Source organism: Microtus pennsylvanicus, chromosome 9, assembly GCF_037038515.1.
Source record: "Microtus pennsylvanicus isolate mMicPen1 chromosome 9, mMicPen1.hap1, whole genome shotgun sequence".
NCBI classification, from domain to species: Eukaryota; Metazoa; Chordata; class Mammalia; order Rodentia; family Cricetidae; genus Microtus; species Microtus pennsylvanicus.
The window spans coordinates 38485497-38628467 of record NC_134587.1 but is presented as its reverse complement, the minus strand read 5'-3'; the positions used below and the strand labels follow the sequence as shown (position 1 = coordinate 38628467).

Here is a 142971-nt window from a genome sequence, read left to right as displayed (position 1 = left end):
AAACATACTGACTTACAAGCAAGCGGTAACAAGCACTATATTGAAGGATATGAAGCCTACATTACAAAATAGTCTATTTTTCCCCTACACAAAAGACATGCTGTCAAGAGCTTGAATCGGCCTACTTCCTAAAGACACGGCCATTCTTTAGCAACACGTTAAAGGGCCACTGCTAGTCTCACACACAAACGCACAGGCACGCAGTTCCAAAAAGTTCCCGGGTATTCCTTAACCATTGTCACCCGTGACCCTACTGGGCAGCAGAGCTGACAACCGTCCTAGCCCCTCCGACAGGTGTGAGCAATCAGTTCTGTGTTTTCATGAGAAACCCTGTGAGTGCCCGTGTTATGTTGAGGACAACAGGTCGCCCTCTCTGTCCCTTTGTAACGCCCTGACTTGTTTAGAACCCAGGCTACGGACCTGCATAAAGACGGATGTTATAGCTGAGGTAGAGCTACTGACACAGTCAGAGGCGTCTAAGTCAACTGTGGAGAGGCGGTGCACAGCAGTTCCAGGGAAGTCACGGGCGCTCACCGCTGAGCTAACTTCCTCTGGAGTCCCACCCCAGCGTGAGTGGATGAGTAGACTCTCAAAGCCATGGAGCGGCCTCCTCAAGCTCGCACATCTAGGATATTAGCAGGTGAGACTGGAGTCAATGCCCGCTGCCTCCGGTCACTAGCTCTTCCCAGATGCCACATGTGCCCAGCAGGCAGCAAGCTGAGGTCTCCCCTCCCTTGTCCATTTGCCAGAACCAATCAATGGCCATATTAAGCAGCACTCATTCAGGTTTCCCGGAACAGACCCCAGGAACAGAAAGGGGAAAGGTGGTAACATGCCGGAGGGTGGGAGCAGCACTCAGAGTGGCACCCATCCAGCTCACCATTGCAGGGCACAGGTGGCTGGTGCCTCCTCAGAAAGAGGAGCCACCATGTGTGCGGGGAGGGGGGATGGGGTGGTGGGGGAGAAGTGAGGGAGGAGAATTTAACTCCAAGAGAGGAGGGCATGACAAGTCCCACTGCCCCTCCTTCTTTGCCAGGGCAACCCAGGATGTCAGACAACACTGTGGCTGCCTCATTATTGGTCGGCTCTGCCATTGTCCTGGGGACAATAGCTTCCGGCCCTGGCTTTGTGTGGGGCTGCCAGCCAAAGTTATTAACCACAGGAGCTGCCTTGGAGGGACGTCCAAGAGAGGGGTGAAAGGTCACCTGAAGCAGCTAGGGGAGCGGAAGTGGGAGGGAAAGGCATCACAAAGGAAAAGGATGAGCTTCTGTCCCCTGTCTCCTCCCCCCCCCCCCCCGAGGACTCTTAAACAGAACTGGGCCAGAGGGAGGCTCGGGTGGGGAGGGGGGCTCAGAGGAAGTACCTGGTGCCGTTGCCCAAGAACGGAGAGGAGGCTGGCCATTTGAGAGCCCTGGGAGCTGTGGGATGCGCAGGTTCAGGGGATACAGGCTGAACTGGGCAACAGGAAAAGGAGGAGAAAACAGAGACTCACGCCGGGCTCTACCCTCAGAGAGGCCAGCTAGGTAGACCAGAGCGTTCCAGTTCCGAGAGACCTGGCGGTCACTCTTCACACCGCTGCCCAGGCTAGCCTGCTAGCGCTACGGGCCGGGTGTGATAAAACCTGGTGGACACCTGCCTGCATGAATGGCGGTGAGCACCCGCCACAGACAGCTGCAGATGTTTCGCTCCTCATAAAATGGTGCCTGCTTTTAGTAGGCAGGGGAAACCATTATTGACTCAGGGCTATGACCTGCCAAGGGCCCAGACCCAGCCAAAGTTCCCACTGGAACTTGGGGTTCGCACACGTCCTGCTCTTGAGAAAATCTAGGCCACTGACATTGGGCTGGAGCCTCCATCCTTGCCCTAGACTCCCCAGTTTCTCTGAGTTCCGAAGCTGGGTAATACTAGAAGATCTAAGCACCCTCAGCGGCCCAAATGCCTGGCACTGGGGAAGATAGCTTTGCCCTGCCTCTCACGCAAAAGAAAAGCAGGGGTCACTGTTCCCAGAGCAGTCACTACCACACCCAGCTCTGCCAGCCCAGTGGGAGATGCTCATACAGAATTCACTACCCAAAACAGGGCTGGGAGGCCCTGAGACCGGAGGAGGCTCCCAGTTTCAGAAGTCAGGCACCTACCTCACAGTTGTTCCTCCAGCCACCTTACTAGGATGGGCAGGGGATGGGGTGGGATGGTAATCAGCGGAAGTCAAGGTTATAAAAGAGTTGATAGCTCGTCTATAAGTTTGAGAACACGGGATATTGACAGAAGAGTGTGAGCGATTCCACTCAAGTTCTGTTTAAGGTAGCTCAATTTTATCTCTATCTCCTTGCACATCTGCACCCAGGCTCCAGATGTCTACCTGGTGTCTTCCCTCCACTCGGGTCCTCACCCCCGCGTCTCCAGTGCCAGACAAACACGGCATTCTCTACCTATCCACTCCACTATAGAAGTCTAGTTCTGACCACCTTAGACGTCCCCGCCTCCACCCCACTATCCCAAACCATTTCCAGACCCCTGCCCCCCACAAGCTTGCCTGATCTCTTTGACATCTCTCCCTGACCTCCTGTTAGGTCCCGTGCCTGGGGAAGCCCAGGGCTGTGCTCCTGCAGCCAACATAGCTAGCTGGTCCTGGGAGAACTACCTGGGATGGGAGGCCTTCATTTTCAACAAATTCATAATGATGATAGATCCCTGTCCCCCGCATAGTATTACTGTCATCCAATTGCTTATATTAATTTGGTCCTTCTGAGCATCCTTATTGTCCAAAATAAAGGACACCAGCCACCTGCCCTCTGCTCTAAATTCTCTCCTGAAATCTCCAAATACCTCAGCCCTGGCCCAAACTGCAGCAAGGAATGCAATGGGTGTTGTTCTCTTTCCCACGTGTTCCAGCCTTTTCACATTCCACGTCCACAGGCACCCGTGTTTCACAAGGTGAGCTGTGCGCTGGGAAAGGCCGGCTTGGGGGACCTTAGACTATCAAACTGCTCCCACCCTGTCCTCACTAACACCTAAGAGGTCCAAACTTCGCAGACTTCGACAACGAATGAAAATACAAACCCCCCTGCCCCAGAAGTGGGCGGAGGGAGTGGGAAGCGAATAAAATGCTAGAAATAAAATTAAGCAGCATACACTTTCTTTCTCATTAGTAGGAACCTGTGAGATGAAGCGCGCATGTTATTAGGCACTCTCTCGAGTCAGTAAACACAGGCTGAATAAATTTATAAATATCAGCATTAAGTGAGATTTAACAGCGAGCTGTTTATCTTTTGCCTGACAGGCAGGAGGTGATACTCTATGAATCACTCACCAGCTCTGCAGTCTGCACCCGCCTGTCCAGGTAGGAGACAGCTGCAGCTGGGGACGGCGGGAGGGCTGCACCTCAGCGGGGCTGTCACCTTAGCGAGTTCAGGGTAGGCTCCGTGTGGAGGATTCTCAGGGACACATAGATCCTGGGGCTGCGTCCCAGGTCCTTCAGCCACGACAGACGTCTGGGTGGCTTTGCTGTGTCACGTCTCTAAGCTAAAGAATATCTATATGGGGCTGGAGAGATGGCTCAGGGGTTAAAAGCACTGGCTGCTCTTCCAGAGAACCTGAGTTCAATTCCCAGCAACCACATGGTGGCTCACAACCGTCTGTAATGAGATCTGGCTCCCTCTTCTGGAGTGCAGGCATACATGCAGGCCGAATACTGTATATGTAATAAATAAATAAAATTTTAAAAAAAGAATATCTATATGGCCTGAACAATCCCACTAACACTTATAGTGAAATCTAATATCCATCGTGAGGGTTTAAGAGGCGTAACTGAGCAGAGCCGGTATAAAATGATTTGGTCATGAAATCTTGTACACAGTTTACGCCATTTGAAAATCAATGGGTTGGTTGGTTATCTCCCCAACAGCGGAGTTGTAAAGGCCAGTTTGGTTCTGTCTTTGTGTGTTCCCCTCTCACCATGTGTTGCCCTGTACCACCTTAAGGGTCCAGAGTCTCACCAGCAAAATGAGGCCCCGTGACCTTGGATTTTTCCAGATTCTATAACTATGAACCAAGGAAACATTTATTTTTCGTAAATTAACCAGTCTATGGCATTTAGTTACAGCTACCGAAGATGTCTCAACTGAGATCTTTCAACGACAGCGTTAGAAAACAGGTGCCTACTCCTAAAACTGTGGAGAACACCCAAAGTCATTGTTTTTCAAGAGACAGACACATAACAGGTCCATGAACAAAGAGTTCCCTTAATGTGGTTGCCAGGCTCCGCCATCCTTGATGGAGCAGCACGTGACCAGGTGAAGGGGCAAAACACGAGACAGCCACAAAGGACAGAGGCCCCAGTGTGGGACATTTCATGGATGATTCTAGCTTCTAGGCCTCCATTTTCTCCTGTTTTATCCTCAAAGTCCCTCTGAGACTAGGGTCTGTGCAATGATTGCCAAGTAATGTACATGCAATAGTATGAAGGTAAGGGACAGCGCAGCCAAGGGTTGAGGCTAAGAACCTAGGGTCTGTGGTCCTTTTGTGATACCTATATCCCATTTCTGCTTTACTTAGATTCTAGTGCAAGCTGGAGTGATGTGTGGGTTCCTAAAACCTTCCCAACTGTAAGCATGTGCTCACATGGACCTCAGACACTGTCTGGCATTCCCTCTACTACCCAAACACACAAAATTAAACCTTCACCTCTGGTTTGTCTTGCAGTGTATAAACTGCTAAGCAAAAAAGGGCATAGCAACCCCCCTCCCCCGCCCTGTGCAGGGCTTCTGAATGTGAAGCAAAATTAACTTTCAGATTTATACAAAGGGTCGGACCCTTATACCATCCTTGCAGAGTCCAGGAGAAAGGAGCATATTCTTGGTCTTTATAGAACGCAAGAGATGCCCGCAGGCTGTTTCTCACTCCAGGGCAACTGTTCAACACCACTTCTTACCTTCTTCTGATGAGGCTTCCATGCCTCCAAGGATCTACCCCAGGAAATCTCTGAGAGGCTTTGATGACAAGCAGCATTTCCACAGAGCAGTGGGGGAGATGACACAAGACAGACATGTACGGGAATGTAACCTGTACCACGACCACACTGTAGGCTGGGAATCATAACACTCTCTGTCCCTTCCAGCAATGGCCAATCTGAATCAGATTCTGCCATTTCTAATAATAAAATAAACAAAAATAGGTATCATGCATCTCAAAGCACCTGCTCCTTCATTGCTAAAGGAGGTCATCTCTACAATCCACTCTAGTCCTGAATTCTACGTATCATCACGGTCATGTTGTCTTAGATGAACAGGGAATGAAGGTTCTAGGAACTGAGCTGCAGAGATAGAAGAACAACTGTTTATATATTTGGGTGCAAGTGCATTGGGCGTCATGACTGAGATAAGTTCCTAAGAAAACTCCATCATGGACACCCGCAGGAGCAGGCCTAAGCCAGTGGCCTCCACTGGAGCAGGGCCAAGACAGCAACCTATATAGGTGCAGGCCTGACCCAGCAACATCTGATGGAGCAGGCCTGAACCAGTGACTCTGTGGGATGGGACTGAAACCAGCAACCTCCACCGGAGCAGGCCCGAGCCAGTGATCTCCATGGGACAAGGCCCAAGAAAATTGACCTCCAAGGGAGCAGGCTCAAGCCAGGGACATCTGCAGGAGCGGGCCCAAGACAAGGACACCTACAGGAGCAAGTCCAAGCCAAGACATCTGTCCAAGCAGGCCCAAGCCAGTGACCTCCACAGGAGCAGGTATAAGGGAGCAGGCCTGAACCAATGACCTCTGCAGGACTGGCCCAGGAAAAGCAAACAGCATCCTTCTCTGGAGCAGGCCTGAGCCAACAACCTCTATGGGAGCAAGCCCAAGCTAATCACCTTCGTGGGACAGGGCTTGAGCTAGTGACCTCTGTGGAAACAGACCCAAGCAAGTGACTTCCACGGGACTGGCCCAAATGACCTCCAGGATTGCAGAGTGACCTCCAGGAGCACTGAGTGACCTCTGGGAATGCTGAGTGACCTCCAGGGTGACTGGAACTGTGGCCCCGACTCCACCACGAGGAACAACCATCTGAGTCTTAGATCCACTGGCACCTGGAGAGACATGACCCAAACTACACCCATCAGAGGAAAAGATGGGTACACAAGGTAAAAACACATTCAACACCACAAAGAGCAACACGATACCAACAAAAACTAGTGACTCTGAAACAGCAAGACTTGAACTCCCCAGTACAGATGAAGCAGAGGAAAATGACCTAAAAAATAACTTTAGGAGAATGTTTGAGTTCCTTAAAATTCTCTCAAAGAAATGAAGGAAAAGACGGCAGAAAATTGGAAGAAATCAACAAATCCCTTAAAGAAAACCAAGAAAAAGCAATCAAATATGTGAAAGAAACAATTCAAGAATTGAAAACCAAGATAGAGACAATAAAGAAAACACAAACTGAGGGAATTCTGAAAAAGGAAAAATTGGGAAAATGATCAGGAACCACAAATGCAAACATAAACAGCAGAATACAAGAGATGGAAGAGAGAATCTCAAGAATGAAGATACAATAGAGGAAATAGACTCATCAAAGAAAACATTAAATCTTACAAAATCTTAACACAAAACATCCAGGAAATATGGGACACCATGAAAAGACCAAACCTAAGTATAATAGGGATAGAAGGAAAAGAAGTTCAATTAAAAAGCACAGAAATTATACTCAACAAAAATCATAGAAAAAAAACTTTCCAAACCTAAAGAAAGATATTCATATAATGATACAAGAAGCTTACAGAACACCAAATAAACTAGTCCAAAAAAAATAATAAAGTCTCCTCTCCACATAATAATCAAAACACTAAACGTACAGAATAAAGAAAGAATATTAAGAGCTGCAAAGGAAAAAGGCCAAGTAACATAAAGGCAGACCTAACTGCTTTTATGAGAAGTCAAAATTGCACCTGACTTCTCAATGGAAACAATGAAAGCCAGAGGGTCCTGGTCAAGTGTTATGCAGACATTAAGAGACCATGGATGCCAGTCCAGACTACTATACCCAGCAAAGCTTTCAATCACTGTAGATGGACAAAACAGGGTATTCCATGACAGAAACAGATTTAATCAATACCTAAGCATAAACCCAGCCTTACACAAAGTACTAGAAGGAAAATGCCAACCAAAGGAAGTTAGCTACATCCACAAAAACATAGACAATAGATGATTTCACAGCAGCAAATCTCAATACTGAACATCTATGCCCCAAATATAAGGGTACCCTCATATGTAAAAGAAACACTTCTAAAGCTTAAATCACACATTAAACCCCACACACTAGTAGTGGGAGACTTCAACACCCCATTCTCACCACAGGACAGGTCTGTCAGATAGAAACTTAACAGATAAATAAGGGAACCAACATATGTTATGACTCAAATAGACTTAACAGACATCTATAGAACATGCCATCCAAACATAATATACCTTCTTCTCAGCACCTCATGGAAATTTCTCAAAAATTGACCACATACTAGGTAACAATGAAAACCTCAGTAGGTATTTTAAAAAAATGGAATAACCCCATGTATCTTCTGGAATCACCGTGGCTTAAATTAGAATTCAACAGCAACACTAATTCCAGAAAGTCCACAAACACATGGAAATTAAACAATGCTCACCTGAATCATCAGTGGGTCAAGGAAGAAATAAAGGAAGAAATTAAAGACTTCCTAAAATTCAACAAACACAGTTATACAACATACCCAAATTTATGGGACACAATGAAAGTGGTGTTAAGAGGAAAGTTCATAGCACTAAATGCCTACATAAAGAACCTGGAAAAATCACACACTAGTGAGTTAACAGAACACCTGAAAACTCTAAAAAAAAAAAACTCACCCAGGAGGACCAGATGGTAGGATATAATCAAATTGGAAACTGAAATCAATAACATAGAAACAAAGAAAAAATATAATAAATCAGTGAGACAAAGAGTAGTTTCTTCGAGAAAATCAACAAAATAGACAAACCTTTATCCAAACTAACCAAAAGGAAGAGAGAAAATATCTAAATTAACAAAATCAGAAACGGAAAAGGGGACATAAAAACAGACATGGAGGAAATGCAGAGAATTATCAGGTCATATTTCGAAAACCAGTACTCAACCAAATTAGAAAGTTTAAAGGAAATGGACAATTTTCTGAATAAATACCACTTGCCAAAATTACATCAAGACCAGACAAGCAAATTAAATAGACCTATAACTGCTTAAGAAATAGAAACAATTATCAAAAGTCTCCCAACCAAAAAAAAAAAAAACCAAGGATCAGATGGTTTCAGAGCAGAATTCTACAAGATTTTCAAAGAAAAACTAATAAATACCAATACTCCTCAAATTATTCCACACAATAGAAACAGAAGGAACATTGCTAAACTCTTTTTATGAGGCTACAGTTACCCTGATACCCAAACCACCAAAGACATTACTAAAAACCAGAATTACCGACCAATCTCACTCATGAATATTGATGCAAAAAATACTCAATAAAATACTGGCAAACCGAATGCAAGAAAACATCAGAAAAACCATCCACCATGACCAAGAAGGCTTCATTCCAGAGATGCAGGGATGGTTCAACATATGAAAATCTGTCAATATAATCCACCGTATAAACAAACTGAGAAAAAAAACCCACATGATCATCTCATTAGACACTGAAAAAGTCTTTGACAAAAAAATGTATCATCCCTTCATGATAAAGGTCTTGAAGAGAACAGGGATACAAGGAACATACCTAAACATAATAAAAGCAATATACAGCAAGTCAATAGTCAACATCAAACTAAATGGAGAGAAACTCAAAGTGATCCCACTGAAATCAGGAACAAGACAAGGTTGTCCACTCTCTTCATATCTATTCAATACAGTACTTAAGGTTCTAGTCAGAGCAATAAGACAACAACAACAACAAAAAGTCAAGGGGATACAAATCAAAAAAGAAGAAGTCAAACACCCACCATTTGCTGATGATATAATAGTTTACATAAGTGACCCCAAAAATTCTACCAAGGAACTCCTACAGCTCATAAACACCTTCAGTAATGTAGCAGGATACAGGAGTAACTAAAAAAAATCCTCATATATATATCCCTCCTTTATACAGATGATAAATGGAATGAGATAGAAACCAGTGAATCATCACCCTTTACAGTAGCCACAAGTAGCATAATATTGTTAAGTCCAGACTATAACCCCAGCCCCTGGCATCCATCCCAGCCTCCTGGCCTGGGAGTTGCATTGGTCTGGACTCCAAATCCCAGCATGACAGGTCCTGACCCTCCTCCCCCAGGGTATTTAAGTGGGCTCCCAGAGGAGAAACACGTGGTTCCAGGTTTACATGTGCTCTCCGCTTTCCTGTCTCTCCACCATGCGCTCCGCCACCTGAGAGTGCCATATTTAATAAAACGATGGGCATTTTAATGTGGTTTGATCTGACCTAATTGGATTTCTTTGCGCTGGTGGAGCCGCCCGTTTTAGGATTTTTTCTGTTGCGGGAGGTCCTCCCACTCCTCCAGCCTATCGCCGCTGAGATACCAGCCCCTTGGGGCGTGGTCTCTCTCCCTTTAAAAAAGCGGCCACTTCCCTCTCCTTGTTCTCTTCACTTCCTGCTCCGCCGGCGACTAGACTCCTGGTCACGTAGAGGGCTGTTGCCTGGGACAGTGATCTGTAAGTTTTTCCCCTTTAAATAAATATCACCCTATTAATCATAATCCCAAATTGGTGTGGCATTGTTTGTGACTTACGCCTTCATTTATTCTTCTTTTGTTTTCACAGAGGATGAGACTCTATGGATTTCTTCTATTCCGATTTGGTATGATGGACCACGTCCTCCTGAAGGGTTGCTGTGAACATCTTCAGAAAATTGCTTTGCTCAACTGCCAACTGAGATGAAACTAGCACACAGGTTATACCATGAAAGACCTAATTAACGACGCCCCCATTCAGCAGGAAGCAGTTTGGAGAGAAAAAACTGCGCCCATGTTCCCAAATATAGTTTATAAATGTTCTTTTACATTTAAAGGGGGATATGATATAGACATGAATAATTTGCATTAGTATAGATTTTGCTTTATTGATAGAGATTTACGGTCAATTTTGTTATATGTATAAATGTTTCTGATGTAACTTTTACTTGATAACTGTTTTGTTATATGTAATTTTGCTATGTTATGGTTAAAGCCTTCCTTTTTTTGTTTAAACAGAAAAAGGGGAAGTGATGTGGGAGTGTCATATATCAATCTGTTGATTTCTTTGGCTAAGCAATAAAGAAACTGCTAGGCCCATTTGATAGGCCCACCCTTAGGTGGGTGGAGTAAACAGAACAGAACGCTGGGAGGAAGAGGAAGTGAGGTCAGACTCCACAGCTCTCCTCTCCGGAGCAGACACCTCAGAGAGAGACGCCATGCTACCTGCTCCAGGGAAGATGCACGCTATGAAGCTCCGACCCAGGATGGACTTAGGCTAGAATCTTCCCGGTAAGACCGGTGCTATACAGATGATAAGAAATGGGCTAGTCCAGGTGTGAGAGTTAGCCTAGAAGATGCTAGGTAGAAATGAGCCAAAGCAGTGTTTAAAAGAATACAGTGTCCGTGTAATTATTTCGGGGTAAAGCTAGCCGGGCAGGTGGCTGGGGTGTTGGGGGACGTAGCCCCGCCGCTGCTCCCTTATTACAACATTTTTCTAACAAAAATAACTCGGAGTAACTCTAACCAAACAAGTGGAAGACCTGTATGACAAGAACTTTAAGTCTTTGAAGAAGGAAATTGAAGAAGACATGAGAAAATAGAAAGATCTCCCATGCTCTTGTGTAGGCAGAATTAACATAGTAAAAGTGGTAATCTTACCAAAAGCAATCTACAGATTCAATGCCCAGCAAAATTCTTCACAGACCTCAAAAGAACAATACTCAACTTCATATGGAAAAGCAAAAAACCCAGATAGCAAAACAATCCTGTACAATAAAGGAACTTCTGGAGGCATCACAATCCCTGACTTGAAATTCAACTACAGAGCTACAGCACTGAAAACAGCCTGGTATTGGCACAAAAACAGAGAGGAGGACCAATGGAACCAAATCGAAGACACAGATATTAATCCACACATTTATAAGCACCTGATTTTTGACAAAGAAGCAAAAAATGTTAAATGGAAGAAAGAAGCATATTCAACAAATGCTGCTGGAATAACTGGATATCAACATGTAGAAGAATAAAAATAGACCCATATCTATTGTTATGTACAAAACTCGACTTCAAATGGATTAAAGACCTCAACATAAAACCAATCACACTGAAGCTCACAGAAGAGAAAATGGGAAGTACACTTGAATGCATTGACACAGGAGATTACTTCCTAAATATAATTCTAGTAGTACAGACACTGAGAGCAACAATTAATAAGTGGGGCCTCCTCTATAAATAAATGAGAAGCTTCTGTAAAGCAAAGGACACAGTCAACAAGACAAAATGGCAGCCTACAGAATGGGAAAAGATCTTCACCAACGCCACAGAGGGCTGATCTCCAAAATATACAAAGAACTCAAGAAACTGATCATCAAAAGAACAAATAATCCAATAAATAATGGGATGCAGACCTAAACAGAGAATTCTCAACAGATAAACATAAAACAGCTGAAAGACACTTAAGGAAATGCTCAATAATCTTAGCCATCAGAGAAATATAAATTAAAACAACTCTGAGATTCCATCTTACACCTGTAAGAATGGCCAAGATTATAAACACTGATGACAACTTATGCTGGAGAATATGTGGGGTAACAGGAACACTCCTCCATTGCTGGTGGGAGTGCAAGCTTTGAAAACCAGTACTGAGATTTCTCAGAAAATAAGGAAACAACCTACCTCAAGATCCAGCAATACCATTTTTGGGTATATACCCAAAGTATGCTCAATCATACCACAATGCTTATCTATGTTCATAGTAGCGTTGTTTATCATAGCCAGAACTTGGAAACTACCTAAATGCCCCTTGACTGAAGAATGGATAAAGAAGATGTGATATATTTACACAATAGAGTACTACACAGAAAACATCATATTGAGCGAGGTAATCCAGACCCAGAAAGATAAAAATAATATATACTCACTCATAAGTGGCTTTTAGGCATAAAATAAAGAAAAAAACAGACTATAATTCACAATCCCAGAGAAACTAGAAAACAGTGAGGACCCTAGGAGAGGCATACATGGATCTAATCTACATGGAAAGTAGACAAGATTTCCTGAGTAAATTGGGAGAGTGGGGTCATGGGAGAGGGTATAAGTGGGCAGGGGAGAAAGGGATGGGAACAGAGAAAAACACAAAGCTCAATAAAAACAATTTAAAAATTGAAAAAAAGAAACTGAATCACTCAGCATCTCTTACAGGAAGCCTATGTGTGAGCCCCTCTAACAGAGGCTCTGAAGTAAATGCAGAACGAATATAACAATCATCAATCCAGACAAACCACAGATGAGAAAAACGGTGTCCATGCTGACCTGAACGAGGTCTAAGTATTAGCTCAATAGCTATTTCTACTATGTCCTAAATTACTTAAACAACAAATAATTATCACACATACTTAGAAGGCTAGAGCCTAAAGTTAAAGGCTGCCTTCCGAGGTCGGCATAATTGGCACTTGACTTGTTATCCCATAGCTGAGAAGGTGAGAGAGGTAAGGGGATAGGAGACTGAGCAGAGGTGAAGGCTTTCCTTCCTCCTCTCATAAAGGGCGCCACTCACAGCACCTCCCAAAGACCTGACCTCCAAATATCACCCAAGTGCTGTGGTTAAAGCTTAACATATGAACTAAGGAGTAAGGGACCACAAACATGTAATTTATGAAACTGGTATCCTTATGTCTGCCTGTCCTAGTTGGAGTTCATCAAACAGTGATAAAAATACAGGGAGGGAAGAGTTTATGTGGCTTTCATGCCCCAGTCACAGTTCAAGGCAGGAATTCTAACAGGGCAAGAACCTAGAGGCGGGATCTGAAACAGAGACTACGGAGGAGTGCTGCTTACTGGCTTGGTCTCACGGCTTGTTCAGCCTGCTTTCTTACACAATGCAGAACCCCTTACCAGGGGAGGCACCTGTCAGAGCGGGCTGGGTCTTCACACAGTCGTCATCTGGAGGAGGCATGACAGCAGCTGAGGTTCCCTCTTCCCAGATGACTGTAGCTTTGGTCACATTGACAAAACAACAACCACCACCACAACAGCCAAACCAAACAAACACACAAATGAGAAACTAACCAGGCCTTTGCCTACATGCGCTTTGTTAGTCTTGTTCTAAAATCTCAGCCAGGGCCTGGGAAGAAGGCTCAGCAGTTAAGAACATGTACTACTCTTGTATAGCCCATATTTAGCTCCCAGGCCCAAGTCTGTAGGTGACTCATAGCCTTCCATACCTCTAGTTCTGGGAGATCTTGTGCCTCTTGTGTTACAAAAACACACAAAATAAAATTTAAAAGTTAATATGTAAAAAGATCTCAGTCAGTTGAATTAGATGTAGCCCAAACATCCCAAGGACTCAGAAGGCTGAATCTAAAAGTGGTTCTTATAACAATGACAATAAATTTGATTATACTGGACATCTCTCACTCCATTTTTTAGGGGGCCTGGCTACGTTTTGAGTGGCATGAATATTTTTAGAAGTCTCAGAATAACTTGACAGACACTGCCATCATATGAAAAATAAAGACTTGGGGAAGGGCTGCTGTGTAGCTCAGTGGTAGAGCCTTTGCCTAGGATGAATGAGACTCTAGATCTAGATGTCCAGACAGAAAGAGAGAAAGAGGAGAGGGTATGGAAAGAGACAGACAGACAGACAACAGACAGACAGACAGAGGCTGTGAACGAGACATCTTACAAGTCAAAAGATGGAATTCGGTAGTGAATACGTTTATGTAGAAATCATAGGTTGAATTGTGTTTGCCCAAAATATTTCTAGTACTCAAGAATGTGCCTTTATTTAGAAAAAAAATCTTGGCACATAAATCAAGTCAACAAGGAGGTTATTAGGAAGGGTCCTCTGTCCAATACGGCATGTGACTTTGTAAGAGAGAGGAGAGTGTCAGGTGAAAACACAGAGAGAAGCCGTGTGAAGATGGAGACAGGGACAGAAAGAGAGAAGCCGTGTGGAGATGGAGACAGGGCCTAGCTAGGCTGCCACAGCCAAGGAACCTCTAGATCCACTAGGGGTTGGCAAAAGCAGAGGAAGGAACAAAGCCCCACCAAAACATTCACTTGCACTTCAGGTATTCAGAACTGTAAGAGAATATTTTCCTGGCTCCTTCAGCCACCTAAGTTTTCATATATTGTTATGGCAACCCTAGCAAACGGAGACAATAAGTTAAACTCTGTAAGAAGATAGAATTAAATCATTGTAAGAGGTTTTTTTTGTTGTTGTTTTTCTTTTTCTTTTTTTGCTCTTTGCAGAAGTACTTAAGTATATTCATAGATGCTGGAAGGAAGAGTAGTTTTTCTCTGGGGATATGATCCTTGGTACGATGCCCAAGCCACTGTGGATGGCCCCACACCCATGCACGTATGGGTAGCACTAATTGGGTCCCATGAATTATTAAGTATAATCAATTAAGAAGAGATTTTAGGGGTAGATGGGGAGGAGCTGAAAGTGTGGGAGGTGAATATGATCAAGATATGTTCTATACATGTGGAGTTTTAATGAATGCATTCTTTCTATAGATGAAGACTTCAAATGATGCATTCTAGACATGAAAATTTTAGAGAATAAATTTTAAAAATTATTAAAATAAGAAAGGAGAAAAAATCCACAGAAAAGTAGATTTGAAAGCTAGAAGAGTAGTTAAAGAAACACAGAAAAGGAAGGGACTGAAATGAGGAGGCAAATATCACAACTGCATCAAATCTAGGAAGAAGAGACATTTTTTTCAGTGGTGTAACCTATGTTCCTACAAAGAACCCCTAGTTCATGTTCCTTTAAGCAACTCTAATGAAGCTCATTGAGACACACACACACACACTAAATTTAAAATTCCATGAAAGCAAAGGCAGGGCTAGATGAGAAGATTAGTGGAATAACAAGAGTACAGGGGGGACAAGAAAGAGTATATAGGCAAATGTAATGAAATTCACAATATAGAAATAGACATATATAAAGATGTCATAATGAAATTCATTATTAAACATAATTAATATGTTTCAAAAGCACAGTGACATAAAAACAAAAACCAGAAGGACGCTTTGTAATCTGAGGCCAGATGTCTTAGCCTAGTCTTTAGAGAACAGATTCCTAGGCAAGGATTGAAACGGTGCCACTGGATACGGAGGAAGAGGGCAACCCCAGGAAAATAGGGATAAGAAAAAATGAAAGCAAAGCAAAGGAAGATGCATTTGAGTACTAGCAACTACTTCACAGCGAGCTGTAAAGATGCTATACAAGAGTTCTCTGAAGAAATAGAAGACATATGAATATAGATTTCTCATGAGGAGATTGGTAAGCAGATGTTGAGGTAGATTAGATAGATAGATAGATGATGGATAGATGATAGCTAGATAGATAGACAAATTTATCACAATGAGTTGATTCATGTTCTAGAGCTTAAAATTTCCATCTTCTGACATTTGTAAACTGGAACATTAGGAAAACCAGTGGTTTCATGATAGTCTAAGTATTGGACGGGAATTCCCACATTGCAAGGGAGGGCCTGATTCTGTTTATTAATTCAAATATGTGTCGTCTAGAAATCATCCCATAGATACGCCCAGAAAAAGGGCACATGGCATAATCAAGTTGTCACACAGAAATAACCACCACAGATACAAACAGATCATGCACGGAACATGAGTTCTTGCCTTTATGGGCTTCTCTCTAAGATTTCCAAACAGGAAACATGTTCTGGAGTATCCACTAGGAGGAAGAGGAGGATGATCTTCACTGAGTCTTCAATTTCCCCAGAAATCAAGATTAACCTACGAGTTAGAAACTGACCCCGAAGGCCTGGCTCGCATTGTCCATCTTCATTATTATGATATTATGGAGTCCGCGTGTGAAAGAACGGCCCATCACTGCCGGAGCAGCAACCAGAGGAGGAGCAGAGGCATTTGGGAGAGCTCAGAAAGCACACAACGTCAATTGTAACAGGTGAAGGAAAAGTTGGGAATGAATAGAGACAGACTGAGATGATGGAGAGACGTAAACACAATGAGATTAAGCCGAGAAGACTGGCTGTCAAGGGTTATTGGGAAAGAGCTCAGGTAAGCTGTGGGAAATGAAACAGGCCTGTGGCAGATGCTAGCCTGTGGAATCTGAGAAATTTGGAGTTCGCCATCAGACTCACTTTTCTCAAAACTTTGCTTTAAAGACAAGGCAACAAAGCCTGAGGGGAGGGTTGGTGGCTGTGGTAATGAGAAATGGTTCCTAGAGGCTCAGATACGGGAGCTCTTGGCTCAAGTTGGTGGAGGGAGGTCCCAGGAGGTGCAGCCTGAGGAAGTAAGTCACCGAGAGCCACTTTGAGAGTTTGTAGCCTTGCTCCAGTTCCATTCACTGTGCTTCGTGGGTGAGGTTGAAGATGTGAGCTCTCGGCTTCCTGCCCTGCCACCATGCCTTGCGACTTGCCCTATGTCTCCCCTCCATTATGAACTATCCTCTGGACTATAAACCCAAATGAATTCTTTTCTTCTATAAGATGCCTTGGTCATGGTGTTTTATCACAGCAGCAACAACGAAAGTAACTCCAGAGTGATGTCTGTTAGAGATTTATGAAACTCAGTGGAGAAGCGCTTTCTCGATAATTAGCACCCCACACACCCAGTATGTTTAGAAGCAGTGTTTAAACTCTATCTTCTCGGTGACCTGCTCCCATGGAGAGTCATAGGAAAGTCACCTGAGATTGGAATCTAGATACTCCACCACCTGGTAACACCTGCCTGAATTACAGGCTGGGACCAAACAATGGACAGAATCTCCTGAGACAGTGTTTCAGGATGGCTGAAAAAAGGCTAAAGTTTGGCAGCTGCCTTTATAGACCAAGAGCAGCTCCTCCTGACCCTGCGTTGGTCCTCAGAGACCCTGTGTGCCTGTTGCTCCTTCCTCCCCACTCTGCACGGCTTCTGTTTCTAGTGAGGGGAAACAGGAGCTAAGAGGAAAATTACAAGAAAAACGTGTGAATTCTGGCTGGTACTGGTTCTGGCCTCTAGTTGACTAAAGAATTACAAGGTGGGAAATGAAGAGAATGCCACGGAGAGTAAGAGATGCCTTTTCTTCTCTCTTTTCCTTTGATCCTGTAAGCTGGGCCTCTCAGCCCTCCTTTGGAAGGGTTCCCTCTAGGAATCTGATCACAGTCTTGACGTACATCCATCAACCTGCATGGCAGCATGAAGTTTGGTTTAAGTGTGGAGCTCATGTCAGCGTGAGGCTCAGAACTCAGGAAGAACTAACGGGAATCCATTTTCTTCTGGAGTGTGGAAATGCCCCAAACTTAAAGTTTAGTTTTCTTTTGGGGTACTGCAGAACTAATAAGCCAAGTTTGGTATAACTCAAGAGGAGCCGGAACAGAAAAACCACCCATGACCCCCCACTGTTCATGTCATCTAAGATAATAACCTCTCCGTCGGACCCCACAAGCTGCACAAGTGAACAATGACAGGTGAGTGTTCTAGGAACTTCTCAAGTTTTCTAAAGGTCTGTATGAGCAGCCTCGAAAGAGCTCATCTACCTTTCTTTGAGAACTATAATCATCATTCGCAAAGATAATTCATGATAGCCTCCGCGTGCGCTGATGTTGTCTAATATCCAACAGTGGCGTGAGTCAAGCAGGTTCTTCCGGGTTCTCTCACACGACTGCTACCGGTGATCTCAGGACTTTGTAGGTGCTTGTATCCATCCCTCAGCTGTTCATGTGTTGAAGCCTTGATTTGCTTCTCTATAAAGCAGATCATTGTATCATTGTTAACCTCATCAGCTTGTCAATGATGATAGGAAATCATGCAACTTGAAAGTGCACCTGTTACCACAGTTATTCCAAGTACTTTCGCTGCCTCTCCTGAGTTCAGCAGAGCATCCAGAATGCATGCCTGAGAGAGAACTAGTGAAAGTCTTTCATCCTCTTGTGCTTTGCCAACTGTCAGAGAAGAATGAGATGCTGATGATGTACCCAAAACAATTCTAAAATCCAGAGCTCATCCAGCTCTCTTCTGTGTATCTGAAATATCATGTAGTTGGTCTTCCGTCTGCCTTGCCTTATTCATGTCTGCCGGGCTGTCCATCCAGACCGCAAAGGTCCATTGTACACAGAGTGAAATGAAGAATATTGTTTGTTTCCTCGAGACTGTCACATAGGATATGGGGAGTGTCTAATGGGAACCAAGTCAATGAATAAACAGCCTCACACCCCATTCTCTTTTTGTCCATATTCTTTCCTCCTATGTCTGTAATATGGGAGACTAGATTAAGTCTGCATTGACCTTAGACCCATCTACTCATTCATTAATTCCTTCAACTCTGTGCTGTATCAGATCCCTCTACCCATTCATCCATCTATTCATTTCTTTCTTTTTTCCTGTATCAGACCCTCTGTGCAGACATAAAACCCAGAAGCTCCACCCCCTTCTCTCTCCCTCTCCCCCCATCCTCTGTTCCCTAGTGCAAGAGGAAGAGGGCTTCCTAAAACAGAGATCTGAAACAGCAGTTGGTAGGGCCGGTCTTCCGCCTCAGACTGGGGTAGGAGAGGAACCAGAAGCAGAGAAGAGAGCCCTCAGCATCTCTCTAACCTTGTCCCCAAGACGGAGCAGAAGAGTGTGGACACTGGTGATAAGGAAGGAGACGGGAGTGGGTGGGAAGCACGCTCAAGAAAAGCTACATTGAGCCAGGTGGTGGTGGCGCACGCCTTTAATCCCAGCACTTGGGAGGCAGAGGCAGGCGGATCTCTGTGAGTTCGAGACCAGCCTGGTCTACAAGAGCTAGTTCCAGGACAGGCTCCAAAACCACAGAGAAACCCTGTCTCGAAAAACCAAAAAAAAAAAGAAAGAAAGAAAAGAAAGAAAGAAAAGCAAAATAAAAGAAAGCTACATTGAAAGACTCAGAACCAACTGGGAGGTAGAGATGGTTGAGTCAGAAGGCATGCACTGTCTTGTGGGTCCACAACACGATCCAATAGGAACATCCACGGGGAAGAAATACCGTTCCCTCGGTCAAGTTTCCTCTTTTCTGGGACGATAAGAAACCAGTTGGCCTATGTTAAGTCCCCATGCCTGTTTATCACCATCTGTAAGACACTGGTGAATTTACCTCATTTTTTAAACTTCAACAACAGTTCTTAAAGGGCTGGAGAGATGACTCAAGGGTTAAGAGCACTGGCTGTTCTTCCAGATGACCCAGGTTCAATTCTCGGCACCAGCCTGGCAACTCACAGTTCCAGAGGATCTGACTCCCTCTTCCGGCTTCCTTGGACTCATGTCTGTGGTGTACAGACACACATGCAGGTAAATCATCCATATACATGAAATAAAAATAAATAAATACTTTTAATTTTTATTACATTCTATTTCTGTGTGTGTGTGTGTGTGTGTGCGCACACACACATGTATGAGGTGTGTGTGTGTGGCACACTTGCAGAAAATGGTTCTCTTCCTCCACCATGTAGGCCCTAGGGATCAAATAGGTTATCAGGTTTGGCAACAGATGCCTTTATCCACTGAGCCATCTTGTCACCTCTAATTTTTTGTTCTTACTTAAAAAATACAAGAGAAATAATTTGGGGGGGGAGTTAGTCTTATTTATTTATTTATTTGCATTTTTGGTGTTTTCTTGTTGCTTTGGTTTATTGAAATGGAATCTCACTCTCACTATGTAGCTCAGACTGGTCTGAGATTTGCAAATCCTCCTTCCTCAGCCTCAAAAATGTCCCAAATGCTGGGATTATAATTGTGTCACCATGCCCAGACTCTCAAATTTTAAGAAACAAAGAAGAGGTGCTGTTTCAGCTCAGTAGCAAGACATATCATTTAACATACCAAGGCCCTTTGCTCATCTTCACCACAGAAGATTTTTTTTTTTAAATAAGAATTTAGGTCCAGGCCTGGCAGTCCATACCCTAATTTCCTCTGCATTTCAGTCCCCAGTTGACACTTAAATGAAACTTTTCCACAGTTGTGACCCCAACATCTGCTCTATATCAAAGTTCCCATGCAATCTCCAATACACATGTGTTCTTATTGGGGGTTTTTGGGGGGCCAGTTGTGACTTGTTCTTCTCTAAAGCCCCAACAGATCTCAGTCCAGTAGCCAACACATGGGTGATCAGAATACACCTGCTTTCTTGCATTCAGACACTCAGGACTAGCCTTGTCATTAAGGCCTGGCATGCTCTGTAAACATGCTTCCCAGCAGGAGCCCAAGTCTGTTTTCCAGGTAGCAGAATCAGGCTGAGCTACCAAGGGCCAGCAGTGACAGAGGCTCTATGCCACATCCCGGGGGGTTGGGGGGAAGCCCAGGCAGCCTGAGTATGCTTGCTTGGCTGGGTGTCCCAGGCTGTGGCAGGAAGATTGTTAACCCTGTGGCTCTTTCTAATACTGAGGCTGCATAAAGAGACTAATACCAGGCAAATGGAGGCCAGTGTCATGGAGGACAAATACTTCTAATTAAAGGAAGGTGTCTGGAGACACAGCAGTGGGGAGAGAAAACTAGAGCAAGTCTGCTACAGATGCTACTGGACTGGGAGGGGGAAAGAAATCCAGGCCCTTTCCAGATTTGGTACCCTCTTCCCCATTCCTGCCTTCAGGAATATAGGCGGTAGCTTGACCCACAGGCTAAGGGGCAGGGATTAAAGCTATCATCATTATCATTGTCATCATCATCATCATCACCATTATCAAGTTTGCAGAGTGCTTACACACAAGCCCTGCGCCACGTGCTTTATTCCCTCTAAACCTCACAAGCCAGCACACAAATTATACATGTCTCACAAACAAGCTGAGCAGGAGGGCCACGTCACTTGTCAAGGTACCATCCTGAGTGGTGTGGAGAAGTCCCCCCAAACTGTCCAGCTTCAAAGTTCAAGGTCACAGGACCCTTTCATAGGGACAAAGGCATCAGGAAGAGTAAAAATGGTAGGGGCACAGCACCTTGGACAGCACCAAACACATAGCCCTTGCAGAGAAGGTGGGGAGTCATTGTAACAGCTATATAGTCCTTGACCAGGACTCCGAAGAGCAAAACCATGGCAGACTAGAATCACCTGCTTGGCCCCAACATCCAGGGTAATGAGAAAGGGGCTCAGATGACTGTGTCCGGGACTTAACCAACTGTCTTGCCATCAGGACGCTCCATTGCTGTCCTTTCTTGCTTTCTGCTGACAAGCATGCTGAGGGTTTAGAATCAAGCCAAACGGAGGTCTCTGAATTCATACCAGTGTACAGGATTCAAACTGGCTGTAGCTGGCCTTGAAAACCCTCGGATTAGCTATACCCTCTTTCAACACTCACTGTACATACCAGGTTCCAAGTGGAGGATAGCCCTGATTAATCTGCCCTGTAGAATCAAGGTTGCTGTGACCAAGCTTCATGCCATGCTTCATACGTCACCATGCCATCTCTCTGGAGGTCATCCACAGTGAGAACAATGACTTACAGCCACTAAATAGCCCCGTGGAATGAGACAGGACACATAGTCCCCACAGAACTCAAGTCTAGGAGGACAGAAGCCAGTGCCCTTTTCCTGTGAAAGGCAAAATTGTATAAATCTCACCCCGTTTAAGATCATCTAAGGCACCATCTCCATTTTACAGACCCTGACCCTAAAGCTAAGAAAATGTAGGTGGCCTACCAAAGACCACGCTCCCTCCTGATTCCATCGGCTCTTCCAGAAACCTCACCATGGTCTCTCTAAGTTTGTCCAAGGTGACCCAGAGCTCAGCAGCTCCAAATCCTGTTTTTCTGGCTTGCGGAGGACAAGTTCCATGAAGGTAGTTTCCTTTTCGGAATGGATGGTGGTGATGGGAATGCCTGGACCTGGTGACATAGGAGGAAAACTTTGGGAACTTCTGAAACTCCTGTGCGATCTTGGCCATTTGAAACAAATGATGAAGGAAAATCATCAATGACAGAGTGACACCAAGATGCAAATCAGACCGGTCCTGTCATTGTCTACTTTTAATAGGGCCTCAAGCTTGGATGGACTTATGTTTTCCTTCTATCTACTTCTTCCAGGATGGCAAAAATAAGTGAGAGAAGAGAAGAGAGAGATGATTACCCCCCAGAATAATTTGGACAGCACCCACTCTCCAGGACCCTGTAAATAGGGCTCCAAATAGTCTGAGAGCGCTGGAACGGGGTGTGGCTTGGCACAGGGGACCTGTGTGTTTAGCACAATGACCTGATTGTGCAGGTTGTTCCAACCCAGCAGCGCTCCAGTGGTCACACGTCCCCTGGGCAGCAGATGCTATAACCTTTGTCCAGGGGTTGGGAGCCCTCGGTGGCAGAACTAAGTGCAAAGAGGAGGAGAGAAGCCTGGTTGACCCTACTGTCACCAGAATAGAGAGAAAGCTATTCCCTGACTCTGCTCATGGCCCCAAGTCCTACCCTACCTGCATTCTTCTCAGAGGACCCTCACCTCCAGGGAGGAAGAATACCAGTAGAGTAGGTGACCTCCCCAGGTAAAAAGTGAGGGGAAAAGCTTCTTAGTTTTTGTTTCTACTATTCCCTGCCCAAATCCAGTGAGGAGTTACTCAGCCGAGACTCCAGCCCTGTGTTTGTCCTGCTAACTGCTGTGTACCTAGTGCCTAGCATCACAACATCACAATGAGGTCATTGTGTTACCCCGGCGGCTCACATTTGTTCCATGAAACACACACACGCAAGCGTGTGTTTATTGAGGATCACCTGTGCACCAGACACTATCCCAGGCTGAGTATTCAGAAACAAACAAAGCTGACCAAAAGCCTCCTGCTCTTGTGGGAACAGACAGTAAAATAAAAGAAGTAGATACGTAAGCATGTTGACTATATGTGCATGGTGGAAAGAGATTAAACAGTGACCAGGGATAAGTTAGGGGAGCAGAGGTGTTGGCAAGAGTGGCAGCTAGAGAAGAAGTTACAAAGGCGAAAGAAGGAACATCGGACTAAGCAGGGAGTGGACACACAGAGAAATAGTGCTCCTGAAAGGCTGGAGAAAACAGAGTCTAGGGCACTGGAGCAGAATAAAGAGATGGCATTTAGAAGGAAATGGAGGGAGGAGGTGGAGGAGTGGGCGATGGCAGACGTTGACATCGTAAGACTTTAGAAGCCATTGTAGGGATGTTTCAGTTTTCCTAAGTGAGCTAGGGAGCTACTGAATTGGAATAGAATACATTAGAATCTCAAGACTGTTGTAGTATTCTCTAAACACACACACACACACACACACACACACACACACACATCATATGCACTACAGATAGCATAAATTTTTTTACATAATACAGAGAGTAGTATGTAACACACACACATATATGTTGGCAAATGTATTAAATGTGGAAGATGGTTCATTGGGTTAAGGTGATCATTGCATGAGCCTGATGACCAGAGTTCAGCCTCAGGACCTCCAGCACTCAAGACGGGGACAGAGACAGGACAAGTGGCCAGGAGCAGGCATGGGAGGTAGCCTGGCATGTACGGTACAGTGGTAGAAATGACAAGAGGAGGCTTTGGGTCTCAGGTGGAAGGCCTGAACCATTTACTGATGTTTGCATTCTGACTTACACACACACACATACACACACACACAATGCACACATGCGCGCACACACACACACAACTCATTTATGAATTAACTAATTAACTATTTTAAATTATTAGTTGCGATCATGGATGTATGATAACACTGATTCTCCGTGAAGTTTTATCAGCCAAAAGCATTGCCACAAGCTTGGAGTTCAAAGTGCTTTTATGCCCACTTGTCCACAGGAGTCAGCCCAATGGACCAAAGATCTCCTAATTTTATTGGCAATAAGGAAACATGGTGCCAAGGTATCAAGGCGTGGTCTTAGGAAAGATTCTTCTTACTTCTTCTTTGCAGAGATGAGAAACTGAGGCCCAGGTAAGCTACGTGACTTTTCCAAGGTCCCAGAGCCTTGGTATCCAGCCTCGAAACCTAGTTCCCTGACTCACAGGAATGCTTTTGAACTGCCTGTAATGGTTAACCTTGATGGTCAACCTGACAGGAATGACCGAGGAGACACACCTCTGGGTGTGTCTGTGGGGCCTTCTCAGGGAGGTTTAACTGAGACAGGAAGACTAGTTTCAAATGTCAACAGCACTGCCCCAGAAGCTGGGGTCCTAGACTAAATAAAAATGAAAGAGTGAAGTCCCAGCATTCAACTCTCTGCCTCCTGAGTGCAGAAACAATACAGCCAACCACCTCACCTTCCCACTGCCCATGCCTTCTCCGTCATGATGGACTGCACCCTCAAACCATGAAACAACACAACATTCTATGATGATTGTGTTAATAGACAACTTGATTTGAATTTAGAAACACCTAAAAGATGGGTCTCTGGCCTGCCTGTGGTGGATTAATTCAGTTACACTAATTGATATGGAAAGACATATTATTTTTTGAGACAGGGTATCAATATATAGCCGTGCTTGGCCTAGAGCTCTCTGTTTGGACCAGGCTGGCCTCGAACTCATAGAGATCTGCTTGCTCCCGCCTCCCGAGTTCTGGGCTTAAAGGACAGTCTTAGTTATGAATGGGAACATTCCCTGGCAAGGGATCACAGACCGCATAAAGGAGAATGTGAGCTGAGCACTGACAAGCATGCGTTTATCACTCGTACTTCTTGACGGCAGATGCGATATGACCAGTTACTTCAGGCTCTGCTACTGACTCTCCTGCACTGTGGCTCAGAATAAACCCTAACTTCCTCCTTAAGTTCATTTTGTCACAGCAAAGCAAAAAGTAACTAATAGTAGCACATACCAAAGGCAGAAGTCCACTGTGCAAATCTCCACTCTTTCTTGACCCTGCTTTCTCTGTTGCTCAGGGCTGGTGTGGAACCCGAACTCTAGAACCCTAAAAAACGTCAGGCATATGGCTCCTCATTGCCCTTCCCTTCTTTCTGTGGCCATTTGAATTCTTGACTAGCATCTTGCTCCAGGCTTGTCAGCTCTGTTTGGGTTCCTATAGAACCCTCCCCTGGCTACTGGAAGTTTCATGGTAAAAAATTCTTCCAAAGCTTTGATCCCAGCTGAGGACCCAGGAAGGTAACCTAGGGTTAGCACTAACCATCTGCCTAGTCACCAGAGGGTTACAGCCAAGGTCAAAACCTGACTACAGACTATTTCCCTCACCCCGTCTCTCTCAGTGCTTCCCTCAGCCCCAGTACTCTCTCACTCCCCAGGAATTATGGGAATGTGTTCCCCACCCATGTGTAACCTGGACTTCTCTGCTCTATCCACCAGAGTACATCCAGTAAGAAGTTGTTCTGGACTGAATTACTTTTATTAGCATCACGCTGGGTTATTGAAATGATGGCTTAAATATGGCACTTGGCAGGTACACAGATGCAAGTTGATCTACAGGCTGCCACTGAAGACCTGGAAAGATTTCTGGGGCAAGCAAGGGGCTCAGCAGGTGATGGTGCTTACCGTAAGTCTGATGACCTGAGTTTGATCCCCGGGACCCACCTTGGTGGATGGGAGAGAAGACCACCTCTTGAAAGCAAGCTGTCCTCTGAGCTTCAATACCCAGGAAGGATACATTGTAGGAACTTGTCCTAAAAAAATAGTTTGCCAAATTTTGATTTTTTTGATCCCACTTAAAAGTTTGCTGTCTAGAACTGGCATTATCCTGGTAACTTTCTGAACTATTGGCTGTGGCCTTTTCTCTTCTATCTGTGCTTGATCATGAGTCTTGTGAACTAACGGAAGAAATTCTCTATTCACAAATCTTTTTTTTTTTGTGTTGAGACAGGGTTTCATTGTAGTTTTAGAGCCTGTCCTGGAACTAGCTCTTGTAGACCAGGCTGGCCTTGAACTCATAGAGATCCGCCTGCCTCTGCCTCCCAAGAGCTGGGATTAAAGGCGGGCGCCACCACCACCCGGCTACGGCTACGGCTACGTAGAAAGGTTTCACAAGTACTTCTTATCTTTGTCGAGGTGTCTCGTGCCACAGACTCGAATCTGTCTAGCACAGCTTCTGAAGCTACCAGAAACCCTCTTTGTGATGTTTCCAAGGTCCACAGCTCACCCTTCCCATGCTCAATCCCTGCACACCTCATTTCCAACACACAGGGGACAATGTATTCTGCTTTCGTTTGGAGTGGTCAAGAGAATTTCCACACGCTGCCAGACTGCTTGTCTTGAGTACCTGCCGACAAACTGTACAGCAGCAATAATCTTTCCTGTAGCATATGGCCGTAGTCATGAAGGGCAGAGCAATGGTAGAAGCCCAGCATAGGTAGTGCTGGTAGCCTGGGCCAACTTCTCAGCTCAGGAAGAACTTTCTAAAACCCAAATATATTCTCTCCTTTTCCTGCACTAAAATCCCTCTGCTCTTAGTACATATCTAAACTCCTTAACATGCCTGCAGGGACCCGCGACCTAATCCTGTATACTTTCCAAACATCCCCCAGAAGCGGCCACATACCACAGACGTTCCACCATACTATCTACATCCTTCATATTACATATACACCTCACCATACCACACATGCCCTATGCATCCTCCACCACATACACGCTACCCTCGCCCTCCATCACACCACACACACCCCATCTTTACACTGCACATATGCACACACACTATTCAAACTTCATACACCCCACTACACCACACACACCCATGATGTACACCATACCTATCCACATACATTATCCACACCAAACACACACCCATCATACCACACACACCCTGTACACACCCTACCACTCACACACTGCCTGTACCATACACCCACCATACACACTCCACTGTGTACACTGTGTACAATTCATATACTGCTCCTATATACCCTCACCATATCACACACAATACTCCCATATCACACACATTCCACCACCACACACATATTATATATACCCACTATACCACATGCTAAGAGGTATACCCTATACTACACATATTACCATACCAAACACACACTACCCCACATACGCGACTATATGCACACACATACAAATGCCCTATATCACAACCCAACATACCACCCACCCACACATAAATATATATACATGCACATATAAATATATATACATGCACATATAAATCATAATCTGGGCTGAGCCTAAAGGAAGTGGGGGTTTTTTTGAGGGAGAGAGAGAGAGACAGAGAGAGAGAAAGGAGAGAGAGAAAGAGAGGGAGAGAGAGAGAGAGAGAGAGAGAGAGAGAGAGGGAGAGAGAGAGAGAGAGAGAGAAAGAGAGAGAGAGAGAAAGGGAGAGAGAGAGGACTGACTAACCCGTGATGGGAATGTGAGCAAAGTAAATGGAAGTAACCCGGGCAGCTCAGAGGGGCATTTGGGCCGAGAAAAGGAAATTCTCCTTTGTAGTGAGATGCCTAAAATCAGAGAGGATTTTTAAACAAAGTTTGGGAAAAGGCAGGGGTGGGTGACCCATGCTTAAACAAAAGTCTGCAATGCCTCTGCTTTGGGAATGCTGCATGTTTGCAGGCAGGGAGTAGACAAACGACAACACTCAATTCTTTTCGTTCTTTGAAGTACCAGCCTCACTGAGGGCACAGACAGAGTGCGAGCCTCCTCACCATGGGCAAACCTCCCCCCAGTGCCACTGAGTGCCCGAAATGGACACATAATCTCTGCTTTACTTCCGAGTTTAGTCCAAGAGCTTCTCTAAGGGCACGGCTACTACCCATGCCCTAACAGAGAGGAAACCATGCTGCATGGGGTCTTAGTTGCTATGTCTGAGATCACGCCAAGACTCCACCACTCAGCCGCTGAGTGACCCAGAGCAAGGTCTATGTCCCCGGTGCCTTGAGACCCTGGCTTTACAGGGTACCATAGTAAATAAATGGCCCTGTCTATAGAGTATCCAACCTTACTAGCGTTTACTAATACTTAGCAAGTATTGGCGGTGGCAGCTGTTTTTATCCCAAGGGTTCCTTACACAGCATTCTCGATCCACCACTCTAGTATGAGAGCCATCAGAAAAGAGGAGAGAAAAGCCTCAAGCCCTAACTAGGCTCCTGCAGACACAGCGAGGTTAGGGGCTGTTGAAATGAACCTGGGTCAGCAGGAGAGTGGATACGACCCCTTAGCTTGTTCTGCCTGGAATGTGCCAGAAGTTTTTCAGAGGGCAGTTTGAGACATTGGGGATGAAAGTCAGGTTAGATCTCCTGAATCTTCTTTATAATTCAAGCCATTCCCCACACTTACAGTCAATCCCCAACCATTAAGGTTGGTGGTCCCTTTGTCAGTACCCTGGGCACTTCCTTGGGCTCTGCTCTGTGGTTTCTACTAAGAGCAGGAACCTCTGGCATTCCAGACCCATGGAGAACAGAGCCAGCCCCGCACCGCGGGTTTTTTCCTTGGCTTGTTCCCAAGAACAGAGCTGTCAGGAAGGTAGCCCACTTGGTGCCCTGGAGTGGGTGGAAGGATTCCTGCGACCTGACTCCTTGCTGTTCTAGGCTGGATCCCAGAGTCCTGGCTAGGGGAGGGCATTCCTATTTGCTGAGCTGCTTGCTCTCCAGTCTTAGGGCAAGGGTATGTTCCCACCATGGGGTCTGACCTCACGCTAGCCACACCCTGGCTTCCAGAAACCTTCTTCCTAGGGAGAATGGTAGGTGCTGGGAAGAGGGAGGAAGCAGGATGGAATGAACAGAATTACCTGCACCAAACACAAGCCCGGATCATTCCTGCTCACTTGAGCCTGCCAGCAGGGTGCCCATGGACACTTCTGTAGGCTGGGGTTTCTCGCTTGCAAAGCAGATTACAAAAAGGATCCAGCTGGTTACTAGTGACTTTAAAACCGATTGTTAGTAGAGGGCAACACGCATTTCCCCCTCTGGACCCTGTACTACTCCTTCAGGCATCCTTTTCCTGCTACCCCAGTGAGGATTTTTCTTATTCAGCCATAGGAGCACCAGGCTCCAACTACGGCAGCCAAAGTAGATGTTGCCAAGGGGCTGCAGAGTGGGCAAACGCCCAAGGGATGTGTGCCAGGTCACATCTCCAACATTCCCCAACTGGACAAATGCCACTCGTGGCTTTTTCCAAACTGCCTTCCCAGCCCGTGGCTCCTTTTCCTCTCACCTGCCAGGACCTGCATTTCTATTTCTGTTTTGAAAGCCTCAGGGAAGTGGACCAGAATAATTAATGATTGATTCTCCAGCACAGCCACCAGGAGGCCGCAGGGCAGGCTGCTGGCCATCTCCTCAAAGTGTGAGGACGGAGCAGAAATCCCGTGATGCTGCGGGCAGGATTGGGTTTGTTCCTGGGGGAGCGAGCAGTGGGAAGAGTCCAGGTGCTCAGGGCACGTCTACTCTTTGCGAACTACATCTCCGAAGTTTGCAGACCTGTCTGCCAGGACCTCTGCTGCCTTCCTTTTAGGTCAAAGGACGTCCACCGTTCCTCTCACAGTAGCTCCCACCTCGCCATTGAGCTGCGTGCGCAAGCGCATGCTCATTGGCCCCTTTATCTTGAGGTTCTCGCACAGGAGGCTTTTGAAAAACTCAGCCCGATTTGGGGGAAAGGATTAAAGGAACCGACGTCTACTGAAAAATGCTAGAGGAGTTTTAACTCAGCCTTTCTTGGGCGTATTGCCTCTGCCTTTGTTGTCTAATAATAATTAACTTTTGTACCTAGCTGGTTTTCAAAGGGCTTTGGCATTTGTATGTAAGTCTATTCATCCCCGAGGTAGGCCTACCCTTTCTCTCTACCTCACTGCATCTCACGTCCCACAGAAAAAGAAATCAAGGCTCAGAGAGAAGGAATGATCCTATTCCACGCAACCAGGTCTGGCACACTCACCTTCTAACGCAGAGTCGAGAGCTCTCTCATCCCTAAAGGATGCATTTTGGTTCAGGAATGGACATTAAGTAGGGGGAGACAGGCTGTTAGAGAGGGGTGGGAGCCTTCTGCCTTACCTGTTCTCCAGGAAGATTGCACAGGGAACCTTCTGTGCCCGCATGTTAAAGGCGAAGATGAGGTTCCGGGTCTCCTCTGCTATGGTACTTGGGGTACCACTAAGAGCATGCTGGAGAAAGTACGAGGGGTGGGGTCACCTCAGCCAGCAGGCTCCAGGGCAGCCCCAGTTTAGTGCGGAAAACCTCAGAACCAGAAGCATCCAGAAGTTTATTCTGCTCCTACCAGCACCGTGGTGCCCAAAGACCATCTTTTAAAAGCTCACCAGACCAACGTTGCATTATAGCCCCAGAATATTGATTATATCAACTCAAAAAGTTGCCATGTGCTGCATAGAATTGCCACTTTTCCCAAGGAGTGAATGGAAAGTTGAGCCTGAGGGAATATTTCTTTCCCAAACCTTGAAATGTGTGGTCAGATTTCTCTAGAAGCCAACCAGAGTTACTCATGGTTGCATTTTAATATTGGCAACAAATTAAATTTTCTTAGGAAAACACAGAATATAAAACTTGTAACTGAAGCGGGGCGAGGGGGATGGGGGGAGGTTGCCAGGTGGTGGCAGCACCCTTAATGCCAGCTCTCAGAAAGACAGAGGCAGGTGGATCTCTCTGAGTTCGAGGCCAGCCTGCTTTACAGAGAGAGTTCCAGGACAGCCAGGGCTACACAGAGAAACCTGTCTCAAAAGAGCAACACACCAAAACCAAAACCAAAACCTTATAACTGGGTTTAAGCTACAGGCTGCTAGCTGACAGCCCTGGGAAAAGAGCTTATGTGCGCCAAGCTGAAGAATAGGTGGTGGTGGGGGCATTTTAAAGGGAACTCTCTAATTTCCTACTGAACTAAAAGTCGAGTTATAAATATATCTTGACCCTTTTTTTTTACTGAAGTCAAAAAGAGAGGGTTGAAACTTAAAAGCTTGAAGAAAAGGTTTTAGTAAATACAAGTCTTTCAACCTTTTCATTTTCCAAAGAAAAGACCGAGACCAGAGCAGCTTCGTTCAGGTCGCTGGGTACTGCTAAATGACGCGTCTTCTTCTGTATAGGTTGCAGGAAATCAGTATTTAGACAACGAGGCATGGTGTTCTGACTCCTGGTTGGTTCTAGAAGATCAACCCTGCTTAGTGTCCCCCTGGCAATCTATGGCACCTGCAGCCTGAAGCAGGCACGCCCTCGAGGCATTTTGGCCTGTTTTCCCTTGATAAGTAGCTAAGTGCAGGTGCACATTAGATTCTCACAGTAGAATATTGCAATAACTTGCTGTGGGCCTAACTATGGGAGAAAAGGAGACCAGTTTTGTTGGTCGGTAAAAAGAGTATGGAGAAGAGATTCATCAGCTTTAATGGTTATTAGACCTTGGGTAGAACTTCTGAGGTTTACAAAACTGTGTGGGCAAGGCTTCTCAGCCAGCTTGGAGTACTGCCTCCTCCTGTGGAGAGGGAGCAGGCTCTGACCTCTGCTGTGGTCTACTCATCCCACAGCTTCCCCCAATGGAAGGGAGGGAGGGAGCAGAACCGTAGGAATAGCCCTTGGGGGTCCTTGGGTCCTGTACCAAGAACCACGCCCATCCTGACACAGTTGAACCTCCTCTCCCCAGGAGGATGTTGTGGTAGGGTCAGATTATCTGGACCTTCCATGACTATAGAGCAGTCTTAAGCAACAATACAGAAGCATTTAAAACAATAATGCACTAGATGCTTCCATTTAGAGCCCTTTAACGATTCATTTACAGACACACATTCTCTTTTCTTTGCACACAATGACTAGATTTCTCCTAAATTGAGATGTGAGAAAGGCCAGATGGGTTGTGAAATAACTCCCCCCCCTTTTTTTTAATTTAGAAAGTTGTGAGTTCTCATACCCAGGTGCACGTCTGCATCTCCCCAAACACCCCAGGGTCCTCTCCCCCTGTCCTGGCTTCCTCCTCACTCCAGCCCTTTCTTCTACCCCTCCAGGCAGAACAGTCCCTTCTGCCCCACAGAGCTGTCCTCTCAGCTGTAATCCTAAATCCAGAGATCTAGTCTGAGATTGCTGGTGGGTAGAGGGGGGCATGAGTCACTGGCCTGTAGGTTCTCCAGAACCTTTGCTCCCACGTGCTCACAATGTCCCCTTGGACGGTGACTCAGTATCAAAGAGAATTAACTATGAAGAGGGAAGTGGCAGCCATAGCTACCACTAAGAGCCTCTTACTCCTTCCCCAAGGTTGTCTTTTACATCACAGAAGCCATTGGCTCCTGTGTCAATTGCCCCAGGTCAGCTCAGGACTAGGTGAAATCTAAGTTAGACAGTTTCCTTCTCCCAAGTTCCCAGTTCCAAAGAATGAAGGAGAGAGCTGATGGCCCTGCATGTTGGAGAAGAGAGAGAAGTGGCCTTAGTAATAACCATTTCCTTTAGCCTAGTAGTGAATAAGTCTCTAAGGCCCAGAGAAAGTGGCTTGATGTTGATCAGGCATCTACTCTAGAGAGGGTCACATCAGCAAGTAAGGCCATCTTGCATGAGTGGGCTTCTACTCAAAGACCCGAGCCCCCACACTGAAGTTCTCATACAGAAAAGAAAAGACCCTTTCCCCATGAGCAGGGGCAGAGGAGGGTTGCAGGGTGTCACAGAACGACCTTGAGCTCACTCTGGTGGTCAGTGACCCCAAGAGTCTCCAAAGAGTCACATCCTCAGGCCCTGAGGGTTTCATCTTCCACTCCCCCAGTGTTTCCAGGCCTGCTGAGTTAGGACTCAGCCGCCCTCTCTTCCCTCTGCTGGAAACAGAAGCTCCAGCGAATGTTTCTAACTCCTGAGTCCACTCAGCCATGTCCCCCTTGCAAAATCCTCCCCTTCCCTCACCCCCCTGCACCCAGCCAGCCAATCCGCGGCCTGAGAGCCTCGCCAGACACATCTCCCAGGGCCTCGGCGGGATAAAACTGGTTGGCGATGCCAGGTGGATGGGAGCAAACTTCAGAAGGAAGAAGAGACGCCTGGGCCCTGGGCAATCTCAGGGGCAGACCCAGGCAGAGAGGGCCTGAGGCCAGCCGGCCAGGTATGTTGCCTAGGGGCTAGGAGGGAGCAGGCTGGGAAACAGCTGGCCTGTGAGAAAGGAGAGGGTCCCAAGAAGAAGAGAAGCCTTTTCCTTCTCAAGTTAAGTGATGAGGCAGGGGCGATAGAGGGATGGGGTACCTGGCGGGAGTTTGGGGCTTCCTCCGTGCATTCCTAACTATGAATCCTCCCAATAAGCACATTCGCTAGGCCAGACTGAGGTTGGTCTCACTTCAGCCAAAAAAATATTCCCTACTCTTGGCACTCAAGGGGAGTCAAAAGACCTAGCTTGGGAAGGGGATGTGGAGTTGGGGCCTCAAGTCTCATGTCCTTTGCCCTGGGTTTATGCAGGGTAGCAGCGTGGCTGCTGGCGCCGCCAGAACCTGCGTAAGAAAGCCGCGAGTGTTCCGCAGGCTGCTGCGAGCGACTCCCTGGCGATGCCTCACAACTCCATCAGATCCGGTAAGGACCGCAAAGGGGCCAGGACCCCCAGCCCTCCAGCCGCCGTGCGTCGGTGTGTGCGCTTGGCCGGGTAGGGCGAGAGAGCTCACGCTCCAGGCTGGCGGGACCCACCTGTGTGGGGGCACAGCTGGGGGCGCCTCGGGCCTGGCTCTCCACTGGGGGCCACCTTGCTGCTCTCCAGTTCTTGGGTCTCCCTTTGCCCAAGCTGTCCTTTGCCGGCCTTGGTTTCTGAGAACCACAGGAAGCAATGAGGGGTTAACTGTGGGGTCACAAGGGTTGTCCTTTGAGCCCCCCCCCCCCAACCATCTTGCACAGCCATTGGACAGGGTGGATATCCTGTACGCTCTTGGGCCTTAGGCCAAGCAGATTCTAGACTTGCCACGACCCCTATTTTTTGATCTCTAGGTGCACGCAGTTCTTCTCAAGACTCCTTAGGGCTCCGTGAGCCCTCCCCCCACCCCTGCATGTTTCGTCCCACGGAAAAAAAGGAGTCTGAGCATTGGGGTGTCTGGGAACGGTGGCGCACTATGGTGCTTCTGGGTGCTTTCCTACCTGCCTTGAGCCAGGCAGGGACCCAAGCTCAAGGCTTCCACTGGCGCAGACTAATGCCGGCCGCCAAAAGATTCCAATTTTCCTCCCCCACCTGCGTCCCAGCCCAGGGCCTTCAAAAGCTCCCAAGCTCCCTGCAGCTGTGCCTGATCCACCCGCTCGCGGCTGGGGTCAGGGTGTACTTGGGGAAGGAGCCCCTAGGGTCCAGGCTGGCGAGCGTGGTGGACGCCCGCCACCCAGTCGCACGGCCAGTGCGGACAGCGGGCGGAGGCGCGACTCGGCCCGCGGTGATGGATGGAGCCAGGTCGGGCGCGAGGAAAGCGATTTATGGGGCCAGGGCGCATCGCGATCGATTTGGGCCGGCCAAGTGAGAGGAAATCAATATTTCAGATGAATTCTCCGCGAATATGAAGTCGCGCTCAGCAAACGGGACATTTGTTATAATAAGGAGGGTCGGATCCCGTGCGCTGCGCGGCTGAGATCTTTATTTAGCTGCCAGGGTCAGACCGTGCGGCGCAGTCTCGGCTGGGAGGGCCCGGAACTCTCTGGAAGGGACACCACCAAACCCCTAGGGCGCAGAAAGGCTTCCTAACCCCTTTGGTTGTAAAGCAGTGGAGGAGACAGCAAGATGCTCACCCCCGCCCCGCTCCCAAAGTGGGACCCTAACGATCTTAGCCGCCCTGGCCAACTTGGGGCAGCTTCAGCGACTGCGGCGTGGACACCTCCATGCGCTTCCCTGGCGCCATCAGTGAAGCTGCCTAGCACCCCTGATCCGGCTGCTCCTGGTGACCCAGCGCGCCTCTGTGCCACTTTCCGAGGCCAGGGCAAGATTTTAGCCCCTTAGTCTTTAGTCAGACTGGCGTAAGACACTGAACATCGCCTCCGCCTCCGGAGCTGGGTGGTTTTCCAGGCCCAGCGGGGTCCGGCTGCTGCTAACAGCTCTGGCTAGGCTTTTGGTGATTCCGGGTTTACTCTGCTTCGACCTCCTCCTGACCTTTCCGTTGGTGACAAGAGTGGGCACTCACAGACTTCGAATTCACGAGGATGAGCGAGACTCTTCTCAGTCGCCGCTTAAGAAATAAGAGTGTCAGAATTTTCCCGGTTTGGCTTGTTTTCGTTCTAAAAGCACCCCTTAGAACAAATGAAGATAAAAATAAAAAAAGAAAAGGCGAGAGGCACGATTTACCTTTACTTTATTCTCAGTCAATGACTGCCCCAGTTGCCGAAAGAAAGGCTCCTTTCCTATCAGCTCAGATATAGATCGCCCTTGGGTGTGAGTGCCTCCCTTCTGTCTCCCGCCACACCAGGTAGTTTTCTGTCCGAGAAAGCCAAAGGAGGCTCTTTTTCACCCTCCTCCAAACAAAAGAAGAAATAAAACCGCGAAGGAGAGGACGAGGGACTTTTTCCATCCATACCACGACTTTTTAAAAGATGAAAAATGCCCAAAGGAACCCTAATAGTTAAAATCTGTTCCGCATTTCTCTCCTGATCCCTGTGCAGGCAAAGCTGAGCCAGAGATGCTCGTTTTTCTAATCATTTGTGTGACGTGGTGTCCCTTATTTAGAGAGGAATTCGTAGCTGACCCTTTTTGTCTTTTGTTTTGTTTTGTTTTTTTTGAAAAGACCATTCTTCAGGTTTAGCGGCTGGTCCACAATTCTGCTGGCACCTCAATTTCTGCCTGCGACTGTGGAGTCTGAGGGTTTAAGTTTTCTGCGGAGCAGACTCCAAAGCGCAAGAGTCCTCTTGGGCTTTTGCCAGGCCAGATCCCCTGGTCCAGCCATGCTCGCTGCTCAGCAAAAGTTTTCTTCGCACTGTCGCTCCCCTTTCACCCTCCTCTCAAGCCGGGCTAATCGGGTCTTGCAGAAAGGTCTTAATATCTTTACAGCTTTATTCTCAAGGATAGTTCGTGCTGTGAGTGAATTATTTTGATATCGCGTTGGGCTGAGCGTTCGATAAATCCGCAGGATTTTTTGTTGCACCGGGGGACAAAATTCTCTAAAAGCAGAAGCATTAAAAAAAAAAAAGAAAAAGAAAGTTGCGTGAAGAATGATCGGTGCCACTTATATATTAAAAACGTAAATAATGTTTCCACGAAGAGGAGAGTTTGGTTTAAAAAAAAAGCGAGCAGATTGTCACTAAAAGTAATATTCAAAAAAACTCGTGGAGAAACTCTTCCCCTCCGTTCCTCCGGAAACATATTATTCTAGCGGTGGATGAGATCAAGGGAAGGAACTAAGTTGCCTTTAAACACCTACAGCTGGGAAAGGGGTGGGAAAAAAAAACCCATTGGAAAGAATCTGTTTCCTTCCAGGTTTCTTGCCTGGCTTAGGGGGAAGAAAAAAGAAAAGAAAAAGGTTTTCTTGAGAGGTGAAGCGGTGTCCAGGAACATAAAGAGGTATTGGGGTTCCTCAATTCATCTTTGTTTCAGGATGGTCCAGCTTCCCATCCTCGCAAGTTAATTAGGAGATAATTTAGTTGCCTTGCGAATTAGTTTTAAGATAAGTATCTTTTCAAGCCGTTGTCACTTTAATTGCCCCACTGATTGATAAGAAGTAATTATTTCTAATTGACACTTTTTTGATGTCTATTGGAAGCATTTATTTGAGACCTTTCTGAAGTAAAAAGAAAGTTAATTAATTTTTATCAATCTACACCTAAAAGGACAAAGTACTCGAAGAAAACAAAATAAAAATCAATACCGTGTAATTTTTAATTATTAAGAATCATTTTTGCTTGAAGGAGATCTTCTGTTAATATATGAAATCAGAACATTGTTTGACAGTCTCAAATCTCCCATTTCAGTGTGTGCAACTATTATGGGCATACGTTTTCTGTGGATAAATTTATTAGGTCTTTGTGCAACAACTTCATTTGGATCAGGTTCCCTCTGCTTTGTGGGGTTTGTTTTGTTGTTTTTTTTGTAAAATCAATGAAAGTTGGAATGCTCTGAATAGATAAAAATCAGTTTTTTGTTAGTAGCTAATTTTGAGTATGATTTACTAACAGCCTTCCTGGCTCTCTGTAATTATTGACGGAGCTGGGTGGAAAGGTGAAACTTTACTTATGGTGGGTGATACATGCTGTCTCATACCTAAACCTTGGAGTAAGCAGTTTAATCATTGACCCCCAAGACATTGTACTGCGAAAGAGAAAAATGCGGGAAATAAAGAAACAGAAAAATAAAATAAAGAAAAGGATAAAGTGAAAATAGGAACGGGGTGGGGGAGAGGGAGGGCAGGGGATGGTTGGAAGAGATGAAGGTACACCATTTACTTTGGGAAGAAGGTGGCCCAGTGCAGGCGACTGGGATTCTTGATTTAAAGGGTAAATTGAAATCCTGATTTTGGAACTCATTCTTTTGAACATATACACTCTCCCACAGTTCCTGAGCCATCCCTCAACACTGCTCCAGGCTCCTTCTTTTCTATGTTGAAAAGGAGCAAACTCTTGGGTAGCCAGCTGGTTAAGATATTGGGCATCTAGTTATCAAAGTTTTGATTTGAAAATCTGTGAAGAGAAACCCAAAACAATGTACATTGTGTTCTACGAACATGCATAAAGATTTGGATGTTGTTTTTATTTGTTCTGGAAGCCCCATCTCTGTTTGCATATTCGCGCTTCTCATTGGTAGGCTTGTGACTTATTGACATAAGATATTCCTGAATTAACCCCCCTCCCTCTCCCTTCTCTTACATACAGAAGCAAACACACACACACAATTGTGCACCTCAGGAAGAGAGGAATAGAATCATGTAAAATACGCTCATGTTAGGTTAATTTCAGCCAGTGTCTTTTCCAACCATTTATATGAAAAATAAAATCCTGTCTGCTTTTAATTCTGTTTCTCCAAGATTATGTGGAGCTGCAAGAATGAGGAAACATTTCAAATGAAAATGAAATTTAAGACGCACAAACAGCAGATAATATCACATACCAACCTCACTATGAGTGAAACTGGAAAAATATATAAATAATGCAAAAAAAATCAGCAAGGGAGAGTTTAGTGATGGAAAATTCCCCTGCAATTAAATGAAACAGTAATTTAGTGGAGATATGCCTGAATGAATTAGCATTTATTAATTGGCTTTCATAAAAACAGTGTGTGTGTGTGTGCACGCATGCACCTGCATGCACACACACAAGGGTAGTGTAGAAATTATAGATTCCTTGCAGGAAAAGTTGCTCAAATATTCATATCAAATCATGCCTTTGTCAAATTCTCTTTTTTTTGTGTATGTGAAAAATTTCAGTTCCTTTACTCTCAAGTTTCACCTGCACATAGGGTGTTTGCAGTAAGGGGAACCCATCAAGAACAGAAAGGATGAAGCTGCCTGCCCTCTTTTATTTCTAAACATGGAACCAAGGAGACACACATGGGTGTAGCTGATTACACTTTGCTTAGGAGCATTTAAACCAGATCAGAAAAAGAAAGAAGAAAGAAAGAAAGAAAGAAAGAAAAAAAGAAAGAAAGAAAGAAGGCTTTCTGCCTTCTCTGGGGCACAGCTAACCAAGGAGAGAAGGAGAGAAGGTTGCTTTGTGGTTTGGTCCTTACCCAGACTGCTAGAGCATCCTCCCCAGCTCAGGCAGGAACTAGAGTTTGCAGAGTGGACTGGGTACACGATGTGTTTACTCTCCCTCACCGCAGTTGGTCTGTCTTCATTCAGTTCTAAGCATTTTAAAGTCACTCTGCCAATGAGAAAAATCCCAGAGTTCTCAGTTGAGCTGCAGAGCTGCTTTGAGCTCTGAGAGTCTGAGAATGAGAGCCAGAAAATAAGAGAACCGTGTGTGTGTGTGTGTGTGTGTGTGTGTGTGTGTGTGTGTGTGTGTGTAAGACAGACAGAGAGAGAGACAGAGAGAGAGACAGAGAGAGAGACAGAGAGAGAGACAGACAGACAAAGAGGCAGACAGAGACAGACAGAGACAGACAGGCAGAGAGAGAGAGAGAGAGAGAGAGAGAGAGAGAGAGAGAGAGAGAGAGGTCAAAGGAGGGAGCACGGCCTGAGTTCCCATTCAAGACAGGGTTGTTTTGCCTGAGTTGATGCCTTGGTAGAAGCCGAGCCACTTCCCCTCCTGAGATCTTACTTCCTCCAGAGATAAAACTTCAGGGTCCAAAACTTGTTCTAAGAGAGTCAAACCCCATACTATGAATGTTTTTGGATTCAGGTGGCAATGCCTTACTTAGTCCAGGTTCTTTGGGAGAAGGGAATCAAGGCATATCAAATGTGTTCCAAGTCTGTTTCTAAGGCAATGTTAGATGGGTCTCTTTGAGGTTAAAAAGTACAAAGAATAATCGTCAGGGGGCTGGCTCTGGGCTCTAACCAACCCAACAGTTTTCCCCAACCCAACAGAGTAAATCTGGGATGGAATATCTGAAGCCAAACAGGTGGGAAGAGGCTTCCATCTTTTTTTTATCTGCACTAACAATGCTTCAAAGCGCATCTGTGAGGAGAGATGATAATTTTCTCACGTCCAGAGTTAGGCCAACCAACCTACTTGGATTTTCAACCACCCCTCAGTACACTCCCATGGCCTCATGGAGACCTGATGACCAAATGTTTATTTTTACAGGGGCCAGAAAAAAGAGATTCTTTATGGCAAGGTTTTTGGGTAAACTCTTCTTCATTCATGTCACTGAGTGGCAGCTTTGCCTCGACTGAAGATCTTTCCCAAGTCTGGGGTCTGGGTAGAAACCAACATCTTTGTCCAAGGATAAGGGTAGAGAAGTCGAGATGTCTCTCATGAACTCTAAAGTCCCTTTTCTGCATGAATTCCTAAGGATCCCACTCCATAGTTTCAAATACCACAAGAGATGCCAAGTGTGGTTAGGCTGTGCACAGCCATTCTTGCAGCCCCTCTTCTCCAAGCAATGCTCTTTTATGACCAAAGAAGGAGACACAGTCCCCCAGAGCCAAGTTTACTGTGGAACTTAGTGCCAGGAAGCTGAGATTTTCATCTCCCTGGACGGTTACAGGTGTGCCGCTATACTGAAAGCAAGTACATCCATCAACTCCTTTGAGTCTCATGACTTTGCCTGACAGGTCCTGCATGGATGTTTCTGTGGAAATGATGGGACCTCACGGGCAAGGAGGCAGATCTCAGTCCATTCCCTCTCCACCCAACATCCAGCTCATCAAAACCTGGTCGCAGTAGATGGCTGTTCACACTTGCACACTTGGTAGGAACTCAGTTGGAACACTAGGCGAGGAGATTGAAGCGCCTATACCAGCAAGGACTGTTAGAGCCTTCCGTCTGTCAGCTTGTTTTCCTCATCCATGTCCCCCAGTCTCTAGCAGCTAACTGAAGCGTGTTTGTCTGCAGCACGGGTCTGTCTTTCCATCTGCGATCTGAGGGAAGTGTTTCAGCTTTCCCAGCGCCTCTTGAAAGTTGCTGTAGGGAGATGGAGGGATCAGCCATTAGCCAAAGCGAAGGGAGGGGCCTTCCTTCAACACATTCCTCCGAAACAATCGAAACAATCGCCGCATCTCTGTCTGTACCGGAAGTGCCACCTTCGGGCACCTTAAAAAGTTGAGAGCCCACAGGAAGCTTCATTTCCTCCCACAGCAGCTCAAAGCCACATTGAGTCTGAGTGCCTAGGTTCACTTTCTGTGATAGAAATAGTTTTGATGTATCCAGGAAGGGCTAGTCCTGGGCATCCAATCTCCTGGCCACGTAGCTAGGACACTGGGCGCGGGGCACTTTCTCCAAGTTTAGTTTTGTTTCCTCTGCAGCTTCATCAGGGTCTCTCCCTCAGGGAGGCAGAGCCGAGGCTTCTGCTGCTGGGGAGCCTCTTCAGACGTTCCTTTTTAACCTCAGCTCAAAGTGGGGTTTGTTTTAATGTCTTCATTTAGCTGCCGAGCTGGCTGCAGTTTTTGTGATGGTTTTATTTAAGCAGAGGAACTGAAAGAAAGGGCATCTCCCCAATCTATAGCTCCTACTCCTTCTCTCTCCCTCTCTCCCCCTCCCCTATCTTCCTCCTTCCCTCCCCCCCCTCTTTCTTTCCCTCTCTCTTCCTCTTTCTGTCTTCGGTCACAATGGCCATTGGTTTTGTCTTTTTCACTTGTTTTTCTAATTGGCCTTGGAGTGACCTGACAGCACTAATTAGTCTGCTGGGACCCAGTGCCACCATCGGAAGAGGGCAGCAGACAGGTCTGGCTGAACGAGGCAGCTCAGAGGGAAATGGCTTAATCTGCTGTCATCCCATGAACTGTGTGTTTGCACACACCCAACCCTCTGTTTGGGTTGTCATTTTTATTCACTGGTGTCTCCAATATTTGAGGAAGACAGCAGCACTATTATCCCTGGGATAAGCCGGGGGGCTGTGAGGTGTCAAGAGGGTGAGGAGCTTACTGGATGACTGTGAAGCTAGGGTCCTATTCCAGACTCCCACCATGGAAGACTCTGTCCTGCAGGCAGCAGGAGGGGATAAACCCAGGAGCCTTTGTTCTTGACCTGGGGCCTCACTGTTTTCTTTCTGTGTGACCTTTGGGAAGTGTGTTGTCTTTTGGGGCTTGAATAATTTAATTGTATGAAATTGGGGAATGTTTTAGGGATTCTAGGAAGCAGTATATGTAAAACTAATGTCTTTAGATGAATATATGTTGAATATATCAATGTAAATATATTCAATATATTCAGGGCAATTATATATTGAATATATACATATTCAAAAGAAATTAATATCCTCAACATGGCACATGGTGGCTACTCAAGATTTCTTTCTTTTTCTTTTTTCTTTCTTCCTTTCTTCCTTTTCCACTTTTTTGAAATAGAGACTTTAAAAGAGGTGGCATACACCTTCAATCCCAGCACTCAGGAGGCAGAGGTAGGCAACTCTCTGTGAGTTCAAGGCTAACGTGGTCTACTGGGCAAGTTCCAGGACAAGCAGGAAACCCTATCTTGAAAAACAAAAATAAATAAATGAACATATAAATAAAAAATAAAGGTACTGGAGGATAGCATGAATTCCTGATGCCCCCCCCCGCCAATTTCTGAATGCTAGAATTATAGCAATAAGTCACCTTGACTGGATTATAAAGTGGTGGGGCTCAAACCCCAGGATTTCTGTATGCCAGGCAAGTACTTTATTAAAAAAATGGTTCCACATCATGGCCACCAGGGACTGAGTGTCCAGGACACATTTTCAGATATCACATTGTTTTAGCAAGTCTTCTGAGACTTCAAATGGAGAACGTGAAACCCAGAGCTGAAATGTTCTTTTGTAGATCTAGGAGAGACCTTTTCATATTCCACATAGACGAAACAGTAGACTCATCCTACAGGGATGTTGAGATGAAATACATGGATACCTGGGAAATGTCGGCTGAGATCCCCGCAGCCACTGTCAGCTGTCTCACGGTCCTACCTAGAAAACCATTCCTTGCCTCATTACAAGAAAGCTTAGTACTGGGAGCACTGAGCTTTTACTAGAATGCACTGCCTGTGGACTTTAGGTTGGAATCCAGAACATTCTAGGGCAGCGCTTCTCAACCTGTGAATCATGATCCCTTTGACAAACCTCTATCTCCAAAAATACATGCAGTACAATTCATAACAGTAGCAAAATTATAGGCACAACGTATCAACCAACATAATTTTATGGTTTGGGGTCACCACAACATGAGGAACTGTATTAAAGGGTCGCAGCCTTAGGAAGGCTGAGAACCGCTGCGCTAGGGTCTTGATGGAATCTTCCTGGGAGCCCTGTGCCTTTGCAGTTACGCTGTGTGTGCAGCGAAGGCAGGGCACGCAAACATTTGCCTTGGAGTCTTGTTTTTAATACAGACCCATACCACTTAGTTTTTAGAAATTTAAAGTCACCATTTTTCTGCGTTCTCCCCTTTTCTTCCCACCTCCCTCACTGTCCACCTCTGTCTTCTATTTTGCCACTTTGCGTAATAGCAATCCAGTTTGAGCCGGATGGCGAACCCTGGTTGACATTTAAGTCTTAGGAACTGAGTGCCAGTTGCTGACTTCAGCTTGGCGTCACGCCTTCATTCGAATATTTACTTGTTCTTGGGAAGCCTCAAAATGGAGGTGGCAATTATGGGTGACCATCCACACCCCCAGACCCATCGTATGATGGACATCTGATTCTGAGGCTGAGATGGAAGTAAGGAGGAGGGAACATCTGGAATCGGAGAGCCAGCCGTCTATTTCAACTTAACTATCTTACATGGACTGCCACCTACCATGTTCAGGGCACCATGCCAGCGATGGTGGCATCTGTGGCCAGGACAAAGAAGGAGAATGCCTGGGTTTTCGTTATGAAGACAGTTAGAGGTACCTACTCAGGGCAGGGAAACGGATTCTTGTGAATCGCTTTAAAGGGAACAAACCCATAGAACCAGGAGGGGGAATAAGCAGACAAAACAACTCAGGGGCAAGGCAAGGACAAACACTGGCAAACAGGTCAGTCGGGAGCACTGGGAAGCTCAGGTCATTTATCCTGAACAGCCACAAGAGAGCCGCCATATCATCACGGCTGACCGATAAACCCCCTGTGGCCATCTGGGGTCTGGTGGATTCCTGACGCGCTCTGCTCCAGAAAGCTTAGCCTGGGAGCCTGGATGGGACCAGCAGGCTCCAGGGAAGCTTACGCTGGAGTCTCATCTCCATATGGCTGAATATCTCAAAACGAGACAGAATTATAGGTGTCAGCATCATGAACAGATGCCCACTTCTGCAGAGCTGCAATGCGAGGCTCCACCAGCTGGAAGGCGTCCTTTGCCTGGGACTACTGGGGCTCCGCAGCACGTCCTGCTCCTGCCCAGGCTGCTCTTTGAATCCATCCGTCTTCAAGTTGTTCTCTGCATCACGCAGCGTAGACACAATGGTTCTTTCATTCGAACGCTGGCTCTGTTCTTGAGAAGTCTAGAAATGGAGGAGGTGGCAGTGGAGGGTGACTTATCCATCCATACTCATAGGCCCATCTTATTGACGTGCATCTCTTGCCAACCATCGCTGGTATCTGCAAACCTCTGATTGTTATTTTGCTGACCATTTTTCTGTGGCCGTCAATCTGCCCCACACAGACAGCACCCATCTTGAGCCCAGAGAGTCTAAGTTTCCCTTTGGTAAAGGATCAAAGGGTGTGACTAAAAAGCTGGCCTCAGGGTCACTCACGCCCAGCTTGATGCCCTTCCCAACTGCTAGTAGTAGATGCTCAGGTCTTCATCTTGTCAATCAACCACTTGTTGCCCATATCTGAGCTATCTTCAGCAGACCCACCACCTCTTGTAAAGCTTTCGATGATTCCTTCTTCTCCCCCAGCTCCCCCGTGACATCCTAGTGCTGTGTTTTATGGCTGGTTGTGGTCACTTTGCACATGGAATATTAATCTTTGTGGCTCCTACATGCTAGGCTTGAGCTATCGGAGGGTCTGTGGGGCCACTCACACACACATTACAAGAATTACATAGGATTTACTTACACTAAATAGTCCAACTAGCCCCAGAAGCCTTAATTAAGGTCAAGGGGAGTCCCAGATGTTGCAACAGGAGACCGAGGGTGTGCACACTTGGATTCGGGTCCGACAGTCCTTGTGTCAGATCGGGAACCTCTTCTCCAAAACCAGAATTCTCTCAAGTGACCTTGAGGTACACCCTAAAGTGTGGTGAGGGTGGAATGGAGGCTCTAAGATGAGAGAGTGTTGTCTGTGGCCTGTTCTGTGTGAGCAGAAGTTAGAAAATGGGAGGAAAGGGCCTCCCTCCCAGGCTGCAGTCCAGTGAGAGCTGCTGGGGTACACAGTCACCTAGGTGCACACATATTAACACACACATATTAACACAGAGACACACACACACACGTCTGGTACTCACACCTAATGGACACACACATGCAACCAGACCAGGAACTAGAGAGGGGTATAAAGGCACACAAGCCACTTTCTTGTGGGCTCACACAAGGGCACAGCCATTTCTGAGAATGACTGAGTGAGTGGCTACTTACATTGTATAGTCTGGGCACCTGAGCTTGGTCCTCCAGCTCGAATACACACACTCATATACATACCACATAAGCCGGCAGATATAAGTTTACACACAGACATGCACTACTACTTTCTTACACACATAAACACACTGGGAATAGGACTCTATGTGGCTTAGGAACCGCCCAGTGAAGACAGGTGATAGAGGGGACAGAGAAATCCCTCTGTTCTCAGAGACCCCAGGAGACTCAGCTGGGCAGTGACAGGTGTGACTGATGTTCCGGATGAATCTGTGGTTGTAAGGAGATGATAATAGATGGAGTGGGGATGGCGATTCCAAGCTACCCATGGCTTCTGCTCCATACTGTGGGGGCATTGGCGCATGGGGAAAGAGCCCGTACCACCTTGGTTTTTGTAGCTTATGACTTCAGATCTGAATCAAGGAATATGGTTTATCCAGCCATGTCCTAACACCCTGACCACCAGTCCCTTGCAAAGTTAGAGAACATGGATGGTCATGGAGGTTCAGTAGACACTCTGGGTTCAACATTATTTTTGTCAGCTGCAGCTCAGGGACAGGTGGCCATTTGGTAGTAGCCACCTCTCATCCCTAGCTCCCTGGAGTTCTTGGTGGATCTTCCTTGATCTGGATAAAGTCACTACTGGCAATTTTCTGAAGGACTTATTCTTTGTAGAATCCAGCTTCTTTTGTAACCCAAGGATGAAGCATTGAGCACACGTTGTCCAGGCAGAATCCCCTGCTCTGAAGAGGCCGTCATCTCTAAGGTTCTGCTCTGGTATAGAATTCTGGAGCAGCTCTTCCCCTTGGGACCCTTTGGCATCTGTCCCAAGCCTACTGCGCAAGCTACATCCCAAGCGTGTGCAGGTGTCTATTGGACAAAACCTGAAAGGGAACGGGGAAAGTTAACAAGTCTCAGGAGCACATGAGACCAAGATTGTTGAAAAAGCCACAGAGTCGTGCTTGTGATTGTCACCGGCAATATGATTTATTCGGAGAACAAGTAGTTACTGCTTTCATAAGTGATTCTCGGGCAGTGTTCTCTTGTAGGTGAGCAGGGGTGCACAGCCATACAACAGAGCCCAAAGTGCCAGCAGGGAACAGTGCATTTGTAGACAAAAATCCCTTCCGGTTGAAGGTGTAAGTTTTTCTACTTATGAACTTCTATGTCTGTTCTTTGGGACCCAGGATCTAGGATCTAATTCAGCAGTCCTCTCAAGCTCGCTGCTTCAAGGTGTTTATTGCGGCTCAATCTCTGGTCCTGACCAACTGCATGTCAGAATAGCTGGTATTGGTGCAAAGGGGAGCGTGTCTGGTGTCCACACAGAGGTTATACCACTCCAGTTGCATGAAATCATGAGATCCACATGCCTCTCTTCATCAGAAATCATCTCTGGGACTCACTCTGGTTTTTCCTAACAATGCCCTTTCTTTCTGGATACATGGCATAGTTCATACATGTTGGCGACTTATGGGGCTGAGGTGCTTTGGAATGGTAAGGCGGCAGCTGGAGCAGGGCCTCGCATTACTCAGCTGTGCTGGCATGTGCCCGCTCACCGGTTACATCTGCGCAAGTCCCTGTGGTCTCATTGTCTCAGCTCCCTGGTAAACCCCTAGTGTTGTTTCCTGTTGTCGTGATAAACTATCCCGACCAAAGCGGTTTAAAGGAGAAAGGGTTTGCTGGGTTCACAACTTCCATTGCAGGGAAGTTAAGGCATCGGACCCTTGAAGCTGTCAGTCACCTTACACCCACAGTCCGGAGCGACAAGCAATGAGTTAATGCATGCCTGCTAGCATTCAGCCTGCATTCTCCCCTTATACAATCCAGAATCCAGGGAGTGGTGCCAATCATGTTGGGTGGGTGTTCCTACCTCAATTAATGTAATTAAGACACCTGAACCCTTTCCCAAAGACAAATCCACAAGCTGGACTAACCTAGACAATCCTTTGTTGATACCCTCTTTCCAGATGATTTTAGATAGTGTCAAGTTGACAGCTGAAGCTAATCGTCACAGCACCTAGGGCCAGGAGGTGTCTCCTTGAGATTTCCTCTGAAGGTCTTGTCATCCCTGAAGAGTCCCTCCCAGAAACCCGTAGATGTCATAGTTTCTTTTGTCTCCTTCTGGAGTGCACACACATATTGGTCCACTCTCTGGGAAGACTCCTAGTCCCAGATCTCCATCCTCCCAGGGGAGCCTCTTACTGGCCCATTTCTCTGCCTCGTAGATGCTCAGCCAGTACCTCGTGTCTCAAAGGTTGGGTTCCAGCTTGTGTAGAAACATCTCCATACCTCTTCGCTCTCTGGCTCTGACACCTTATTCCCTCTGCATTGCTCCCTTTGCTGCCCAGAGCTGGTTCTGTAAATCCATCGGCAGGGCCCTTTGGTATTTAATTCCACTGCCCAAATCTTCTCCGTGTGCCTTATTGATTATATATATTCCCAGGCCAGGCCATGCAAGGCCCAGGTTTTAATTCTAAATAATTTTAAGCAGGATTACCATTAAACCATTAATTTAAACAAGTGAATACCTACTAGGTCCTTCAGCATAGTAGGCAAGGAGAAAGTGGCACTTGGTGGGCTGGGACAAAGCTGCTGAAGGGGATAGCAGCAATAGTAGCAGGATTCATTCTCTCCAGAATCCAGCCTCCTGGTCCCCAAAGATGAAGCCTTGAGGACCGAGAGTCTGAGGGCTGCCTCAGGCAGTATCCCCAAGACTGGACACCTTTGCCATCATGCTGACATTCTAGAGATAGAAAAGCAAAGTGGACTTTTATCTACAGCCAAAGAAAGAAAAGACTTCAGTCCACACGGACACAAAATGCTGAGCAAGGAGGAGAAGTCACAGGCTAAACTGTGACTTGTGGATGTAGCTGAGGGAGGGCCAAAGGTGAAGTAGCCCAAGGTAGCCCAAGCAGAGGTGGGGGAATTCTAGGGTGTGTGTCCTTGTGAAGGAGCTGGCAATGGGAAGATGGATGATCAGAGAGGGTACAGAGCAGTCACGGGAGATTTAACAAAGCCAGGATGGGACATTCGTTCTATTCTGCCGTCCTCAAGCCTGCTTACAGAGCATTTGACCGGCCTCTTCAGGAAACTTCCATCCTTGCCTCACTGACTTCACATTTCTGTGTTTGGCACTTCTTATGTACCTCCCCACCCACCCCTGCTCTCTTGCCAGAGTCTTTTAGATGTTGTGATGTTTTTATTAAGGGAGCAGCTGTGGCAGGACGTTTGGATAGCTAGATTATTCATGTTATCAAAATGTTTTGATTTCTCTCCTCTCCTGGAATCATTCCAGAAAAACTTAGCCTGGTGATTTTCCAGAATTATCTTGGATCCTTGCTTGTACTTCCTTTTAATGCATTTATTACCATATTTTTTTTTTGGTCAACTGCTAGTATAGGATCTGAGACACTCCCTTCCATCTGCCCGCTGTATTTCCCAGGATTTCTCTATGCAAACCCGTGTCTCAGCAAACTCGTCATTGTTTCCAACACACACATACATGAATATTCCCACTTCCAGACCTTTGCTGGTAAGACGACAGCCTCCTGGTCATGTCCCTCTTGCCATAATTTAACAACTCTTAGCTCAAGTTCTGCCATTTTCAATGAGACTGTCAGATACCCCAAAACTTTAGTGACTGTCCTGTCTTGTCTGTCTTCCTCTTCCATCTGCTCCGTTCCCTTCTCCAGCACTCAATTTCCATTATTAACAAATACTCTTTAGCTTTTTGACTGTGGTGTCCTGTCTCTGAGTTAGATGAAAGTAAAAACCCTTCCAAACCTTTCAATCGCCCAGCACATGGTATAGAATCCTACGTGGAGTGAGCACCCCGTGAATATCTGTGTGGGTGATTTCCACTTAATTCTCCAATAACATGTATTATTGTTTTATTAACTGACTGAAGGTTTTCCAGTGTGAAGCATACCTGATTCTTTCCACACGATACGATGTAATTATTTTTCAATTTGTTTTTATAATAAATGACAACCAGGAGACTGAGGAGAAAGGAGTGCAGCCCTCTGGAGAAATTGCTGTGGCTCCCAAGGCTTGAGCCCTCAGTCCCTGCTCCGGGGAGGTCAAATGCAGCACAGCGTAGCCAGGTTGAACTACAAAGACCGCTCTAAGTTGCAAACAGGGGCAGTTCTGACCCAGGGGCCTACCTGGTGAACACAGGCTGTCAGCAGAGTGGTTGGTTAGATTACAGACAAGCACTCCTATGAGGATAGGGGATTTCTAGATTCTTGTTGGCTAAAACTCAAACGACAGCCAATACCTGGCATGTAGGTATGTAGTCAAGTGCTTAACAAGAATTTGCTGATTCAAAGAAGCAGCTTCCTCTTTCCTTCCTCCCCTTTTCTAGTCCAACCCCTCCTCCTCATTTTCCTTTTCCACTTCTCCCTTTCTTTCCCTCTTCTTCCCTTCCTCTCTTTCTCTGCCTCTTTTCCTTCACCACTCCCAACTCTATTCTTCGCACTGAGAGATTATTTCAGTAGATCACCGCTACAGTGTGCAAGTTGGTTTGACCACACAGATTCGTGTGTTAGAGGCTTAGTCTCTGTCATGGTTAATTTTCATAGTCAACTCAACTGACTTTAGAATTCTCGTGAAAATACACCTCTGAGACTATGTGAGTGTTTCCAGAAAGATTTACCCGAAGAAGGAAGATCCACCCCAACTGGGGATAGCACCATTCCATAGACCAAACTAAAAGAAGAGATCAAGTTGAACATGAGTACTCACCTCTGCTTCCTGACTGTGGACTCAGTATGAGCAGATACCTCATATTCCTGGCATGCCCACAGTCCCAAGTGTAATGGTGTCAGGCAGTGATGGGACCATCGGAGATGGAGCCTAAGAACAGGACTTACTTAGCTCATGGGTGCACCTCCATATTTATCTCAGGGACGTGGGTTTCAGGAATGGGTTGGTTATATAACAGCTGGTATAACTTGAGGCTACTCCGTGAATTTGGCATCTTCTCTATGTACTCTAGCAGGACCCTGTCTAACACAGAGCAAGAGAAGAGATGTATGCTGGGAATTTGCTATGCCAATTCACTGATGTTCTTCTATGGGGAAAAACTCCCACTACAAGATGGAAGGATCAAGAATAAGGACCAGGTGGTGGCTTGGCAGGGAGACCGTGATGCTAGGAGATGTGGGTGTGATGTTTAAAGGGGCTTCTCCCAGAGTCTTGCTTAAACTTGCTGGACTAGAGGGCCCTTTAGAGCAAAGCTAGGACACAGCCAAATGACTCAGAGTATTCCACAGGGGCCTTCCCACCCGCTATGTTCAATTCAGAGTTAAAACACCATTGAGGAGGATGGACAGGTGACTTAGCAGTGAGGAGAACTAGCTCCCAGAGGACACAGGTTCAATTCCCAGCACCTGTATGGTGGCTCACAACCTTGTGAAACTCCAGGTCCAAGAGATATGAATGACACCCTCTTCTAGCCTCTGCCGTCACCAGGCGTACCACAAGATGCACAAACATACATTAGGCAAAAACACATCTATAATCCCAGCACTTTGGAGGCCGAGACAAGAGGATCGTGAGGTCAAGGCCAGCCTGGGTAACATAGCAAGACATATATCTATGGAAACACAGCTGAAACAAAAAACAAGAACAAAACAAAACAAAAGCCTACCTGTTTGTATGTTAGTTTGCTAGGGCTGTGCTGACAGAAGAGACCAACAAGATGGCGCAAACACCATACATGTCTTAGCGCACAGTTCTGGAGGTCAGGAGCTTCAAGCCAAGATGTTACCAGAGTTACTGCCTTCTTCCTTCCTAGTTACCAGTGTGCTGGCCATCTCTGGTGTCCCTTGGCTCACGGCAGCATAGCTTCAGTCTTCACACGGTCTCCCTCTCTGCCTATTTCTGTGTCCTATTTATACTGCTATGTATGGCATGATCATAGCAGATGAACGCCCATCTTAATGATATAGCTGCAAAGATTCTGTTTCCAAGTAAAATTACATGATGAAACACTGAGGGTTAGGACACATATGAATTTGATGAACAGGGCACCATTCAGCTCATAACGTGTAAATACCATGTGTAGGGGTTTCGCTCAGCACCCCCCCAACCCTGACTTTACCAGTAGCTTGTGACAACTAGATTTTTGATATTTATTATATTTTATATTATATAATATTATATATGATATTTTTATATTTATTTATTTATTTGTTTGTTTATTTATTTTTTTGCTGTCAGACCTGCTGTTAGAGCAGCCTGTGCATGCAAGAATACATGTCCCCCACAGACTTTTGGTCACAGCAGCCCACTCCACCACCACGGAGGTTACATAGGTGCCCTTGTGAGCCTCTGTGCACTGTTCTATCTTCTTACATTAGCCTTAGGGCCACCCTGTAGGGGGCTCAACCTTAGCTTTTTCTTTCTCTTGGGAGGCTTATGACCTTAGCCCCTGGGCCCAAGGATAGCCGTGGAGCACTAGTCCTCCAGGATCATACGCTCTGCAGAAATCTAGGCTCGGATTCATGTGGCCACAAGTCCTGTAGACACCTCCATGCTTCCTGGGTTTCCTCCTCTGAAGCCATACACTGTAGGTTGTATCTGTTCATCTCTGTCCCCTCTCACTTTCTTCAGTAGCCTTGAGTGTGGCCTTAGAGCAACCGACCCCCTTTGCTGTGGTGTCAAGTTCTAGTTAGTGGCTGTCATGGTTCTTGCAGTGGTTTGAAAGAAAATGGCCCCCAAAGGGAGTGGTGCTATTAGGAAGTGTGGCCATTTTGGAGGAAATGTGTCACTGTGGGAGTGGACTTTGACGCTTCTTTTGCTCCAACTTCCCTCATTGTGATAGTCAGTTGGCTTCCTGTTGCCTCTGAGTCAAGATGTAGGACTCTCAGCTCCAGCACCACATCTGCCTTCATGCTACCATGCTCCCCACCATGAGGATAACAAACTGAACCTCTGAAATTGTAAGAAATTTCAGTTTCACCCTTGCTGGGCGGTGGTGGTGCACACCTTTAATCCCAGCACTCAGGAGGCAGAGACAGGTGGATCTCTGTGAGTTCAAGGCCAGCCTAGTCTACAAGAGCTAGTTCCAGGACAGGCTCCAAAGCAACACAGAGAAACCCTGTCTGGGGTGGGGGGAGTCCCTGCAATTAAATGTTTTCACTTATAAGAGTTGCTATGGCCATGGGTTCTCTTCACAGCAATAGAAACCCTGACTAAGACAGTTCTGGAAACCCCAGATGGGAAAATTTGTTGAAGATTTTGCTTGGTATGTTGTACTCAGGAAGGCAGGTCTTCATGTGTTTTTCCCTGTGCAGCTTAGGGTGATCAGGCCTCCTAGCGTCCTGCCCTGAGGGATTCAACTCCCATCTTCCTTCCTCTCTCGTCCCTTTCCATGCCTCCCCCCACATAAGCATACAGTCTTTCTAGTTGTGTATGACTCTAATTCTAGCCAAAGCTTACCCCTTTCTCCTCTCTAGGTTGTCAATCACAATTTATCTTAGTTAAGATCTGAAAGGCAAAGAAACCCAGAGCTGGAGAGAAACAGAGACATGATTTAGTTACAAAGAGAAAAGTGTTAGCTGGGCGGTGGTGGCGCACGCCTTTAATCCCAGCACTCGGGAGGCAGAGGCAGGTGGATCTCTGTGAGTTCGAGGCCAGCTTTCTCTACAAGAGCTAATTTCTGGACAAGCTTGATAGCTACAGTAAAACCCTGTCTGGAAAACAAAACAAAACAAAAAACAACAAAAAAAAGAGGAAAGCATATCTTTTTCTCCTTTGTGTGTTAAATTTAAGACTCCTCATTTATCTGGCCTCTTAGTCACTGTAGTTATCCCAACTACAGCTGTGTTTCTTTCTTGTTCCTCCTTCTCCTTCTCCATCCTCCCCCATCCTGTCATCCTCTCCCTCCCACTCTCATGGCTTTTTCTGTCCCCACTAGGGTTTTTTTTTTTTTTGCCACCTCTCTATTTGCCTCCTTCCCCATCTCAAAGTGATTTTAAAATGTGTGCTCCTTAAATTCAAGTCTATAGCCTTGTAGCGGAACTCCAGAACCTAGGGTCCTAGCAGTCCATGATAACATAGCTTGACTTGTTAACTACACGCTAGCCCCTTACACAGATGCACACACTGACCCCTCTGTGGTGTACACACATGACCTGTGGGGATCCTACAGGACTGCTTGGGGGGCGGAAGGTGATGATTCATGGGGTCCACAGTGAATGGATCACAAAGCCGTAAGGTTGGTAACATAGCAAAGGTCATTAATGTGTATGTGTCACAAGGGCAAGCCCCTCATCATCAAAAGTCATCTTAACACGTTACAGGTCTCCTAGAATACTATCAGAGAGCAACACTCATTGAATCGAAATCTAGCTGAATTTTTTTTAAATTAAATTGTTTAACTATCAACCCATTTTCTTAAAGAAGCCACAACATTATAATAGCCACTAGCCTCTGAACCCAGGGGAGTCTGGGGTGACTTGTGAGGAAGCTGGGAGTGTATGCTCCCCAGATGTCCTCACCTACTCTGAATTGCAGAGCTGTGTAGCTCAGGGTTGTCCACCACTGCCCATGTGGGTCTTTGGTACCCGGAACCCACAGGCCTCCAGAAGCTCACGGGGAGGAGCCGGAAGAAAGACCTCTAGCACACCTTCCGGGACTCTGGGAGGCTCCTGGTGGCAAGTTCATGTTTAATGGACTAATTAATGATTTGGGTTCCTAGTAACTTATGCTCTACAGCGTGGCTACAAACCCTGAGCCGTCACCAGAGACTCTTCCGACAGACCCAGGGGCGGGGACATCATACCAAAATCTCCTCTTTGAACTCTACAAGGTGGAAAGTACCTGGCTTCCCTAGGGAGTCTGGTGAGCAGTCAGGGGTTAGGAGGACTCTGCACCCCCAGAACGGAGCCTACACAACCAGAGGACGTACTGCAGCTGTCTCTGAGGCTCTCCGTTTCCAGAGAGAAAACCTGAGGAGTGAGGTCCACAGACAAGGCCGGCAAGGCGAGAACATTAGTGAACCTCGCTCCTGGGAGGCCTCTCTCCTTGGGTACATGGAAACCGGAGGGCAGGGTGTAGATCAGCTACGCCCAGAGTCGCAGACACAGAGGCCTCTGCGTCTTTAGGAAGGTGAAGTACTGCGCCTATTGTTCAAGAAATTGCCAAATCTCAGTCATAGGGAGAATGTTGCCCTGCTTAGCCTGCTAGTAAAATACACAGGACAAAGGCAAGCTGGAAGAAGCCTTCAGAAATCTCTGGGAGAGCCCCGAAGTTCATCCTACCTAGACAAACTAGAGCATAGCAGCTTTCGGGCTCAAGGCAGCCCTGGAACCCAGGTACCTCCTGCCTCCCGGCCCCTGTGCTCTGTACAGACTGGCCTTAGGAAAAGACCCACTGTCAAGATCAGCAGCACTTTCCCCAGGAAGCTTAGAGGCTTGTTGGCATTTACAGCAGTTCCATCCTTGGAAATACAAACACTGGGGGTCCTTTTTGGGAGAGAGGTGACAGGGTTAATCTAAGGGCTGGGGGAGGCAGAGAGACAAAGGCCTTGAAACCATGGTGAAGCCAACCAGATTAATAAGAGGAAGGGGGTGGGGTGGGTGGTAGACCATTAGGAAGACAAAGAGAAAATCATGCTGGAGCAATAGAAAGGGAAATCTAATATCAACTAGGGAAAAATAAATGGAGATTAGGGCAAACAAATTAGCTTTAATGGGTTCAATGCTAATACAAGAATAACAGCGGAGCTGTGAAAGCCTTTGAGGGGAAGACGGGATAAAGAACCTGGGCAGTCAAGCAGGCAGCGGAGATTATGCAGGGAAAAGGGGGTGGCCAAAGGAGTCAGGGGAGGGAGAGAGAGGGGAGACAGAGGTGGAGGAGCAGAAGGGACGGGAGGCCTAGAAGGGGCCAGTGACCGTAGGTCAGAGGGACGATTAACACTGGGTACCAACAGTAAAGGAACTGGAAGGGACTGAGGATGGGGGCCAAGCCACAGCCGGAAAGGAAGAAGAAAAGAGGTGGGGACTTAAACAGGGCGGAGGAAAATAAACCAATATGGAAGCATAGGGGACAGACAAGAATTGGATATTTTTTTTCCCCTCTCACTGGAAAAAGTCAAATAGTGACATCCTAGACACCAATCATCTGATCAATGAAGACTTGGAAAGGATTTTAAAGTGGACTTTGAAAGCACACACGTTGGAAGGTGATGCTGAAGACCCATGCGCTCTTAGGGAGGGTCTGACCCTACATGGAATGACCAAGGTGGCAGGAGCCATGAAATGCAGAGTATTCTCTTGAGGCTCAATTCTGCCCTCTTGCAATGGGCAGCCTTGGGCAATCTATGTACCATCTCTGCTCCTCACCCTGTTGTATGTCAAATGGAGGCAGTGTGCTTTCTACTTCAAGGGCCATTGTGTGAATTAAATGGAAAACACACTTAGACGATTGTGCGTGGCTCAGGAAGGAGTGGGTTTCTCAATGCTGCCTGCAGTCGTGATTCCTAAGCATTAACTAACCCAGGAAAGGGGCTGAATATAGAACACGGCCCACCTCCCTTCTTCCTTCTCTTTTCTCCTTTTTAAGGGACGATACTGGTAAGATACACGTCGAGTTTGGTTCTTTTTCAGCGGTAGCCCAACCCAAAGGAAAGCTCTTCATTCACCCTTTGTTTCTCTCCTTCGGCACCTGCACAACCCCCTCTTCATACTCGAGCACTGAAAATGAAAAGATTGAGCTAAGCCTTCTCAGCGCCCCCACCCTTTGGTCTGATCCAAGCCAGGGCATCTTCCCCTGCCTTCTAAAGGAAGCCATCTAACCCTACTTGGAAATACTCTTTGGTTTGGCTGAGCTTCAGACCATAGGAGACCCAGGGTTGTTATTGCTTCTCCCCACTGCCTTAAAGCTTGTAGAGGAGCAGATTCGAGGCAGGCTTCCAAAAGAATGCCCAGGAGTCAATGAGTAACCACCTAGTCATGCACTTCAGGAGGAAAGGGAGCTCTGGCCTTATTCTTGACCCCCAAAGCATCCAGAGCCAAGGTTGTCTCATCACAAAGGATTCTGAAATAATGAGAACAGAAAACAACCCGGGCAAGAGGGGCAAATGTGGTGGTGGAGGTGGTGGTGGTAGTGGGGATCTGCTACTTGCTGAGATGTGAAGAAGTAAATTGAAACCACTACAGAAAGAACCATCCAGAAAATCATACCCTAAAAACACGGACATCAAAACAGACACAGGAATGGCAAACCTTGGTGGATGGCTTACTGAGTTCAGGTTCAAACAACCTACTTAAGCAGAAGAAAACGAAGTCCCTGCCAAGGTGAAGTGCGGGTTTTCTGGTCACTGTCCCACACTGCTTCAGAGAATAAAAACCAGTGACTATTTGAGCCCCATCTAGGAATCATTGCCGAAACACATGATAGGAAGCTGTTCCTCAGTGGCCGTGTCCATGATGGACTGCTAACTTGGCCAGCTGGTGGGTAGCAGATGGCTGGAGGCCTTCCTTCTTGTTCTAGGTGGTTGTTGGCATCATTGGTACAGCAGTATCTGCTGATCTAGATTCCAGATCTCTGAGAGCCAATCACATGCCTCCAGCAGCATCTGGGCAAACCATAGCACTGCAGCTCCAAGCCCCGGGATGGAGCTGGAACTCCCTTCTAGATTCTGACATCAGCTTTTCCCTTTGTTTCCTCCAGCCCAGGGACAGTGGCTGCTTCCTATGATTGCACATCTGTTAATCAAGATGTTCAGACCAGAAGTATTTCAAATTTCAGAGCTTTCTAGATTTGGGAGTATTGATGGGAGTATTTGGGAGACAGACAGACAGACAGACAGACAGACAGACAGACAGACACACACACACACACACACACACACACACACACACACACACAATCTTGAGGATGAGACCCGACTCTCATCATGCCATTGTGACATTCGCTTATGTTTCCTATACTCCTTATACATATAACCTGAAGGCCATTCTGTGTGAGGTTTCCACGCATCTGTGTTTTTGCTCACTCCCTTCAGAGAAGTCAGGTTGGGAACATGTAGCTTGTTGGTACTAAAGAAGTTTATGAGCTTTGAAAACATCTTGTACTTGGGGGATTTGGATTAGGGATAATCGATCTGCATTTCAGAGATACTTTGATTCTTTCTTTGTGTTTGTGTATCCCTTGACATTCAGGGAATTCTGGTAAAAACCCCTCTACTGGAATTCCTAGGAACAGGTGTCTGTCTTCTGACCATTCTCTGAAGGATGCTACCAGAAGAAATCAGGGGAAACCAGGTTCTAGGACTGGATTGTCCTTGCCCTTGTCATTATCCTTGAAGGCAGTGGTGAGCTCCTAGGCAACGTGAAGCGGGGACGTTTCTTTTCTTTGTTACTGACTGAACTGCGATGGGCACAAAGCAGCACTTCCCACACAGGCATGAGACAAACATTTCTCCACAGCAGGTATCTGAGTTCTCAGGAAAGGTAACTTCCACCGCTAATCTACTGTCTCCTTGGCTTGGGCTGTGACTCGGGGACCTTCTCCCCAACAGAACTGTAAATTACACAAGGCCAGAGCTGGGTGGTCACCCCACCATTCTTCATGGGACCTGTGCAACCAGAGTTAAAAATAAAAAGCTTCTTCATGAGGCATTTTAAGACCCACACTGGTGCAAAGTTGTAATAGCACTTCTTTCTCCTCAGTCTCTATCAGAACATGCAGCCGCACTTCTCCATAAATCTGGCTCCTCACAAAAGTCTGGACCCAGAAGGGTTCATACACTTAGTGTGAGCATCAGAGGCTTGGTGTTAGAGCCAGGAGAAAGGATGCTGCGTTCACTGCCTAGGTCCTCAGAAGCAACGAAAACCTCACTTTTCTTAGGCTGTGATATGTGGAGCTCCTTCTTCAAATACTTATGTCTAACAGTCTGTGGAAAACAGAACTCTGTTGAAGGCAAAGTCTGTGCAGTCTTTTCTAAACCTCCTACGGCTCTGCCTTCTTCCCTCCTTTACTTTGTTCTTCCTTGCTTCCCTTCCCTTTTTCTTTCTCCTTCTTCCATGTTCCTTCCTTCCAATGATGAATTAAACAAGCATGACCTGGTATTACTGTGTACTAAATATTATTCAGTAATAATAATAAATAATAATAAAGCATCCTTCAAGAAGCAGTCAGTCTATGCAGCGGGCACAGTCAGTAATGGGGCACTTACAGTTTGATAAATGTAGTACAATAGCTTGTCCCTGGCTTCTTTAACAGAAAAAAAACAGAGGAAGTGGGCAAGAAAAGGCACAGAGGACTTCCTGTGGGAAGGTAACTCTTACGATATAAATGAAATCGATCAGGAGAAAGTAAGGCATTGGAACTCCAGGCATGGGGGATGGCATGAATGAGGACTCAGGGCAGGATTTAGGTACTATGACAAAAATAGTAAGCAATTATGTATACTAGGACATTGATTTTAAGGCTTAGACAGGTGGGCAATGAGTCCCTAGAGAAGAGAAAGGTCATGGTGGGTCTTGTTTGCCGAAGTTAGAAGCTTGGCATTACCATGATGGAAAGGACACCATGTGTTTTCTTTAAACATTCTTAAATGTGGGAGTGGTACACGCAGACATGAACATGGGAGTGGTACACGCAGACATGAACATGGGAGTGGTACACGCAGACACGAACATGGGAGTGGTACACGCAGACATGAACATGGGAGTGGTACACGCAGACATGAACATGGGAGTGGTACACGCAGACATGAACATGGGAGTGGTACACACAGATATGAGCATGGGAGTGGTACACGCAGACACGAGCATGGGAGTGGTACACGTAGACATGAACATGGGAGTGGTACACGTAGACATGAACATGGGAGTGGTACACGCAGACACGAGCATGGGAGTGGTACACGCAGACATGAACATGGGAGTGGTACACGTAGACATGAACATGGGAGTGGTACACGCAGACACGAGCATGGGAGTGGTACACGCAGACATGAACATGGGAGTGGTACACGCAGACATGAACATGGGAGTGGTACACACAGATATGAGCATGGGAGTGGTACACGCAGACACGAGCATGGGAGTGGTACACGTAGACATGAACATGGGAGTGGTACACGCAGACACGAGCATGGGAGTGGTACACGCAGACATGAACATGGGAGTGGTACACGCAGACATGAACATGGGAGTGGTACACACAGATATGAGCATGGGAGTGGTACACGCAGACACGAGCATGGGAGTGGTACACGCAGACATGAACATGGGAGTGGTACACGCAGACATGAACATGGGAGTGGTACACACAGATATGAGCATGGGAGTGGTACACGCAGACACGAGCATGGGAGTGGTACACGCAGACATGAACATGGGAGTGGTACACGCAGACATGAACATGGGAGTGGTACACGCAGACATGAACATGGGAGTGGTACACGCAGACATGAACATGGGAGTGGTACACGCAGACATGAACATGGGAGTGGTACACGCAGACACGAACATGGGAGTGGTACACGCAGACACGAACATGGGAGTGGTACACGCAGACATGAACATGGGAATGATACTTGCAGACGTGGGTTGGGATGTACTGATTTCCAGCTGCGTAACTAGGAGTTGTATGGGGAAGGCAGGCGGGACACCAGTGAGCCCAGGTTCCACTCCTGCCTGTGTGGATTATGTTTCAGCTATGAAGATTTTTCCTTGATCACCTTGAAATGATTCCATCTCTCGTTCCCCCTTCATTATTCATTAATTCTGCATCCGTTGTGTCCTTGTGTGCATCTTACATATGAATCAAACATTTGTCTGTGCGTTTATTTGGCAAATGAATAACTCTTCTTAGACTCCCTGTTGCTGGACTACATGCTCCATGAAGGTAGGGATCAATTTTATGTTCTCACTTCAGTGGAAATGTTTGGTTTGTCATAGTGCATAGGACAGTGTCGAATACGTGGGTCTTTGAATGCTGAAGGCAGCTAGAAGATCTTGGTATAAATATTTACGGATAGAAATGATATCGTCTGGTGAGTATTCTGTATGGGAGAATGGAAGAAGCTCAAAGCAGTTGGCTAATTCATATGGGATATATTTATTTAATACGTTACATAATTTAACAATAAACTTTTAACAGAAATACTTTTGATTGCATTTGGCTCTCAGTCTGGTAACAGATGAAGGTCATTTTTCACTTATATAACTATGCAAAGATACTTGGGTCATCCCATACACCCTTCTCCTCATTCAAATTTTTCCTGACTGTGAACGTTTCCCTCATCATTTTTAAACAAGTTCCTCAAAAAAAAAAAAAAACAAACCATGATGGCTGCTGCATTTTTGATGAACACTATGCAATAAACATAAGGAATGCTAGGAAAACATCCCAGCAGAGGCTCAACCTAGTCTGTCAACAAAAAGTGAAGTGAGACAAAGGAAGACAGAAGTTCAGAGTGGAGGAAACGGCAGGTGCAAAGGCCCAAAGGCAACACCAGCACTGACAGTAGCCAAAGACCAGCGAGGAGACTTCAGTAGAAAACAGCACGTGATGCAGCCGAAGGGGAAAGGGTAGCACAGGGCTGTTGTCATCGGCCCAGATGGCCTGGGGCGGTGGCAGCTGCAGCAATGGTGGTGATAATTTATTACTTAAGAGCTTTCTCATAGGAAGCTGAATGCAAAGGGGAAGGGGTGCTCCTTGGTACTCACGGTGCTATGTAAAGATGGATTATAGGTAAAACCCTAAGAATGGGCTGAAGTGAAGCTCTGCAGAGTGAGAACAGCACCAGGATTTGAGAGACGTTGTGGAAAGAGCAAACACGAATGTACCGCAACGGAGAGAGTGAGAAGCTTACACTGCTCATATAAAGAACCAGGAGATTGACATGGGAGCTTCTCGAAGAGGGAGAGTCTGGCACCCTCTACCCACACGTCACAAAGTGACATTTGAGCACATGCCAGGCATGAGGCTTGAGAGAGAGCTGAACCCCATAAGGGAAGGGAGGAAATGGGAGAGCCAAAAAGGCAAGCAGGATTACTTCTTAAGGCATTTGGGTTGAAAAGAACAGAAACAGAGTTTCCCAGTCAAGGCTGAAATTTTCAGGTAGGGGCTAGAGAGAACACATAGATGATAGATTTCGTTTTATTTGTAGATCCAGACTATGAACTTAGTAGACAGTGAGTAGTTAATTTTTTTTCCGGGAGAGGGTTTCTCTGTAGCTTTGGAGCCTGTCCTGGAACTAGCTCTTGTAGACCCGGTTGGCCTCGAACTCACGAAGATCCGTCTGCCTCTGCCTCCCAAGTGCTGGGATTAAAGACGTGCTCTACCACCCCCTGACAATTTTTTTTAAGTAGGACAATAACTTATAGTCAGTTTCAAGTGCATTTGAAGTGTGAGCAGTCTATGAGAAATGAATGAGAGAGGTAAAGAGCAGCCTTACTTAGCCACTGCCTCTCTTCTCTAACTTCCCTTAGGAGGACAAATAGTAGGCACAGAGACAGACACCAAAGATCAGGGAGGGAGATGGGGCAGAGTGGATGCTTGTCCTTCCCAGCAGGACAGCTTATTGTCTCTAAACACAAGGATCTGATGTGCGCTTAACCTTATGATCTGAAGTGATCTGGTGTACCAACTTGGTACTAGAACACTTTCCTTAGGTACAGTTTGAGTCCTTGGATTTTTTTATTCCATAAAGGTATAAAGCCAAGAGGGAGAGGTTGGGAGGTTGGAGCCATTCCAGACCTGTAAGCCAGTGTTCCCGGGGAAGGGCAACACCAGATTGAGAACATCAGAGATTCGTTAGTATCAGCAAGGCTTATTCTTCATGGAAGGGAAGTAGCATGGTTTGAAGGGTACCCCAAGGCAGCCTCTGCATCTCTTACTATACAGCCTTGCCAAGGGTCCAAACATCTGCCCACCTTGACGCTCTTTGGAGCTAAAGAAAAAATACCCAGACAGTAAAATCAGGTTTTTTTACAGCATGGCACATTGAGATATTGTTATTTTGGGGCAGAGCTCTAAGGAATCAAGATGATAAAAAGAAAAACAGTACTGTAAAATGAAGTTTGAGGGTCCCACAATGTAAACAAAGCCTGGGCTTCTATCTTTGAGGAATTCATAAAGAAATCAAACAGATAAAGCAGTTGGTCAGAAGTCAGTGATATGATGATGGGCGAAGGTGCAAAAGATTGGGGGTGCAGGGAAGGTGTGCTCCTCTTTTAAGTGTTCAGCATCAGTTCATGCAATGCGAGCTTCAAGCGATCTCTGTCTCATTCCCCCGTCCTTACTTCTCAGAGCCTTTTAAGTAGAGAAGAAATCACCAGTCTCCTTGGACCTTCTGAAATGGTCATTTCCCCCTAAAGGTTGGTTTATAGCAAACGTCACCTAAAGCTTTAGAGCCTGCCAATCAAGCTCACTCCTCTCTGATCAGGGAAGCTTGCATTTCCCTATCTGAAGACCTCCATATTCACGAGTTTTCTTACATCCAGCCAAGCTTCCTCCTACACATCCCCCTCTCCCCACTCACAGACCTCTAGACATACAAAAGGCCTTTGCTTAGGATGCTTCAAACCTCCTCCTGACTTCTGCTTTCCTCCACTCATCCTCTGGACCAACCAGGGAGCTCTTACTTTAACCACTGGCTTCCGACCTTAAGGCCCACCTGCCCATAAAGTACAAAGCAGCATGAAAGAAGCTTAGTTACAGTGGACATCAGCCCTCACTGAGGGCAGGAAGGAAGCTTGCACCCACCTCTGGGCATTTGGTGGTGAATCACCTAGCAAAGTCCACTCCCCCACACCGGATACAGAAAATACAAAGGCCCTTCCATAACAGAACTCAGTTCAAAACCTCACCCCATAGAGGCCACCTTCATATGCAACCGGTTGGCTCTTCCCAATCTTTCTTTCATGAACGATCTATAGAGGTGGTAAATGGCATTCTGCTTGGTCAAAGCACCAGGACTTCACGCAAGGAACCTTTTCCTACTTCCTATGGTCATTTTGTTTTGTTTGTTTGTTTCTAGGCATTTCTTTTATTCCTCCCTGATTGCCTATGTGCTCCTCCAAGGGACTTCTATCTTAATATGGAGGTTCCCAATTAATCTGATTGTGTCCCCTGAAAGGGATTTAAACATTCGTGTCTTGTTCAAGGTTACACATATAGGGCTCTGTACTTGAGTCACCATTGGCATTTTGCTAATATGTGTTGAATTGAAATGAAAGTCATTAAATACACATAATGATTATGATTCTTGGGGAAAGGTTGGAGGAGGAGAGGATATGATCTTGTTTGTTTTGTCAGCCATTGCCCAATGCCCAGCCTAAACCAGTGGTCCCACAGTATCAGCACTTACACAGTCTGGAAGCTTCTTAGAAACACACTTTTTAAAAAGTTTTTATTAATTCTTTAAGAATTTCCTGCAACAAATCTTGATCAGATTCATCTGATTCCCCCAACTCTGGCCAGATTCCTCACTTCCCTATCCACCCAACCCCCATCTCATGTGTGTGTGTCTGTGTGTGTGTGTGTGCATGTGTGCATATGTGTGTGTGTGTCCGGACATGCTCATCAATTCATTTGGGTCCAGTTTGTGTTGGCCGACTACTCCTGGGAGTCATTCCATTGAAGAGCTAACTTTCCCTTTCCTGCTGGCAGTCAAATACCAGTAGATCCTCTGCCAGGGTTGGGACTTCCTGTTGTCTTTCCCTCTTCCATGCCGGGCTTTTGTCTGGCTGGAGTTTGTGTGTGTCTTGTGAATGATGTCATCATCCAGGTGAGTTCCTATGTGCAGCTGCTCTGCTCTGTCCAGGAAGTCGTCCACCACCTCTGTCTCACAGTCTGTCCACCACCAGCCCCTCCCCATTCTGTGTAGATCTTTGAACCTTGAGGGGAGGGTGTTATATACATGTCCCATTTTAGGTTGGACACTCCAAAGTAACACATTCTCTTCACAGTGAACAGTTGTGGGTCTCCGACAAACACAAATTCTTGGTTCTACCCTAGACCAACTGATTTAAAAACTTAAGGTTGTCCTCAATGGGTTTTTCTTCAATAAACGTTCTTGAGACTCTGGTGTGTGTTTCATTTGGAGAACTACTACTCAAGCATTAGGGCCAAGCCAGGGTGGTAGCATCCAACCATGTTGATGTTATAATGAAAACCTTTATATTACTATCAAGGCTTTCGGCTAAGGAAATGCTTCTCTGCCGTCACCCCACGTTCCCATTGCAGTGACCAGCAGACACAGTGAGAAATCCTGCTAAGCTTCATTTCATGCCAAAGTTACAATCAACCAAATCTACTCAAATGATACGACTAAAACATACAGAGTCAAGGCAGAAATCCGACTCAAGCCCTTCCTCAATAAAATAACTCCCCAGAGAAGTCACAGTTCAGGGGGCCCGAGATGTGGCTGGTTGCTGTGCAATGAGCTTCAGTCTGGTCCTGAGGATGTGGGTTTCCAGGATTCTGCGTCAGCCTTTAGGATAATTTAGGACATAGTTTGTGCTATGTCTATTGGAGAACCGCATGAGTAGATTGTGCTTTTTTTGTTTTGTTTTCAGGCAAAATGCTCAACTTGTGACACCCCTCTCTATATGAGATCTGACTTCCAGAGAGAGAGGAGATTCTAGTTCAAAGATCTATGCCTCATGCAGTAAAAATTCTGGAACATAGGGACAAAGTAGTCCTGCCTACAGTCTTGTACACTTGGATAGCTGTCTGATGTGCCCTGGTGTTCGGTGTCTAGACCCCAAGGAGTCAAAAGGCAATGATGAGGAAGTGAGGGCCCATTTCTCCACTAGGGGCAGCATAGCCAGTGAGAGGGGTCAGGGGAACAAGAACAGAACAGACAAGAGCCTCATTGTCCATCGCCTGGGCTGGACTGAAAGTCCCCAAGACATCGTCCAATTCATGTAAAAGTATTCGCTGGGGCAGGTGGCCTAGAACAGGACAGGCAGAAGCTGTACCTGGAAGATGGACCGCCATGTCCCTCATGCTTGGTGTGCAGCCAATGCGTTTTTCCTCTTGATTTAATGCCCCGGACAGAGGCTTTTGACCTTGTTTGTTTGTTTGTTTTAAGGGAAATTATCTGTTCTGTTGAAGACATTATGAGTCCCTGAGGAGAAATTGGGAGGCGGTTTCGAATGTGCTAAGTCAGTGGGTGATAATGGGCACAGTGTGCCCAGCAAAGATACTTCCTACCCTTGTCCATGCATATGGTTAACTGGTCACATTGGCCTGGCATCAACTTTCCCTTCTTACCAGCCGGCTCGCTATGACTCTTTGTACAATACTGGCTTCTTTGCAGTCAGCTTCAGGGGGTCCTGAGCATTTGGGCTCAATCTATTCTGCTCTACCAACCTCTAGAGTTCTTAGACTTTCCCATGCTAAGCTAGATCGCAAGATCCAGTCCTTGGTGTGAAGAGACGCTAGTCATGCCTAGGCAATGTCACTGTCATCCTAAGATTACAGAGACAGGGTCAGCTCCAGCTGTCAATCAAGGACCCATACAGCGGTAGCAAGGGTTGGAGCCCTAAGCTTTGTTTGAATCCTGGCTGCTCTTCACAGAAGCTGAGTCATTCAAGTCAAGCCACTGAAATGCTCTTTGCGGTCTTCTGGAAACTGGACTTCGCAGCTCTGAAACTAACCCACTGTGGATCGTAGAGTTGAAAGTCTTGCACATCTCATAGACTCCTACCCTTTTAACCTCAGAACCTTTGCTTGTACTATTCCCGTGGCTCAGACAGGATCTCCTTTCTCTCATCTAACACTTCTTTGTCATGAGTTTGAGCTTGAACTTTTCTAAGAGCTCCTCAGTGCATCTCTGACTGAGTCTACCGATTAAGTAATTACCTCTCTGAGCAGGAGATTCGGGGAAAGGTCATGAGGGATCTGATTAGCTGGTCTAGGCTCCTATTGTAAATAAGCCCCGTCAGGTGGGTGCAAGTATGCAGATGGCTGTATTCACCTTGGGGCTTCAGGACCTGCTAAAGCACCTGTCATGCACTAGGCATTCAGTAGATATGGCTCTGTCTAGCTATGTATGATCAGAATGAAGTATAGACTCAGTCTAGAGGGGAGAGGTCAATCAGGGAAGCAGCTAAGGCTTGGCTTGCCATGTATCCTAGTGAGGTCTCCGTTTGCTGTTTTTAGGTCTCTGACCTGTCAAAGAGAAGAAAACTTGGGGTTGCTCAGGCGAGACAGCCAGACAAGGCCTAGATCCTTCTGACCTGCCTTAGCCAGACACTCTCTCTTGCACTTCTTTTGTGTTCTTGTTACAAAATATGGCTCTTTAGCTGGGCGAGGGGGCTCACACCTTTAATCCCAGCACTTGGGTGGCAGAGGTAGCAGGATCTCTGGGAGTTGGAGGCCAGCCTTGTCTGTGGAGTGAGTTCCAGGACTGCTAGGGCTACACAGAGAAACTATGTCTTAAAAACTAAGGGGGTGGGGGAAAGGTTCTGCAGTTTAAGAGGTGTAAGACAAAGGGAAAGACAGCTTGTTTCATCCTGCGCCTTTATTTTAATGAAAAAAGGATCTTCGGGGGAGGAGAGATATTTTCTCCAGTGTCACTCAATGAGCTGAGTGTATCAACTTTAGAACAGCCTGACTCCTTCATTCCTTTCGTGTCTGCGGATGAAGAAAAATGGGGGAAAGAGAATACTGACAGTACTTGACGTAAAGGCTGGGCTCCGGAGGACATGGAGTAGATCTAAAGGGTCACCAGACAAGAGATGTGCTCCTTTTGTATCCTCACATGTCAGATGGGGTGAGCTGCTTATACCACTTGTGCCAGCCTTTCCAGGAGGCGTGTTTCTCAGCAAGGTGGGGCGCACGTAGAGGGAGAGCTGGTGGAACTGACCATGGAGTGCCCAGACATGGTTACACGCAGTACTCATACTCAGGGCTATTTCTACCCAACATTTAGCACCTGGTTCTGACAATTGTCCCTGACAATCCTGTCTTTTCAGGCCACGGAGGGCTGAATCAGTTAGGAGGGGCCTTTGTGAATGGCAGGCCTCTGCCGGAAGTTGTCCGTCAACGCATTGTGGACCTGGCCCATCAGGGCGTGAGGCCCTGTGATATCTCGCGTCAGCTCCGTGTCAGCCATGGCTGCGTCAGCAAGATCCTTGGCAGGTAAGCACGAGATTGACCACACATCGCCTTTCCCCGCAAGCCTTGCCTCCTCTGGCCATCCTCAGCACTGCGGGCCCACGTACCACGTGATCTTACGTGTTTCAAGACACAACTTTCCGAGAGTCTGTCAGAGAAGCCATGAGAGCGCTTGATAAAATTCACAGCCCAGTCCTGCTGGAGTCAGCCTCTCGGCCAGGCCTGTGGCTTTTGTAAAATGTCTAGGAAGCACAAAGCTCAGAAATAGGGAGGAATGAGAAGCATTGATCTGTAAGGCTCCGCGTGGTGGCTCACAGCCCTGACTGTGCCAAGGAACTCTAAAGCCTCACAATAAATAAGAAGGTCATGGTCTGAACTCGAGCACAGACAATAGGAGGGAACGGACTCATTTATGTATGTCCGTAATACCTCACTCACGTGATTCTAATTCTTTCAGTTAGGGCTGAGAACCACAGGGCACAGATTCAGAAGGACAAGGACTATCAAAGCCTGTGACCCTTGCATCAGAAATATCCTTAAGTAGAGAATTTGAAAATTCCAAAGTTCCATGTCCTGTCCACCTTACTTCCTAACCCGTCACACACTGACCCTATGTTGATTTAAGGCAAGCTCTGCTTCAAGGAAGTAAAGGGGCTAGGCTAATGGACCATAGAGAGCCCTGGCTCTATGCCTGAAATTATTAGAGGGGAAGAGAGAGGCCTTTTCTTAGGGCCAAGGAGAGAGTACTAGTCAGATGATTGCAGAGTCCCAGAGAGGAGAGCTCTGAGTGGCGATGACAATGGCGTTTATAAAGACCATTTTATTCATTGGCAGAAGAGACCAAAGACCACAGGAGGCCAGAGGGCATCCAGATCAAGCCACAAATCTATCAGCCAGCTAGTTGGGAGGTGGATAGGTTCTGGAGGAGGAGGAGGCTCATCTTCGGGGGCTGAATCAGGCCAGAGATTCCAAGCGAGGCCGGACTTTAGAGTCTGGGAGAAGCAGCTTCAACATGAACCATGGAACCTGGTAGAAAATCAGGGGGCAAAGGGTGAGGGGACGGCTCAGACTTGGACAAGACAAAGGTGATCCAGCAAGAAAGTAGAGGGGTCAGGGACTCCAGCTGACTTCCCTGGGTGAGGCTAGGAGAGCAAAGGAGGAGAATTAATTATGCTAAGAGAAGGTGGAAGGGAGGAAAGAAACTCTGCAGGCTTGTGACTTCCAGTGTCCTCTCTTCTCTTCTCTTCTCTTCTCTTCTCTTCTCTTCTCTTCTCTTCTCTTCTCTTCTCTTCTCTTCTCTTCTCTTCTTTTCTCTTCTCTCCTCCCCTCCCCCCTCCTCTCTCTCTCCCTCTTTCTCTCTCTTTCCCTTCCTTCCTTCCTTCCTTCCTTCCTTTCTTTCTTTCTTTCTTTCCTTCTTTCTTTCCTTCCTTCCTTCCTTCCTTCTTTCTCTCTTCCTTGTTTTGAGACAGGGTTTCTCTGTGAAACAGTCCTGACTGTCCTAGAACTTACTCTGGGCCAGGTGGTGGTGGTGCACACCTTTAATCCCAGCACTCGGGAGGCAGAGACAGGAGGATCTCTGTGAGTTCGAGGCCAGCCTGTTCAACAGAGGTACTTCCAAGACAGACTCCAAAGCTACAGTGAAACCCTGTCTCAAAAAACCCAGAAAAAAAAAAGAACTCACTCTGTAGACCAGGTTGCCCTTGAACTCACAGAGATCTGCCTGCCTCTGCCTCCCAAGTGCTGGGATTAAAGGTGTGCACCACCACTGCCTGGACCCAGTGTCCTTTCTTACAAGGGAGATCTTTGCCTGCCTCCTGATGCTGGCCAGAGGAAGAAGACAGAGAAACCAGGATGAAGTCTTTGCAGACAGGTCTTGCTTTGGCAGCAGCATAAATCTACGCACAGAAGTGAAGTGGATTGTGAGAGAGAAATCCAGTGTTTGGTTGATCAGTAGTTGGGGGAGGGACCTGTCTCACTCACTCCCATACCTCTCCTGGGGAGACCCAGAGGGGTCAGAAGCGCTGGCCAGGTTCCTGTTTAAAGGCCCCACCTGCTTATCGGGTAATTTTCGGGGGGTTCTCTATTGGAGTAGGTACTACGAGACTGGCAGCATCCGGCCTGGAGTGATAGGGGGCTCCAAGCCCAAGGTGGCCACCCCCAAGGTGGTGGAGAAGATCGGGGACTACAAGCGACAGAACCCTACCATGTTCGCCTGGGAGATCCGGGACCGGCTCCTGGCAGAAGGCGTTTGTGACAATGACACTGTGCCCAGTGTCAGCTCCATCAACAGGTGAGAGAGGGTAGCTTCCGGCGCCCTCCTAGACCCCAAGGTTCTAGAAGATTCCTATAAGAGACGTGAATGGCCTGGGTAGAGTAGGGGTTTTGGAAGAGGCTTCACTTTGAGGAATCAGGGAGGAGCTCCCGGGCCTGGCACATGTCACCTCTCCCAACCCTCTCTTGCTCATGATGTGGAGCCTCCCTCTGTCCCCACACTATGTTGTACTGTATCTTCCTTCCTTCCTTAAACACCCTATCCTTTTACTGTGTGGAAGGAGCTTCTTGAGAAGATCCCTTCCTGGCCCTCATTGGAGTACTTGGTCACTTGGTCACTTTTTCAATCATTTGCTCCCTGCCTCCGTCCTTCATGTACTCACCCATTCATTCACACATAATTCATTCATGTATTCCATATTAGTTCCCAGAACACAAAATCCCTGTCCTTGTGAAGCTTACAATCTAATGGGAACACAGACACAGAGTACCCAAAACGACAATGCAAAAATGCAGCTACTTGTCCTGCAGGGGCTATTAGCCTGACGTCATGTGGGATAGCCTATAGTAACTTGTTTTCAGGAAATCGTGAAGGTCTTCCCCTAAGTAAGAAGCCGGGAGTGGGATTTAACTAGGTGGAAAGCGTTGCCAGGCAAACCCCACAACTACATATGAAAGCCTGAGGCTAAGGAGAGCTTGCACAGGAGGTGAGAGGAAGTCAGTCAAGAGTCAAGAAGAACCTGAAGTATTCTGAGTATAAGGTGACAGATAAAGCTGTCTCCAAGAAGTCTGTGGTCACCTTAACAGATTCCCACCTTTAAAGCATCCGCGGTGGGCAGCTTTTAGTGTGTTTTAAGCAGGAAGCTTATTTATATTTGAAAGAGCTCCCTCGACCGAAAAGGAGAGAAACAACTAGATAGAATATGTGGTCACTTCAGGACTCTAGAGGGACAGAGCAGATGACGGCACACACTCAGGTGTTAACAATGAGATATAGAACAGCGTCAATTCCGGGGAGGCTATCCAGGTCAAATCTACAAACCCTGCTAAGCTACCCCTGTATTTCTGCCTTGAGAGCTCCATGTTTCTGGTCATGACACATGACACGGAGAAGGAGGTATGAAGAATGAGGTGCGGTCATAGTTGGATGGTCCACTCATCGAGTTGGAGACACATAGAAGACATCTAATTGGGTTGTCATGGTGACAGGATCCTGGAGAGCCACAGCTCCTGTTTCATCCTCTTTCTCTAACAATCCTTCTGCTCCCTCGCAGAATCATCCGAACCAAAGTGCAGCAACCCTTCAACCTCCCCATGGACAGCTGTGTGGCCAGCAAGTCTCTGAGCCCAGGACACACGCTGAGTGAGTGCTTCGGGGTTTGGCTGTTCCCACACCCGTGCATGTAGACCCAGTCCTCACACCCATGTAGACACAGACACATACAGACACACAAGAACATACGAGTGTTCATATGCTTGTACACGGACTGAGTTATTACCCTGAGATAAAGTCTATTTCCACGCTCATGGGAGACTCACGGGAACATGGGAAATGGACACACTAGACAAATATCATTCTAGGAGCCCCTCGCACTAGCAGGCCCTTGGAAGTGAAGGACTCTAGCTCTCCAGGGCCTCTGGCCACAGCATGGCCTCCGGCTTTGAACCCATGGTGGCCACAGGGGCTGTGGGGAGCATCATCTCCAATTCTGACCCTTCTCCTTCTTCCTTTGCAGTCCCCAGCTCAGCCGTAACACCCCCAGAGTCACCCCAGTCGGATTCCTTGGGTTCTACCTATTCCATCAGTGGGCTCCTGGGCATCGCTCAGCCTGGCGGTGACAACAAGAGAAAGATGGATGATAGTGAGTTCTTGGGGGACCTGTGGGTGGTACGAGACACAGGATACAACTCTGCTCCAGCTTTAATATGAAGAGAAGGCTTTCCTTTGGCCTAGGACTGGGTAGGGTTCTGACACTCCCTATTCACAGGCACATGGGTCCTTCCTCTTGCTGACCCTTTCCCTACCTCCTCAGCCTGTCTGCTCCTCTGCTTTGGCCACTTTGGTGGCTTGGCAGGGGGTTCCCCTGAAAGCTTTCTTCCTGCCTGCCCGGGGGGCACTAGGTGACCAGGACAGCTGTCGGCTGAGCATCGACTCACAGAGCAGCAGCAGCGGTCCCCGAAAGCACCTTCGGACAGACGCCTTCAGCCAGCACCACCTCGAGCCGCTCGACTGCCCGTTTGAGCGGCAGCACTACTCGGAGGCCTACGCCTCCCCCAGCCACACCAAAGGCGAACAGGTGAGAAAGTGGGCTGCAGAACCTAGGCGGGTTAGGCAAGGGCAAGAGCAAAGCATGAACTCCAGCCATCAAAGCAAGTCCAAATTGCTCCTAGAGGCTCAGGGCACAGACTTGATGCGGTGTCCAGCCGCACGCATGCCTTATTCGCAAGCTGTCTTGACGCTGCCTGCCCTCTTCTTTCAACCTGAAACTGAACTCTGAACCTAGTTCGTGCATGCAGGGCTCCTTTTGTCCTCCACGGCTTTCTCCAACAATAGAATCAGACCCACAGTTGGAGTTAAGGCTCACACCCTTTTATGATGATCTCAACGCCACACCTAGCCCCACCTCCAGTCTCTCCTTTTACGCAGCCTAGGATTCTGGGTGACTCATGTGTTCAAGTACACTGACCTCATTCACACCTCTCTGCCCTGGTACACCATGTGCCCTCCTTGCAGGAAGCCTTTCTTCTAACTGCTCTACCTGGAAAAATACCAGCTGGCTGCAATGACTCAGCTCAATCTCCGTTTCCACGAATCTGCCCCCCACCTGTGACTCACGGCCCCTGTCATCCTTCCTGTCTCACACATGGCTTCTACTGACTTTACAGTTCATCCTAATAATCTCATGGGTAGGGGTAAAGGCAACGGACTTCTTAAGGCAGAGTGGCCTCTTGAGCCACCCCCAATCCTATCTCTAGAGTCTAGCATTCTTATTATTCATTATTATTTCCTTTTCTATGGTGATGGAGATCAAAGGACTTCACACCCACACACATTAGACAAGCCCTCTCCTTTTGAATAACATCCCAAGTCTAGGATTTTAATGGCTACTCCACAAAGGTATATCAAACGAATGATCCAATGAGAAATCAATGAATGATCAATTGAGAAATCAAGAACGCTAAGACACAAGCTACAGGGGGTTTCCCTCTCCAGATCTTAGGCATGGAGAAATGGGTTATAATGGGATAATTTCTCTACAAAGCAGACAGAGATATGAATATCCCCACACTGAGGCCAACAAAAACCTTACAATGCTAACAACCACTGAGATGCGTTTGATATGTCAATGGTTCCAATGTCTGTCTCCCTTCGTGCCATTGACTCGAATAGCTCAGGAAACTCTCTGGGGTATGACCTATCTGTCCTCTTGGCTTGAGGCAAACCTATAAGTTCACCTTTAAGACCTGAGGGAGACAATGCTGATGCTAACAAGCAGTTGAAACGTTGCCAATGAGTGGCTGGGTTGCTGGCCCTACGCCAACCCCCACAGCTGGGTAGGCAATATGCGTCAGTGATTTTTATCAGCCTTGGCTATGACAGCTGTGAAGGGTGTAGACACAGTCGGCTATCAGCAGACCCAAGCAGAGGGCCTGGGTGCACTGCTGATAATCAGAGCATGGCTCTGGGAGGCAAATGTTGAGCCTGCAGGAAGCTTGCTCTATGGTGGTGAGCCTGCAAAAACGCAATCTGCATATACTAGCGCCCCTTGGAGAATAATGAAGCCCTACCAAGGAGACCCCTGGTATCTACTAGGTGCTAGAGCCATTTCCCTGCGTCACCCATAAGTCCTTCAAAGGACCTTACTTGGTTAGAGTGAGCCCTTGGGCCCTGTTGATGGGTATGCATAGAGGATCTTAGGATAAGAGACACTTAGAACTTCAGGAGACTTGGTGACCACACAGCCTACCTTTTCAATTTGTATAAGAATTACTCAGGACCTGGAGCGTGGGAGGACTTGGGGAAGCAGACGATTGCAGAGTTTAGGGCTGCCAACCCTAGTTTCATTTGTATGAATTGTTCTACCTTACCAATTTTTGACATGGCAATTCCATGAATTTTATCTATCTATCTATCTATCTATCTATCTATCTATCTATCTATCTATCTGTCATCTATCTATCATCTATCTATCTATCTATCTATCTATCTATCTATCTATCTACCTACCTACCTACCTACCTATCTATTTTCTGAGACACGGTTTCTCTGTGTAGTCTTGACTGTACTGAAACTGGCTTTATAGACCAGGCTGGTCTCAAACTCACAGAGACACGCCTGCCTCTGCCTCCCGAGTGCTGGGATTAAAGGTGTGTGCCAGGGCATTCTTATATAAAGAGTGAATAAAACAAGAGTATTTGAAAGTCATTAAACCTCTCTAAACCCTCAACCTCAAGGAGTAAAGTGAAGCCCAGCCCAGTGTTCCTCAGCTCTTCCTTGTGTCCTTCAATGACTCATCAGGCTGGATTGTGAGGGGCAGAAAGCAGCTAGGTTGAGCCTTGCTCTTCTGAGTATTGTGCCACACAAAGGAACATGGTCTTTCATCCAGGCACATAAAGTTTGACGTCTTTGCGAGATGAGATAAAAGCAGATGCTCATACCTGGTCTTTGCATGGGACAAAGACATACACTTCTCGTCTGAAAAATTGGTGAGGGCGAAAGTGACCTCATTTCTCTTAGAAGTGTCATCCCCAGGTGCTGTTAGAAATGCGTGTGGCTCTTCCTCTATATTTTAAGTCCACCACCATATGAATCAACAGAATGAGAAAGACTGTTATGAAGACAGGCCAAAAATGTGGCAGTTAGTGACTTTTCCCATCATAGTAAAATACATCTATCATCACTTCTTGCTGAATATCTGTGCTTGCTGAGTATTCTGGGCCAAGCAACACTTTATTTAAAATCACAATTAATACTTAATCAGTCTTCTGCAGTAGATTCTAGGACCCCTATCCTTAAAAGGTAAGGGAGGAAAAACAACCAAGGCTCAGAGAGTTCAAACAGACCCACAATTTCCTGCAGATTGTTGCCGAATCAAGACCCTAAGTCATTTATTTCAGTTCTGAATCATTATTCCCTCCTGCCCCCAATTCAAGTTCAAGCCCAGAAAAAAATAATCCAGTCATCACTGGCATGTTTAAGATGTTAAACGCAACATCACCCAAATCTCTAGCTACTTAGCTTTCCTTTGCTCTTTGACCTGAATTTGGAACAGAAGTTTTAAGTGAGTGTTTTACTGTCAAATCCATACATTCACAAGACATTTCCAACTTTTCTTCCATTCTCTAGAAATTAGGTGTTTTGTGCAGTTTCATTAGAATCCGACTCTGAGCAGCTCCACCCTGCCTCTAAGTAGGCCCCCTTGGAAGAATGGAACCAGAGTACCATTTAGTCCGTAATTGCTGCTCCATGCTGATGGTGCCCTGGTGGCCTCCAGAATTGACTGCAGCTTCCAAAAGTGCCCTGCATGCAACCAGAAAGCATTGTGACTCCTTGGAGAACTGAGCTCAGTGGAAATTACAGAAAGCAATTGTCATCAGCAGAACTGTTATATAACCAGGGAACACTCCTCGATTCCAGTCTCGTACAACAGTTCATACAGTGCTTTTGTGAACTGCACAACCAGGGTGTGTGCAGTGGGTGTGAGCTGTCTTTCCCTGGGAAGAACAGCAGGGAGCCAAGGGGCTGGTAGGCTATGCTCGTGTCTTTAGCCTAACAAATTATTTTTTTTTCAAAGAGTGTCTGAGCCATCTCATACCAGGGAACACCAGGAGGAGTCGAAACAAGCTCTTATTGAAGATGACCCCAAGTATAGCATTCTTGAAACAAAATGAATCATTGTGCATCCTTCATGGCAAAACTAAATGTTTCTACTTGCACGTGTAATGAAAATCTGACATAGTCTTACTGGCTCGTATTGCTGGGTTGCTCATCAGGAATGATAGCAGCAAAGCCCAAACGTGAGCAAGTGTAGAAGTGATCATTGCCATCAGTCTGGGGCAGCAGTTGGTAGTGTGAGTGCCGGAGCTGGAATCCTTGCTTTACCCCCTCCCCCCACCCCCCAAGGGAAGGGGGGAATGTCTTCATCTCTGCACTTGCATTTCCTGCCTAAGTCAGAATCAGTTATTGGTAGACAGAGAGTCTCTGAGCAGCCCCACCCGCTCCCTGCTCCAGCCCTAGACAATGTCTTGTTTATGGGTCCTAACCATATGAAGAGATAGGAAAGACAGCAGCAGCCAGTCAGGACGTGATCCTCTGATGGCCGCCCCCCTCCCCCCATCACATACCTGGGTTTCTATGCCACCCATAGGCCTTGAATTCTATTCTGAAGCTTGAAAGGGGGAACTCCAAGTTAGGTCCTGAAGAGTTTTCAGGTCTTTGAGCAGGAGGATATGACCCCATCAAACATGCCGTGTTGAGCTAAGAGTGAACAAGAAGGCAGGTACAATGAGCAAGGGAGCTTCTCCTGGGCAGACTGGGGCCACCCAGTCCAGAGACAGGCAGTGGGGTCAGAAGGAAGACAGGCTTGCTCAGGGGCCTCGCTCTCCCCTGCTGACTTCTCTTTGTTCTTCAGGGGCTGTACCCACTGCCCTTACTCAACAGTGCCCTGGATGATGGGAAGGCCACCCTGACACCTTCCAATACACCCTTGGGACGCAACCTCTCGACTCACCAGACCTACCCGGTGGTGGCAGGTAGGATGCCCAGAGGCTCCTGAGCCATCTGGACCCTACTATGAGGGTCAGGATGGGCTTGGGGTAGGGGAAGGCAGAAGTGTCTGGCTGGCAGGAGGAAGGTGTTTGGGGTGCTGACCTCAAAAGAAGTGAGCTATGCTGACTGGGCCTCAAACTGGAACAAAGGGATGGAGCCTTCCGTCTCTGGCCCCCCTGGATTTCCTCACTCCCTCTTGCAGGGAGAGGCTGAGTACACACATACTTCAGTTGCCCCATCATCTACACCGGCAGGTGGCGCAGCAGGGCGGTAGAGCCTCCAGTTCCCCCATCTCATTCCATCTGAGGAACACAGTGTAGCCCCGGCTCCCCATCCTAGACTCCTCCTACAGCAGCCCGGCCTGCCTGTCCCCATCCCCTCGGCCCATCTCATGGCTTGGTTTGTGCATGTTCCCGCCCCATCATCTCACACCCCTCTCTCCTTGTTGTCTCCCTCCCTCTGGCAGATCCTCATTCACCCTTCGCCATAAAGCAGGAAACCCCAGAGCTCTCCAGTTCTAGCTCCACCCCTTCCTCTTTATCTAGCTCCGCCTTTTTGGATCTGCAGCAAGTCGGCTCTGGGGGCCCAGCAGGTGCCTCGGTCCCACCCTTCAATGCCTTTCCCCATGCTGCCTCCGTGTACGGGCAGTTCACGGGCCAGGCCCTCCTCTCAGGTACGACAGGGAGGTCCCGGGCTCTGTAGTGTCGTGGGGTGGGAGGGAGGTCATCAAGGCCATCCATCCCAAAGTCCTCCGGTCTGAGGCTAGTCCCATCTTTAGCCCAGATCTAGCCCACCACCACCCTAATCTCTAGTTTATTCAGCACATGGTTCTTTCCTTTTGGGAGAAGTTAGGAATCAAAAACAGTAATTTTGGGGGTTCCGGCAAGTGGGAGACATCGCATCAAAAGCCTATGAGGAAATAGGGATGCATACAAAGGAGCAAGGTGCTGTAAAATGTAAACTTTTCAAAAATAGGTTCAAAAAGAAACAAAGACAAAAAGTGTGTGGGGGGGGGGGGGAGGGGGGGAGGCTCTTGAGTGAATTTCTGGATCAACTTCCTGAAAAGGAATGTCGGTCACCACTTGTGGCCAGCTCCATACCCAGGGGAGTGGCGGCACCATTGAAGGCCTCCCTCATTTTTGGTGACTTGCACAACTTCACAGCCGGAGGTGTTGAGGTTCTTGTTCTGGCTTAAAGCCTGAAGTAGGCTAGGGACGTCTGGAGCAAACCTCTATATCCCGATAAAGGAAACAGTCCAAGAGGAAGAGGGGTCTAACTACGATCTCCAGATGGGAACAGTAAGGGCTGACCTCTCGTGTGTCTAATCCTAGTGGATCTTCCAAACAGGACATTATTGCAACAAGTCGAACCTGAGCAATATCAGAAAGCATCAAAGTGGGGTTTGGGCAGAGGCAGAGACAGCTGAAAGTCTTCAGATATCTGACTGACTATTATAGTGGGGGTCCTGGGGGTCCCAGAACCAAGAAAGGAAGCGAGCTGCCACCATTGGAAGCCTCCTGTGTGAAGAGAGATGTCTCCTTTTGAGTCTGGACAGTTCAGGACAGAGGGCATGCCTCCCTGTCTCCTGCTCCCTGGCCCTGTCACCTCGAGAGGTAATGAATGAGACAGGGAGACTGAATGGTCAGGGACAGCGCAGAGTTGGGCAGTCTAGGCCATCTGGACCAGCAGTCTTCCAGTATTCTACAGCTTTCTTGCAATTTGAAATGGAAGCCTTTGCCGGGTGTCTCAGCCAGAGCAGGGTAGCTCCGTCTGAAGCAGGAATGCTGCCTTCAGAGGCCCACAGGCTTGAGAAGCCGCAGCATTGTGACTTTGGCTCCCACTGCCTCAGCGGTTCTGAAGGCCCTGACCTAAAGCCCAGGCTTAGCATTTCCTATTGTCTGACAGCTGGTATTTTTTCCCTTCCCTGTGCATCCACGCACTCCTGTGAGGGAGACGGGCAATGTGAGGGCGGAGAGGCAGTGGTTAAGAGTCTGAAGAAAGGGAAAAAGTGTTGACTTGGGGTTTGAGATTTCAGGAGAGTGAAGTCAGCAGAGATGGCTCATTTGTTCTGAGCAGAGTGATTAAAAGGCACAAACCTGTGAGCTGAGTGAAATTATGTCAGCCGGAGGACACGAAATGGGAGGTGGAGGTGGGGAAGAGATGGTCTGTGCTTGTAAGGGCACAGAGGCTGCGGAGCAGGGCTCGCTTGTTTGCCTCACGGGGATGAGAGGCTGGGGAGCAGGTGAGGGAAATGGCTGAGGGTGATGGGCACGTGATCCAGAGCAGTTCTGCCATTACTGTGTGAGCTGCAGAGTCGTGGCTGAGAGAGAAGGACAGACAGTAGCTGGAAGTATAGACAAATCATCACAGACACAGGCTTGGCTTTTCTTCTTCTTCTTCTTCTTCTTCTTCTTCTTCTTCTTCTTCTTCTTCTTCTTCTTCTTCTTCTTCTTCTTCTTCTTCTTCTTCTTCTTCTTCTTTTTCCTTCCTCCTCCTCCTCCTCCTCCTCCTCCTCCTCCTCCTCCTCCTCCTCCTCCTCCTCCTCCTCTTCCTCCTCCTTCTTTTTTCTGAGACAGGTTTTCTCTGTGTAACATTAACTGTTCTGGAACTCACTGGGTTGACTAGACTGGTCTTGAATTCAGAGATTTGTCTGCCTCCGCCTCCTGGGTGCTGGGATTAAAGGCATAGGCCACCACCACCCTGAGACATAGGCTGCATTATGGCTTATAGTTAGAACAGCCTAGGGCAGACTTCCTCGCCCCGAAGCCCCACACTTTCTCCCATTCTATCACCTTCTAAAGCTGGAAGTATCCCTGTCAATATGTCCAATCAGGGCTGATGCTTCTCTTGTCTGTTAATTTAGTGGACCTGCCCTCCAAGTCAGCTACAGGACTAGGAGGACATCCAGTCCGTGGGCTAAAGCAGCTGACAACAGACACCAGGTGGTCACCCAGGCATTAGGTAACCAAATATGTAGAAGACCCTTGGCCAAGTGACCCCCACAGCCAGACCTAGAAGGGATCACTCCTGAACGACTGGCCACAACTTTAAAAATCTAGTATCGAGGTGAAGGCTGTAAGAAGAACACAGAGTGAACAGGCTTGTGGGATCTGGGATCCAGGGATCCAAGAGCAAGAAGCAGGTTAGGACTGGAGTTTAGAGAGCCAAGCCTAGATCTTCAGCCTAGGGGCAAGACAGGTGACTGTTTAAGCTGAGTTCAGGCGATTGGTGCAGATCGTTCCCACCTGAGGGCTGGCCAAAATGGGCCCTAAATACCCATCACTTGACTGAGTCCTCATGAGGTCGAGAGAACATGTAGGGGTGGAGGAATGTTAGAAATGGACTGAGCTTAGGAGCCCAGGAACTATAACCTTCCAACCAGGGGAAGAGCTAAACCTGGGAGAAAGAGGAGGAGGCAGAGAGCAACACATTCCCGGGATATTCTGCCTGAAAGGAGGGTGAAAGGGAGAGTCAGGAGTTCTCATTCTGAAGTTAGCCATGCTCAATGCTGCATGGATCTTCCTAGCCCCTTATCTCTGTGGCCCTGCCACCTGCTGAACCTCCTTTACCTGCTTCACAGACTTTTTCTCTCTGGGTTCTATGAGTGTTGTCTCCAGAATGACTGCTCTCTGAGCCTCGGCATTTTTTCTGGTCAGCCAAGAAACAGGAAACACTAGGACTTGGGCAATAGTGAGATTTACCTCCAGTTCCTGGTAGCCCCCTTTAAAACACCCTCACCCATCTACCCACCCAGCCGCCTGTTGGATTCCAACCCACTGCCCACGACAGTGACATCAAGGACATCCTTGTCCTTGCTGTTCTGTGACTGACTTCAGCTCAGCGGATGGGAAAGCTGCAGTTAGGTTTTTATCATCAAGGAGCCCAGGATCCTCCTCCATTCTTCTGTACAAATTATATTTAGTCCTGCCAAAGAGATTTCTGGGTTGCCATAAATTTTCCTTGCTTTCAGAACAAGATAAGGCATTGAAAAGGGGTTACACAGAGGCCAGACATCAAAGGGGCCAGATGAAATAGTCTAAAATCACCTCTACCCCTCTGGATTCCTTCCTCTAGCCGGTGGCTTTCAGTTCCTGCAATCTACCTCTAATTAGAATATTTACCAAGAGCTCTGGGGTTCCAGAATTTTCCTAGAGAACCCCGCTTTGTAGCCTTCCAACCTGTGTTGATGCCCATGCCAACATTTTAAAAAGAGGCCCCCATTGGAAGTGCCAAGGAGGTGGAATTGAATAGTAAAGAGAAATTGATTATGAAGAGCCTTCAAAACAGAATGGGGAAGAGGGTGTGTCCATCTCCAACTGGTGGCTTCTGTTGTTTTGTTTCGTAGATTGTTCAAGATTCTCCGTTGTTTTATTTCTTGTTTTGAGACAGGTTCTTACTATGTCACTCTGGCCATCCTGGAACTCACTGTAGACCAGGCTGGCCTGGAACTCACAGAGATCCTGCTAGCCTCTGAGTGTTGGGATTAAAGGCGTGCATCACCACGCCTGATGTGGTTCAAGATTCTTGACCCTCTGACTTTGTTGTTGTTTGTTTGTTTCCAATACTGGGCATTAAATTCAAGCCACACAAGTGCTCTGCTGAGCTGCATTCCCACACTACAGAATCTTGTTCTTTCAGAAACGAAAGCAGAGTGGCTGGAGGGACGGCTCAGCAATGAAGAGCACTGGCTGCTCTTGCAGAGGGCCTGAGTTCAGTTCCTAACACCACGTGGTGGCCCATAACCTTCTATCACTGCAGTCCTGGGGATCTTATTCTGGTATGAGGATGCGCATACAGATGAAACACCCATAGACATAAAATACAGAAACAAATACATCTTCTTTAAATAAAAGAAATGGAAGCAGAGAGTTTTGTGGGGCTGTTGAGACAGTCTGTGAAGGTACTGTTTGGGTAGGGCGGTGTCCTGTTTGTCTTTCCAGGAGGGCTAGGTTTTATTAGGGGAAGTCTTCAGTGGTCAGTTTGGGCCATTGACTCAGAAATCTTTCTTGCTGAGAGAAACTGAGGAGAAATGAAGATTAAGGTCCCTGAATAGGGGGACAGAGACCAGTGAGTTCTTTCGCAAGAGCTGGCATTCATAGGGTGAGGCCCCACTGATAGAGATCATGGGTTAAACCGTGGCCTGAGGTGTGTGGCCAGGGAGTCTATATACGCTAGACAGCCTAGAAGAAGCTGCTGTTCAGGTGGTAGACAAAGGCCAGGAGGGCGGGAGGCGTGGGACCACAGGCTCCCAGCATGAGAAAGGGCCCAGGGAGCAACAGACTGGCATTAGCAAATAGAAGGCCAGAAAGCCAGAACTAATATTAATTCATGGGAGACATGGACCCTGCCTCCAAATCCACCACACAGTGTGCCTAGAAGTCCCACCAGCCAGGAAATAAGGTGAACCCTAGTTACAAGCTCTTCTCTGAATTACATCTTTGTGTGGCAGATAGGAAGATTTTGGTCTGGAGAAATTAAGTGACTTGTTCGTAGTCTTGCCTGGATCTAGTATTCAGTCTCAGTTTCAAAATCTCTCTCTCCCCCCTTCTCTTCTTCCCCCTTGCTCTGTCTCTCCCTGTCTTCCCCCTCCCTCACTACTTCCCCCTCCTTCTCTTCCTTCCCCCTTTCTTGCTTCCTCCTTCCCTCTAGTAGGTCAGAGAGAAGAAAAGCAGATGCACGAAGCCAAGCAAGCCCTCCCTGTCTCTTTCTAATATGTCACCCTGCTGGCCATCATCCTGCTCCCCTTCCCTCACACCCCCCTTTCCCAACCATCGTCCCCAGCAATGGCATCATCCTATTGCTGACTCCTTGTCTTGAAAATCAAAGATGATTTTGGGTAAATCTTCTGTTTATTCTTCATTCTAAATATGTCACATTTTCCTTTTCCCATGTTTCCAGCCCTCCCTTTGTTCTTCTGATGCCCTTACGTCAGGTGAACAGAGACCACCTGTTTAGTAGACCAGTCAGAGCTAGATACTCAGGAAAGGCGGGTCAATTTGAAACTGGTGTTCAGGTGTCTAAAAATCCTAATGCTATTTTAAATAATGAATGCTAAATGCTTATTTCTGACAGGATCTTTTTCTGCAAGAACTTCACCGATATGAACATTTCTAGCATGTGTCCATTGCACTAGCCAGTGTCTCCCTAGAGCACGAGGAACAGGTTGACTTATACTCAAATCCTCAGAGTTATAGGACCAGTTTGTGGAAGGCTGCGCATATTCACCACCGCCCCCATTGAGGAAACGGGCTTAGGGTCAGAGTGACTGGTCTCAGGGCAAGTAGAAAGCCATAGAAGCAGAATGAGTACCCAAAGTCCTCTGGTTTCCAGTCCCTTCTCTCTGGAAGAAGGACAGAACTTGAAAGTGCAGGTGTTATTGTTGGGCTGCATCTAAAGTTCATCTTAACTTAAGATCCGTCCGTCTCAACTTAGTGTGAAGCTTTGCTCTTCAGTTCTCTCTCTCTCTCTCTCTCTCTCTCTCTCTCTCTCTCTCTCTCTCTCTGCTAAGTCCTCAAGTGCCTAGCTCTTAGAACTTTCTCAATAAGCACTGTTGAATGAAAGAATTGTCCTCATGGGGTAAGACGGAGTGAGTCCCTTTGGGGCTGACAGTTCACACGGGGTCATGGTATGTACCTTCCCATTTTTTATCATTAGCTAGGTACCCTTCCAAAAAGTTTAGGGATGAAGGATCTGGGAGGGTATATGGAAAGAGGGGACAATCTGTGACGTAGAGAAGATATGTCTGGTGAGTTAGTTGTCAGGGACTCACAGGAAGATGGTGGAAAGCGTTTGGGCCGAGTGGCTATCATCTGACACAAGGGTATTTCTACTAGAAGTGATTTTACCCCTGATTCCTCCACCCTGGGGTCATATAGCAATGTCTGGAGATCCTTTATATTCACCTGGTGTACTGAAGTCTCGTGGGTAGAGGCCAGGGATTCTGTTCAATATGCTTTAATGCACAGGACAGCTGCCCAACAAAGAATTTACCAGCCAGTCACATCAGTACCACCGAGATGGAATTCTACAAACATCACTAAGAACTAGTTTGCCCAAGTAATTCATTATTCGTATTGTAGCATTTTTAGAGTGGACTGGCCATCGTTACTAAATATTCTGAGTCAGTGTTCATCCCACGAAGAGACCTGAGCAGCCAGGATGTGCAGATTCTGGTCTGGTCCACAGAACAGGAACGATGAGGAGGCAAGCAGTCCAAGGACTCTGGTTCTTGGGCTGGGGTAGATGGAGAGAACACCAACAGGTCAAGTGAGGTCTCCCAGAAGGGATGCGAAGGAAAGGCAGATCCAGGGAGATGGGGGCATCATAGGGATGCCTCGGTGTCACGAGGAGGTAGGCATGCCACAAATCACAGATCAGCAGAGGTCAATCGGGGATGAAACATCCTGGAAATGGCTTTTTAAAGAAGTATGATTGATAAGAATGCCAGTTAAGATCGTGTGGGAAAGACAGCAGTCCCTTGGTGGTGTTCCTTTTATATCAGGAATCGTCAACATGCTTCATGTCCCTTACTTTTCTGATTAATTATATGCACCTGGAAGTCCAGGCCAACCAACAGGAGCTTCCTCTGTGGTTGATTAGCTTTGTCTGCCATGTATCCCCCAAAGGACAGTGATGGATCATCCATCTCTCTCTATTTCACAAGGCCTGCTTTCGTCATTCTTTTGAAAGCCAGGTGAAACGCGGTGCCCTGAGTTCTGTGGCCTCTCGTGTATTTATTTAGTCCATTGGGGCTGACTTCTATGCTGGACAGGGAGAGAAAGACTAAGGGGACTCCACCCCTGGCACCCAATACCTTGATTTTTTTGTAGAGGAATAAAATATTTGTGAAAATAAAGCTCCTAGGGAATGGGGAACAAAGTAAGACTGCAGTTACAAGAGCCCCTTGCTTGGTGAGTCTCTTTCCTCAGAGAAAAATGAGAAGCTGGGCTCAGAGGAGAGAACTAGTAGGTTTAGAGAATGGCTGGGGGCTCCAGCGCTATTGACTGAGGAGAGGACTTGCTGAGCCTCGGCAGGGTGGGCTGGTGAGCCTGGGAGCCACCTATACGCCAACTAATGACTCTTTGGTGTCTTTTACCAGGGCGAGAGATGGTGGGGCCCACGCTGCCTGGATACCCACCCCACATCCCCACCAGTGGACAGGGCAGCTATGCCTCTTCTGCTATCGCAGGCATGGTGGCAGGTAAGGGCTGAGGGACTGGGCGTCAGCATGGGAAAAGGGAAGTATCAAAGAAATGGGAGACAGTAGGTGACAAGAGATAGGCCGGGTCCCAAAGGACACTGAAGGATGGGCCAGAGGGGTTCCTTCATATAAGCACCCAGAGAAAATCCCCAGTGCCAGCTTGGCTCCTGGACTTTTCTTGGCTTAGTCTCCCCACACTCCCCACGTAGACAGACCTACATTCACATCCAAGCTCCCCTGCTTCCTCCTCTTGCACTGCGTTCAAGTGGAAGAGCGTGAAATAAACACTGTGAGACAAACACGAGCCCAATCCCCTGGTCTCCTGTGATTTAAATGACATCAGATGATGAACCTCAGTTTGCCTCTCCAATAAATTCTGAAATTTGAGTGATGGCGATGATGGTTATGGTGAAGGTAACAGCGATAATGGACACACCGGTGATGAGATGAGTGAAACAGACCTTCCTCTGCGGTCCACACTCACCCAGCACTGAGTAGGGCCCAGGTTCTACCGACTGTAAGGATGCCACAGAGTGTGAGCTAAGAGTCCTTCACACTCATTTTGAAATGCGCTGGAATTTTGCTTGACAGTCCTTTTGGTGTCTGTCTGCCAGTCATGATCCGATGACCCAGGATTTCAGGGTCTGAACAAATGAATAGTTTCTTTGGGAAAGTCCCAGTCTTTTAGGAACCATGTGGGAAAGCTCCAGGGATCCATGGAACCATTTCTACTGCCCATATAGGTATAAGGGCCTGAAGCTTTTGGGGGAGGGCTCTGTACTCAGGGCCATGTGTGACACCCCAATAACAACCCTGTACCAACCTCCCTGGCTTTGACCCTAAAGACTTGGCCCCATTCCACCACCAAGCCTGCTTCCCCCTGGCAGGGGTTAATCTTTGCCAGCCACCCACCCACTCCGGGCACCCTGTGCACAGGCAGGTGGGTTGAGTTCTCTTAGGCAGAAAGAGGGGAGGGATCAAGGAGAGGAGGCTTTGCTCCCTGGGAACCTGCTGAGCTGGCACTTGTTGCTGCCTGGTTACCGTGGCGATGTGGTTAATGCAGCGTTGAAAATACAGAATTCTGACTCCTCTCTCCCTCCTGGCCCCGGACTCCCTCTCTCCCTCCCTCCCTCCCTCTTGTGGAGCGTGAAATGAGATTGGTCAAGATAAAAAAGGAAAAGATTCGGTTATTTTTTTAAGAGTGTGGATAATGGGGCCTCTCAATCAAAATCCTAGGCTCCAGTCTGCTCCCTGCACCTCCCCTTTCCAAGCCCTCCGCGTTCCCTGCTGCCTGCTTAGAGGAGAAGGAAGCGGCATAAAGCAAGACTCCCCCCCCCACACCCCGCGCTTAATTATGAATGGTTCTTGGGGGCAGGTCCAGGACAAGGGGTTCCTCGGGCCAGAGTGTGACGTGGGGGGGGGGGGAGAGGCAGAAGACAGGGGAAGGACTGCTTCTAGGAGGACCTGTCCAAGAGTGGGTGCTGTGAGGAAACACTCTCACACACGAGCATACGTGTGCTGCTGCTGTGTGTGCATGCATACACACACACACACACACACACACACACGCTACGTTGACTGCAAGTGAACTGCAGCTGGGAAGGGTCTCGCCGCACACAGTGAGGGTCTCCAGTAAGCTGTGTCCGCATTGGTTTTCAGGAAACGCAATGCCATTAAAATGAGTCGCCCGGTTCCTGAGAGCACTCCTGTGCAAATGACTCCTGAAGGAAGGTCTTTCGTAGAAAAATAACACCATGTTCATCTCTTACCACTGCCTATCATCTGTCAGTTGACTGAATGCAGATTTTTTTTTTCCGTTAAAGTCACTTAACTGAGTAAGCACCTATTGCATACACGTAAGGCACATAATTAAGGGCTTAAGTAAGGCTCGCCACCTACATTCTTCAATCAGTTTGCAAAGAAATAAGTGATCATTTATTACACATTTCTGCATACCTGGCCATTTATATGCGTAACTTTATTTCTCTTTCATCCTTATAGTAAATCTTGGATGCTGGTAGAATCCAAGTTTCCTAGCTAGGGAAACCAAGGTCTACAAGAACCAAACGGTGTGCTCAGGGATGGTACTAAGTGACTGAGTCGTTCAAACACAAGTCTATTGATTTAGCGTCTGTGCCTCTTTCCGTTTTCCCACATTGCATTCCATCATACCGTAAAAAGACGCAAGCTACACTGACCCTGCAAATAGCTCATGGCTTTGATATCAGTTAGAAAATAGAACCAGCAGATTAGAGAGTTAGCTTCATCCTGACATCGATCCATGCTTTCTCCCATCCTTCCATTTTCTTTTCATTCAACCACCATCTTCCTTTTTTATTAATCCATCTGCCTATTCTTATCCATCCATCTTTATATATACACACATACATCATCCCATGCTTCTTTCTACCCATTAGCTTTTCCATCCATCCATCCATCCGTCCATCCGTCCATCCGTCCATCCGTCCATCCATCCATCCGTCCTTCTGTCCATCCATCCATCCATCCATCCATCCATCCATCCATCCATCCATATCTCTTCCTTCTTCCCAAGTATCCATACTTTTACCTATCCCTCTTTCCAGCGATCCCTCCAGCATTTATTCTCTCATTACAAATACTTCTACTATCCACATATCACTATTCAGCATGGCCCTCTGTTTGTGGGATGGGCAGGAACAAGCAGTGAGCTGGTCAATGAATGAATAAACATAATATCCCATGAAGATAACTATGTAAAGGCAATAAAATGTGCTGATCAATGAAGAGCCACAGGGAGAGCAGATAACTACTTGAGATTGAATAGACAGGAAGACCGTCCTGAAAAGATTTTCAAAGTGATCAGCCAAGTGATAAACTGAGGCTGACCATCCCTGGCCCAAAAGAAGACCAAGTGCAAAGGCCCCGAGGCAGGAGAGCTAATTTAGCATGACAGTATCCTGAAAGAAGATGAGCGGATTGGAGAGTAGTGAGCACCGGGAGAAAAGTCCCGCAGAGTGTGCAGAAATGGGCAGCGGCAGCAGGGCCACGCATTAGAAGGCTTCTCAGGTGCTTGAGGAAATAGATTGCAGATACCGAGACAAGTTAGGGAATCAATGCTCAGGTTTTTGTAAGAGACGACAGTTGCTTTAGCTAGGAGAGTAGGCCTGAAGGATAAGAGGGACACTCGATATGTGTTGGTGATGAATCGAACATTACCTGCCCGCTAGTTGACTGCAGAGATGAGAGCTAGAGGCAGCAGACATGGGGTAGGGCTTGGGGAGCTTCGTGGATGATGGTGGTAAGCACCCAAGTGGAAACATAGGAGAGGAAGCGGTGAGGAGGAAATCAAGGGGGGGTTCAGAGGCAAGAACAGAGTTGAGATGATTAACTAATTAGCAACCTTGATATCCCAGAAGGCTTTAACATGAAGCTGGGGTTGGTTCTTCCATATGATGTGGAGTTCTAACAAAGAAGGGACTGGGAAAAGAGGAAGCAGAAATAGTAGGCAGGTTGCAAAGCAGTGTGGGGGACTGAGTAGCATGGATTCCAAAGGAAGTGGGAGACTAAGAGGCCGGTTGGCTGTTTGCTACCATTGAAGTGGTCCTTGGAATGATCAGCTTTGACTCCAAGGCGCTTTGCCTAGAACAGCATTGGCCTGATTGGAAAAGAATGTGAAGATGAATTCAGAGAAAGAAGCTAGTGGCATCTGATATAAGAACAAAGGGGACTGGCCTTTCCTGGACACGGTGGCATTTCATTTTCTGTGGCTATGTATACATTGACAGATCTGCTAGCAGAAATGCCGGACTCCAAGGTGTACCATGTACCCAGACGCCGCCTCTATCCCAGCTTCCCGGTGACGGAGGCAAAGAGGCACTCAGAGCATATGTTAAACAGACTGATGCTGAGCGAGCGGATACATGCATGAGTGTTAAATGAGAGGACACACACGTTGTATTACTCTCTCCCTTGACCTTTAGAGATGGCAGTGTTAGCACTGGGAGGCCAGAGGAAGGGCGTAGGATGGGGGCCCTTGCTGCACAGCCAGAAGAGAATTGCCCTTCTCCGAAGGAATGCTGAAACCGGACTACACAGGCAGTCAACAGGCTTGGTTCCTACTGTGGGCTATAGGAGCAAGCCTCGGCAGAGGAACGTGCCAACCAGGCTTCAGTTCAGCCTCTCATTTAGCAGTGTGGCCTTGGGAGAAAGCCTTGAGGCCTTCCCTAGAGAAGTTTCTTCATTCATAAATAAATGGTTGGATTAGATAATTTCTTAGTTTTCTTATCTCGTCCTCCTTCCCTGCCTTCCTTCTTGTGTATTTATTTTCTCCCAGACCTGTGTTTGAGTCTGTCCCTAACCCAAAGAAAGTGCTTGTGGCGCACGCCTTTAATCCCAGCACTCGGGAGGCAGAGGTAGGTGGATCTCTGTGAGTTTGAGACCAGCCTTGTCTACAGAGCTAGTTCCAGGACAGGCTCCGAAGCCACAGAGAAACCCTGTCTTGAAAAACCAAAAAAAAAAAAGAAAAAAAAAAGAAGAAAGTGCTTGTGTTCCGACCATAAATTTGCTGCCGGGTATGGAACTGCTAGACACAAAGAGGGTTCAGCAACCTCCCCTAGCTCTGTCTCTTTCCTGGCTTCCACTCATACAGATGACAGCTCATCAGGAATGAAGCAGTCCATCTGGCCCCAGCCCAGCCTTTACAATTGATGGTGTGACTGATCCACTGAACTTTTAAAAATAATTTATTTATTTAATGTGCGTTTGTACTTTGCCTGTATGTCTGTCTGTGTGAAGCTGTCAGGTCTCCTCAAACTGGAGTTACAGGCAGTTACAAGCTGTCATAGTAGGTGCTGGGAATTGAACCCAGGTCTTCTGGAAGAGCAGTCAGTGTTCTTAACCACTGAGCCATCTCTCCAGCCCATGAACTTTTTTTTTTTTTAGCACTTGTTTCAGGAGAGAATAAAAGGAAGCCAACATTCATTGATGCTGCTTTTATCAACAGCTTGAGTCTAAGTACTTAATACACACCAGCAAGTTTAATCCTCACCCAAATCCCATGAGACAGGGACAAGTCTGGGATGGAGACAAGAAATCACAGACAGCACCTAGCTCACAGTCACCCGTGAGATCCCCAAAGACTGTGTAAACAGCTTTTGCATATTAAATTGGCTAGGCGAATGCTTGAAGGGATTACCTGGGATTTATGACCAAGAGTTCTAAGGTCAAATTCAAGGTCCATCATTGGTCAACGGTGCAAGCTGAGCCAAACTGCTTACTCAGGCTCTACTCTAGTTTCCTCTTTTTTAAATTGGTAGCGTGGGCGAAGGCTTTACCGGATGCTCGGGAGCGACGGAAAGGGCAGGCACTGCAGGAACAAGCTTTGCGAGCTCTAAATTACACACCAGTGGTAGGTGTGGTAGCCAGCTCAACGTTGCAGCTGTTGTGTAAGGGAATTCTTCAGTAAATTCTTTGACAAATACTTCTTTTGGGAAAGCCAAGGATCAGCTGACCGAAAGAGGTAACCTGACATGCTTTGGGTCAGTTCATATACTGAGTTTGCCTAAAACAAGGGCATGGCTTTCCTGAGAATTGATTTCCTCTTAGACCACCAGCCCCCTTGGAAAGTCCCTGCTGTAGAGAGTCCCCGGCAGCAGAGAAAGTAGAATTTGAATCTGGCTCCTACCATTTGGCAGGCTCCACACTCTGCAGACCATAGGATCTGGAAAATGGGGGTGGTGGCATCTGCCTCCCCGGGGCTCTCAGGAGGGCTGCAGTATATCAAGGACCCGCCCAAAGTGACCCATATGGTGGGCCCTCCTGAGCTCCCCTGTCCCTGTTGTGGTTTTACCTGCCCTATCCAGTGCCATTCATTTCCGGACCCAGCCCTACCAACCCCACAGACCTGTCTCCCCATCCCGGTCCCCTTGCTGGTGTCATGAACCTCACAGGTCTCTTGCCTGTGTGCTCCAACAGGAAGTGAATATTCTGGCAATGCCTACAGCCACACCCCCTACTCCTCCTACAGCGAGGCCTGGCGCTTCCCCAACTCCAGCCTGCTGAGTAAGTTCCTGGGGTTGTCCAGGTCCACTGGTGGGCAAGGGAGGGCTGGGGTGGGGAGTGAAGCCAGACCAAAGAGCTGGGAGGCTCCAGGTTCGATGGAATGCCTAGAGAGGTGGCAGCTGTTGGTCATAGAAGAAGTCAGAGTCAATTGCAGTATCTGGCAGGTTTAGGGAAGAGAACAGAAGGTCAGACATTCTATTCTCTTTCCACAACCGTGTCTGTTAAAATTTTGTTTTGTGTAAAATTCAGGAATCAACCTTGAAGGGCAAGGGTAGAGAAGGGTGAAGTTACGCTCAAGCAAAGCCCGAGAGTGGCTACCCTGCCTGCAGGGGTTTGTGGTCTCTCTAGGAGGCACTATCCAGGAGTTCCCTGCACATTGCCAGCTCTTCTCCTTCCCCCAGAGCTGAGGCCAAGTCGCCATCTTGCTCATTAGTTGTCTAAGCAGACAGAAAATAGTCTTGAGTTACCTCCACAGCCTTGTTCCATCCAGTTCCTTAGATGTGGCGGGAGACGTGAAGAGTAATCAGGGTTGCTATCTAGAAAGTGAGTTCCAGTGAGTCTCGAGTCTGCCTTTTCACCCTTGCTTTGCTCCGGGTCCCTGAACTGTTTGGGGAAGATTTTGAGTAAAATAAGTTCACAAAGAACTTATGGAATTCTTCTAGCGCCTTCTTGAGTGGTAGCCCTTCGGTTGTTAGTGTAAATCTAGGGCAGAGAGAAACAGTGGTCTTAGGATGTCCAGTTGCATAGAAGCCTTGGCAAACTGGCTGGATCATCCGTTCTTTTATTGTCATATCTTACAGTCCCAGAAATGACCTGGAGGGGAGTTACCTGTACTCTGTCAGCCAGATGTGTTCAGCTCTAAGCTACCTCTTGTTCAGTTTAGCCAGAAAAGGGCAAAGTCGGTGAGGCTGGTAGACCTTCCTGTTGAGCTTGGGGGAAGTCCTTCAAGTCCAGAACCCCTTGGACCAGTCAGGAGACAAATTCTTTTGGGTTTTCAGAAGATACTCCGACCTGCCATTATTTAGGCAAGGTTAGAGAGCATCCCAGCGATCCCTCCCACCCCCGTTGTGCTCAGTTTTTGAGGTGCCTCATATAACTGTTCTCTGTTGCCTACTCCTTGAAGCAAGAGTGTTGAAGGTCAAAGCGGTCATGAGGGGTAGGGGACAAGAAATCATTTTTCTGGCTAGAAACTCAAAAGGTGAGGCCGGAGAAGGAGGAAGGGTTGGAGAGGAGTTAATCTTTGATGGTCAGATGGGCAGGGGATAAATGATTAACGTGTGCTGTCTTAAAGGTCAGCCGATGTGGAGGGACGCCGTGGTATAGCTTCCCCTCTGACCAGCAGTGTTGTTGTTTTAATGTGTCCAGGTTCCCCATATTATTACAGCTCCACAACAAGGCCAAGTGCACCGCCCACCTCCGCCACGGCCTTCGACCATCTGTAGTTGTCATGGGGACAGTGGGAACAACCAGGCAAACAGGAGGACTTGGCCTGAGACAGGCCCCAGAGAGTCACACAAAGGAATCTTTATTTATTACATGAAAAATAACCACAATTCCAGCATTGCGGCTCATTCCCCGTGTGGTCAATTTAATGGACCGTGAAAGTCAGGATGACCTTGGAGAAGGCCAAACTGTCCTTCAAGATTCCTTTTGTGGGGGACAGGAGTTCCAGGAAAACAAGACACATCCCATCTCAAAAGAGATGGAATTAGAGGAGAAATGTACCCAGGCTGGTACCCACCAAAGGAGAAAAAAGGGATCACAAAAGAACTTAGAGGGAGATCTGTCTGAGGGTGTACAAGGACCAGCTGTGTGATCTTCATCAGTACAACTCCAGCAATTATGGACTGTAAGCAAGTCCTTCTGGCCCATGAGTCCTAGCCCAGGGCCAATGGTCTACTCACCAGCCATCCTAGGAGTTACCACCTGCAGCCTCTGCCACCTGCTGGGAAAGCCAACCAGCAACTTTCTGGGGATGCCAGCTGACCTTCCCATTTGTGTTGCTGTGAGCCTCCGGGCACCCCCTTGCCTCTCAACCATCGGGCCACCCCTCTGGCAGCAGTGAGGCAAGGCTCTCTACACAGAGCACCGCAAGACATGACGGCTGGGACCACCACGCCCTCTTCTTCACAGCCATGCCAATTCGAGTGTGCTTTCTGTATCTCCAGCCCATGCAGCCACCGAAGAGACCCCTGAGGCCAGCAACAAGATTCCCTCTCTGGCTCCTCAGCTCCTTCCCCCAACACCACCTCACTGTAAATACCGCAAAACGAAGCTCTGTTTGGGTCAAGCTTCCCTCTTTCCACCCCCAGACTTTGGCCTCTGAGTGCATTGTTTCCCTACTATGTTGGGCTTTTCTCCTTGATACTTTTTTTTTGTTTTTTTTTTTAAAGACAACCCACCATTACCACATGACTCAATAAACCATTACTCTTGGTCTCAGGTTTTGGGGCACCTTGGGGATCGACTTCCTCTAAACACAGAACCAAGTGACAGAGAAACTCACTTTGAAGATAGAGATTAGCAGTGACATTTTAGATGTCCTGGCTTAGTATTCACTGCTTGCCTTAGTAGATGTCCAGTGCTGGCTAAATCAATTATTCCAAGTTCTGAGCTGATCCACTAAGTAGATGCTGGCTTAAAGGAAGCCGTGGCACAGTGCCGTCCCAGTCACACACACACACACACACACACACACACACACACACACACACACACCTGTAAGTGGTTGCTGTTGGTCTTCACTGAAATGCAGAGCCTCAGGGGTGAGTTGGAGAAGATCCACAAACAACTACAAGCTGGGCCCCACTTTAGCAGCAGTTTTGAGCTTCGTGGTGCTGAAGGGCGCAAGCAAGAAGACAGTCTTCTCTTTTGTGCCAGACAGTGTTGGGGCTGTTGAGGAAGACAAGTTCAAATTAGCCCGATTTTACATATGAGAAAACTGTGTTTGGAAAGATATGGGATAACATGGCCAAAGTGGGAAGTTGTGGGTTCAACTAGGTATTCTTCTCCTAAACCCAGCATTACCACTAAATCCAACCAATACCACGGGGCCTCGGCACGAAAACCAGAGTATTCTAGATACGAAGAAGGAATGGATGGGGCGGGTGCTACTAAGGATCTGTTTTCTTTTGCTCTTCACAGGTGTTTGTCCCCCCCCCCCCAGTTGGGAGGGGAGCTATCCGGCATCTATGTGAACCCTCCTTCTGTGCTGGACCCAGATAGAATGAGAACAGGATGCCTGGGAAGATAGGAGGATAGTGTTTGGTGGGAGGGAGGATCCATCATCCCTTCCAGGGGCTCCATGGTTGTGGGGACAGAAGTAGGGAGTTAAGGTTGTGTTACCTCTTCGGGTCTACCCCAGAAGAGGTGTCAGGAACATTCAAGGGGCAGGGGTGGGATGAGCCCAGTTGTGTCATTAGGGGAAACTTCCCAGGAAGAAACCCTGTTCTTGTCTGTTCATAGGGGGTCTGGAATGAGGCTCAGTTTCCAATAACAGGGATTTCCTCCATTTGTAAACTTGGCAGCAGGAATCTGAAGCCTATTTTAATGGAGACTGTTCACGTCTCTGAACCATTGGATTCATGGGTACCCTAAGGCAACCCTCAACTGAGAATCACTTTGAAAGGCATGGTGTTCTACAAGCCTACACAGTGATCCTTGGGTTTATAAACAAAACTCCTTCACAGAGACACTGTGTACCCTGGCAGCCGTTCTCATGTCCCCAGTGACAGAGGGATCTGACATATGTCTGATGCGAAATTTAACTTCCCTTTTCTGAGCTCAGCTACTCACCGCGGGAAACTCGGGGTCCATGTCGGGGAGCTGATGTGGCATGACCCAACATCGGCAAGTGCTCTCCAGAATCTATGCAGATATTCTATCCTAAGTCAAACTAGAGTCCCCTTTGGGGCTCAGAAAACACACTCATTTATATGCTGGGTGAGAGAGACTATTCAAAGTTCCACAACACTGGGCCCTTCTGGGAGAAGTCTGGTCACCGCATATGAGAGAACACAAAGAGAAGATGCAAAGTGGCCACTGGGGCTGAGCTAAAAGGCCATGTCCACCTTGGGGATGGGGCGAGGGATAGTGGAGAGGACTGGTTCACTCCTCAGGGGGAGCTGGGAGCACTGGTTTCTGTGAGCTATGGGGGCGCTGGTTTCTGTGAGCTACGGAGGACTAGCCTATGTTAGCGGGAGGATTTGGCATGAGGTGTTTGCCTGGAAGATCGCCAAAGCCGGGAGCATCTTCCTCACTCTCTTCCACTGTACCGTCTCACTCTCTCCAAACGTGGACTCAGCTTTAAAGGTAGCACTTCTTGTCTATCACCCATGCCCCACCCCTCAGTCCTCCCTGCTTCCCAGTACCCCAGCTTTAAAGGTAGCACTTCTTGTCTATCACCCATGCCCCACCCCTCAGTCCTCCCTGCTTCCCAGTACCCCAGCAGGGTGCCAGGTCACCAGGAGCTTGCTGCAAGCCCGAGACAGTAAAACAGGTGATGAATAGGAAGAATGGGTCCCAGGTACACAGGGAAGGCTGCCATAGACTGTCCTCTGGTCTATGTCCCCAAGCTCCTGCAGAGACTCTCCTCTGGTCTATGTCCCCAAGCTCCTGCAGAGACTCTCCTGTGGTCTATGTCCCCAAGCTCCTGCATAGACTCTCCTCTAGTCTAGGTCCTCAAGCTCCAAGTCAGGAAGGCAGTTCGGGAAGAGAAGCTGGGATTTTCCTCTCCAAAGCCAGCCCTAGGTTGTATGTCACCCCCTTTCCTTACCTTCCCTAGGCTGTTTGTAAACCCCTTTCCCCCCACCTTCTCTAGCTGTGTGTAACCCCCCCCCTTCCACCACCTTCCCAGACTTCTCCAGAATTCTTGCCACAAGTTGCTACTAAGAAATGTATTTTCTAACTACTGTGTTCCAGGCACATTCTCCACCTAAAGCTCGAGGAATAGTGTTCAGTGACCGTAGTCCACAATCCTGACCCAGAGAGAGTGATGGACTAGACTTTCCAAGGTTCCCCAGCCCCATCTGCGCACATGTTTCAGACATCTTATTTCCTCCAAATGTATCCTTCCCTGGCATAAACCAATGTAATTATCCTTTGAGAGAATTTCCTTGGAAGTGGGCGCAGAATGAGGATACTGACAATCTCAGTGTCCGCCATCAGTGGGCTTGTGCCCCATCGGCCTGTCAGATGGGGGCCGTGGACAACCTTTCCGTCTCTCCTTGAGACTTGGAACTTTTAGTACCCCCCCCCCACACACACATCTGTTTTATATACAAGGCATATTCTCATCCCCTTAATGTTTCTGCTTCTTAACACTGGTCTCATTTTGCACTTGGGGAAACTAAGATCGGCCAAACAAGGTCAACTGGTCCACAGAAGACCCGAGACTATGACCAAAGCCCATATTAGAGGCCTAATATTCACTCTGTTGGAAGGCCCTAGGAGTCTGGGCATGGCCATGCTTCTGAGAGATCTCACATGCCTTGGTGGGGGAGGGTCAGAGGTTACTGGGTCAGTTCAAGCTACTTGGCAGTAGCTCTGGAGAGAAGACCCAGGGGGCAGCTGAAGGCGCTGTGGGGATCTGTGGAGGACCCGCTGCGCCAGGCTGGTCTTTGATTCCCTTCTGCCCTTGGCCTCAGGTTCTCTGGCTACCTACTGGCAGTTACTCTCAGGCCTTTAGAATGAGAGAGCATTCCCTCTGTGGGGGAGCGGATTACTCCTCCATAATCACCTGCTGACGTCAGAGTCCCAGCGTCTCTCTGCGATTCTGGGGAAAGGTTCCTCCCTCCCCCAAGTACTCCTCGCCTTTTCTCTCCCCTTTCCCCTTGCCCCTCATTCCTCTCTTGCTGCTGTCGCTCTTCTGCTGAGTTCCAAGCAGTCATTTCTTTCCTCTTTGTGAAGGACCTTGGCATCTTCAGGGATGTGGATTCGTGAGGAAGAAGAGCTTGGAGGTCCTGTGTAGGCTCAGAAAAATGCCAGGAGGCCTCCTCCTCCACCTGCTTCCTCTTCTCATTGCTTTGACTCTCTGGGGCCCTCTGCAACCCTGACCTTGGGACGGATACTACCTGGGTGGCAGTCCCCTGTCCCTGGGGCTCTGGGCAAACTCACAGCATGGGTGTACATGCTCAGTGCCAGCAGCTCTGCTCCCCATAAACAGAGCCTGAGCACCTGGTTTTCCCTGGAGGAGGCAGCTTTCCCTAGGCAACCTCCTCCGTCTCTTGAGCCACCGGGCCATGAAGCAGCTTCGGGAGATTTGGGGTGCAGGGCGGAGGTCCAGTGGAGGAGGAGCGAGAGCTCCTCCACATCTGTGCCCCGTGGCAGTGGGCCAGGCTGGGGAGTGAAGCCCTGCCTGCGGTTCTCCCTGGGAAATGTGATTTCCCTTGAGTGAAGCGGACTGTGCAGCGTGGAAATTGGCTCTTTTCTGAGCGAGCAGCCGCCGTCGCTGCGAAGTCGGGGCGGGCTCAGCCCACAGGAGGCAGTGCTGGCCCCTGGAGTGAGCCGGGAGCAGCCATGTGCTGAGAACTCATTAGGGATAAATCAAACTAGTAACAGCATGAAGCCAACACCCTCCCCCTCATCACACCTCCCTTCCCACCCACCCTCTCCCCTCCCGGAGACCCCCTGCGCCCTCCTTTTCTTCCACAACGTTTCTCTCCCGCGGACCTCTCCCCAGAGCTAGGCCACCCTTCCTCAGTTCAAGCACCTTCCTCCCACCCTTGCCAGGACACCTTCCCATAACTAGCACATCCTCCCACAAACAGGGCATCCTCCTTCCCAGCCATTGCTCTCCCCAGTCAGCCTGAGGACCCTGACCCCCTCAGCCAAGGGTGCCCTTCCCACAGCCCCGCCCTTTTCACATCCTCCCCAAGTGTGTCTTCTCAGCTAAGACAACTTACCCCCTAGTTTTAGGAGACACACACACACACACACACACACACACACACACACACAATCACTCACACCCGGTGCCAAAACTCCAGGAACTGTTCTTAAATGAGAAAGTTGTTCATATAGCATTTTTGGTTTGCCTTCTAGTTACTTTTTCAGTAGTGGCCAAGATACTGATCGAAAATGTTACTGATAACCGCAGGCCTCACTGAGAGCACAGACAGGACCAGCACCATGGTGACTTTCCCCCATCCCTTTCGGCCTCCATCCCAACAGTCTTCTGGGGGGAGCCCAGAACTGAGACTCCCAGCTGTGGCAGCATTAGTTCCCCTGGTACTTGTACCCCTGGGGAGATGCGGCAACCCAGAAGACTTGCTGCAGGCCGGAAGAAATTATCCATAAAATGAATGAGCTCAATCAGGAGGGAAACCTGCTTCCTGCCAAGGCAGACCAGAACCAGAAAGAAACCGGGGTGGCGGGGTGGGGTAGCTGGGTGAGTGGCGGTTTGCGGGTAGGGGAGAGAAGGTGTGGACTTCTATCTCTGGAAGAGTAAGGAGCTTCCTAGGGTGTTTACTGCAACAGGACATCACTTCTGTCCTGAATTGCCCTATGCCTGATGAGGGGACAGGATCTGCCTTGCATGTTATACCTGGGTGTCATGAGAACCCTGCAGCTATTATTTCAAGATGAGGCCCTTGGTCTTCACCTAGTCTCCCCTGTGAAAGGATGTTGCTAGATGAGCCCAGGCACAGAGTGTAGGGTTGTGGCTGGCTCCTGTCCCCTCTGGCTGACAATATTTCTCAGTTCAAGGCTGTAAACCTTGTGACTTCCCTCAAAATAATATTGTCCTTGAACCTTTGATGGCATTGCTATTAAATCTCGAAAGGGTCTCTCCTGGCCTTCTTAGGTAAGCAACCTCTTCCAAATCCCATCCCCAAAGTAAACAGTGTATTTCTATATCTGGTGCTTTGCTCTTTGTTGTTTGTGAGTCTTTTTGTCTATTTTGTTTTGTTTGTTGTTTTTTTACTTTTTGAGACAGGGAGGGTCTCTGACTTTCAACTTATTGTGTAGCCTAGGGTGACCTTGAGCTTTTGATCTTCCTGCCTCTACCTAACTATCCACGTTTGGAATGTGGACTTTGGTTGGGGTGGCTGATGGTGCCCCACCTACTCAGACTTGGGCTCTGGCTCAATTTGTGTAACTATAACCAGACTTCTAAAGGGCCCTGGGCTGGGGCAGGAGCCAGGGGGCACTGACTTGACATAGTCATTGCAAATGAGGATTCTGGTTTCCCTTCCTGTTAACTCCTCAGCCCACTCAGTCAGAAGTCTCCCACCAACCATGTGCTACGGAGCCATTCCTTCTCCTAAGCATAAGATGAAAACAAGATAAACCAAATAGGAATTATCACAATACACCCCCCAAAGAAGAAAAATCTTAGTGTTTAGAAATGGGATTTTTCCTGGGTGGTGGTGGCACACTCCCTTAATCCCAGCACTTGGGAGTCAGAGGTAGGCTAATCTCTGAGTTTGAGGCCAGCCTGGTCTACAAGAGCTAGTTTCCAAATAGTCTCCAAAGCTACAGAGAAATCCTGTCTTGAAAAAACAAAAAGCCAAACAAAACCAAAACCAAAACCAAGGAAGAAAGAAAGGAATGAAGGAAGGAAGGAAAGAAGGAAGGAAGGAAGGAAGGAAGGAAGGAAGGAAGGAAGAAGGAACCAGACAGAAAAGTAATGAAATTCGCAAGAGAGAATACATTTAGAATAGAGAGCAGTTGAAAACCTCTCGGGCTGCTCCCAGGCCTCTGGCAAGGCTGGCCTTCTGCAGCTGGCCACCAGGAGTGCCGCCTGCAAGCTCTCCCTGTCTGTGACCGAAAGAGGGATCAGGGGATCACCAGGCAAGGAAGACTCACACTGTCCAATGCAGGCTAAGGATGTAGCTTTAGTGGAAGAATGCTTGCCCATCACAGAGGACTTCCTGGGCCCAATCTTCAGTATCAGAAAAAAAGAAAGCAAATCCACTGTCCTTTCCTAAATGCCCACCTGGCCATTTGAGCCACCCCCCTTTGGTCTCTCTTTGTCTGTAGCTGCGAAGTCTGGCACGTGGGCCCTCAGTGCCTCTCAGACTTCTTTCTTTCCATGGTCTCCTCACCACACCTTTTCTCCCTTCCTGAGCTCGTCATCTCCCACTCCCCACTGGTCTCCCAGTCTCTCTGTATTTTCTCCAGTTACCTGGACCTGTGGTCAGGGAAGGAGAGGGACAATACCGGTAAAGACGTACAGGAAGGGACATCCTGTGTTGTGTTTGGTTTGCAGTCTGTGGCTGCCCACCTCCCATTTCCCTGCCCAGGTACAAGGACAAAGAAACAAGTCTGAGTTTCAGGACTCCTGGGGACGTGCCGGTGACAGGGCCTTGCACACAAGCCCCACCTCCAGCCCCTCACCCCTCTCACAGTTGGAGGATGGAGGAAGGTTACTTAAAGCCTGGGAGACAGAGATTTGGAGAATTGCAGCCCCCAGATGCCCTGGGTGAGCGAGCAAAGGAGTTAGGGGAGGGGGAGCAGGTGCCTTCTCTCAGCAGCCAGCCAGGAGGGGCTAAGTGGGGTGGGGGGTGGCCAGACCCAGGCCAAGGCTTAGGACCCATCTGAGCATGTCGCCTACTAAGGAGGAGTTGAGGCGGGGGAGGGGAGGGCGGGGAGGTGAATAAATAATAGGAAATAAAACTTCATGAAGCAGAAAATAAAAGGCAGATTATACAGATGTGGCAATTTGAAGGATCATTGCCTCTGTCCTCTTTTTAACTGCTGCATCTGGAGTTTTGAAGGCAGCTTATCCGCTCCCTCCCTCTGCCAGGTCCCCGCCTGGCTGGAGGCCCCCCCAGGGCCAAGGCACGTAGAGGGACAGGAACCTCAAACACCTCTGTCGGGGTGGCCTTTCCTAGGAAACGTGCGCCCAGCCTTGAGCAAGCTGGCCGGGCCGGTTCAGTGTGGGAGAGGCTAGGCGGGTTGTCTGTAGGTGAAGCACTCAGCCAGGTGAGGGTGTGGCCTCGCCTGAGAGGGGAAGGTAGCATTTGTGAGTTCAGGAGTAGGTAGGCTATAGCACCTATGGGGACAGGTGGGGTTGACTAGCCAGACCTGGACGGTCAGAAGCAGGATGAGGACGTGTGGTTGGCACTAGGAAGAAACCTCCTGCAAAGACGGAGTTTGGAAGCCCGAGACCGTCTATGCGGCTCCGTCCTTCTTTTCATCTAAATTCATTTGTTAAGCCTTAATTTGACACTGTGCCAGGTGCTATATAAACAGACATGGTCTCTGACTTTAAGGAATTTCCCAACTGAGACACACACACACACACACACACACACACACACTGATGCTTTGTCTATTTTATTTTAAATATTAATGTATTCCCCACCTTGTTCCCTGGGAGGATTTGGGGCAGCTCCCAGGAAATGCAAGTAAGACATTATTACATAGGTATAAAAAGACGTTGAGACCATGGAAAATACCACATGGGTAGGAAAGTGAACTCCGAGTGGTAGCAGAGCCGGTTAAGACTCCAGGCGTGGCATGAAAAGGTGACCATTGTCACATCGTTGACTCTCAGTCTGTGTTCTGAGTCTCAGGAGAAACATTTCCTGTGGCACCTGGGATGCTAAAGGAATTGATTTACCTTGCCTCTGATAAAAGAGAAGTAAGGGTGAGTCCCTCAAAGATTCTGTGGCCAACTCAGGACCAGTTCCCCAAAGGACTGCCCAGGGCAGCATCCATTAGGGACAGCCAACATGGACAATCCCAGACCCAGAGATTAAGCAAAGATGGTCTCAATGCCCTCTGTCCTGTCTGTCACCACTGGGACATAGTTCCCGTGGGTTCTGGAGCACAGGTGTAGGAGACGTACAAGGCCAGGGAGACACTAGTAGATGAAGTTAGTTCCAAGCTAAATCCCACCTAAGGTGAGGGTGGTGATTGAATATAGGGAGGAAGAGGGGCAAGGACACGTGGGCAGGGCTCTCTGCAGACTTCAAATAAGGGAGGAATATCTCCTCTGCTCAACCCTGTCTTAGGTCCCCGATGGAAGGAAACAAAGAGGTCAGTGAGGCAAAGCCACTGGGTAAAATATGTTTGGGTCCCAAGGTATTGTCTTTCAGAGCAGGGGAAGAACTTTCTCTCCTTAGTACGGGGAGTCATAAGATAAATCTTGGGGAGGGGACGCTTAGTCAAATTGTGGGTGTAATAAGTGACGTCTGTGTAGTATTTGCCAGGTGTGAAATTCAGATGAGAAATCTGGGCTAAAGGTTCCGTTTTGTCTCTGAAGTTCTTCTGAAAGTCCTGAGTCAGCCATTGCAGACCTCTGAGGGTGCAGGCAGCTTGAAGAAAGCTGTGTTTAAAGAACAGAAAGGAAGCATAAAAAAATGACCATACGAGGAAGAAGAAGCCACAGGAATAATAATAATAATAATAATAATAATAATAATAATAATAATAATTTAGGTTTTTCGAGACAGGGTTACTCTGTGTAACAGCCTTTGCTGTCCCAGGACTAACTCTCATATACCAGGCTGGCCTCGAACTCACAAAGATCCATCTATATCTGCCTCTTGAGTGCTGGGATTAAAGGCCTGCACTGAGGAAACATTTTTTTTTTTTATTTAGATGTGTTTTCTCTTGAGCCTAGATATCAGATGCAGGAGTTCTTCTTAAAAGGCTGCATTTCTCTTGGAGCAGAGCGATGAGAGCGGGGTGGGGGACACAGAGCAAAGAAGAGGAAAAGATAAACTGAAAAGTTCCTGCACCCCATAAACCTCTCCTCTGACGCAGCAATCCAAATCAGACCAAATCAAACCGAATAAAAAAGCCCAGGTTTAATGGATACAACACTCCCGGATGATTTTACAGACCCCGCTTCCCATCAAGAGACTGGAGACACACACACACACACACACACACACACACACACACACACACACACACACACGGAACTACTACATCTGTTTTCCAATGCCCTGTGGGAGTGGTCTTGAACATCTCTGGGGGTGGGGGTCATCCTTGGCAGGCTTTCTGAGATGCAACAGGGTTTGGAGAGAGATGGGGGAGGGGCTTGGGGGAGCGGAACTTCCACCAGAACATTCCAGACTCTTTGGGTATATGGAAGCCAGGGGCTGAGGTGAAGCTTCCACCCAAACATAAAGAAAGGGAATGAGGGCTGGAGAGATGGCTCAGAGGTTAAGAGCACTGACTGCTCTTCCAGAGGTCCTGAGTTCAATTCCCAGCAACCACATGGTGGCTCACAGCCATCTGTAATGAGATCTGGTGCCCTCTTCTGGCCAGCAGGCGTACATGGAGGCAGAATGTTGTATACATAATAAATAAATAAATCTTTAAAAAAAAACATTTTTAAAAAAAAAGAAAGGGAATGATTTTATTTCAGAATAACTGTAGGAGACCCAAGGAAAGTTTCATGGAAGGAGTACCATGTTGGTTGGAGCTGGCTTTGTCCCATCATGCATTCCTCCTAATTTGTGCTTTCAGAGCTCAGAGCACCTTAGTATCTGGTACCTGTCCTGTCTTTCAGGTGATACTGGCCTCACTCACACCACCTCCCAAAATGGAATTGATTTAAATGATTGACTCAAGTATGGACCCAAGGCAGCTAGACTCGGGGGTCTGAGATGGATTCTTCTGGGAAGAGGATAAGTCTCATCTGTTAGATTTGCACTAATGGGAGCTATGAGGGCCCTCTTGGTACCCTGAGGGTTGCTCCCACTTCTAGATCAGGATCTGGAGCCCCAGAGGAATAAGAGAGAAGCTTCATCCATGTTCCAAACATGGACAGATGCTGCTAAAGCCTATTTGAGCCCAAATTCATTACTTGGAACCTCTGGACAGAGGGAGAGTCAAGTGCAGAGGCCCAGCTCTAAACAAGATGGTTGTTTGGAGACAGGACTTAAGCCGAAGCCCAGGAAAGCAGGAAGACTTCATATGAAGCTAATAGTTAACCTGGAAGGCTATCCTTCCAGGCTTTCCTTCCAGGCATTGTCTGAGGTGTTTAAGTGCATAATTCCACTCCCTCCTCTGTGAGGTAAGTGGTGTTATTATCCCTGTTTTGTGGAGAAGCAAACAGAAATATGAGAGAAAGAATAACTGGCCCGTGGTCACACAGCTAAAAAACAAAACAAAACAGAAAGACCAAAACCAAACAAAACAAACAAAAAACTCCATGCTGCCGGGATTCAATCTGAGGCAGTCTGACTGTGGGACCTCAGTTGCAAGCCATGCAGATCATGTGGCCAATAGGGTCAGAGGTTGTTTGGTGTGAGTTTGGATGAAATCTGAGACGACAATGTATTTAATGACTGAAGATCATCAGAAGTCTTCATGGGTGTTTCAGAGAGGGCTGGGGTTAGGGAAAAAAGGAAGGAAGGAATGGAGGGAGGGAGGAAGGGATGGAGGGAGGGAGGGAGGGAGGGAGGAAGGAAGGGAGGAAGATAGGAAGGAAGGAAAGATGGAAGGAAGGATGGAAAGGACACAAGGAAGGAAGGAAGGAAGGAAGGAAGGAAGGAAGGAAGGAAGGAAGGAAGGAAGGAAGAAGAGCCAGGTAGAAAGGGGAGTCAGGCAAGGAGGAAGCAGCTAGTAAAACCCAGCCATCTTGGGAGTTCATCACAGACAGAAGGAAAACCAGTATCAGCCAAAGGAAGCAACAGAGTCCAAAGAAGGCTTTTGATGTCCTCGTCCTATTGGTGACATTGGAAGGCATCTGCCAGGCAAGACAACTGAACAGGTAGAAAGTGGCCCTCCTAAGAAGGGAGAAAAGTCCACACCTGCCTTGTAACCACAACATTCCAGAATGGTTCTTTCTTCAGAGGAGAAAACAAGAGGAGAGCAGCTAAGTGGGCGAGCCTGTAAGATGGCGAGGCACACTGGCAGCCAAACCAGCTGGAGGAAACGGTGTCATTAGGAAGACTGGCCTAGGGTGGGTTGGGAAGGCTGGGTTGTTCCAAGACTGTGGGCTATTGTCTTTACATTTTACCCTTTTAAAATAATTTAGATAGACCTAAAAGTTGCAAAAGCAGGACCATGGTTTGGCCCCCATCATCTCATCTTTGTTCTGTTGAGACAAGCGAAGCCCAGGCTAGCCTGGAACTTATTATGTGGCTCATAAACTTACTATGTAGCTGGCCTGGAACTCATGGTAATTCTACATCGGACTCTCAAGTACTGGGATTATGGGCATAAACCACCACACCTGGCTTATTCCTCGGAAGGCAAGCCATGCGCTAGCATTCCTCTGCTTCAACACCGCTCTGCACAAAAGCCGTGTATCTTGGCTATGTTCAAGCCTTTCTGATCCAGACCCAGTGCCCCCCAGCCCCATTTCCCTTGCTCCTTTTATTCTGTCTTTCTATCTACTTTTAATTCTCACACAGTCCCCTTGCCACTAGTGTACAAGACATTGAACCCCTAAAGGACCCAAGCCTTGGGCCACCGTGATTTCTTTTTAATCTTCCATGGTGCCTGACAGCAAATGAATATCCCTTTACAGAAAGCTCTCAGAGCAGAGACCCAAGACCCAGGAAGAGGTTCCATCAGGCATCACCCTGGGCTGTACAGTAGTTCCAGGACCCTAGGGATTGAGCTCCCTTAGAAGGAAGAAGGGCTGGAGTCCAACATGACCCCATAGAAGCTGCATTCATCACTAGGAGCCTCCACCTATCCCCTTCTTCCTAGAGGAGACCCACACAGTGTATAGGTGGGAAGTAGACCTGCCCACCCCTGGAACTGCAGGTGGGGCTCACTCAGTTCTCACTGTCTCTGGCAATCAGGTAGAGCCTGTGGGGAGCCCTTGATTGCACCATAAAGCTGCAGAACGTCTTCCTCTTTGTCTACAGAAAGATACCAGCACCTCAAGCCTTTGCCTGGGATAGGTTTCCCCAGATTGTGGGAGGCGGGGCTTGGACCACTGTAAGTTTGAAGACATGGGAAATTCTGCTTAACGTGACGGCCCAAAGCTAACTTCCTTCTTCTTAATAAGCAGGGCCTTTTAGCTAAGCACCCGGCCTGCCTAATGACTGGCCGGTGCATGCTTGCCCTCCAGTGGCCACATGTTAGAATTGCAGCCCAACCATCGCATCTCCAACTCTGCTGATTCTCCAAGTTGACGTGCCTAGGTTGGACTGCCAGGCATCGTTGACCTGGCGAAGCCAGGCAGCCACAGTCTCCCTGCTCCAAATGAATTGGATGTTCTACAAGAGCAAAAGAGTGTTGAAGCGTCACACATGACGTGGACAGGCCTTTACTTTTTATCCTGGTATTAGATATCAGGACGAGTGTCTAATGAGGTCAAAGGACTCACGCACACCCACTTAGCTTGTAAACATCAGTCCTGGGCCACGCCGTACCTACCCGTGCTCAGTTTTCTTCTCAACACGATGAGAGGGTTGCACGCTCATGTGACTGTTACCTCTGCTAGACCTCAGAGTTGCCTGAGAAAGCTCCAAACATGTATGCACATCTACCTGACAGGTCTACGGAGTCAAAGATCTCTGGTTGTGAGGCAGGAATAGGAATAGACGCTTCTCCAGCAAGATAAAGTGTATCTTAATACTGACAGCTGGGAACCAGTGGGCAAGGTTGCCAGTTCACGAGGTCAGGGACATTGTGCTCAAATCCCCCAGCACTGGCCAAGTGAGGTGTCCCATAGCATCCGTAAAATGAAAACCACTGAGGGGTTGAAAATGTTTCTGAGCTTCAGTAGGTTTTAGTTGCGTGACTGGGGCACACACATGAGCACGCAGAACATTCTATATACATACACAAACATATCATACAGGGGCAAAGGAAGATGCAGCCTGCCACACCGCAGGTAGTCCTGGCTACCTAACGCCCCCTTTACACACATGTTTCTTTGGTAGGCTCTATTTATTGCACACCCATTGGATGCATGGGCCAGGGACTCCCCTGCCATGGCCCTAAGGACCAGCCCCACTTTGTGGAGCTCCAAGCCCTCAGAGTGGTGACAAGTATTATCAGAAGGGAGGACGTGTGGCCCAGCAGGAAGGCAGGAGAGGTAACACGTCAGTGGAAGGGGAGGCAGCAGAGGCCCCCCAGTTGGCCAGAAACCTCTCTGCACACATGGGTGAACAGAGACAATGGTAGCTGCTCCCTGAGCCCAGTCTCCTCCCTCACAGGCACAGCCCTAAGTCCCTGAGTCTCCAGTACCTCCTCTAGAGAGCAGGCATACCTGGGAAGAAGCCAAAACAAAGTATAAGGGGATTTCCCAAGGCAAGGCAGCAAATTCCTAGGAGCTGCCCTGGGAAGGAGAAAGAGGTCCAGACACCCTCAGGAACGTAGCCTTGAGAAGCATCGAGGGTGGGCTTTGGGGGGGCGGTGAGGGCTGCAGAAGGCAGTGCCCCAAGTCTGGCCAAGAACTCAGGCCTCTGATCTCCACTTTCACCACCAGGCAGACTCCCAAGGGGCACTGCCACCACCCTTTCACCTCCTCACCCTCCCCAGTGGTCTACACTTGAAGAACCACCCTCATTGCTCTCAAGAAACAAAGGCTCCTTGTTCCGAGAGCTCTACACGGAGCTCTAGAGGCCCCCACTCCTCCTGAGTGGCCTGACACAGGCCACAAGCTCGGCTCTGTTGATTAACAATCGGGCGTGCAGTCTTCTCTGCCCTGGAGGCACTGGCTGATTGGAGAAAGAAGCAGCTGGAAGATCAGAGGCCCGAAGCCCCACAGTCCCCCTGAGCCTTTAACCTGCCGGGGCCTCTGTCAGAAGGCTGCCCTCTAGTGGGCAGTGCTGGAGTAACGCTGCTCCCGGCGTCACAAGACCAAGATTCGTGGCCCTATACTCTTGGAACCCTCCTCTGCCAGGTGGCCTAATTCTAAAACAAGATTGTTTTTGGTGATGTGATCATCCTGGCTAGACCGCCTCAAGCTACCTCCCAGAAACCCAGGCCCATAATGTGCCCAGGAGATGAACCCGCTCTGTGTTTTAGGGGATGGAGCACACAGGGGACAAATTCTGCAAGTGGAAATGCGTCTTCGCGCAACCTTCCTCTCGAATGGTGGTCAGAGATAGGGTGAGAGAGGCGCTGCCATGGGGGAGATGGCAAGCAAGTACGGCAGGATTAAGAAAGTTCTCGAGAGCCAGGAAATGGAGGACGCAGGGAAATGAACCCCATCCTTCATCACCACGGTCCTGGAAATGTAAGGTTTCCATCTCAGGTCTACCCCAGAGCAGGGATTGGTGTCCGTGAGCTGGCAACGGCGGCATCACAACTGATGGCGGTTTCTCTTGGGAATGATCTTCCGGTAGGTCCTGCGCTCGGAGATGTTGCGTTTCACCTTGGCTGTGGTGGGCGCCTCATCCTGGTGCAGGGAGGGGCTGGAGTGGGACTTCTTCAGGCTGGGCTTGGGCTCCGGAGTGCCTTCCGCTTCCCTCCGGAGCTGATCTTCCCACAGAGCCAGGTCTCCCCGAGGAAAGTGCAGGCGGGACACCAGAAGCTGCACGTAGGTCTCATATCGGGTTTTCTGTAACACACGGCCAGATCGCTTTAGCACAATCCGGGTTCCTAAGTGAAGCTGCCAGGTGTTTGCAGCTATGGGGGTAGGGCGATGCCCTAATAGTTCTGTACTATTAAGCATCTATATGGAATGAGCCTACTGGGGTCTAATCACACACAGGCAACTGTGGAAGATGATGCAGGCAGCTCTATCCGCTAATACTTTTTTTTTTGGTTTTTCGAGACAGGGTTTCTCTGTGGCTTTGGAGCCTGTCCTGGAACTAGCTCTTGTAGACCAGGCTGGTCTCGAACTCACAGAGATCCGCCTGCCTCTACCTCCCAAGTGCTGGGATTATTAAAGGCGTGCATCACCACTGCCCCGCTTATCTGCAAATACTCTTAAGGCCTCTGGGACTAGTATCTTTAAATCTAGAATATCATTCCCAGTTCATAACCCCACTGGACCCTGCCCTGGGAAGTTAGCTGGGTGTGAATTATTTTCACATTATAAAGGATGAATTGGTCAATAGACACAGGGTCCAGATGCATAGATGGGTTGTGATAGCAACAAGCTGGGTCCTTACCTCACCCAAAGACCTCTGGGAAGTGGGGCAGTCATCACCATAAAAACAGCCAATAAGACAAAGGGCTGGGCAGGGACTTACTTTGAAAGCTAGAGAAGGAGTGGGCTACACAATGGCCGGGTGGGTATGAGCAGGAAACTTATTGATGATGCCCCTTCCTGGTCTCCAGCCGCCAGATGTCTGGCTCACTCTTTTCCCACATTGTGCCTTGCCAACCCTTCCTTTCTGGTGGATCTCCACCCTGATAAGGGTCTTTAATGCCTCTGAAGCTGGTACTTGGCATTAGGGTCCCAGAGTGTGCACGGATACAAGGCCATGGCAGAACAGGGGTGGAGGTCAATGGGAGACTAGAATTAATAGAATCAACTCCGACAGAGACCACGCATGAAGCACACATGTGACTGGAGGGTGTAAAGGAACAGACCGACCCGGTCACATCATTTAATCTCTCCATACTTCAGTTTCTTCATCTATAAAATGAGACTTGTAGACTATCTTATACGATTGTTACCTATCCCAGAATCCTTAATTGAGATAATCCAGGTAGGCAATCAAAGCATTAGGTAGGCAATAAGAGGACTAATTCGGCTATATCGTTTTTCCTTCATCTTAGGAAAAGCTGAATATACTCCTCAGAGGATAAAGTGTTCTTGGGATGAAAAGTAAAGGGTCCTTAGTGCTCACAGATCCCACTCCCTTCGCGTCCGCCCCTGCATGCTGTGCTCCTGGTTCTGAGACAGAGGCAGCCAGGAGAGGGCGGCAGAGGACCCAGCCAACCGGCGGACTGACCACCAAGCGGACACTAAGCTGCTCACCTCGTGTTCCAGATACTCCTTCCGCAAGCGGTACTCCTCCAGCTCGCGGCCTCGGCCCCGCCGTTCGGGCAGGTTCCTCTGCAAATCCAACAGGTCGTCAGAGGCAGCATCCAGGCAGTTCTCGTGGGATCGATGCTGCTCCTCCTAGGAGAGGAAGGTGAAGGAGAAGCTGACCCGTCTTCCACCCTCTCGCTGCTCCCTGCCTGGCTCGAACTTCTGATTCAGATTGTGCAGCCTCCCCCGCCCCCCCCCCCCCGCATTCCTGGTCACAGGGTGCAGAGTGCTTCCCAGCTCCCCAATCTGTCCCATGTCTAGTACTCTGCTTGGACCACCGCCTCCCCCTGCTGGACGACTGCTCAGCCTCCCCCCTCCTCGCACCCCTGGCTAGTTAGGGGAGGCAGTACCAGAGAGCTCTGGGCGGGGCTCATGGGTAGGATGGGCCTCACGAATCTACGCTGGGAGCCCACTGCGGCTGGAAAAGGGGGTGCCGAGTGTGTGGCAGCGGCCAGGTTGATGCGTGCAATCCAGGAAGCCATTTCCTTGGCAGTGCTGCAGGCAAAGGGAGTCGTGTGTCCCCAAGGATTCCCCAGTCCCATCATCTGCCCTCCCCTCGCCTCAAACCTCTGTTGCCTCCCCAAACCAGAAACACAACTTTAGTGGGGGTGAGGAGTAGGGGGTGACTGAATTTTATCCGCCAGAGGAAAATCCAGGATGGTAACAGAGTTTATATCAAACGTCAAAAACAATCTCTGGTGGCATTCTAGAATCTTCGGTTAGCATACAAGGAGAGGAATCAGCTGTTCTCACACATTCTATTGCATCCCCAGCACAGAACTTTCAAGTTTCTTGGTTAAGGTAGCCAGGCTTGGGACCACTGAGGCCTCGCCACTTCCTCCCGCTCTAGGGAACTCACGGAGCCTGAAAGAGGTAGAGACGCCAGTCTGCAGTCCGAAGCTGGAAGACATATGGCTTCTTGGTGTAGTGGGTAGCAGGACTGGCTAGCGAGTGGTGCACTCCCACGGGCTCATCCACGAGATGTCCCACCAAACTCTGTCCATCCAGCCAGGGGCCCTCTCCCTGCCACCAGACACGGGGGCTCAGTGACGAGGTTGTCGGCAGCGCCCCCCGCCCGCCCGTTCTGGACCTCTCATGATGCCATTAGCGGATTCTAAAGAGCGCTGTAACAACCGGCATGCATCCAGAATGATGGCGCTCCGATTAGCTTTCCCTCCTGCGTCTGTAACCAGCATTCTAAGCGACCATTCCCAGTCTACAAAGTGCTTTTCCGTCCCTCTTCCCTGTCTTCTTTACCCCAGCCCTGGGAAGCCAATAATCCGCACAGGTGACTCCCTACCTTCAGGAAGTAGAGAACCATCCCTTTCAGTAAGGTGTGAAACATCTTCCAGCCTCGCTTGCCCCATGGCGCTGTCCCAAGAGGAGACACAAAGGTGGGTGGTGGTTCTACATCCAGACTCTATACAAGTCTGCACAGAGTCCTGGCACACCCCCCTTAGACCACCTCCAGTCCCTCACAAGGAGGTGCAGGAACACGGAGCATACCAACACGATGAAACATACAATCAGAATAGACATCGAAAGACTCCCCACAGAGATGAAACCAGAGGACCCACAGACATATAAGCAGATATTCATGAAGACTCTCTCTCCCCAAACCCCAGGTACTCAGGAACAAACAATTCTTCCTGGCACCTTCCTACAAAGTGATGTGTTTGCCCGAATAGGGAGCACCAGGAAACCCTTTGAGCACCAATCCCCCTTTCTCTCTCTTCCTAATTTCCTCATCCTGGCCTGGTAGGGCAAAACCTATTCTAAGCTACTTGGCCAGAGGGAGGGCTGTTTTCCTGTGGTCATCTGTGGGAGCCCCACCGGGACAGTGTTAGCCACTATGCAGTGTTTAATCTGTGGTTCTATTACAGTGATCTCTGCTCTGGTCAGGCAGTTGCCCTGCTCAAGGGCTTTCCGCTGCCCTGAGATTGAGCCCCAGTTGTCAAGTATGGCAAATTTTGTCCTTGCCTTTTATCCATTCTGAGTGGATTCTGCAGTGTTCTCTGCTGTGTAAGGGATGTGCTCAGACAATGTAAAAATCCAAACCCTCTTATCTTACAAGGTTTCATTTAGGTTGCTACCATTTGCCAGAAGCTCCCTTATGCCTGTCCCTACAGCTAGTTCTCAGAATGCCTCTCCCTCCCCTTGCCCCCATACTCAACACAGCCCCCCTTCCACCTTCACCTGAGACACTAACATGCTTGTCCAGTCTTCGCCTTACCACAGGGGTGCTGTGACCTGGGACTAGCCAGACCTAGTTTAGCTCAGCATTCAGGAAAGAAACACAGGTTGCTCATTCTTCTCTGCATCACAGCACAGAGCACAGTCCCCAGGTAGAGCACTCCCCGTGAACACCCTCATACCCAGGCAGCAGACACTCACTCTTCTTGCCGTCAGCATCATGATGCATCTTCCTAGCCAGGAAGCCTTGTTTATAAGTGGGCACTGTGGGGTCCTGAGCCATCTGGAGGAAGGGGTTGTTTATCTTGCTGGCTGAGGGAGAGGGCTGGTCCTTTTCGGGTCTGGCTGCGTCCTCTTCATCTCTGGATGGCAGAGAATCAGGGTGGGAATGCTGGCAGGAGTGGTACCCTCTGCCTCTTGGGGACTCAGCAACACCATCTCTACTGGGGGGGAGTGCCACTGGAACCTCTTCAAGGAAAATCTCATCAAAGACCGATCAACCTATCAACTCCCGAAAACACTGCCGTCCCTACCCCTCACCAGCTCTGGCTTCTCCAGGATTACCCAAGCTCCTCTGCCCTCCCCCAGATTGGTCCAGCGCCCTGCCTCTGGCACCACCCACTCAGAAGGAGGACTGTGTAGGCCCCTGACCTTCTCCAGTTCTCAGGTGGGCAACAGTGAGTAGACCAGAGGCAGGGATGAAAGGCAAGAAGCAGAGGGAAAGGAACTCTCACTTACACAGCCCATTCGAGCTTCTCACTTCGGATAGACCAGTAGAGGGCCTGGAATAGAAGCATATAGGTGAGAGGAGGGTCTATGGTACCTACATGTGTTTTGTTGGCAGACATTTGTGAGAGTATGTACTACCTCGTCCCTCTACCCCATCATATTTGGCCTTCTCCTGAGCAGGTAAACATTCACGATCCATTTATCCATCCGTCTACCCATCCATCCCTGTGCTGGATACTGGAGACATAAAGATATCAAAGCAGCCAAGGCTCTTCCCTGCACAAACTTAGTACATTCTAAAGTATTCCTTTGAGAGAGAACATGATCCCCTCACCCACATACTGTCCTGTCCAGGGGTACCTGACAGAGAAGGAACGTGGCTGAACAACACTCACACAGTGCATATTTGGTAAATGGATGAATGAATGCTGGGTTAGAACTTTGAAGTAATGTATCTTGCTTGCTTCTATAGTCCTTGTTCCTGGCAAGGTGCTTGGGCCACAGGAAATGTTCAGTAACATTTGATCAGCGAGTAGATGAAAGAGCCAGTGGTCCAGTTGCTCAGGAAGCATGAGAGCCAGGCATACTGCACAACACTTGACAACTTTCATTTCATCTTGACACTGACATTGGGAGATGGTCATTTCTCCCAGAAGCAACTTGAGTTGACTGAGTGGCATTCTGCTTAAGACTAGGACTCAAACCAAGAACACCCAGCTCCCAAACCTGAGGTTAGGGTTTTCCATACATGGAACTTCGGGTCTCATGCATCCATTCAATACACTAGTACTTATCAGACTTTAAAGGGGGTAACAATTCCCTGAGATGTAACAAGACATTTTCAGGTGCATAGAGTGTGGTTCTGTAGGTCTAGAGATGTCACATTGTACAGCCAACAAGTCCCAAGTTACCACGGATACTACCAGACAGGGACACACACACCTTGTCCTCGTAAGGACCTTTTTTTTTTTTGGTTTTTCGAGACAGGGTTTCTCTGTGGTTTTGGAGCCTGTCCTGGAACTAGCTCTTGTAGACCAGGCTGGTCTCGAACTCACAGAGATCCGCCTGCCTCTGCCTCCCAAATGCTGGGACATAAGGACCTTTTATCCAAGCCATGTCTGAGCTCTACTTTCCTCTTGGACCTAGAGTTCCAGGCTGCAGACAGAGAAGACAGGGAGGGTCCTGGCCTTGGAAGGAGCCTTACCTTCAGCAGCTCCTTGGGGAAGTTCCTGCCGTCCTGCAGCCCGCTCAGGTTGTTTATGAATTCCTGGCAGCTCATGCTTTTTCCAATGTTCTGTGGCCATGGAGAAGAGGGAGAGTTTGAACATTCCACCCTGATAGAATAGACCCTAGGTGGCCACTGGGGGAACTCCAGGGCCCTGTGTGGGCATATTCCCAGCCTCTCGTCCATTTTTCCTTCCTCACCATGCCATAGCCCCCTTCTAGGTGTTCTCCCGCTCCTTACCTGTCCATGCAGGTCTGTGTTAAGGAGCATGACGGCGCAGGTCAAGGTGTGTATAGAATCTGTTCCCGAGGGAAGCAAGTACAGAGCTCATTGGAATCTGGACTTCTGTGGCTTCTGCCCACACTAAGGGTGACTCCCTCCATTTCTCCATAGATAGCCCCAACACACTCCCAGAAGCTGTTGCCCAACGAACCCCAAGTAAACACAGGCTATTTTGATGCCGCCCCCAAAGTCCTTCTGCCCCACCCTTGACCCCACCCTCCATACCTACTGAGGGGAAGGCTCCAGGATTGCAGTAATGGAAGCGTTTGGAAAACTGGTAGAGAATCCGTTCCCGTTCCTGGGTCTCTCCACTGAGCACCAGGGCCTGGAGGAACCCCCTGCCCAGGAAAACCAGGATTAAGCAGAGCCATATCCCCCCAAAAGCTTGGGACCACTGCCCTGCAGCTGCCCCTAACCACCCCCACACCCAAATCCTGTCTCCTCAAAGGGCCAGAAGGCCTTACCGGAGGGCTCGGTCCAGGTTCTGTCCTTCAAACTGGAAGAAGGATAAGTACGCCTCAGCCACAGCCCTGCTGAAGTCATTGCTGTAGAGGGCAATGGAAATAAAGATGGTGTTGGGGATCTGGTGCGGGAGAATTGTCTGTATCCTGTCAATCATGTTTTAAATAAATGCTGATTGGCCAGGCAGGAAATATAGGCGGGTCAACCAGAGAGGAAGTAGAGGTCGGGCGATGAGAACAGGAGAATTCTGGGAAGGAGAAAGCCCATTCTTCCCAGTTCTGCCCAGACCACCGAAGAAGCAGGATGTGACCCTGCCTGCCCCGCTGAGAAAGGTACTGAGCTATGTGGCTAACATAGATAAGGGTAATGGGTTAATATAAGTGACAAGAGCTAATAAGAAGCCTGAGCTAATGGGCCAATCAGTTTATCACTAATGCAGACTCTCTGTGTAACTTCTTTGGGGCTTACCGGCTATGGGAACTGGGCAGGACAGAGACCCCAACAAAGCAGGCCCTCATGTTACAGGGATCAGGCTGAGCTGCAGGTACAGAGGGGACCAAGGGTGGCAAGAGCTAAATGAGAGAAAGGTATAACCAGGCTAGGTGTCAGGTCTCAAGAAAGTAGTCAGTGGCTAGCCTGACCCTGCTACTTGGATCAGTGTTGGCAACAGGCCATGTGGGGTCTGGGATGGGTAGGGGGAGGAGTCAGGAGTTTCAAGTGAAACTGGGAAGAAGCAGAGCTGGCCAAGAATGGGGGTGGGGAGGAGCCAGGATGGAGATAAAGGGACGAGAGGTAGTAATGGTAGTGTCAAGGCTGGGGGTGGGGGCGTAAACACAGGGGATATTGGTCAGGGAAGGGGAAGAGAGAGATGGTCAGTGGAGGAAGCCTATGGGTAGCTCCCTCCTGTTACTGCCTTACCCTTGTGTCTCAAAAGCTCCTTACTTCTTGCGTAGGTGGGCAGCCACTTCAGACTTCCGGAAACCATCCAGCTGATAGAGACGCAAGGCTAGGTCCCAGGCCTCCTTGTCATTTTTGATGTTATTAGCCATCTTGGCTCCAGATGATGGCCTCCAGCCTTTCTCTGGAGATTGAGCTTGGGGCATGGGGCTCTCAGGAAGCCTAGAAAAATCCATTGGTGTCCTCAGACTCACACTTGTGCAGACGCGCATGTTAAGTGTCCTCCAAGGACATAGGAAGGAGTGGCCAGAGCTCAGGGTTAGAACTATGACGCCTGGGCCTTGAACGGTGGGGTCTGGAGAAGTTGAACCCAGGTCCTCAGCATGAAGAGACTGGGTCAAAGTTGGGTTTGGGCATGGCTGGGCTGGACAAGGAGATCTTGGAGAAGAGGTAGTGAAACAAGACCCAGGGGATTAGAGCCAAGCTGGTGCCACACCTGCCCAGGTTAAGCCACAAAGATATCTCAAGCTTATCTCATCTTGAGTGGTAGGTCCTTTAAGGACCTCAGTGGTGTGTTGAGGTAGTGTCCTGACTAATTTTATATCAACTTGACCCAAACTAGAGTCATCTGAAAGGAGGGAGCCTCAGCGGAGAAAATGCCTCCGTAAGATCAGTTGCAAGGCATTTTCTCAATCAGTGATTGATGGGGGAGGGCCCACCACCGTGATGGGTGGAGCCATCCCTGGGCTGGTGGTCCTGGGTTCTGTAAGAAAACAGGCTGAACAAAGCCACGGAAGCAAGCCAGTAAGCAGCTCCCCTCCTCGGCATCAGCTTCTGCCTCCAGGATCCTGCCCTGTTTGGGTTCCTGTCCTGACTTCCTTCGTGATGAATAGTGCTGTGGAAGCGTGGGCCGAATCAACCCCTTCCTCCCCAGATTTCTTTGGTCATGGTGTTTCTTCGCAGCACTAGGAGCCCTCCCTGACAGGTAGGATTACTTCCCTGTCTGCAGCCATCCTCAAGCCTCTATGCCCCAGCCTCAGCCCCAAACCCAACTCTAGAGCCCCGGTGGACATAAGGTATGAGGATCATGTTGAGAACAGGAAGTCTGGCTTTAGGAATGGCAAAAAACTGGAGGAGTAAGAGGAGGTTTCTGAGGTACCCCTTCCCTGCCTGACAGCTTTTACCCTATAAATGGCTGGATACCTGTAGAATAGGCATAAACAGACCCAGACAAGTCACATCATAGCGAACACCTGAAACTAAGAATCTCAATCCCAGCCCTACCTCATGCCTGTTCCCCTGAAACCTTACAACCAGATTTCTGGTGTATGCATTTACATATTCGTTATCTGGATTTCCAGCTAGGGAGTAGAACAGCCCTAACCTGGAAACAGTCACCGAGACATGGCTGATCACTGGAATTCACCCAGCAGCCTCCTCCACACCAACGTGCGGGTCAGTGGGTGGGTGCTTTGCTGGTAACTCCCTGCTTCCTAAGCCTCCTCAACGTCCCACCCCTCGGTAATAAATATAACATAAATACATCCGGAGCATAAATACAAAAGGTGGAATTCAAAACACAGGGATTTCATAAAGTCCATGAAAGCGGTGCTAGAAGTCTGTAGGAGTCAAAAGGAAAACCAGCGACGGTGGGGAGGGGCAACCCCACTGAGCCGCTGAAGATGAAGAAGTAAGAATAGCTAGGCACTCATCACATCTAGAGAGGATGATCTGGATAACCTAGTCAAGGAAGTCCCAAAATATGATTTAACAAGCAACTTTGTCAATAGTATTCTTGTTAAGACTCAATAGGAAGGCGTATTGGGGGAAACACTTCATAATGTGGAATTGTGTACTTTAAATCAGCAAATCATATGCTATATGAGTTATAGCTCTATAAAGCTATAGTTTAAAAATGTCTTCATGTTCTTACTATGAAAAGTCAAGTATAAAAGAGTGAGGCCAGGGAAATCAGAATTCCTACTGTTAAACAGGATACTAATTTTATTTATACTGTATCTGGTGTCATCTACCCAGGTAAAGTCCAAGTTATTCCTGTTTTTTTCCTTCATTTTCTCTGGAAGGTTGTCATTTTAAGTGAACTGTCTTGCTTTGGCCTGGGGTGAGATTTGCTTTCATCTTTGGTACAATGAACCTCCCTTTTCAGATTTCAAGTCTTCCAGGGCAACAAGGCTTCCAGATTCACAAAAAAAGGATGTTTTTTTATTGTGACATCAACTGACCACCCAAGGGTCCTGAAACAGGAGCAGGGTCCACCCTGTAGTTGCCACACTATTGGGTTCATGGTCTGAGCTCCAACTGGCTTCTGTTAGTCTCTTTAACATGGCCCCTATTTAGTAATCCAGAAGAAAAACCCTTTTCCTATCTAGACTCAGAGGGGCTGCATGCTTAGAAGCAGTGTGCTGGGGCAGGGAGTCACCTCAGTAGGTTTCTTTGTGGACTTGTTCCTACCTATGGCTGCAGTTCTGAAGCTACACAATTCCTGCTGTGGGCTCCAAGATCTAGTCTACTAGTCCCTTGCTGAGATCTAGGCAGAACCTGGACCAGACACGTTAGTGAAGTTCCCCCATTAACTCCAACTTCACGAACAGCCTTTAATCCCTACTCACTAGCTCGTACCCACAGTTCTCCAAGCCTTTACAGGGCTTCAGTCAGGGTCTCCAGACTTCCTCCCTTCATCTCTTCCTGGTGTCTGGCTGGGGACATTAATGATTCTGCTTCTGTATGTTTTAAGTCTTGACTCTCTGTAACTCTCTGCTTTTAAACATTCCAGGCTTCTGAAAGTGTGCTCATGTAATCCGATATAATCCATAGACTGAAGTAAGCATTAGCACATTCAATTCAAAGTGCGTTTCTCATGCTACACTCAAACCAGGGCATTCTTATCACAAGACAAGGAAGGGCCCAGGAGTCAGCTAGCCTGAGACTCACCCTTCTGGAGAAGTCATGCAAACATGGTTGCAGGCAGCTGAAGCATCCTTAGTCCTGGCTGGATCTTCACACTCTGCCTCCTGCCTTAGGTTTGGGGTTTCCTCTGTCTCCTCTATCTTCAGGGAACTTAATTCAGATTCATCCTCTTCCAGGAGCAAAGAGGGTGAAGCATCCTGTGGCCACTCGGAGTTATGGAGCTGGACTTGTGGACTGTCCTCCTGGGAAGACATGGGGCGGCCCTCGGATTCTGGGCAGCTGGGCTCCAGTGAAGAGGTTTGACTTCCCCAATGGGCCAAAGTGCAGGGTATGGGCTCCTGGAAGCAGCCAGCATCCTTCTCACCTGAAGAAGGGCAGGAATGAGCATGCTCAGGGCTGGAGGCAGGAGAACAGCTAGCTGCTGCCTCCAGACCTCCTTTCCTTGGGTACCTCCCTGGAACTGGGCAGGATGTCCCATTTTACTGCAGACAGTGATCTCTCTCTGTCTATCTGGTGGCAGCTCTCAGGATTCCAGCCCCCAGACACCTCAGGATTCAGGACTTTTGCTGGGCCAGTAAGACCCAGCCAAGAGAAATTCTGTGTCTTGTGTACAGCCCTTCATTCTATCAGTATTGGAAAGCTCATTTTATTTATGAAGGCATAGAAGAGTTCATCTCAAGTATGTCTGGCTCCAACACGGTGCAATGAGTCCAACAAGGACCTTGTCTCCACTCTGAATTCCAAAGCACCCCCACCTCTCAGTTTCCCAGATCCCCACACTGGATCTCACCTCTGTTCTGGGAGATAAGAGGTTCCTGGGGCCAGGAAGGATCTTCTGCCTGCTGGTACTTAAATACAGGTGGAGCCAGATCCGAGAGGCTCTGGGGTGTCTGTGAGCCCTGGGAGTCAAGGGAAATGAATGGAGAAGAATGGGAAGAGCTGGAATGAACCATGCCAAGACTGCATGGAAGCCCCTCCCTTCTCCCAAAGCCCATGGACAACAGTCTGGGTTCTCAGTTCAGAAGAGGAACTGTGGATGGGGAGAGGCACCATGCCATAGGAGCCCTGGAAAGCAGTGCGGCGAGGGTTCTTCACCGATGGAGAAGGTAAGGCACACAGGGGAAGAGACTTACCCAAGGCTGCGTAGGACACGTGGTGATGGCAGGTCTAGGGTCAAATCCAAAGTTATCTGATTGCTGGATCAATTTGTGGTTCGTGGAAGGTGCCTTAGGTGAGCCAGGGCTAAGACCATCTTCCAGAGAAGTCTGAAAGAAGGAACATTTGATTTGCCCACAGAATTGTTCCAGGCCCTTCCCCATTCCCTCTAAGACCTTTCCTCCTCAAAGGTTGCCTAGATGGCTCCACGTGTGGCTGCTCCCACCCCAGATGGGGTGTGTCACAGGAAGGATGATGGCCAGCCACACCAGGGCAGGGTTCCCAGGCTTCCCGCTAAAGACCTAGAGCCTTGGAAGGAGGTCCTGGGATGAGGCATTGCCAAAAGACTGCAGGCCTCTGATCGCCACCGTTCTTTGGGAGTGGAGAGATTAGGTTACAGCCTTCTCTGCCATCTTAAGTTCCCCTTATCTATAGAGCAGAGAATTCTGGGAAAACTGTCCCCTGCTGGCCTCCTAAAGCTTGTGACAAACCCTGATTGAAATCAAGGCTCCTATGTCATTGTCACAAGGGCCTGATCTACTGACCCTGCCTAACAGGAAAATGAAGGCTTCTGAGCTTGAGTAACAAGAAAATCTCTCAAAAGAGAGGACAAGTCTCCTGACATAGACAGCTCTCTGTTTGGGGACACGGGTCTTCTTAGATAGCTCCGTGACAGCTAGAGATGTCTGGGAGGTAGGAGGGAGGATCCCAGAAAGGTTTGGGACACCATGAAGGGAGGTGTTGCCTGTTCTCTAAGCCAGTCATCTAGTCTTAGCTCCTTGAAGCCGGTAACATGGAGACTCCTTGAAGTTAACAGCTTCTGTGTTCCAAACGACATTATTGTACTGACAAAATCTCTCATTATTCTGAAGTCTACATGAGTTGATCTTTGTGTGTGAGAGGATGTATGTGTGTCTGTGTATCTGCGTTGTACAGAGAGACATATTTCTATGTGCTCTCTCTCTCTCTCTCTCTCTCTCTCTCTCTCTCTCTCTCTCTCTCTCTCTCTGAGTGGTGCTTTCAGGTGAGCATGCCCAATATGCAGAAGACAGAGGTTGATGCTAGTGTCCTCCTCTGTTGCATTCTACTTTATTTTCAGACAGAGTATCTCTTATTAAACCCGGGGCTTGCCATTTTGGCTAGGCCAGCTGGCCTTTGAGATCCTGGGATCCCCCTGCCTCCACACTCTTCCCTCCAGTTCTGGGTTATAGGTATAGGTGTGCATTGCCACATCCAGCTTTTACATAGGTTCTCAGGTCCATGAACTTGACCACTGAGCCATCTCCTCAACTGCGTCCACAAGAGTCAGTTTGATGTTCTCTCACCCTAGATCTCCCCAAACTCTACCTTCTGAACAGTGTCCTAGGCTTGTGCCCCTTGAAGAAGGCCCTCCTTGCCATGTCCCCAGCACAGCCCTCACCTGGCTTCCTCAGCCAACTTACCTCATGCTCCAGACCAGGAGGTACTGTGGGAGCCCCTTCAGTGGACCCTAAGGCCAAGCAGGGGTGCAGCTTATAGGAAGGCACAGGGAATGGAGGGGTGGCACACCCACCATGATCAGCAGAGTTGCTCCCCAAATCCAGCTCACTTTCTGGCCTCCAGAGCCCTGTGCCTTCTTGGAGTGAAGAATCCAGGGCCTGAGGGCTATGAGACTTCATCTCTGGGTGGGAATCTGGGTACCCCCAGGAAAAGCATTCTCCTTCAGTACTGGTGTCTGACTCAGGGCTCTCCAGGAAGAGGGGATTGTCAAAGAAGATGCTGTCCTCCTCAGCACCCCACTCTGGGGAGGAGCCTGGCATCTGCCCCCTTGGCCAGGCCTGGTTCTCCTCCTCAGGCTCACCGCCGTCATCTCCAGAGTCTTCATCCTCCTTGGGCAGGCTGGGGCTCAGGCCCACATCCTCAAGGAAGTCCTTAGAAGGTGGGGGGATGCAGCACCTCAGTTCTGCTCTGAGTCCCTCTGTTTTCTCCAGCTCCTCCTCCAAGTCCAGGACACACATCTGGGCCTGCAGGATGCCAGCCCAGAACACCACCTGTGCGGATGAGCTCTGGTTCTGCTGCGGGCTCTCCAAAGAGCAGCTGTCCCCCCTTGACTGTGGCGATGCTGGTGTCTGCCTGGCCTCCCCCTGGAAAGAGTAACTTCCCAGGCGAGTAGGCTCCGCATCAGAGCTACCGAGATGAGCATCACGCCTGGTGGATTCTGGGGGGTCAAAGGGCCAGGAGTGCTCCTGGCAAGGCTCGGAAGGGCGTGGATGGCTACGTATTTCATTTGGACATGTCCCTGGGTAGGGCTGTAGGTTGTCTTCCAGCCGGATGTTGAGAAATTCCCCAGGCCTGGAGTGGTCTGAGGGTCTATTGTCACCCATCCTCCAGAGAGCAAAAGCTGAGACGAAGCCCTTGGCAGTGTCTGTTTTCACAATCCCATTTCATGAATTAGTAGGCGCACAAGCCACGGTGCGAACTGGAAACCCACATCCAGCCTGTAAATGCCCAAAGGGAGCATAGATTAGAGAAGGACCACAATCCACACAAGACCTGTGTCCAAAGTGCTAGACACGTTCAGAACCCATGTCCGGGGCATCTGCTAAGGGACACTGCCCTCTCTGCCCTTCCATGGGAAAGGGGGTACCAGACATGCCCTGTGACCTCACAACTTCAAACTGGCATCAGAATGGCGCTTATTCTAAAGACACCCATATCTTGGTTGAAGAGGTCCTCAGCACGAAAAGAATGCAAGGTTAGCTCAGGTCTTTCTCTTGTGAGCTGGGTCAGAGAAGGCAGAGATGGGTAGGTGGGGGCAGAAACAGCTAGAACACCTCAGGGCACCAAGAGAGCAGAAGAAAGCCAAAAAGACTTGGAAGCCAGAGTGAGCATGAGTCAGACATAGGCTATATAGCAAGCAGCAAGGAGCAGCCAGCCCCAAGCCAGCAAAGCCACGCCTGCCTACCTTCTCAGAGTATGGGTTCGTTTGTGGGCCTGCGCCGTGGACAAGGCCAGCTCCTTGGCGGATTCCTAATGTGCTATGTGCAACTTAAGGCAGAAGCAGCTAAGAGGTTCCTCACTCACTCAGCCTCATGAAGGAGAAGCTCCAGCCCCACCGACCCCACCAAGGAGCACAGCGCTTGTTTCCTAAAGGGGAGAGTCTCGACTTCCAGAGAGGGTGAGACCAGAAAGGAACGGCCATGTGTGCCTCAGGTTTCAATGGGAAGCGAGATTTCTGGTACATTTCTCCCTCTCACAGCTGAGGTGGGCCCCTCAGCAGATCCCCAAAGGAACATAAGGAATGTCGCTGAGAAGGAGTCTCCACCATCTCCACCAGCGTGAGATGCATGGTTACCTGGCTGCCAGAGTGGCTCCCGATCCCTCTTAGTGACGGGCTTGTTTTCATCCACTGGATGCTGAAACTCATAATTTGGGACCTGCTTCCCTCTTGTGTTGTCCCCAGGAAGTGCAGATCTAAGTACACAGATGTGTGACGTGTGTTTCCAGTGTTAAACACACCCCTGGCTTCATCAAATGTTTCTTTAATTTCCTTCTGTCTTACCTTCTTCAAACATAATTCTTTCTGTTTTACTTTCTTCAAACGTAATTCTATCTCAAAAGACTGGAGGTGTGCCTGAAAACTGTACTAGTGTATGTTCAACAGATGATAATCCTCAGAGTTTACACACCAAGGTTGGGTGGTACCTACCTACTACTTAAGGTTACCTGGAAAATAGCCAGGGGGTCATGGTGCACACCTTTAATCTCAGCACTTGGGAGGAAGAGGCTGGCAGATCTCTGTTAAGTTCAAGGCCAGCCTGGTCTACAAATTGAGCTTCAAAGCTACCCAGAGAAATCCTGTCCCAAAAAAACAAAACAAACAAACAAACAAAAAATTACCTAAAAGACATGGCTTTGCATGAGAGAGAAATGGTATGGGACTAATATGGATGTCAGTCTCTACCTTCAAGGCATCTTTCTAAAAGACCCTAAAAACAGTGTCCGTATCTGGGTTTCCCCGTTCCCTCTGTCCTGACACCATGTTCTGTTTCTCACTTTATTATAATATAAACCTGGAGTTGCTCAGTGATAATAAAGTTCTGGGATTTTAACATCCTGGGAAGGGCCTCTGAGCAGGCTTCAAGTCCCTCTACTGTTGTGGGAACTCTTTCAGCCAATAGTCTTTAAGATACTGGCCCGCCTTGGGCATGGCCTCGTCCTATAGGTGCAGATGAAAAGCGTGCATGTCCCTTTTCTGCTGGATTCAGCTCCAGTTCCCAGCGCATGTAGAGGACTGCGGATCGCTACCCTTATTGTGAGTTTATCCCCAAATAAATAAACCTTTGTTATACTCCATTCCGGGCTATCGTGGAACTCTTTGGTACAGCTACACTCTACGGTTTAGTGATAAGTCAGTGTCTCCCAGACAGATTTCCAGACAAAGCAGGACTTCCGCCTGTAGTTAACCTCTGCCCCGAAACAAGAGGATTGAACTCAGTCACGCCCGTCAGTCTTCTCCAGGTGTTGTGGGTTGGCCTCCACTCTGCCCCCTTGTTTCCATTCTTATCCCATCTCCAACCTTGGACTGCAGGCTGAGGACTTACAGCCTTTGCTAGGTATGACAGAAGGGCAAGGTGGGCTGCCTTGTTCCCCATGCAACTGCTCATTTCTGCCCTGACCGCTCTCTGTGTCAGAGGCCTCAGACAGTCCCACTTCTGTTAAGGAAGGGATACATATGCCTTAGAACCTGCTGTAGTTCGGACCCCCAGAGGTTCATTCATTACAGTCTTGTCTCCAGCTCGGCACTAGTGGGTGGCACTAGAAACTTTACAAGACTTCCCCTAGAGGGAGGGGTCACTGGAGGCATCTGGGCATGTAGCCCAGGCGATGCACTTACTCTCGCTACAGAATTCACTTGATGGGACACGTGCAACTGTGATCTTGGGAATGGGAAGAGGGGCACCAAAACTTAGAGGGAATCCCGTGTGTCTCTTTGCAAATTGGTACTTAGACATAAATACATGCATGCATGCATACATACATACATGTGTAGAAAGCAGCAATAATGGAATATGTTCATGGCTACCATGGGCATCATTGAATTTTGGGTTTTATTTGGGTTTGCTCTCCCAAAAGAAATCCAGTGTTCCTCCCTGGAAATTTTCAAAGATGGGGGAGGAGGGGAAGGATGAGAGAAAATACGGTTTTCTATACACCAAAGAGGAGAGAGCAAATTTCTGAGATTTGGTATCTGAAGGACTTAGAGAGAGAAGGGCCTAGGAGGTCAAGGGAAACTGAGGTAAAGGGGAAGAGAGGTGAGTTAACAAAACCCAAAGGCTGCTGGTTGGTATGCGGTCTGACTGAGCCACGATTCTTTCAAAGCAATTAAAGTCAACCAGACTGCATTCCACATTACTCTATTTCAACTCCCAGGGTTTACCCAGAGGGCTCTTGTTGCCTGTAAGTAAGCTTGGAACAGGCAGGTTCCCTTGGGCTTCCTGACCACTGGGGAGTCTCATTACTGGGGTGGTGGATCATGTTCTCCCCAGACCCACCCACAGATTTCTTGGAATCATATCATTATCTTTTAGTTCAGGTGGGTCAAAAATTCAAGACTGGTTTTGACTGGAGACGTTCAGGTCTCTTTATATGATCTCGGGGTTCCAGAGCCTGAAGACAGGGCCTCAGTTCCAGGAGGCCAGGCCATGTGGGAGGTGTATATCTTCATGGTGGAGTTGCTAAATTAGGCAGATAAACACCTAAGGGATGTGGGCAAGAGATGAGCATTTATCATGTACAAAGCCCTGGGTTCAAACCCAGTAACGATTTTAAAAGAATGAAAAACAAAACAAAACCAAATTCCAGCACTCCCAGTATCTGTGACATGCTTGAAACACCCTACGACATTATCCGACAGTCACATTTAACTGAGCGGTCTGTTTTATCTGGCACCCGAACGCCATGGGAGAAGGTGCAGTGGATGTTACCTCGCCCCTACAACGGGACCTACTTATCCAGCTGTACAGCCAGGAGCTCATCTCTCACCAGGCTTCCCATGAATGAGGCAAACCCAAAGACCCACTTCTCTCTAGCAAGGAAGCCAAGACTTGGGGAGGTCCACAGTTTTCTAGGTGGCTCAGCAAACCAGTGAAGGAGCTGGGGTCCGGACGCAGGTGTATGGTTCCCCTAAGCCACACTTGCTTCCTACCCACAAGTCAGTGAGCTTCTTCCTTTCTCTAGCTTTTCGGTCTTCCTACTAGAATGGATGAGTCAGATGACCGGCAGGGTGTAGTCCTTCTGATGGCCCTAGCGGTCATCTGGGTGAAAACTGAGACCAGTGCCCTCCCTCCTCCGCCATGAGAAAAAAGAGAGCAGAGTACATGCATACCTTAGGCGTGCTTCTAGAATTTTCTTGACTTTTCCCACCTCCCAAGTTCAGTGAAACCCGCCCCCCACCTCCGCCCACCTTTCTTACGTGTATTGGTTTATTTTGTATTTGCGTGTAAGGGCAGCTTGGAGGAATCATTTCTCTCCTTCTCCATATGGATTCCAGTGATCATACTCTGCTCCTTGGGCTTGGTGGCAAGCTCCTTTGCTGACTAAACTCTTTGGCCAGACCAGTAAAATCTCTTTCAAAATCTCTCATTTCAGCAAGGCAAAGATTCGGCAGTAAAAGGCTGTGCCTCCTAAACTAGGTTCTGTTGACTCTGAATAAATAAAGTGGCCCTTCGATTTCCGGAGTGCTGGGATTCCTCCAGAAGTTTAAGGACACATGGCCCTGCGAGGTGCAGGAAAAGCCTGCGAGTTCCAGAAGCTACTGTGAGGAGTGACCAGGCAGTGAGGTAGGAAAGGGAGCCGCGCTGCTTCACTGTGTGCCTTCTGCCTCAGTCTTGAGCTCCGCATTTCAGGTGATTTTCACTAGGAGGGTATTTTTTCAGGAAAGATATTGCTAAGCTGGACATAGAGCTGGTGGGAGGCAAGTGACACACGGGGACCAGGAGGTCAGTCCCTCTTACTCTACCCTAGAGCTTCAAGGATTTTGTTTTCTTTTGGTTTTGTCACAACACGATCCTCTTATGTACCACCTCTGGTTGGCTTTAAACTCATGGGTGATACTAACACCCCTGCCTCATGAATGCTAGACTTTCAGGGGTGCTCTGGCACACCTGGTATATACTGTGTTGGGGACCAAACCCAGGGCTTTGTGTATGTTAGGTAAAGACTACCAACTGAGCAACATCCACAGCCCATAAATTTTTTTGGTTTTTGCAGGGAACAGAGGACACCTGGACTTTACTTTTTTTTTTTTTTTTTAACAATGGATTTGCTTTTTACTCTTGGCTTACAGATTTAGGTTTCTGTTCTAGCTTAAGAATGGAACCTGCCTTTAATCCCAGCAGTTGGGAGGCAGAAGCAGAGGGAACTCTGTGAGTTTGAGGCTAGCCTGGCCTACAGAGCTAGCTCCAGGACAGCCAGGGCTACATAAAGATACCCTGTCTTGAACAAACAAACAAGAGAAAGAACGAGAGATCGAGTATGGAGACAGTCATTCCTGAGGAGGAAGGGTGACAACCTGGATCAGGGTGACAGTGGAGAATCTGATGAAGAGGCTCACAGACTATAATCACATCCTAAATCTACAACGGCCTGACCCTGTGACAGGGAGACTTCACCTGCTCCCTTATCTGAAGAATAAGGAAACTGGACAGGAAGGCCACCCAGCAGGTTTGCCGTGCAATGGGACTAGTCTGAGCGCTGACGCTAGGCCTGGGCCTCAGAAGATGAGCAAGGAATTGTCACGTCTCTGCAGCCCAACTTGGTTGCGCTGCCATTCACCCAGAGAAGCAAAAGTAAGCGAAACACACACGCATCAAGCACGCAAGCACACACACACCTCCTTGTCAGGTTCATCTAGATGCACATATTGTCAGCTCTTGGCCTGCTGAAGGAGACAGCCCTCAGACCTCTCTGTCTGGAATATGACACCTCCCTATACACACACACATACATGTGTGCACACACACACAGACACACAGACACACACACTATAATTTAAGCCAACAAACTTAGTAAGTTAGTCTGCTTCCTTCCTTTGACCCCATAACTGCCCTGACCCTTCCAGAGACATGGGAGGTGAGCTGTCAAGTCTGTGTAGCCCAGGCAGTGGCAGTGTCCCTGGGGGAAGGGCATCCACAACCTCCAAATCAGAAGACACCCACAGCAAATGGAGCTTCCTGGAACGGAGGGAAGGACTGGTTCCTCCGCCTGAACCTGGGCCCAGAGCACTGTGAGAACTGGTTAGGGGAGGTCCCACATCTTGCTCCCAAGGGTGCCTTCATGCAAATGTAGGGGGTAAGGGCTCCCCATAACACATGGTAAAACCAGCTCATGCTCACGAAGAGAGCAAGGGATGCTGGTTGGGGAGCTGACCTAAATCAAAGCACAGGAGCAGCTGTGAGCTCAGAAGGTGAAGGACCCCTAGGAGGTTAAGTCAGACCTCCCCTTCCTTGGGCCTCTCATCCAGGATCGGGGTCATGCTCTCTACCAGTGGTTCCTATTCATAGCTGGAGGAAGTACTAAGATGCTCCGTAGTCCCAGAGGGCTGGGGACACACCTGCTTGGAGCCCTTTCTTTCAATAGTCCTGGTCCTGATGGGACAACTGTCTCAGCCATTTAGAAAAAAGACTTTAACTATGGAATTTCAGGCCCTGGAAGGTCGAAGCAGCTGAGGACCAGTTCCAAGGGGCCCTAATGGGCCTACAGTGTCTCATAGAGGGACATTTGGGGGAGTGACATGGTCCCTCTCACACATCAGGAAAATAGTCCTGAATCAAGGCTAAACAAGTGGGGGGGGCTCCTTCTTCTAACTCCAGCCTCTTTGGGTGGGGCCGGAGTATAGGGCGGAGCAGGGAGCACCTTAAGGGCCGAAGCCCAGACACCATTTGTACAGTGGCCACACCCAGAACAGCTTCTGCACCCTCCTGAGTCCCTAGCCTTCTAAGGTCTACAGTCAAGAGCAGTCGGGACCTCAACCACAGGAGCCATGAAGACTTAAGGCAGGTAGCCTTGCCTCTTTACCTTACAAGTTTCTAGAGGCCCCGAGGAAAGGAGGGAGAAACAGACGTCAGAGAAGGGCCAGATTGAGAGTTAGACAGAGGATAGATAGCGTGGGGGGAAGACAGGGGAAGGCAAGGGTCCTGTGAGGTCAGGCTCGTATCTGGTATCCAAGTAGTGACTGATCAAGCCCAGAAACTTGTCTCCCTTCGGCGCACCTGTCCCTAGCCTCAACCACAAGGGCCCTCATAAAACTCTCTATTTCCTGGTCCCCTAACCCAAACAACCCCAGCTCCACTCCCGTAAGCCCACCTAGCTCACCTTTAGGGACTAGAAGTTAGGGGCTCTCCTGGACTCCCCTGCTCCGGGAACACTTTCTGTTGCTCAGTTGCCCGCCTGTGAATGTGGTGACTGACGCTTCCGACTTCCGTTCCCCTCACCACCGTGACACACACCCCTCCCGCTCCCCAGGGCTCCCCAGCCCTCAGAACAGCTCAGTACCTCACACTTCCTGCCCACAAGACAAGGGCCTCCACTTCCGGCTTCAGCATCTCCCAGCGCCCCATAAACTGTCTATGCCGCCTGCTCCTTGGAAGCTGCTACCCTGGAACACAATCCCAGAAAGAACCTGCCACAGATTGGCCTTCTCCCCAAGGACGCCAGGGCCTGGGAGAAAGGGGAAGATGAGGCCTGGGCTGTGAACAGGCCCCTCCTCCTTCCTCCCTGTGGTTTTGCCCCAGGTTCTGAGTCTGCCTTAGCTAGGTCTCCTGGAAGGTTACCAATGGAAGACAGAAGGGTCTCAAGTCAAGCATTTTGTTTTTCACATATGACATTTCAGTTTTTATATGGTTATGTCCTGTGCCACTACTGATAATGATACCTGAGATATGTTATGTTACCAAAGCCCTCCTTCCCCCCCACCCACCGAAAAGCTCCTTCACCGCTTCTCACTCTGACCTCACAGGCATGACGGCTGCAGTCTCTGCACAGAAGCAGCTGCGCTTCAGCTTGCACAAACGGGAAGTTGCAAAGCTGGGAGTCAAACTAGGCCTTCGGAGCACACGAGCACACGAGCAGCTAGTCCCGGCCCATTCGCAAGAGGTGAGACCCAGACACAATTCCCTGGGACAGGCTCAGAGGCCAGTGGGAACCGCAGTCAATGTAAACAATCCATATCTTCAGTCACAGCTCCGCCAGACTCTACCTTAGCCACAGTTCCAGCCCCCCGCAAACCCACCTACCTTGCCCCGGTCCTCTTTACTGGCCTGCCCACAACAGTGGTGCTGTCCAAGGCCTCAGTTATGGGCCTTGTGCGGGTAGCCTACATTGAGAGGGCCTGTCTCGGGTTCACGCCTTCCTCCAGCTGTCCTCCTCTAGTAGAGGGAGGGAATCTAGCGATGTATCGATGTATCTGCCTGGACCCACATACTCCTCTGGGTGTGGAGAGTCTTAGAATTCTCTGCTCTGGGCCTGTGTGGTCCCCTCCCCACCCAGCACATTGCAGCTCAGCACAGCCCGAGACTAGATTTGGGGGAGGCTAGAGAACTGATAGCAGAGGGTGGGTAGAGGGTAGGCTTAGACTCGGGTGGAGCCACCCATCCCCCATCCCCACGCATGGAGAGAAAGAGAGGTGGGGCCAGACAGGGGCCAAGACAGGACTAGGTTCTGCTCCAGGAGCCACACTGAGGGGAAACTGAGGATTCTACTTCAGACCTGGACCTGCAGGCTGATAATAAGTAAAGTAGGAAGGCAAGCCACAACTAATATGACAGTTTGCCAGCTTCCAAGAACTTGTGCGTATTTGATGCGTTAGATGAAACGCTAATGGTCCTGGCAGGCCTAAACTAACCACTTTCTAAGATGGTAAGTGTTGTGCACAGCTTAACCTCCCAAACACCTCCAGTTCAGCATAGCCTTGCCCATTCCATCATCCAAGCTGCAATACCTCGTGCGTTTGGGATTGATTTTGCAGCTCTCCCCACAACCCCGATAAACCTGAAACCTAAATCCATCACCCAGAAGCAAACCTCTCCCCAGGCTCTTCCTCTGGTGTGCAGCGTTCTAGCCGGTGCTAGCAGCGTTCCTGTCCTCACACTAGAAGCTGCTCACCAGCGAGTCGTAAAACACGCTGCCTGTTCCCAGGGAGCTTCCAATCTAGAGACAGAAAAGAAGCCAGCGCACTAGGTACCAACCCCTGCTCACTGAATGTCTAAGTGTGGGCAAGAAGAGGTGGAGGGAAACCAGGGAGGGTGGCAGGGTGAGCTCACTGCCGTGGAGGTCAGGGGAGGCCTAGGCAGAGATGTGTTATTTGTAACCACATGGAGAGGTCCCTACATGAAGAGCGGTGTAGGCTGCAGGTCCAAGTCATTATCTGCAATGGGAAGTCTAATGTCTGGGTAACAGTCAGTAGCCCTGGCTCTGGAGAAAGTCCTCAGACAGGAGAGGCGGGGCCCGCTGGAGTTCACTGGGTCCTCAACTGTAGACCAAGGTGCATGTGGAGTTGGCAGTTGAGGGCCGAAGGAGGGTTTCTGCATTTGTTTCTAAAACCATTTGTCCACTGAAAGAAGAACAAGTGTTAGGGGCTCCCTGAGAGCAACACCCCAGGCAAGCAGCTTCTGGGTTGGGGGAGGTGTCCAGGTAAGGGAGGGCACTATTTTGGGTTAGAGCGATGAAGGCAGAGAGAGGAGGGCATGTGACTGGGGACTTAGAACTGGGGACCACTGAGAAGTCTGCCTGCTTAAGCAGATGGGAGGGAAGTCAAGGGTCACTTCTAGACTTCTGGTCTGAGAGACTGCACAGGGTTTGCTGAAGTAGAAAAGCACCAGGTTTTGGGGAGACAATCAAGAGTTCAACTTTTTTGCTGGGCGGTCACATTCCTTTAAATCCAGAACTTGAGAGACAGAGGCAGGCGGGTCTCTGTGAGTTTGAAGTCAGCCTGGTGGTCTACAGAGCTAGTTCCAGGAAAGCCAGGGCTACACAGAGAATCCCTGTCTCAAACAAACAAACAAACAAACAAACAAACAAACAAACAAGAGTTCAACTTTTCAAACACGGATTTAGAGATCTGTGAGGCAGGCAACTAAATACTATGCTTAGAGTTTAGGGGCTAGTGTGGCCCCAGAGTATGTGAGCCCAGGGTGGTGGCATCCATCAGGATGGGAGAGGAGAGGCCTGTAAAGGAGGCTGGTGAGGGGCTATCAAGAAGGTAAGAGAAAGACAATAGTGAGAGAGAGGTTGCTTCCGAAGGAGGAGGCAATTGGCTGGGCTGGAAGCTACTGGAAAGTCAGGGAGGATTAACAAGGACCGTGAGTGAGCCTTCATCGAACATGGCCACCTAGTGTTTCTGGATGAGTGACCCCGGGAGGCGATGGTCGAGGCAGAAGGTCATGGTGTGTTAAGAGACAAGGAGGTGAGCAGGGTTGTCTTGTTGACTGGGGCCTCTGCCTCCCTAGTGGTCCAGTACTCTCTGCTCCCTGAAGCTGTTTGATGCTGCTCAGGGCAATCAATCTGCTCCTTCCTTCCTTCCTTCCTTCCTTCCTTCCTTCCTTCCTTCCTTCCTTCCTTCCTTCCTTCCTAATTCTGCTCATTTAGGGGTCAACAGCCTCCTGTGACCATGAATTGCATTCACTTGACAGTGGAGTACCTGTCCCTCCCTTTAACAGATGGCTCTTTTCTGCTCACTTCGAAACAAGAGAGAAACCTGCCTCTCCCTCACCTTCCAGACAGGGTGGGTATGAGGCCTTCCTTGACTGCTGGAGTCCTCAGCCTGAAGGCGCCTCTCATCACTTTCATCTCCTGCTACTATAAGAAGCAAATCTCTGGGTGGAAGATCCCTCGAGGGTCTCCAGCTACAGGGACATTATGCCCCGCCCCCATCCCAGAGTCCCAATGATTGGCAGAGCATCCTCGTCCATTCATTGAGTCTCTCCCCAGTCCACCACGCCCTCCTGAGAACCCAAATGTGTCCTGATGTGACCACACACTCTGCAGCACGCAGCCCACACAGCCCAAGATATGCAGTATGGCCAGAGCCCTCCTTCTCCGGAGAGGTGAGCTACTTCCTGTTTGCCCACAGAGGAAGCCCTTCGGCACAGGTGGTGTCAGTGAGAGGCGTCTTTTCACGCGGTGAGCACCGGAGTGCACAGAGATTGGCAGACTTTCGCCAGGCTTTCCTAATCCAGGCACTTTCCCTTAGGAGCATATGGATGAAGTCTCGCTGTCCAGTATGTGAGGCCGATGAGGAGACTGGGGTCAGAGTAGCTACTGGAGCTCAGACAGTAAACAGCCCTGCAGGGTCCAGCAGATACCCTTCCTCTACCTTGCTATCTACCATTCACGTGCTGCGGACAGAAACACTGAAACACTGAGGTAAAGGGCAGGTCCTCTCTCTCAGCCAGTGGGGCTCCTGTGTTGAACCCTGAAGATTTTCCTCCCAATCAGAATGTCTCAAAAATCTTGGGCTGGCAGATCTGAAATACTGAACTCGGTAGCAAGCAGTGCGACAGGGGAGGCTTGCTGCATCTCACAGGTCTCTAAGTCTGCCCCTAAAAAGCTCTTTCCTTTGGAGAAGCCTGCGGTGAGGCAGCTGTGTGATCTATTTCCAGTCAGAGCCCCATCCCCTGCCAGCAATCGGAGCTCTGCAAGCGTGGGTCCTCAGAGGGTACAGAAAGGAGGACACCAGCCCCCCCCCCACCTTCCTCTGGCAAGTTAGGTGTTTATATCACACTGGCCAGGATGGGTTCCCAGGGATCAGAGCAAATCCTGGAGGTGAGTGGACTAGGTCTTCAATGTCTAACAACTGTAGGGCCAAAGGCCAGGCCTGGGTGTTTGTGTCTTAGAACTGGGGAGTGGGACGTCTCTCAGAGTCAAGACAAGGTACGATGTAAGAATCCATAGGTAATGCCACTGTCAACCTCCCAACATACCCATGGCTATGGGTGCTACTGCTTCCTAAAGTCAGGAAGTTATGAAGGTGGGCACGGCAGCAGAGGCCTGCACGCAGCTACCAGAGAGTAGCTACTGAGCAGGAAGATGGCAAGTTTAAGACCTGCTTGGCCTACAAAGCAAGTTCAAGGCCAGCTTGAGCAGTGTAGTGAGATACTATTAAAAAAAAAAGGTAAGCTGGACTAAGTATACATCTCAGCAGCAGAGTGCAAGTGTCTATTGCTGTGGTATATTATTTTAACTATGTAAAGATGTGTTATATTGGTTTCACCTTGCCTGTCTAAGGCACCTGATTGGTTTAATAAAAAGCTGAACAGTCAATAGAGAAAGGATAGTCAGGGCTGGCAGGCAGAGAGAATAAATAGGAGGAGAAATCTCTGCTTGAGAGAGAAGAATGAGAGGAAAAGAGAGCAGAGAATGAGGGAGAGACCAGGGGCCAGCCCACCAGCCACAGGGTAAGAAGGAAAGACAGACACATAGAATAAAGAAAGGTAAAAAGCCCAGAGGCAAAAAGTAGAAGAGAAACAGCTTAATTTAAGTTGAAAGAGCTAGCTAGCTAAAAAAACGAGCCTCAGTTAGGCCTAACATTCATAATTAATAAAAAGTCTCCATGTCATGATTTGGAAGCTGGTTGGTGGCCCAAAGGTAATAGAAAAAGCCTGCTACAATCTGCCTCTGCATTGGCTGCTCAATCCTGAGTTGGATCAGGTGACCAGGGGAAGCAGTTCTGTTCTACCAGGTCTGGTCAAATTAAAGACCCCCTGCGTGTGTGGACTGGGGCTCCTGGGCACAGTACCCAAGCCAGGGTGCCCCGGCTTTCCTCTGCCCCCAGGAAAGTTCACTCTTTCTTCTTCCCAAGGCTCCCCTCCCTGTGCGCGCTCACCTTGTGGCTGGGAGCTTTTAAGGTGAGCACTTTCCACATAGCCATACGTCTCTCCCTCTCACGTGATCAGTGAGTGGTCTCCAGAGTTAATCACCCTCCCACACCAAAAGGCACCCACCAACCATCTGTTGGAGCACACCAGCTCACCATTACAACAGCAAAAATTTTCACTACCTCCACCTCAGCCAGAGGAACCCGGGCAACCGTGACTGATCTCAGTTTTAAAAAGCATTTCACAGAAAGATGCTCAAAGTATATTATTAAATAGGAAACTTATGGACTAGGGCACTAGCTCAGCTGGGAAAATGCTTTCTTGCCATCCGAGTATGAAGGCATGAGTTCAATCCCCAGCACCCACCTAAAAATTTGCACCATGTGGCTCCTGCTCATGGTCCCAGCACTATGGAGGCAGACACAGAGGATCCTGGGACCTCCCTGACAACCAGCCTAGTCTAATCAGGGAGTTCCAGGTCCCCGTGATAGACAGACCCAGTCTCCCCAAACAAATGTCATGGTAAAGACAGTTAGAGATTCAGCAGATACTAATGGAGCCTTCTTAGACAGGACTCCATTCTCCACGACAGAACGCAGCAACCTTGGAGAAGTAAGGCAGCTACAAACGGCTTCCTGGAAGGGAACACAGAAAACACACTTCAGCCAGTCCCTTCTACAGGACCATTTTATGGCCCTGAAGACAGCAAGACCGTCCATACCTATGCAAACAATCTCACAAACTTTCTCCCTCTCTTAAATCTATCTTCCTTCCCGACAGAAACTTATGTATTCTTCCTAGAGAAGTCTTTTCCTGCCCCCCCTTTTTTTTTCTCTGCTAAGTTAGGTGTATAGGCCTTTAATGTTATCATTTAAAAATCCAGCCACTCTTGTTGATCTGTCTTTTGACTGGTTCATTTTTGGTTCCCAGTCACTAAGGAGGTAGAGGAAATAGTTTTATCCTCTCGTGCATAGGGTTAGGAGGAAGCTTCGGTTCCCAGATTACCTCTCTGTGGATACACAAATGCAGGGCTGTATCTAAGTGGGTGTGATATACAAACTGAGCATTTTTAATAGTTAAGCATTTATGTGAATCTGCATTGAGACAATCACAGCTGCTATAGTAAACCTGTAGTCTCACAGATGGTATTATCAAGATAAGATGCTTCGTACACTCAAAGAAAGCTAATAAATAAAAATACTATAGAAGAAAAACGCTCCTGCCAAAGATCATGACAAGAACACAAACCGAGTCAACACTACAGCTGGGTCTGAGCAGTTCTCACACTTCCTCTTTCTGAGACAAGGCAGAATGTCTTCTTCACAGCGCTCATTCATTCTGAGCAGTTATTAATCATTGACTGGAAAACCAGGTGTGTAGAGTTAGCAGCAAAGCATGGAACTATAAAAAAAAAAAAAGACCAGGTATGCTTTGACGGGGTGAAGGAGGAAGACAACCCAAGGCGTTTCCTGGGTGACCAGAAAGGTCACATCCTCCCCCCTCTCGCCAAGGAGTGCCACGCTTAACATTGCCCAGCGCAGCACAGCCCTGAGATGTCTGGAGCTCTGTACAGCGAAGACAGACCCAAGCTGCTCCGACCTTGTCACCCTCAGGGTTGGGACTCCCTGCAGGAGCAGTGCTTGGGCCTCCCAGCCCCGGGGACTGAGCCCGCATACTGGGCTTCTTAAAGCATCTGCTCCCTTTTTAGTCCAAACCAGTTCTGCATCCTCCAAAGCCGCGGGAAAGGACAGTTCGTTAGACCTTGTCTCAACCCCCACCCCCACCTCGGGCTCAAATTCCAGAACGGCAGAGAGTCCCTTAAAAATGCGCCCCGCGTCTCCTCAGCTGGCCCAGCCTGTCCATCCACTTCGCACACAGCGGCCGCGGGGCTCTTTTTCCGGCCAAGCCTCTCCGGCCCTTCCCGCTGCTCCTTCAGGGTGATCTCACGCTCACGTGTTTTCCTCCCAGCCTCTTGCTGAAGACTCATCGAGCCATGAGCCCAGAGTCCTACCCACAGATGAACTCTCTACAGGACTTCAGACTTAGCAGCCTGCTCCTGTGCCAAGAGCACCCTCCTCACCCTTGCCTGGGAGCCTGCCTGCCCCTCCCAGGTCCTGTCTAGCAAATAGCCTCAGAGAGGCTGGATTTCCCTGTGAATAGCCTTGCCACCAGCCTGGGTCCTTTTCCCTTATGCCTGGAGGGTTCAGTGGCACTGGGTCTCTCCTGTCTGATTTGAGAGCTGCAAGGGGGGGGGGGAGCTCCTGACCTCAGCCCACCCTAAGTTCCCATCAGTAGACATCATCCTTCCCTGGGAATCTTCAATGACTGGATGCCCTCCATCCACAACCCCCCACCAAACAAAACAAAACAAAATACCCTATGGGATGGGCCTTCCACTCTCTTCCTGGTCAGCTCTGTTTCTTTCCCCCATTCTCACACAACCTTCTCCACCCTTCAGGGCTTCCACCCCATGGCTCCGCCCACTCTTTCTAGACTATTCCACAACTAACTGACTGTTAGAGTATTCCTCAAGCTCCAGCTATATGGCTAAATGTATGTCACTGGCCATCCAATTACAAAAGGAAAAATGTCTTTAGCAAGGAAAAAGCAACATGGCTCAGCCGGTGAAGGTGCCAACCACAAAGGCTGGGGACCTTTGGCACACAAATAAGAGATATTTTTAATTACAGCACATTGTAATTTATGTATGATTCATACATATATAAGTCAATACCATATTTTTCTAAAGTATGTCTAGGTCAAAGGATAAACCTAGCATAAAACACATCAGGGTGGTTGCTACTCATAGGTTGGGGGAGGGGAGGTAGAAGACACGAGACATAAGGCTCCTTATAATTCAGGTGGGAAAGCTGACCCTGGGGTCACAGGGGTGGGAAAACCAGCCCTAGCTTCACTGGCTGCTGCACATGGGAGCACATGCACCTCCCCTGGGCAAAACAGAAGAGCTGACCCTGGTGGTGTGAAAGTGGGTGACCCTGATAGGACCATCTGAGAGCTGGATAACTAACTGGCCGGCTCCTTGCTGCAGGCTCCTTGAGCTCCCTGGGACAGTGCTGGAGAGCTCACCCTAGTGGTGGCAATGAGGGAATGCTGGCAGGCTGAGCAACCCAGCTAACCCAGAACCAGAGCTGTCAGTTAGCCCACCCCAGCATCCACCCCATCTATGAACTGTTGGAGCCTGTGAAAGGGCCGGACCTGCAGATCCAAAACAGCAGGATCTCCACGAGACAGGACAACAACAGGATATCCAAGAGGAGTTCCCGTGAGAGCCCAATAGCAATAGGGCAGCAGGGGCCTCGAACCAGACCAATGACTCATAGCAATGAACACTTATAAGTGAAGATGTATGGACTAAAGGGTAGACTGTGTGACTCACGGGGTCACACTACAGTTCTACACTGAGAATTTTTTTTTCAACTTTCTTTTTATTGTTGTTTTGGTTTCTGGCTTTTCTTTTAAAATTTTTTTTGGGGGGGGTCAGGTTGCAAAAGCAGAGGGCAGACGCTAGGGGATGGGGAAATGAGTGGGATTAGGATGCATAAAGAGGAATCCACAGAGACTTTTTAAAAAGGTACAAAGAACAGACTTCTTATAATTCAATAACAACAACACCACCACCAATAACAACACCACCATCACCATTACCAACAACAACAAAAAACCCAATATCCAATTTAAAGCTCAGGCCAAGCACGACAGTTTGTATCTGGAAGTGTCCTGCAATAAAGGCCCAGTCTAGCAGTTCCTTTGAGAGGTAGGAACTAGCGAGAGGTCTTAGGTCATTGGAGGTATCTCAGACAAAAAAGTCAGACCCAGAACTTCCTTTCTCTGCTTCTCCAGCAGGAGGCAAGCCCCTTTGTCCACTTCCTGTCTCTGTCATCACCTGTTGTCTCACCAGAGGCCCCAAACAACAGGCCAGCTGCCTGTCACTAGAACCCGCAACACTGTGTGCCCCAATAAACCTTTCCTCTTCCCTAGCTGACGGTCTCTGGTGTACGCTGCCATAGAACCAGGAAGGCAGCCAACACAGAAAGGGTATGAAGCATGCGCAGAGAGACAAACAGCTTCAAGCATGGAGAACCGATAAAATGATTCATCAGCAAGTAATACCTATTAAAACTACAAGGTGATGACATCTTGAAACTAACAAGACCAACAAGTTGATGCTTCCCTGGGTTGGTGGGAGTGTTGGGAAATCATCACTTTCATAAGTAAAAGACACGCTCTGTCACTAGAGTGGCCTGGCAGCATCAGCAGTCTGGTGTGCACGTTCTTTTAAGGCACATTGGTGAGTTCCTCCTACTGCCGAGACAGGTCTTCTCAGACCGATGAGGTACAGGTGGACCTAACGCATTATGGTCTACTCCAGCAGACAAGAGAAAGTAACCTGCAAACCCACGGGACTGGCTTGATAAATATGGTATGCCCATCCAACAGGACTTTATTTAGAGAGACACTTGTTTAGAAACGGTGAGGTTGGGCTGGAGAGATGGCTCAGCGGTTAAGAGCATTGCCTGTTTTTCCAAAGGTTCTGAGTTCAATTCCCAGCAACCACATGGTGGCTCACAACCATCTGTAATGAGGTCTGGTGCCCTTTTCTGGCCTGCAGGCATACACACAGACAGAATATTGTATACATAATAAATAAATAAATAAATAAATAAATAAATAAATAAATAAATAAATAAATAGAAACGGTGAGGTCCCTTTACATATCTTGAAGATTAATTGTTGAGAATGGCTGCTAACTTTACAAAAAGGTAAATGCCCGAGTATTATTTCTTACTATCTATAAAAGGAAAACAGGAAGAGAAAGGAGCGGTGTGTGTGTGTGTGTGTGTGTGTGCGCGCGCGCGCGCACGCACGAGCGCGCATGTGCATGCCTGTTAAAAACAGCATGCGTGTCCTTTGAGCGTGTAGCCATGTTTATGGTTCAGAGAAAATTTAGCCCACAACCTCCATGTTGTACTTAGCCACCTCGATTCCCTTTGCTAGAAGAGTTTGTCTCCCGAGCACGCCACCCTTGCTAATCAGTTGGACTCAGAGCACAAGGTTGACTCACCCAGGACTTCCCGGATCTCTCTCTTCTCCCTTTCAGACTGATGTAGATCGCCATGTGACCAGCCACAGGTTTCTTCAATCACTCCTTCCTGTGGATAAAAGCGTAGAGTCTCTGCTAAGGGCTAGGAGGATAGCTCAGTTGTAGAGTGCTTCCCTGCTGAGCTCCAGCACCATCTGATACTGGGCATGGTGGCACGTGCTTGCAATCCCAGCACTTAGAAAGTGGAAGTAGGAGGCTCAGGAGTTCAAGGCCTTCTTGAGGCTAGCCTGGGCTACATGGAACTATGTCGTCGTCGTCTTCTTCTTCTTCTTCTTCTTCTTCTTCTTCTTCTTCTTCTTCTTCTTCTTCTTCTTCTTCTTCTTCTTCTTCTTCTTCTTCTTCTTATGATTATTATAAAGCATGCGTCACCAAGTTGCCTCCATCCCCACCCTGTATCTTTTATTGCCCTCTCCTGTAGTCTTTCCTCACTGCCCTGCAGGTGGCACCGGCCTTCCCATCCTCCCTATCACTAGATTATTTTGTGTGAAGATCCAAGAAGCCCATTGCCACCTCAGTTACTGTGATCTGAAGGCGCTCCCTGCCTTTCATGAGTCGAGAACTTAATTCTCGGTCATACACAAATTTGAGAGGTGGAACTTTCGGTAGTGATTGGGTCACAAGGCTCTTGCGCTCGTGAAGAAATGAATAAATTCATGAGAACCACAAGAGTAACTTCATTATAAAGGGCACTCAGTCCAGCTTCCTCCATCTGGTTCTGTGACGCCCTCTTCCTGCTAGGATGCAATAAGAAGGCCCTGCCAGATACCAGCAACACAGCCATGGGTTTCTCTGGTTCCAGAACCAGGTTCTGAATGAAACAGCAATTTTTAACCAAAAATAAATAACCTAACCTCAGCTTTTTTGTTCCAGACGAGAGAAGAGGAAGTGCTGGGACTAGGGAGGTGTCCAGAGGAAGCATGGGAACACAGGGACAGCTGAGGGGCTCCAGCATCCACACCACATGGAAACGGAACTTTGAGCGGAGGTGGGGGAGTGAGGTTGGGCCTCACACTGGGTAGGACTGAACAGAACCTGACTAGCTGGCCCTGTGCCCATGTTTACTCCCTCTTTCCACAGCCGGGGACCATTGCTTATAGGAATGACCACAGATGCCACAGCTTTAAGAAGGGCTCTTTTCTAAGTGCCAACTCCACACTTCTATAAGGGCTGGAGCGACAGGCAGAGCTCATTGAAAGAAGCCGAGCAGTGTAGGCCTGCGACTGGGTCTCTGACTTTACTACGTGTCAGGTGAAAACAGAGGCTTGAAAACTCCACCCCCTGATGGCAAAGTCGGATTGGTACTTGCCAAGCAACCTGGGGCAACTTTCTTTCTCTCTCTGGGCCCCAGCTTTCTCATGGGATAGCAACAGTGTTATATACTCCAAAGCCCTGATGTGAGGATTAACTATGCTAGTACTTGTGGCTAACAAATAAAGCTTCCTGAAGATCAGAATGCAGAGTTAAGCCACTAGCTGGCCATAGCCGCCAGGCAGTGGTGGCACACACCTTTAATCCTAGCACTTGGGAGGCAGAGGCAGATGGACCTCTGAGTTGAAGGCCACCCTATTCTACACAAGGTGATTTCAGTCTGAAAAAGAAACAGAAGTAGGCGGTAATAGCTCACACCTTTAAACCCAGCACTAGCGAGGTAGAGACAGGGAAGTGATATGATTGGACAGAGAGGAATATAAGGTGGAAGGAGACAGGAGCTCAGCCTATTCGGTCTGAGGATTTGTGGAGAAAGAATCCTGCCCACTTTGGTCTGAGGATTCGGAAGAGGTTAATGGTCTCTCTAGTGGCTGGCTCATTTAGTTCTCTGATCTTTCAGTATTTTCCCCGCTATCTGACTCTGGTTTTTTATTATTAAGACCAATTAGAAAAAGAGCTACAATTACCACACATAGGAGGCTAAGGGGCTGGTTTATAGCACATGCTCACTAATGCAGTCACTCTGCTGTCCAGCTAGGTGGTTTTTTTTTTTTAATTTTTTATCAAATCCTGCTAATTGGATCATCTAATTCGTCTCAGGATTTTTTAAAAAAAAAGATTATTAGGAATTTCCCAGAAGGCAATAATGTTTCAGCCATTCTCAAATCCCACGGTTGTAGGGACTGGCAACATGTGGCCGGGTACTGCGCATGAGCAGATCCTTCTCTTGCCAGATGGACTAGTTCTCGGCCCCTGCGGACTCTCCAATCGTCAGCTTCATTTTGAGAATCATCAGTGGAACACACTTCTGAGTACATCTATGAGGGTGAATTCTAGAAAAGTTTAACCGAAGACCCCACCACTCCTGAGTGCTGGCTAGCATTCCTCGCTCCTTGCTTGCTGGCTGCGGAGGACGTTACCGGCTGCCTCACGCACCTGCTGCCATCCCTATCCTTCTCACGGTAACGAACTGGACTGCAAACAGGAGCCCAACGACCTTTCCCTTACCTTGTTTTTGTTAGGTATTTTGTGACAGCAGGGGGAACAAAAGTACAATTACTCAACCTGCTTGGTGTAGACTGCCAGGCCTGGCCTGGAGTTAAAAGCCAGAGTTTGTAAACCCTCCTAGAGGCAGCTGGAGGGGGCTGCCTGCTTTTCTAAATGGCTCTGGTTCCCAGATGCCTCTGCTCACCTGTCCGGGCTCCCCTGGCCTCCTACCTACTCTTCCCACGTGTTCGGTGAGCTCACACCTTGCTCACCTAGCTAAGCCTTTCTGATCACTGAGTGGGAATCGTCTTCCCCTGGGCAGTCACATGGCTAAGTCCTATCTTTATTCAGGTCCCTGCCCAAGTTGTGCGGTGGAGCTCCTGTAACCTTGGAGTCAGAAGAGGACCAAGAGTTCAAGGCTAGCCTGTGGAACATAGTGCATAGCAAGACTCTCATAAATAAATAAATAAATAAATAAATAGCTTATTATCCTTTTCCTTCTCTCAGAAAATAACATCCATAAGGAAAGTTCATTAAAATGTTTTTAAACCTGGAAGATAGAGACTGTTGGGTAAATATTTGTTAAATGAATGAAGGAATAAGACAGCAGGACATGTCTACTCGGAGGGTATAGCGCTATCTTATATTCAAACATCCCAACAAGAAATGCTCTTGGGACTTGAGGGAAGACTCCTCCCCACCTCATGTTCCCCGAGGTCTTAGCAGCAGTCTGTAATTCCCCATCGCTGTTCTGCGCAGCAGACTTGTGGGTCTTGAAGATGGTACCACTTCCCCACCTCAGGCAGGATGTCTGCTGCGGTGCTAGGGTGCTAGAAACCACGGGACGGCTTCTCTCGTTTTCCTGTCACCTTTCCTCACACTGTTAAGCTTATGTTTGTCTCACAGCATTGATCACGCTGAGATAGCATCGGCTTGCGTCCTTTCTCCCCGCAACCGTATCTAAAGGAGAGCAGTGTGTTCATGGTGTCTTCTGGGCATCAGTTACTGCTCTGCAAGTGTCTGTTGAATAAATGGATGAAGGAATGGCAAATGGCTCGTCCCGTTACCCTCCACAAACAGAAGACATGTCTGGGAGAAAACGAACCACAGCCCAGTCAGGCTGTCTAAACTTGACCTTAAGGTCTTGCTCACATAGAGGAACCATAGACATCCAATTAGATGCTAATTACATCCAATCAGCTCTGGACTTTGGGAAGGGGCTGGGCTAATGAGGTTTAAAGGCGCGGTGAGACTGGAGATGTTCTACACTTGACTCTGATGCTGGCCTCCTGACCTAGACAAATAGGTCATGGACAAAGGGGTCTGATGGACCTATTTACCAGGGCGACAAATGTCATCCTGTATCCTAGAAAGACTCAGTCTAATTCACATCCCTGGTTCCATCATCATCCCACCGAAAGGAC

The 142971-nt window shown here is 48.3% G+C and overlaps 2 protein-coding genes and 1 long non-coding RNA gene across 4 annotated transcripts; 1 reads left to right on the top strand and 2 right to left on the bottom strand.

Moving 5' to 3' along the window:
• The first annotated feature begins 32983 nt into the window (after positions 1-32983).
• On the top strand, positions 32984-92877 carry Pax8 (paired box 8). Its single transcript, XM_075985322.1, has 12 exons — positions 32984-33106; positions 33454-33564; positions 67011-67176; positions 69245-69442; positions 70698-70786; positions 71160-71285; positions 71545-71720; positions 76056-76176; positions 76659-76865; positions 84291-84392; positions 90348-90434; positions 91800-92877. Exons 2-12 carry the CDS (start codon positions 33540-33542, stop codon positions 91874-91876), a joined length of 1374 nt encoding a protein of 457 aa, XP_075841437.1. The 5' UTR covers positions 32984-33106; positions 33454-33539; the 3' UTR covers positions 91877-92877.
• LOC142857302 (uncharacterized) lies at positions 68063-71693 on the bottom strand. The gene is made up of 3 exons (XR_012911797.1): positions 71581-71693; positions 69356-69496; positions 68063-68178 (listed from the first exon to the last, which is right to left on the bottom strand). It is a non-coding gene; the product is annotated as an uncharacterized LOC142857302 (long non-coding RNA).
• Positions 92878-106232: 13355 nt separating the features above from the next.
• Psd4 (pleckstrin and Sec7 domain containing 4) lies at positions 106233-128617 on the bottom strand. Of its 2 annotated transcripts, XM_075985319.1 has the most exons (17): positions 128513-128617; positions 120601-121635; positions 119137-119268; positions 118794-118902; positions 118028-118367; positions 115121-115297; positions 114181-114261; positions 113942-114054; positions 113675-113733; positions 113414-113503; positions 112219-112262; positions 111682-111842; positions 110588-110658; positions 110147-110310; positions 109638-109782; positions 109234-109377; positions 106233-107862 (listed from the first exon to the last, which is right to left on the bottom strand). In XM_075985319.1, the coding sequence occupies exons 2-17, from the start codon at positions 121519-121521 to the stop codon at positions 107605-107607; spliced, it is 3009 nt and encodes a 1002-aa protein (XP_075841434.1). In that variant the 5' UTR covers positions 121522-121635; positions 128513-128617; the 3' UTR covers positions 106233-107604. The 2 variants fall into 2 exon arrangements, with proteins under 2 accessions (XP_075841434.1, XP_075841435.1); XM_075985320.1 differs by lacking the exons at positions 109638-109782; positions 128513-128617 and having other exon boundaries at positions 107600-107862; positions 120601-121630.
• Between the last annotated feature and the right edge of the window lie 14354 nt (positions 128618-142971).

Bases quoted from the DNA above. Each gene is read 5' to 3' on its own strand.
- Pax8 (XM_075985322.1), top strand. From the start codon at position 33,540: ATGCCTCACAACTCCATCAGATCCG. The intron at 71,721-76,055 runs GTGAGAAAGTGG...TTTGTTCTTCAG, and splicing joins GCCACACCAAAGGCGAACAG to GGGCTGTACCCACTGCCCTT. The intron at 76,866-84,290 runs GTACGACAGGGA...GTCTTTTACCAG, and splicing joins GGGCCAGGCCCTCCTCTCAG to GGCGAGAGATGGTGGGGCCC.
- Psd4 (XM_075985319.1), bottom strand. From the start codon at position 121,521: ATGGGTGACAATAGACCCTCAGACCACTCCAGGCCTGGGGAATTTCTC. The intron at 113,504-113,674 runs GTAAGGAGCGGG...CCATGGCCACAG, and splicing joins ACACAGACCTGCATGGACAG to AACATTGGAAAAAGCATGAG. The intron at 110,311-110,587 runs GTAGGGAGTCAC...GTCTGGTGGCAG, and splicing joins TGGTTCTCTACTTCCTGAAG to GGAGAGGGCCCCTGGCTGGA.